Genomic DNA, 122,680 nt, shown 5'->3' with positions numbered 1-122,680 from the left:
TTTCTTATTTGGCTTTGATTTGACAGGTGGGGTATAATTAGACCAGAATTTTCCAAGACAAGGATAAACTAAAAGAATTCATGAGTACCAACCCAGCACTACAAAGAACACTCATGGATACACTGCACACAGAAAACCCCCAACAAATCCCAAACTCCAAATAGATGAAAGCCAATATAAAAGTAATCAAGTAAATGAGAATCAAGACAATTAAATACAGCAAAAAATCAAAGTGGCAGGAAATTACAGACGCATACCCATAATAACAAGGAAGATAAATGTTCTAAGCTCCGCAACTAAAAGACAGAAATTAGCAGAATGGATCAAAAAACAATATTAACCTATATACTCATCTGCAAGAGACTCATCTCATAGGTGAAGACACACAGACTAAAAGGAGACAAAGATTGAAAACAATCTATACAAATGGAGTCTAAAAACAAGTCAGAGTAATTTTTCTCATATCTGACAAAGCAGATTTCAAGAAAAAAAAATTAATCAGAAAAGACAAAGAAGGCCACTACATCCTGATAAAGGGAAGAACCCAACAAGAAGACAATGATAATAAATGTATATGCCCCAAATGTCAATGCATCCAACTATACACACACACACACACACACACACACACACACACCCCACACACAAATACTTCCTTTTTTTCACAAATACTTCTTGATATTAAATCTCAGATAGACCCTAATACAGTAACAATGGGTGATTTCAACACACCCTTATCATTAGTAGACAGGTCATCAAAACATAACATCAATAATGATATTTCCAACCTAAACAACACTACAAATCAAATGAGCCTAAAAGGCATCTACAGACTATTTCACCCCCAAATATCTGAATTTACCTTCTCAGCAGCTAGTGGAAGAAGCTTTTTCAAAATAGAACATATGCTAGGTCACAAGATAAGTCTTGGAAATTGCAAAACTTTTGATGCAATCCCATGTGTTCTGTCATGGCATAATGGAATGAAACTAAAAATCAACAGCAAGAAAATAGTAGAAAACACACAGGCACATGGAAATTGAACAATACCCTTTTAAATGAAGAATGGATCAAAGAAGAAATTAGAGAAGAAAACAAGAAGTTTGTATAAAAAAGATATGAGAACAGATATTAACAAAATAGAGAGATACCAAATGAATAATCTTATGCTCCATCTAGAGACCTTCAAAAGGAAAAACAATCTAATTCCAAAGTCAGTAGAAGACAGGAAGCCATTAAGAAAAGACTCCAAGTTAATCGAATTGAGAATAAAAAAAACAATACAAAGGATCAATGCAACAGAGAGTAGGTCCTTTGAAAAGATAAATAAGACTGATAAACCCTTAGCTGAACTAACATAAAGAAAGGCAAGACCCAAATATACAAAATTGGAAATGAAAAAAGGAAATATTACCACACTTTTAAAATCCAGAGAATCATTAGAAACTATTTTGAAAATTATACTCCAACGAACTGGAAAATCTAAAGACTTTGACAAATTTATAGACATATATGACATCCCCAAATTGAATATAGAAAGTCTAAGCAGACAAGTATCAAGTACTGAAATTGAAACAACAATTAAAAACCTTCCAAAATAATAATTAAAAATCTTCCAACAAAGAAAAGCCCAGGACAGGATACACTCTCAGTTGAGTTCTACCAGACCTTTAAAGAAGAACAAACACCAGTCTTCCTCACATTATTACATGAAATTGAAAGTGAGGGAACACTCCCAAATACATTCTATGAAACCAGTACCACCCTGATACCAAAGCACATCAAGACACATCAAGAAAAGAAAACTACAGACTAATATTCCTGATGATCATAGAGGCAAAAATCATTAATAAAATATTAGCAAACCACATTTCAAAAACACATCAAGAAGATCATACACAGTTATGAAGTGAGTTTCACCCCAGGGATGCAAAGTTGCTTTAACACACATAAAGCAATAAATGTAACTCACCACTTAAATAGAATTAACGAGAAGAATCACATGATTTTCTGAATAGATGCAGAAAAGGCCTTCAATAAAATACAGCACCCATTCATATTAAAATGCTGGGAATAGAAGAAATTTACCTCAGTATTATAAAGGCTATTTATGAGAACCTCAAAACCATCATTATACTGAATGATGAATAAACTGAAAGCATTTTCTCTATAATCAGAAACAAGATAAGGATATTCACTCTCACCACTTATATTGAATATACTTCTCAAAACACTAGCTAGAGCAATCAGGCAAGAGAAGAAAGTTAAAGTAAAACAATCTCTGTTTGCTGGTGACATGATCCTGTATCTAGAACCGCTCTCCCAATAAAACAAAAATCCACCAGGAGACTTCTAGAGCTGACAAATTTAGCAAAGTGACAGAATACAAGGTCAATAGCCTGGTGTCCCTCCAAAGCTCACATGTTCGACAATGCAAGAAAATACAGAGATGAAATGATTCCGTTATACCAGGCTTAACTGAACCAGTGCATTAATTAATCCCCATAGGAATTAACTTGGTGATAATTCTAGGCAGGCAGGATGTGGCCAGAGGAGGTGGGTCATTGGTGGCATACCTTTGGGGTTTATATTTTGTTCTTGTTGAGCAGAGCTCTCTCTCTCTCTCTCTTCTTCCTAGTGCCATGTCCCCACCAACTTTCCATTGCCACACACTTCGGCAACGTTATTCTGCCTCATCTCAAGCTCCAAGAAATAGATTTGGCCATCTATGGACTGAGATCTCTAAAACCATGAGCCCCCAAATAAATTTTTCCTCCTCTAATTAATTGTTCTTGTCAAGTTCAATATCTTCTACTGAGGAAGAAATCAGGAAAACCATCTAATTCACACACGCACACATGTACACACATACCCATATTTGGGAATCAACCAAACCAAGGAGGTAAAAGGAATCTACAATGAGAATTATAGAACACTAAAGAAAGAGAGTGAAGAAAACTTTAGAAGATGGAAAGATCTGTGTTCTTGAATAGGCAGAATTAATATTGTCAAAATGGTCATACTATCAAAAGCAAAATAGAGATTCTATGTAATCCACATCAGAATAACAAATGACATTCTTCACAGAATTAAAAATAATTTTAAATTTCAAAATCTTCAAATTCATTTGGAAGAATAAGAGACCAAGAATAGCCAAAGCAATACTAAGCAAGAAGGGTGATGCAGGAGGCATCGCAATACCTGATCAATGACACTACAGATGAGAGTAACAAAAACAGTGCCACATTGACATCAAATAGACATGAAGACCAATGGGACAGAAGACAGACAAACCCACATGTTTACAGCCATCTGATAACTTGACAAATGATCCAAAAGTATATGTTGGAGAAAAGATAGCCTTTTAAACAAATGGTGCTGAGAAAACTGGACGTCCAGGGGAGGGGGTTGGGGAAAGAAGAGAAGTTCATTGGATTAGACAAAGGAAAATAAAGGGGAAGGAGGGGGGATGGGAACAGGAAAGACAGTAGAATAAATTGCATATAACGTTCCTATGTTCATATGTGACTACACGACCAGTGAAACACCACATCAACCACAAGAATGGGAAGTTATCCTCCATGTATGTGTAATATGTCAAGATACACTCTGCTGACATGTATATCTAAAAAGAATAATCCCCCACCCAGATATCCATAGAAGAATGAAATTAGATTCCTATCTCTCACCCTGCACAAAAGTCAAATCAAAATGGATCCAATACTTAGGATTTAGACAATAAAACTGCTAAAAGAAAGCACAGTGTCCACTCTCCATCATATTGGTGCTGGCACTGACTTTCTTACATCCTTACCCTAGGGACATGTATGACTGCACATGTGGTGCAACTCTGCATCATGTACAACCAGAGAAATGAAAAGTTGTGCTCCATTTGTATACAATGAATTGAAATGCATTCTGCTATCATGTGTAACTACTTAGAAAAAAATGAAAAGAAAAAAACCCTAAAGCTCAAGAATTAACAAGTGGTAAGTCATGAAACTGAAAATACAGCAAAGCAAACAAGAGCATGACAACCGCTTCTCTGACAGAGGATTAATATACAGAATGTATAAAGAACTCAAGAAACAATACCAAGATCAAATAACCCAATCAATAAGTAGCTGAAGAACTAAACAGACATCCTTCAAAAGAAGAAACACAAATGGCCAACAAATGCTCCTGTATCTACCTGACAGAGGTTTCCATGTAATTGAATAGAGCAGCCTCTAGAATCATGTATTTGGATTTTAATGCTGGCTCACCTTACACACCCTTTTCTACCTGTTAGCCTCAATATTCTCATTTTTAACCTACAAATAATTGTTCTTGTCTCATGAGGTTATGGTGAAGATTAAGTGATATAATCTGTGTAAGTATATAGCACTGTGTGCAGCACATAGTGGTTCCTTAATAAATTTTAGTTAATATTATTATTCCCAAACTGAGAACCTCAAATTCTTAGTAGCTGAAAAGTAATGGTGGGACAAGGCAGCGTTTGCACACCAAACCATGTGTAAAGATGAAATAAAGGGCATGACTCAACTATGAACTTATTACTGTTATTGTTTTGTAAAATACAGATGTTTAAATAAAATATCAATTCATTTGAAAATTTTAGATGCTTTATCTGGAAACACAGACTTACATTGCACCAACAGAAATAGGTCATTAAGCAAAGGGAAAAAAACAAAAATGAAACAAAAAACTGGATTTGGAGTCAAAAGCTCTGAACTCTACTCCATAGGTAGAATCAGAGAAAGAAAATGACAATTTGTTCTCTAAGTGCTTGCAATGAGGAGTCTATAAATTATTAGTATTTTTTATTTTAGAAAAGCTTCCTCACACTTGAAGAGTCTTCAATTAGAATCTGGTAAGGACAAACGGACTCTTCAAGAAGTGCTGCGTCTCCCCTGGAGGTATCAAGCACAGGCTGAGAGAACCCGAGTCACACTGGGAAGGCTTCACTGTCAATGGACCATGGATTTGCTGCCTCTCAAGAATCGGTAACCCACTGGATTCTTTCTACTCTGCAAGAAGGAAAGTAAGTTAGTCCCTATTTTTCCCTTATTGTTTCTATTTATGGACGAGGAACTGGGGATGAGAATTTGATGAAGTTACTCAGTCACCTATGGAGTAGAGTTCAGAGCTTTTGACTCCAAATCCAGTTTTTTGTTTCATTTCTGTTTCTTCCCTTTGCTTAATGACCTGTTTCTGTGGGTGCACTGTAAGTCTGTGTCTCCACGGGCAGCAGCTTTCACTGGATGGTTGCTTCCTGTGGAGCCTCTCACATAAAATGGGCTCAAGCCAAAAGTCATTGTGTGTTTGGGAAATGGTTTTTATGTCCTGGTGTAGACTTTTATTGTTGGACTAGTTACAGTGCTTTGTGATCCATTTGTCTACCTCTCCTAGTAATGGTAAGCTCCTTGGAGGCAGGTGCTGTTCTATCCATCTCCTGATCACTAGAGGCTGTTAGGAATTGATCAACTAATGTGCAACAACTTTAGCTTTACTGAAATGCAATACAGAAGCTGACGATTGCCTATTTAATTTTGTCTCCTCTCTTGGACCACTGTTCTATATCCTTAGCATATTTTGTCAGTATTATTTTTATTCATCATATTAAGTAAACTCCTATGCCATCTATCATCCAAGAATGACACTGCAATGATTCCTTTTCTTTGTGGCTAACTTGCCCTGTAGCACTTAATTTATCAGACTATAATTTTCTTTTTACCTGTCTGTACCCGTCATGATGAGCACTGGGTCTTAATCGCCAAGCACCTACATGGTACCTGACATACTTAGGTATCTTAGGTAAGTATTAAATTGATGAATGAACATTAATGAATAAATAGTTTGATGGAGGTGCATTCCTACAGAGTTTACTGTGAACTTCAGTGTCCAACTATAAGATTTAGAGGCTGGGGACTGCACCCCCTCTTCCCTTTGAAGAAACTAAGAAAGCTCGCTCCCCTTCCTGCCCTGAGCTCCAGTTCCAATGTGGATATGAGGCACCTCTCTGCAAACAGAACATCCTGACTGTCTGAAGACTCTGGCCACTGCTGCTTTCCTGTTCACTTGGGAAAGATCACATGGCTCCCCCAGGATGGTTGCATTAACTTGATGTTTTCAATACTGAGGTGAAGAGAGACTGGAGACCCAGGAAAAGCTGGATCTTCCATAGATCTGTGTGACCCCTCTTTCCTAACTTTCCTGAGGAATTACCACTCCACCTTCGCACAGAGACTTCTGGTTTCCTGTCTTTCTGGCCAGCTTGCTCTGGAACACGTACATGATGCACCTTTTATATTCTGAGATTTCAACAGCTTGGTCTTCTGGAAGGAAGCAAGAAGTCTAGAAGATTCTAGGGACTTTCCCTGGCAAATCTGTCTTAGGAAACTTCCAGATATTGAAGTGCAGACTTGAACAATGCCAATATTCAAAACCTGTCAGAAAAGAGCTACTGTGAACGCAGACACTGAAGGGACTATTTCATCTAGTCTCACCTGGAAGGAACCTGTCCTTGAGAAAGGAAGGTGATACTTTGGCTTTGCCTCTCTGTCTCGTCCTCCAGTCACCAAATGCCTTTCCCCATTATCTTTCCCTCACCTCTCTCTGTACTCAAATCAACCCTGGTCTTCTTGGGGTTTTTTTTTTTTTTTGGTTGGTTTTGGGTTTTGTTTGTTTATTTTTTGTCATTAGACAGGACTTCTATCTCAGCTGGTCCCACACAGCAGCTATTCTTCACCTGGCACCTCCAGATGACATTTTTGTAGCCTTGACCATTTCTGCCCCAATTGGGACAAGCTGGCTTCTCTATTCATAGCACATTCTAATTCATTACATATATTCACTCTGTTGCCCCAACTTGACTGTGCAGTTCCTAAGTACAAGAACTGCGTGAAATGAAAGAATAAAACAAAACAAAAGACAAAGAAACTCAACAAAACATTTATTGAAGATCCTCCATTAACTTGCTGGAATGGAACGGTACCTGATTGTAAGATTCAGAGTCTCCAGGCTTCAAACAATTCTGGTCTCTGCCTACTTCCACAATCTCCCTTTGCTATGTCTTCGTTTTTCCTCTTACTTTTTCTGTCTCTGTTCTCTTACATTAGTCCCAAGAGCCTTCTTTCAGACTTTGAGGCCCTGGCATGCCATTTTTCACTTTTCAGGTGGTAGCTGAAAGAAAAATAGTCTTGATCCTCTTTAAATCCTGTCCAAGGAAGGACAATGGAACCCAACAGAGAGTCTACTGTTGGGAGAAATGTACCGGGAAAGCAGGGACTGATGTGGGGTAGAGTGGCAAGAGGAAAATGCACCGCGGGTGATGACTTCCAGTGTGCACGTGGGAAAGGATGATACTGAGGAACCCACCAATCTTCCCCCAGCCGGGAAAGGGCAGCTTAAAGCACCTTCTAGGCCCAGGAGCCATAGGGCTCTCTTTAGACCAGCCCAGTCAAGTGACATGTGTCCTATTCCTCGAGTTACTCCTCTCTCTCCTCTTGCTTTGGCTAAAGCCAGTTCAGAAATTATAAGCAAGATGGAAATTGAGGGGTGAAAGGGTAAGGCAAGGGAAGAGAGAAGACAGGTGGCTGCCATGACAGTCCCTGCAGGCCTGGCTGGGGACCAGGGGCTGATGCAACATTCAATCAAGCTTGGAGCCTTCACATTTATTGTACATGCCAGAGTTTAATTTATAGGCAAAATGTCCAGTAGTAGAATTGATGGGCCAAAAGGTATTTGCATTTTTAAACTCTGGAAGCTACTGCAAAATTGCCTTCCAAAGAGATTGTACATTATTTGACTTTGTTATCTTTGGCCAATCTGACAGGTAAAACATGTTATCTCATTGTTTTCCTTTGGATTATGTTGAATGATTGTCTATATTTATAAGTTACTTGTAAATCTTAAGAATGCTGCCTGTGTACCTCGTTTGCCAGCTTTCCTGTTGGATTTTTCTTTTGTTATTTGGAAGAACTCTGTGTAATAGAAAATTTAGCCCTGTAAATAAATCAGACCTTTGTCCTGTGTGCGATTTTCTGAACAGGTTGTTTATCTTTTATTGGTTTTTTTAATTACTTTTTTCCATAGTGTTTTAAATTTATATATAATTAATAATCAGTCTTTGGAGTCTGCTAGGGACTGAACTCAGGGCCTTGTGTATGCTGAGCAGGGACTCTATCACTGAGCTTCCAGCCCATCAGTCTTTATGACTTCTGGCTTTGTTATCTGGCTTAAGCATGTATGCAACTTCTTAGTCCAAGATTATATTATTGCTTAAGAATGTGACCTTCTTAATCCAAGACCATATTCTTGAAAGTCACTTGGTTTTCTTCTAATACTTTATAATTTATTTTTTATGTTTTAAACTCTGAACTATCTGGAATATTTTTTAAAATGGGATTTACCTTTTTCTTCACATAGCTAATTAGATGTTTTAATATCATTTATTACAAATTTGAAAATGCCATGTCCAAATGGCAAACTTATTTGGGTAAGTTTCTTGATTCTTTGTTCCCAGATTCTGTTCTTTGAGTATGTGTGCATTTCAATATTGTTGCAGATTTCATATATACCTCTGTTTCTTCTTTCCATAAGGTATAACATTCGATTGTAATTTATGTGTTTCCTCAGAACATTTTTTCTTTTGCATGGGACCCTAGAGGGACCCTTCCCTAAAGAGTTAAATATTGTGTGTATCCCCAAAATAATTAAATACAATGAAGTTAAGTGGAGTTATCTTGTATGGTTAGTAAATCATAGAATATTAAAGCTAAAGAGAACCTTAGAGTTCATCATGCTGTTGCAGGTGACAAGGTATAAAAAGGGCAATAGTTTTCATGCATTGGCCAACAAGCTATGTCTTGAAGTCACACTTGGATCAAGAGAGGTCAGGGTGCAGAAAGATACAACTTGAATCTTTTTTTTTAATTTAACATTAAATTTTTATTAGGAAAGTGCTATGGGTTTTGCTGTCTGTCACACTTCATGAATAGGATTCTTTTGACTGAGGAGAGAAAAATTCACAATGTGTTAACTTTTGTTTGATTTTATTTGGCAAACAACTTGAATCTTGAGAGCAGGCTGGATGGAAAGGATGTAAGAGTTCGAAAGAAGAAACTTGACTTTCCCTTTGATGTCTTCAAGGAATTCATAAACCAGTAATTTCCTTGGGATGATGATGATGATGATGATGATGATGATGATTTTGTGACAGTGAACTACTTTTTCAGTTAGGAAGAAAACATGATAAATGTCACTTTTTAAAATGTCTGAATTTGCCCTGAAAAAAAATAACACTTTTTTAAAAAATCAATGTGTGAATTAGAGAGAAACTTGTGGTCAGTCATTTTTTCCCTAAATATTTATTTTCAGTTGTAGGTGAACACAATACCTTTATTTTATTTTTTATGTGGTGCTGACTGTCGAACCCAGTGCCTCATGCATGCTAGGTGAGCGCTCTACCCCTTTGAGCCACAACCCTAGTCTCATTGTGGTCAGCCATCTTTAGCAGTAAGCATGGAACTTGATTTACCAGAGTTCTTTCCTCTTGTAATGGGATGAATATTTATTTTATTTTATTTTTTTTTTAATTTTTTTTATTGGTTGTTCAAAACCTTACACGGCTCTTGACATATCATATTTCAGACATTAGTTTCAAGTGAGTTATGAACTCCCATTTTTACCCCAAATACAGATTGCAGAATCACATCAGTTACACATTCACCTTTTTACATAATGCCCTATTAGTAACTGTTGTATTCTGCTACCTTTCCTATCCTCTACTATCCCCCCTCCCCTCCCCTCCCATCTTCTCTCTCTATCCCATCTACTGTAATTCATTTCTCTCCTTGTTTTTTCTTCCAATTCCCCTCACAACCTCTTTTATGTAGTTTTTTATAACAATGAGGGTCTCTTTCCATTTCCATGCAATTCCCCTTTTCTCTCTCTTTCCCTCCCATCTCGTGTCTCTGTTTAATATCAATCTTTTCTTCCTGCTCTTTCTCCCTGCTCTATTCTTAGTTGCTCTCATTATATCAAAGAAGACATTTGGTATTTGTTTTTTAGGGATTGGCTGGCTTCACTAAGCATAATCTGCTCTAGTGCCATCCATTTCCCTGCAAATTCCATGAATTTGTCATTTTTTAGAGCTGCGTAATACTCCATGGTGTATAACTGCCACATTTTTTTAATCCATTCATCCATTGAAGGGCATCTGGGTTGGTTCCACAGTCTAGCTATTGTGAATTGTGCTGCTATGAACATCGATGTGGCAGTATCCCTGTAGTACGCTCTCTTAAGGTCTTCAGGGAATAGACCAAGAAGGGCAATAACTGGGTCAAATGGTGGTTCCATTCCCAGCTTTCCCAGGAATCTCCATACTGCTTTCCAAATTGGCTGAACCAATTTGCAGTCCCACCAGCAATGTACAAGAGTACCCTTTTCCCCACATCCTCTCCAGCACTTGTTATTGTTTGACTTCCTGATGGCTGCCAATCTTACTGGAGTGAGATGGTATCTTAGGGTAGTTTTGATTTGCATTTCTCTGACTGCTAGAGATGGTGAGCATTTTTTCATGTATTTGTTGATTGATTGTATGTCCTCCTCTGAGAAGTGACTGTTCAGGTCCTTGGCCCATTTGTTGATTGGGGTATTTGTTGTCTTATTGTCTAATTTTTTGAGTTCTTTGTATACTCTGGATATTAAGGCTCTGTCTGAAGTGTGAGGAGTAAAAATTTGTTGGGATGAATATTTATGTCCTCCAAAATTCATATGCTGAAACACTGAGTCCCTGGTGTGATGGTATTTGGAAAAGGGAACTATTTAGGGAAATAATGAGTTCATGATGGTAGATACCTCATGAATGGGGTTAGTGTCCTTCTTCACCATGAGAGGATACAGGAAGAAGCTAGCTGTCTACAAACGAGGAAGAAAGACATCACCAGACGCCTAATGTGCATGCACCTTGATCTGGAACTTCATGGCTTTCAGACTATGAGAAGTAAATGTTTATTGTTTATGTCACCCAGTCAATGCCGTACAGTCTGCTATATTACAGCAGCCAGAAATGAGACACCTGCCTAATCATTCTCAAGAGCCCAGAAGCATATAGAACCTGGGTGGGTATGAAAAGACCTCAGCCCTCTGAGAGAATGACAGATAAATGGTGTGATAAGCCTTAATCTTGTTCTTAATTTTCGGTAAGATGAAACAAAATGTAATATGGCTTAATACTAAGCTTGTTATGCATTCAAATGTGTATCTTCACCTTGAAAATTGAAATGACATTTAGGAAAGCACTTTTTATTTGTTCATTTAAGGGAAAGCTACTATGGAGACTCCGAGTTTTACCTAGAAAATCAATTGAGTTTGTTTTGGGGGAAAAATAGAACTTTGTACTTTTGGAGTTAGAATAGATAAATGATTCTCAGATAGTGCTCATTGGACCAGTGCTGTACTAGTTGCAGTGAGTTAGGATCCCTGGGAGAAGGTAAAGTTTGAGTCTGTTCTGGGATTATCACATTTGTTTGATAGAATGTGGTAAAGCAAGGCATTTACTACAATATTCAGAATATTTCACTAGTTTTGATGGATATCTCAAACATTTTCAGTTGATTAGATAAACTAGATCAGGCGGTGAGATTTTATTTTTTTAATACAGATGATCTCTGTGCTAACCAGTTTTCTGTTACTATAACAAAAATACCTGAGATAATCGATTTAAAAGGGGAAAGATTTACTCTGGGCTCATCATTTTGGAGGTTTCGGTTCATGGTTGGTTAGTCCCATTGCCTTTGAGCCTAGGGTGAGGCAGTACATCATGATGGAGAGCGCATGGTGAAGCAACTGCTCACCTCATGACAGCCAAGAAACAAAAAGAAATAGACTGGTGTCCTACAATCTCTTTCAAGGACATGCTCCCAGTTGTGTAAAACTTCCCATCAGGTCCCATCTCTTAAAAGTTTCCACCACTTTCCAAGAGTACCATACAGAGGACCAAGATACATAGTCCTTTGGAGAACATTCCATATCTAAACTATAGTAGTCTCAAACTCTGGATGGTTTGACATCATTTTTCAGCTTTACAATGGTGCAAAAGTGACTTGCATTCAATAGAAAGCATACTGTGAATTTTGATCTTTTCCCAGGTTCATAATATGAAGTGCCATACTCTCTTGCAATACTAGGCAGGAACAGCAAGCCACAGATCCCAGTCAGCCTTGAGATCACAAGGGGAATAAACCCATACTCCATCCTTCACTGGGTTACTAAGCTATGATGTGTGGTTGGTCAGGTATATTCAATGCTTTACTTACTATATTTTGAAATCATGATGAGTTTATTGGGACACAGCCCCAACATAAGTCAAGGAGCATCAGTACTCAGGAAAAATTTTCTGTCAGAGAGCTTTTGAAGTAAGATAATTAACTGGCTGTCATCACTGGACGTTGGTGCCTCCAGGATTGCCTGACTAAAGTCCAGCATAGTACCAGAACTGGCAACAAATTTTAGCAACTATTTTGACTAGGGGTCCTTGACAGAAATGGCAATGACTCCAGAGACTATTCTGTCCAGTAACTTTTACAATGAACTTTTAGAGTCTGGAGGTCCCCAATAAGAACAGTCTTGTGGGAAGAGATGTTCCATGTCTACACCAACTTCAACCAGAGAAGTTCTGTCTTTACATTTCAAACCCATTGAGCTTCTCTAAATTTTCACTTGAAGAAAGAGTTCTGAGACATTAGCAACAACAAAAGTTTAGAAACCACTAATCAATTTTAATTTTCTCTCTCTCTCTCTCTCTCTCTCTCTCTCTCTCTCTCTCTCTCTCTCTCTATCTCACTAGGGATTGAACCCAGAGGCACTTAATAACCGAGTCATGTTCACAGCCCTTTTATTTTGTATTTTGAGACAGGGTCTTGCTGAGTTGCTTAGGGCCTTGCTAAATTGCTGAGGTTGGCTTTGAACTTGTGATCCTCCTGCCTCAATCTCTTAAACCACTGGGATTACAAGGCACGTGCCACCATACCTGACAATATTCTTATTTTTGAGAGGAGAAAAATTGTGACTCAGAAAGGTTTAATTATAAATCCAGGAACCCACTTATCCTTAGGATAAGAACCTAAAATTAAGTCTCAAGCCTATTGACTTCAAGTGGGATAGCAGGCATTTCCCAACCCCCCAAAATGTCATTTTGCAAGTGTGCCTGTGAATTGTGCGCTTTCTCACATTTCCTTACAGATGTCTGTCTTGGTGTTATTAATCAGATGACCAGGACCACTGACAATACCTTAAGAAAGTTATCAATTACTTATCTCTTCTTTTCTGACATTGTGCCATATTATATTGGTAGAAGAAGAGATTACTTTTTCTTTCTAGTAAATGATAAATTTTTCCCAGAATGAAAAGAGGAAACAGTCAATCAGATTTTTACTTTCTCTGTCAAGGTCATGGCAATTATTCAGACTTTCTTCTTAAACAAGTTTCCTTCTTCTGCTGCTCCTTTGCCTGTTCTGACTCAAAACCAAAACTTACAGACACTTTTTACTAGACCTGTGCTTGTTCCCAGTTACCAGAGCCACTGGTATGTTCTAAACAAAAAGATCCACAGGGGCAAAGGAGAGGAACAACAGTGAAGGGTTTGGAGCCCAGGGAGGAACTACAGCTTCCAATCATTCCACATTCAAATCCAACAAACACTATGGGAAATCTGTCATGAATGAACTACTAAGGCTTACAAAAGATGATTTGATCTGCCTCCAGGAACTTACACTCTAATTCAGTGGGCAAATATGTAAATGCAGTTAAATATAATGGTATCAGGAATAAAGTATAAAATAAATGGAGCACCCACCTTTAAAATGTAAGAAGAAAATCCCTTAAAAATATTAATGGGGGCTGTAGCTCAGTGGTAGAGCACCCCGCCTTACACAGGTGAGGCATTGGGTTTGCTCCTCAACACCACATAAAAATAAATAAATAAAGATATTGTATCCATCTACAACTAAGAAAAAATTTTAAAAAATATTAATGGAGGGCTGGAGTTGTGGCTCAGTGGTAGAGCTCTTGCCTACTATGTACTGGGTTCGATCCTCAGCACCACATAAATGTAAATTAAAGATATTGTGTCCACCTAAAACTTAAGAATAAATATTAAAAAATATTAATGGAGTGTTATGTCAGCTACTATATAAACCAGTAAACCAAATATGACTTGATTCCAGTTTTCTAGTGATTTATGTTTTCAGTGTGGGAGATGAATGCAAAAATGAAATGGTTTTTTTTTCCTCCAAACTGAAAATTTTTAAAATGTAATTGTTGCAAATATATATTACAGCAACACCCTAAAGGAGATTTAGGAATATAAAGCAGAAATTGAAAGTATTTACTAATTCTTTTTTAAAAAATTCTTTTATCACTTTGTTATGTATCATTTCTAGCTCCTGTTCCAGGCTGCTTCTCCTCTCTCTCTCTCTCTCTTTCTCTCCACACACACACACACACACACACACACACGTAAGTAACAATTCATGACAAAGCATCCTTTCATGTCATGAAAACATAGTCCTGTACTCATCATGACATTTCTATCAGTGACAGGCACATACCTGATGGTGGTCCTGAGGGCAGTCCTGTAAGATGCTGTTGTTTGTGATGTTGTAGCCATCTTAGTGTGTGTAAACACTTGCTGGAATGTTTGTAAAAGAGTAAAATCAGCTAACAGGGATTGCATTCGACCACTGAGCCACATCCCCAGCCCTATTCTGTGTTTGCTTAATGCCTCGCTTTTGCTGAGGTTGGCTGTGAACTCTCCTGCCTCAGCCTCCCCAGCCGCTGGGATTTACAGGCGTGGGCCACCATGTCAGGCTTAAAAAGTATTTTTGATGTCCTCTGTCCATCTTCATCTAAAGCATCTTCCACTAGCAGGGGAAAGAGGACAGAGGTGAGAGCTACCTAAGAGGCAGGATAAAGGAGCAGAGAATTAACATTCGGACACCGCAGCTGTGCAGTCAGAAGGTGGAGCAGTGCTGAGTGGGAATTCTTCCCTGCCCTTGGGGGATCCAGGCAGGCTTCCTGCAGAAAGCAAGCTTTGAGCTGGATGGCGAGTCCGGACTCTGCAGGGCGGGGGAAGGGAGCGACACCCTCTGCAGCCGGACCGCCCGCCGTGGAGCTGCAGGCGCGGGAGCCAGTTACCTGTGGCAGAGGGGAACCGTACGATCGGCGAGAGTAGGGGCGTCGTGGGGACTGAGGTCCCCGAGCTGAGCAGGAGCCTAGGATGTCTACTTCTTGACCTATAAGGCCAGATTTAAAAGCCAGCCCTGGGTCCCCTTGATTTGCAAGGGGCCTGGGAAGGCAAACCTAGCTCTGTTCCAACCTCCGGGAGGACCCAGGAGGGAAAAGCTGTTCTTACTATCAAAGGTTAGCTCCGAACTATGCTTCAACCCGAGGAGAAAAATCGGGAACCCCATTCTGTCACAGGATGAAATAACAATGAAGGTTGGCTATTTATTAATCACTGAGAAAAATGCGACACTGTCTCAGGTCCAAACACAACCCTGGGTCCAGAGTAGAATGACTCCAGCGAGCGCCACCGTAGCAGGAGATATGGGGGAGTAGCGCCCTCTGGTGGTAATTGTTGGGCAGCTCAACAGCCGGTTGGCTCTGCGCTCGTGTCTTGGGAAGGTAATTTATCATCTCTTGGCTTGGGGATGTCTCAGAACTAAGTTGGGAGGATGGGTAGGGAGACAGGAATTATGTCATGATCCTGCTCACTGTGGAAATAGGTTTGCACCAAAAAAGAGGAAGCAGAGGGAGAACACCAGTGAAAATCAAAGGGGGAAAATAAGTAAGAAGAAATTGATCTTTTTGAAATAGGGCAAAGTGAGTGTTTCTGGTTTGCCCTAAAACATTTGCATTCCTAAGGCTTGGAACCCTCCTGTCTTATATTCTGGGGACTGATCCAGGCCTCAGCTTGATATAACAGAAAGGGGATTTTGTTTGTGTGCCTATAGACTGAGGTAGAGATGGCTCTATTAGCATGTGTCAGCATGGAGCACTGGGGATACCTGCTAAGAGTCCTTCCATCTACAAGGAAGTCCCTCTGAGTCATTCCATCTACAAGGAAGGACACAGAGGGAGGCGTAAAGAGGCCAGGTTCCCTAGGGGTCAGGTGGGGATAGAAGAGACAGCAGCAGATTCAGAGAGCTAGTGAGAGCTTTGGGGCTGTGAGGCACCCAGAGAGTCTAAGTAAAACTAGGCCCATTGAAGAATCATGCGGGGGGGGGGGGGGGGGACTTCAGAAGGTTCCAAACACCTCACTGGTCCTGGGACCCTTTATAAATGAGCCGTTCCTGCCAAACCTGAACTCACATCTCTTGTACACATTCTGGACTTTGTGTGTGCATGACTCAGGTGTTAAAAAGTTGTTTGATAATGGACTTGAACCCTTCTCCCTTCCACTCTGTGGAATGTGAGCTCAAGAGTGTTTCTTGATCCCTGCCATAACTTCAAGACTTGTGCTTTAAACAAAATTAGATCTCCGTTAAACAGACAAGTGCAAGAATAAGTGAATGGACCACTCTCCACAACAGTTTTGTGGTGGGTGGTCCATTGCTGGTGAATGAATGGGTGACCTCTTGGAGGCACAGGCTGTGTGGTTGCTAAATTGGCCGTGAGTTGAAAGATGTTATGCTTGGGTTGATCCACCTGTGGGAACTCTGCTTCGAAGCAGGATGTGGGCTAAGAGCTTCTCTTCTTCCTATTTTTGAAGGTGGGGGTTGGGTACTGAAAGCCTCTCTGATCTGTTAGTGGGGCCTCGGCAGGGGCTGCCAGATCTGCAAAATGGAGAGTTGAGGGGGGAAGGGAGAAAAAGAGGATGTAAGCATCAGCCAGTCATGAGAATGCAGGCCGCCCACAGGGACTTGGGTGGTTCAAGTTGAGGCCAAGACTCAGCTGCCATCCACCCATGGCCCTGGCCCAATGTCTTGCAAGACAGAGACTAGGATGAAATGGGGTGCTATTATTAGAGCTACTGGAGGGGATTAAATGTGATAATATGTGGGAAGCCATTTCTGACACGTGATTGGGTGGCTCCCGCCGTTAAGGGTCTGAGGCGCTTTGGCTGTGTCGAGCTTTCCCGGCCCTTTCCTGATGAGAGAGCCCATCCGTGTGGGGGTGTGCCTGACCACTGATCCCGGGGACCCAATCACTGACCCTGACCTTGGAGTGCAGTCCCCCCTCAACCTTCATTGGATGGAATTCTCCCCTGAATCTCTTGTTCCCCAATAAAAGGCTACTCCCAGGCGTGTTCAAACTCTCTCTCTCCTGCTAGTCCTGAGTAATCCTTGCTGCCCTGCTGGGCGGTTAGATGAGGGAACCAGAGAGGAGAGCCGTCTCGGACCTGGCAATAGAAATAAGGTAACTGAGTCTGTGTGTTTTATTTCGATCTCATCTAGCTAACTTTATGCCTAGAACCTCATTAATGAAACCATTGCGCAGGCCGCATGGTGGAATAATGTATGTGAAGCACTTAGTCTAATACCCGATTCAGACTGTACACTCCATGATTATTACTTAATATTATCTAATATTATTTTCCAAGGATTTCTGGATGTTCACATTTAAATGGGAAAAAAAAAAGGTGGAGTATGGTGAGGAGCAAAAGCCTGAGGTCTCAGGGGACCCTCCTGTGGAGTCATCACCGACTGCCGGTGCTTTCCCTGGTTGCAGAGAAACTGGACTGGACCTTAGCTGTCATAGCCCAGTGGTCATTGCCTGTGTCACAGGCTGGGTTCTCTGGAAGCAGATGTGGAGCTGGAGTGTGGGCACAAGTTGTTTATCAGGAGTTATCGCTTGTGAAAGGAAGGGAGGGAACAGGATTGGGCTGCAGGAAGGAGCTGAGTTTTTAGGCAGCTTTAACAAAGCTGCGCCCAACCTTGATAGAAGTCCTAGAGCAAGTGACATCCATCAGCAAGCTCACACTTCAGACCCAAATTTTCCTGAGCCTTTCTTTAGACCCCCATCTCATTCAGTCACCAAATGTGGGCTACCCTGGTAAGGTCATGACCTTGAAAAGAGAGGAGGCTTTCTGGTAACTGCAGCCCCACAGCAGGGTGACAAGTATCTAGAAGGCTGCTCAGTAAGGAGGGCATCTTTATTCAGGACCTTCAGCCTGTTGGGGCCTGACGCACAGAGACGGATGTTTATCATTCTCATTGTTCTTTGAAGAATCCCATTTCCTCCAGTGTGGCGGTTCACAGTGCATGTCCGCAGCATGCTTTCACAGACCCAGTCACAAGTCCATGTTGGTGAGGGGCCCTCAGGCCATCTGAGGCATAGCCAACGTGGGCAGAAAGGGGTCATCCCACTGGCTCATGGTGGAGCCAATGAGTGATCTGATACCTTTTCCACCTAGTCGGAATGGGGGTCTGGGGAGTCCTGGGGGGACCCTGACTGAAGAAGTTAGCATCCCATGTGATGCTGGAAATAGGGACTGAGGGGAAGCTGAAGGTGGGGGGAGCTCAGAGCAGCTACACCAGGGACTGGATGATGTGGCTTGAACAGAAAAAGAACCAAACACCTGGACTCTGCACCCAGTTCCAACAACAGCTTTGCCTTGGACAAATTATTTCCCCGCCCTGAGTTTCAATTCTACCACAAGCCTGTGTTCTCTCACCCCGGTAACGGGCGTCCAGGCTGAAACGTTTCACACACTTAATAAGTGTGGTCGCCTCCAGTCATAACTGAGTAACCCTCGCAGCATAATCTAGAAAAGTGCATGACACTTTGATGATGTGGGTAACGTGCAGTTCAGGGCTGTGGCCTTTGACAGCAGGAAAGCAAATGAGGCGAATCTTACCACTACCCCAACTTTCTGCCTGGGGGCAAGGTCTGGACTGCAGCACAGGCAGAAGGACCCAGGGAGAGCATGGAAGTCCCACTGAGCTAAGGAGGCAAGGGTTGAGCTTAGGGAGGCTGAAATGTGCATAAACCCTGCCATAGAACAGAACAAGAGCTCCAGCAGCCTGCACCGCCTTCCCCCTTGGAACGCTGGTTGAACTGGAAGAAGTATGCCCATGGGGTGAAAGGTCAGGAGAATGGGCAAAGAACAATTACCAAGGAACTTAGTACCCCCAGAAAGCCAGAGGCCGGGAGACATTGAATTTTAGACTGGTCAGAATGGAAAATCCTTGTCAAGCAACCAGGAAACATTATAGAGGCCTCAGAAAAATCAAACTTTAGTAAAGGACTACACTAGCCCCAGAGTAAAGACCACTCTAGACCTGACCTAACTAAGCTGAAACACAAGGTTCAGAATGCTCAACTTGATCTGCAAATAAATTAACTACCCGGCAACAAAATCTAAACATCCGACTACATAACATTTATTGCATTCAGTATCTAATAAAAAATTACTACGTATGCTCCATTTTGAAAACAAAAGACAGAAAAACAAAAAAACAAGACAACTATGGAACTAACCTAGGTGCCCTGCCACAGATGAATGTTGGATAAAGAAATTATTTTACATACACACACACACACACACACACACACACACACATAAAATGGAATATTACACAGCCTTAAAGAAGAATGAAATGATAGCATTTTCTGGTAAATGAGTGGAGCAGGAGAATATCATGCTAAGCAAAACAAGCCAATCCCAAAGAACCAAAGGCCAAATGTTTTCTCTGATATGCAGATGCTAATTCACAATACTGGCGGCGGTGGTGGTGGCTGGTGGGGGGCTAAGGAAGAATAGATGTACTTTGGATTAGACAGAGGGGAGTGAAGAGAGGGGAGAGGATATGAGGGTAGGAAAGATAGCAGAATGAATAGGACATTATGACCCTATGTGCACATATGATGACATGACTGGTGTAATTCTGTCATGTATAACCAGAAGAATAAGAAGTTATACTCCATTTATGTATAATGTGTCAAAATGCATTCTACTGTCATATATAACTATTTAGAAATTTTTAAACATCAAGAAAAAGCTAGCAGTAGAGTCTAGGTGTTTTGCATCCCCTAAGCTATTCTTTCCCACTCAAATCACATCATTCCCTCCTCCCAGCTTAGCTACTCTGAGCATCCCCTTCCACATCAATTGACTTCTCATTTTCTGCCTTCTAATATTGCGTGGGATGCTGACTCATAACCAGGAGAAGAATGGGTCAATAAAAATAGACCTAGAAGTGACAGAAATGATCATACAAGAACTTTAAAACAGCTGTCCTAAATATGAACATAAGGAAGAGAGTAATGGAAATTATGAAAAAACAGGGAACTGAAAAAATACAACGTCTAAAATGAAAACTTCACTAGATAGGCTTCATAGAGTAGGTCCTGCAGAAGATATTGGTAAGTTTGAAGACAAGGTGATAGAAATGACCTAAACCCAAACAAACAAGAAAAGAAAAAAAAAAAAAAAAAAAAGCAAAAGCAAATCAGTCACATGCCCTGTAGGTCATTTTCAGGATTTTGATCTCCGATCTAAGTCATCGAAGCAGCACCATGGAGAGCTTTTAGGGGAGAGGCAATCCCATCTGACTCATGTTTTAATGGACTAATCCTAATTCTGGCTACTGTGTTGAGAATCGACGGAAAGGGAAAAGGACTTGACATTGGACAAGTTAACACTGCATTATTATGAGTGGGAGGTGTTGGCGGCTTAGACCGGGTTAATGGCAATGTGGGTGGTTAGAGGTGGTTGGAATCACAGCATGTCATTTGGTGGTAGAGGGAACAGGATTTGTTCATTCATTGGATTTGGAATCAAGAGTGATGGCTACATTTCTATACTGAGCCTTTAACGATTTCTTGGGGGTAAGAACTCTGTATCAGGTGGGATGCCCTTAGGTGTATGTAATAGGAAACTCAACTAATGACATAAAGGAACTGGAGCTTCTCCATCTCATACCTGGTTAGACCAGGGCTGGTCAGTTACTCAAGATTGCCGAAAGCATCCCAGGCTTTTACTATCTTTCTGCTAAACCATACCTTTTTAAAAAATTGATTTTATTTTTTTAAATACACGAGAGCGGAATGCATTACAATTCTTATTACACATATAAAGCACAATTTCTCATATCTTTGTATATAAAGTATGTTCATGCAAATTCATGTCTTTATACATGTACTTTTTTGGCATTACAATTCTTATTACACATATATACCACGATTTTTCATACCTCTGTATGTAAAGTAGGTTGACAACCAATTCGTGTCTTCATACATGTACTTTGGATAATGATGTCCATCACATTCCACCATCCTTGCTAACCCCCCACCTCCTCCCTTGCCCTCCCTCTCCTGTTCCCCATCCAGAATTCATCTATTCCTCCCATTCTCCCCCTCCCTATTCCACTATGAGTCAGCCTCCTTATATCAGAGAAAACATTCCGCATTTGTTTTGGGGGGGATTGGCTAACTTCCCTTAGCATTATCTTCTCTAACTCCATCCATTTACCTGCAAATGCCATGATTTTATTCTCTTTTATTGCTGAGTAAAATTCCATTGTGTATATATACCACATTTTTTTTTATCCATTCATCCACTGAAGGGCATCTAGGTTGGCTCCACAGATTAGCTATTGTGAATTGTGCTGCTATAAACATTGATGTGGCTGTGCCCCTGTAGTATGCTGTTTTTAAGTCCTTTGGGTATAGACCGAGGAGAGGGATAGCTGGGTCAAATGGTGATTCCATTCCCAGATTTTCAAGGAATTTCCATACTGCTTTCCATATTGGGTGCACCAATTTGCAGTCCCACCAGCAGTGTATGAGTGTACCTTTTCCCCACATCCTCGCCAACACTTGTTGTTTGTCTTCATAATGGCTGCCATTCTGACTGGAATGAGATGAAATCTTAGAGTAGTTTTGATTTGCATTTTTCTGATTGCTAGAGATGAGCATTTATTCATATATTTGTTGATTGATTGTATATCCTCTTCTGAGAAGTGTCTCTTCCGGTCTTTGGTCCATTTATTGATTGGGTTATTTGTTTTTTCGGTGCTTAGCTTTTTGAGTTCTTTATATACCCTAGAGATTTGTGCTCTATCTGATGTGTGAGGGATAAAGATTTGCTCCCAGGATGTGGGCTCTCTGTTTACCTCACAGATTTAAAACATCCCTTAACAAGTTGTTTTTTTTTTTTTTTTTTTTTTTTTTTGTCTTTTTCCTTTGCCTCATAGTCCCAAGATTGCTGCTGAACTTCCAGGTGTAATGGTACTATTCCAGGAAAGAAGAAATGGCAGAAGGTCATAAGGTGCCCATCCAGCCGAGCTTGTTTCTTTTTATCCAGAAAACAAAGCTTTACTGGAAGCACATACCCATACACATGGGTCTTGTGGTCATCCTTAGGAGAATGACATTTGTATGTTTTGTTGAAAACGATAGGGGCTCATTGTTTTAGGCTAATCTCCTACAACTGGGCCCCAATAAAACAAATTAAAAATCAAAATAGAGTCACTCATACTAAAAAAAAATCAACCAGAAATTAAGTGTGTTATCTTACCTTCCAAGAAATCAGAAAAGAGATAACAGCCCAAATTCCCAGACCAGCTTCAGGGGGCGCCATGATGAGGTTCCTTCTGCCTTAATCCTTAACCCGACGTGAACCAGCTAACTATCAGGTGCTGTGTATTGCTCTGTCTTCCTGCCCTGCCTTACGAGAAAGTCACGTTGAAACCATCAAATGGTGTTTTCTTCTTGGTTGCTGCTTCTTTAGCCCTTTTCTGTCTATAAAATCCATCTCTTCAGCCCCAGCCCATTAGAACTCTTTAAGTTCTGTGGCTTGATTTTGTCCAACAAAAAATGAGGCCGATTTGGATCTTTAAATTGTAATCCTGCCCTTTGACGATCTGATTTAGGTGGACTACATTTCTCTCCTCCTTGAATTCAAGGGATTCGACTGGTTCTTGCAAACAGGGCTCCTGTTAGCCGGGAAGAAGTGACATGGGACTGGCAGGAGGGATGTGCAGTAGGGAATGGGTGATTTCTACCACTGACTGCTTTTTGCTGCCCAATGGCATTGTGCTTGGGGAGGACTTCATAAATCAGCTGACTGAGAAGCACAGGAGGGGCACGGGGAAGGGCACCATTTCTGATGACACAGCCACAGCCTGGAAAGACTGCAGCAGTGCCCTGGGGCCCCTCGGGGTCTGTGTAGAAGAAGGCAATCAGCCTGGTTACCTGGAGAAACAAGGGACGTTCAGCGAGACACTAACATGGTAAGAGGGTGAGGGGTGGAGGGGAAATGTGTCTATTTTAAAGCTGGGGGCAGAATTCTCCTTAGAGATCATTGTGTTTGTTTGGAAAAAAAATTTGGATGATCACTTAGGTCCCAGGATCCAGTTTTCAGAGCAAAAAAAAAAAAATAAAAAAAGAAACAAAACTGAATCGCTCTGCAAAATAAAATAAGCAGAATCTTGAGTTTTGGCTGTCAGTGCAAGAGGAGGGTTAAAGCGATCCTGGGAACTGGGAAGGAAAGGGCAAATACTTCAGCTGATGGGAGAGAAATTCAGTTCCCCAACGTGAGGCCCTCTCCCCTTTGTACATAGAAGAAGTCTACCAAGCAGGCCAGGATTTAAACACAGGAATTCCTGACTGAAAGCCTGGTGCTCTCTGTGCCTGCAAGCCTCCCCAAGGCCACTCGCAGCTCAGTGTTGACCTGGAAGCTTTGGCTGGAGTCTGTTGATCATGGAGAGACGGAGGTGTGGGCTCACTGTGCTGGCAGGAAGTCCCACAACCATCTCGGGGAACAGCCATTTCCGCTGGTTAGTGGTGAGGGTGATGGTTCCACCTCCTTCCCCAGAACAAGCTGATAAACAACCTTAGTCCTATCCCTCAATTGGGTGTAATGCAACCAGGCCGCTGTTGCTAGGCCAACCGAGAACTTCAACCTGATTTCTTGATGAGGACTAGCACCTGAGCCCCAGACGATCTGTGCCAATTGACATTGAGTTTCCTTCGAGCGCAAAACAAAACAGTTATTATCACCGCATGGCTCACTCACCCCGGAAACTTGAGGCTCCCTGTTTCTTATATTATCTACAACTTGATTGATGCTCAGACCTCCTACCTCTCATGTGGTCTCAGAACCTGATTACTACTATATTCGGCTTCCTCTCAGTTGCTAGGCCTCTTGTAAGCTCAATTGGAAAAAAAAAAAAATTAGTTGTACATGGCAATAATAAGCTCAAATGCTCCAATAACTGAAAGCATTTTTTTCTATCTAAAGTTTTCCTTGATCTTTGCAAGAACTCTACAAATTCTGTTGGATGTAAAAACACCTTAGAGGGCTGGGATGAGAACTTTGTGGAGTTGAGGCAGGTTTGTGAGGTTCCAGTTCCAGCACTCAGCAGGGTGACTCTCAGGAAATGACAGCTGTCTCCAGACATATTAGGGTAAGACATAAAAGTGAACAAAGAAGTGGGAAGTGACCCAGTGGGCTGGCCATTTGGGGGCTCCTAGAAAATTCAGCTAAAAGTCAGCCTCCTTGGAGGCTGAGGCTGGCCCTTGGCTCCCGGTTGGTTTGGAATTCCGAGGGCAAGCTCCCTGAGGCCACTGAGTTAGGAAACTCTCTCTATTCACCAGAGTTCAATTTGGGGACAGGTGTTAACTTGGTGTATGTGCTTTAAAAAGCACAGAGGACCTGGATATACCATCTCTTTAAATAAGACACGAAACTTAAGACAGAATGATGCTCTTCTGCAGCCAGGAGGGAAGGAGGAGAGTCGTTTCTGAGACCCACGTGGGCACCATGGTTGTGAGGGCGACATCAACCTTGCCTTTCCACCAACCGTCGGTCTCTCTTCCTTCCAGGCTTCTGCCCCCTTGGACCTACCTTCTTTCTTCCTGTGGTTCTTTCAAAGCCTCTAGTCATCTCCTTGGCTTCCCCTGCATGTCGTGTCACTGAGCAGGCAACTGTTCTAGCAGGGTCACTTGGCCCAGCTCCTTCCAGACTGAAGTGTGAGATGGGAGGAAGGGAATGGGGGTGGGGGTGGGGGGCAGGGGGCGGCGCTTTCTTGGCCTTTGTTACTCAGGGGAACTGGAGAAGGGTTGGGTGTTATGACAAGGACTTACTGATTTCTCTGCTCCAGGCCTGTGCCAGTAGCTCTCTGTTCTCTGCTGTCTGTCTCTGCTCCTGCAGTGAAAAGAGGGAAAACACAAGGCAGTTACCCAGCAGATCCCTCTCTTGGGCTGAAGACAGAGGCTTGGGCAGAGATGGCTCCTGGAATCCGGCCTGGCAGCCTCTAACTGGCTGCATGGGGAAGAGGCTCACGCCCTTCAGGGAGGCCAGGGGCTGGCAGGTGCTAAGTGCTCCCGGTAGCAATTGTCCCATCGCCAAAGCTAAGCGCAGCAGAGCTCCCAGCATATGACAGCATCAGCCTGGAGCATATGATCACCTCTGATACTGTGCCTTCTGACTTAGTATTCTGCAATTCTAGATTCTTTTTGTCAATAAATGGCCAGACTATGGTGATTCACAAGACAGATAAGGTGCAAAGGATGTGGAAACCAAGCAGGTGATAAACAGATTTCATTGCCACTTAGGGAAAAAGAAGAGAATTTCAATTTAAATTAGTCAATTAAAATTCAGGTAGCCAGGTGGTGGTACACACCTGTAATCCCAGAGACTTGGGGTTGGGGGCTGAGAGGCAGAAGGATTGCAAGTTTGAGGCCAGCCTCAGCAACTTAGTGAGGCACTAAGCAACTTAATAAGATCTTGTCTCAAAATCAAAAATTAAAAAAGAGCAGGGGATGTAGCTCAGTGGTTAAGTGTTCCTGGGTTTAATCATATAAAGTTGTGTGTGTGTGTGTGTGTGTGTGTGTGTATATATATATATATATATATATATATATATATATAAAGTGTTGTGTGTATATATATAAAATTATGTATATATATATATATAAAGTTATGTGTATATATAAAGTTAAATGTATATATATAAAATTCAGGAAGAAGACACCTTCGTAAAAATGGTATAAAAGATCATTTATTGTTCAAAAAGACAATGAAAGATACATCATATTGCAAGATAAGTTATAGAATTAGGAAATTTTATAGCCAGAAGAAGGGTTCAGTTGGTTAGCTTTGGAATGGAGCCTCATGTCCCTGATCAGAGTCTCAGACCAAATCCTGACACTGGAATTTCAGTTCCTGCAGTTGTGACACTGGGTTGATGCTTAAATTTCTCTTGTCTGACTAGGAGCAAAGTGCAGTTCTGGGAAATCATAGAGATAAGCAGAGAGAGGATAATAAATTGCCTTACTGAGGTCATTCTTCCTGGGGTAGGTTTTTCTAGTGTGTTCACTCAGGTAAGCAATTTTGTCTCAAAATCAAAAATTAAAAAAAGAGCAGGGGAGGTAGCTGTTGACTGCGTTCTCAGGTGAGTGTGGTTCAGTTGACACAACTTGCTTACATGTCCACAAAGTTTTTTTCTTGTTCAGGTTTTTAAATCTTCTCTGCCGGAAGTTTGAAATATTGAGAAAACCAGGCATTTTGCATTTTGAGTTGTAGCTAGAAATATCCAAGAGTCTGGTGAATTTACAAAGCCCCGTGTGCTCTTCTGGCCCCTTCCTTCCCCCTGTGTTGCTGAATGCTGTGCTCATTTCCCAAGAATTAAGGTGAAACTAGTCACCAGCTTTATTTCTAGGGGTCATGTGCGTCTTGGAGGACTTCCCGTAGCTATGACATCGTTACGATGAACCTGTATCCCATGCAGGGAAATCAAAAACAAAACCGCAAAACAAACTCTACCCTTTGGGGGAATTCCTCAGAGTAGAAAATAGAAATGGGCAAGGCACTTGGAGACCAGTGAGCAGGTGACCTGACTTTAGTCACACAGGATGTCTGTTTGAAGTCATCATGGGCAGCGTTCAGGACATGGTCCAGTATGTTCAGCGTACTGGACCACATTCAGCTCCATGGAAGACTCAACAACAAATCCTGGTGGACTCATCAGAGTTTTCCAAGAACCTGAAGATAAGGTTTCCATTCGAATTTGTTCACTTTGCCTGCTGGGTGACCTTGGGCAGGTTCCTTAACATCTCTGAACCTGTTTCTTCCTCTATAAAGCAGGAATATTAATAAATATCAACGAATTATTGATAAGGATGACTCGAAATAGTATTCGTAAAACACTTCCCATAAGGTCTATCTGTTTCTCTTACATGAATGGAGAAGGAGAACTGGGAACTCCCTAAGTGCAATCAAGATGGTGGGAATATAGTTCAGTTCAATAAATACATATTGATCATCTGCTAATATTGTACTCATAAAGCTGTGGATTCATTCATTCATCTATTCAAGAAATATTTATTAAGTAGTTTTTTTGTGAAGGGATTTGGTTATTTCTACTGGCTGCTCAAAGCCCTAAATAATGCTGAAAATACATTTTGAAGTTCTTACTCTTTGTTCCTTTATTACGAATGGATTCTGCATTCACAGAGGGTTTAAAAGGGTAAGTAGAGCTGGGGATGGTAGTGAAAGCCTGTAATCCCAGTGGCTTGGAAGGCTGAGGCAGGAGGATCACATGTTCAAGGCCAGCCTCAGCAGTTTATCGAGGTCCTAAGCAACTTAGTGAGACCTTGTCTCAAAATAAAATGTGGCTCAGTTGTTAAACACCTTTGGATTCAATCCCTAGTATCAATCAATCAATCAATAAAAAGTAAGTAGGTATTTCTAAGTGGAAGAAGCCAATCTGAAAAGGCAACATACTGCAAGATTCCAGCTGTATATGACATTCTAGAAAACGTCAACTATGAGATAGTGAAAAGCTCAGGGGTTGAGATAATGTGGGAATGAGCAGAGGACTTTTAGGACAGTGAAGCTGTACCATGTGGTATTGTAATGGTGGATACATGATTGTCAAAACCTATAGAACGACCAAGACAGAGTGAGTACTACAGCAGCCTATGGACTTTAATTAGTAAGAGTGTGTCAATATTAGCTCAGCAGTTGTAACCAGTGTACCCCACTAAAGAAATACATTAGCAATAAAGGAAACTATGTGTGGGGTGAGGGCGAGGGGAGATAAGGGAACTCTGTGCTTTCCCTTACATTTTCTGTAAACCTAAAACTCTAAAAATTAGTCTACTAGTTGAATAAAAAAGTAAGCAGAATTTTCACAATTTATTTTGTCTCCCGGGGGTAGGTTTGATTCCTCAGGCTAGATGCCTGCTTCTCTTCCATGATCCAGGGCTGCTCCGTCGTTGTCTTAACCCCCATACCTCCACATGATATCTCTTCCACAAGAATGTTGTCTCCACGAGGATGGGACTTTGTCTTCCTTGCTCACCTTTGTGGGATCATGTCAATCTTCTATGTAGACCTCCCAATGGCTTTCTATGCCTAATGCTTCATGTGTAGTAGGTCACTTAGTCCTAGGAGGTAGGTACCAATATGACACCCATCAAATCTGAGAAAACTGAGCACAGAGAGGTAAAGAAACTTGTCTGATGTAACACCAGCAATGACTGGCAGAGCTGAGATGTCAACCCAGGAAGTTCTGCTCTAGCATTTGCAGAAAAGGTACCAGAAAACCAAAGAGTGTTTTAAATTGTGGAGTATAACACATATTTTGGGTGGTGAAAGCATTTAAAAATATGCCTCAAACAGGCATATTTTAAAAAATGCAAAAAAAATAAAAAGGCAACTCTTATTCGCACATGGTAGGAGTTGAAATTGCACTGTGAACTTGTTTTATTTGGTGTGTGTGTGTGTGTGTGTGTGTGTGTGTGTGTGTGTGTGTGTGTGTTTGGATGCAGCATGGAGGCTGCTGTGCTTGAGACAGATGCAGACTGCTCATCCATTCACTCTCCCATTGGTTCACTTACTCAGCAGTGTTTACTAATGATCTAATGTGTGTGTGGCCCTGGGTTAGGCAACAGGGACATAGAGGGACAAAAGAGACATGGCCCATGCCTCCTGGGAATGACTCCAGAAAAGGAGAGAATAGTTGAACAAATAATTTCAGAAACATATGGAACTAGATACGTTCTAATAATTATAAATGCTTTTAAGGGGACAAAGGAAAGGTGTGACTGGAGGATCTGCTTGAATGGGGCCAGAAGTCAAGGAGTCCTCTCAGAAAGGATATCTTAAGCAAGACACAAAGAATGAGTGGAAGGTGGCAGAGGTGAGCATTTCAAGGAAGAACATTCTGAACAGAGGTCTCGGCATGTGCAAAAAAATGTTGGGATTGAAAAGATCGGGGCACTTAAGAAGGATGGTATAAGGAGGGACAAGGTGACACGGATGAAGCCAGAGAAGAAACAAGAGACAGATAAGTTACATCAGGGCTTCATTCAAGGAATAGATGGTTGGTTTGTCCACAGTCGAACAGAGGCTTTCATCCAGGGGAGACATCCTGAAGGGCAGTTGTTGCAGGGCAGACCGTCATCCTTGTTTCCCACAGTCAGATGCTCTTTCCTATCCCTGGGTGTCATCGCCCATTCCTGGCAGGTGTGTAAGTCATTTGTCCAAGCTGTTTCTCACAGGAGATCAAAAGCCAAGACTTGAGGCAGCTTGAAGGAATCAGGGCTGAGGCTTCTGTTCCTCTCAAGAGGAAGAGCACCTTTGAGCACTGTGGATGCTGTCACCCTGGGGGAAGGAACGTGGTTTTCATTGTTGCTATTTTAGTGCTTTCGTGGCTAAGGACCAGATCAGACCCAGTTATGGGATAGGGTTACCTCTGAGTGGAACAAACAGTGCCACGGTCACTCATTCTGGAATATGTGGATGCTGGGGCAGTGCTGAGCTCCAGGGCATTTCCACGGGAGTCAGGTCAGCCACATGGGGCAAGTCTAGGGAGAGGTGGAGGTGTGACGAGGAGAGGACCCCTGGGCAGCCCCTAGAAGTGGTATTACTTTGGCTTTAAGTTCTCCTTTCCAATGTGCTTCCTCTATCACAAAACAAAGTCTTAACAAACCCCAGGCAAGGTCCTGGCAAGCTTTATTCCTGATCTTCAACTGTCATTGTTTGAAACTGAAGACAGGGTCAAAGTCCAAAGCAGCAGAGGAGAGAACTGGAACAGGCTGTCTAGAGACAAATGTGTGTAACTGCAGATGGAGAAAACAGCCACTGGGGTCCCCAGGGGTGCACTGTAGTGAGGAGTAACTGCCAAAGCTGGTCTGTGGAGGGTGTGCTTCTTGGAGTGGCTCAGAAATGCTTGGAGACAGGAGCCTGATACAACTGCTCTCAGCATTCAAAACAGGCGGAGCTGAGACTCCAGCGATGTGAGGATTAAAGGGACAAGACAAGTTTGGAAATCGGATTATGAATGTTCTTTCTAATCCTCCCGACTGCCCCAGAAGTGATTTTATCATTTTATCATCTCAGGAGAGTGAGCTCAGGGAAGCACCTAACCCAAGGCTGCAGGGCAGGTCAGGGGTGGAGTGGGGCTCACCTCCAGGTGCTTTTCTGATGCCTGACCTGCTGTTGTGTCAGGCTGCCTCCCTGAAGGACACTGTTGTGTGCATCCTTGCAAGACCTTCAGAAAAGAAAGGCTGGGGTCATTGTCCGCCACTCCACAGCAAGACTTGGGGGAACAGTCACAGGGGCACAAAGGGAGATGGCAGCTATAAGGAAAAGAGCTTTTCTCCCAGCAGAAACGGAGGCCTCTTGTGCTGCCCTCCCCACTTCCTTATCCACACATTTATCCCTGCTGTCCTCTTTTTCATCTCTCTTTGCCCCCTCAGCTAACATTCCCTTTTCCTATTTAAGCCAAACTTCTACCTAAGCCTCTGCTGGCACTTCCTTGCTCCCCGGGCAGGCCTTGTTCGTCTGCACACTTTCTTATACTCTAAACCTCTGCCCTCGTTCCTCTCTCTCTGCCTCTAATAAGCTCTCATCTTTACCATCTAACCCACCACTTTAAACCAAATCTCCCTCTAACTACAGACCAGTCAACAAGTGCTTCTTGTTATTCACACTTTGCAAAAATGTAGGTGATGCTCCCTAACCCCTCAAATCGCAATCATTCCTCATTTCATTCTTAACCAAATTCCACCTCCATTTCACTATTGTCATTCAAGTCCCCCTAATGTCCTAATTAATGAATACTTAAAAAAATTGGGGAGAAAGTCTCATATAGAGACATACAGAGAAGTGCTAGAGTGTACAATGCAGAGAAAAAAATACTTAGTGAGTACACTTATATATCTACCACCAGGTTAAAAATGTATGTGACCACACTCTGAAGCCCATAGTAAACTTCATTACTTCCTTCTTCCTCCTTAAACATAACACCATCTTGACCATACACTAGTTTTGCCCGTGTTAAACTTTACATAAATAGAATCTTACATCCTGTACTCTTTGGTGTTTGGCTTCTTTTGCTCCTTATATTTGTACAATATAGCCATGTTAGTATGCACAGTGGTGGTTTATTCATTTTAATTACTGTACAGTACTCCATTGTTTGAATATACCACAATTCATCCATTTTACTGTTTAGGGACATGTGAGGTTTTTCCAGGCTAAGGCTATTTCAAATAAGGTTTTCATGGACATGCTAGCTTTGTCTTCTCGGTGCACTCTTGCACTTTTCTTTATCTGTTTTTAAGGGGAAAAAAAGTAGTTTGGTTGGGAAGATTAAAGTACAATAAAGTCGACCAATGGGGCAACTTTATCACAAGCAACTCCTGCGTTGACAGAGACACCCAAGACAAAGGTCTAGCCTAGAGAATGTACTTGGGGGAAGAGCTGTGTCCTTGCGTGCAGGAACCCAGAGAATAGGGAACAGAAATGGACTGTGTAATTAAGTGCAAAATTGCCTACGCCCAAAGTAAAGGCAACTTTTAGAGTCTCTAGGCTAAGAGTAGACAGTTTAATACTAGGGCTGGCTTCCCAACTTCTGCTCTCCTCTCATCTGTGACTGGAGGGTCACCTTGAAAGAGAGGAAAGGGGGATGTGGGTCTGGGCGGGGGCCATCCCATGGATCCCAGACATACTTCTGCCAAAGTCTCTTCTTCCCTCTGAGACCCACTCTGGAAGCTGAGTGGTGAACAGAGAAACTTCAGATGGGCTCTGCACTTCCCACCCCTACAGATGCGTGTCCTGGGAGGGAGTGAGAGCCAAGGCAGATCCCCCAGGAACAAGTGGCCCTTATCAAGCTGTCATGGTTGGTCACTGGAATTTGAAGTCTTGGCATATTTGGAAGTCAGTGACAGAAAAGGGAGGAGAAACTGCAAGGCTGCCATGGGATTTGGGATTAGAGGAGGAGTGGAGATAGTTGCAATGATGATGACAGTGTCTCTTAAATTTGTATCACATAACAGCTTACAAAAAGCTTTCCATTCCCTGAGTTTTACATCTTTCCGGTAGGGCAGGTAGGACCGTCATTTTGTCCATCTGGAGAAGGAGACTGGATGGAAGGCAGGGTCAGGCCCCTAAACCTACTCTCCAAGAGCCTCCAGGGTGATATGCAGAATGTGGCAAGAGAAATGGCCAGAGGCCAAAGCAGTTGCAAGGAGAGGGGTGCAGGGGTTGAAAAGGTGGGAGGGCTCTGAAAATTCCGCCCCCTTCTGGGGTTAGGTTGGTGCCATCTGGGAGCTGCACCTTCCAGCCCTCGTCCTGGAGGTAGGGGTGCCTTTAGCCGGGACCCCATGCGTTCGGGGACTGCGGGGCTCGGAAAGTCGAGCTTCCTGGCGGGGTGGAAGCGAGGTGGCACCGCCCCTCCCGGACGCGCGTCGAGCGCCCTCTGTCACCCCACACTGCCCTGCCAAGGGCCCAGAGAAGCGCGTCCCGCCCAGGTGCGCCGGGGGTTGGACCGGAGCCCGGAAGGTGCGCCGCCCCGCCCCAGGCCGGTCCCCGCGGCCCACCCCCCGCATGAAAGTGAAAGTGTCGGGGCCCGCGGAGGTCAAGGATTGGGGGGCGGGGCCGGCGCGGACCTGGGAGCGGGCGCCCGGGCACTCGAGGGGCCATGGATGGGCTCGGCCGCCGCCTTCGAGCCAGCTTGAGACTGAAGCGCGGCCGCGGGGGTTAGTGCTGGCCAGGGCGCGTCGGGGCGGGGGGGGACCGAGCGGGGGCCCGGGAACCGGTCCTAGAGGGTGGCGGGAGTTGGGGACCCGGGAGGGACGACGCGAGGGTCGAGATCCGGGTGCAGTGGGGCGGGACTCGGGAAGGCTGGGCGATGGGACGGGATTAGGGGTCATGTGAGCCGGGGACCGCGCAGGTAGCGGTGAAGAGGGTTGGGTGGGGGCGGGGGCGGAGTCAGCGAAGCGGCCGGGTCCGCCGGGGCGAGGGGGAGGCGACCGGCCGGCCACCAGCCGAAGGAAACCGTTGTGGGGCCCCGGGGCCACGTGTCCTTTGATTCAGGAAACTTGTGGCGCAACCGCAGTGTGCCTGAAGCGCCCGGCTGCGGTGTCCCCTCGAAGCGCCGCCTCAGTCCCACGTCGGCTGGCAGCTGCCCCACGCCCGCCCGTAGCCTTTGCCCAGTTCCTGGGAACCGGCTGCCCCTGACCCTGCCAAGACAGCCGGCCTCGAAAACGGCCCTGCCCCGTGACCACGAACCTACCCGACTCAGGGGCGCCCAGGTGCCCCGCAGACGAGCGGCGGGTGGGCAGAACTGAGCTGAAGCCTGCTTAGCTGCTTCCTGGGTGACCCAGAGATGTGGGACACCCCATCCCATCACTGAGATGGGACTGATTCCCCTCATCCAGTTGGTGGGGATGACGTTAGAAGTCCATGTGAGTTTTCTTTCTTTTCTTCTCAGAAGAGGGTTGGGCTTTGGAGGGAAGGTAATTAGGATATCACTAGGTTATTCATTCATTCAACAAAGGTTTACTGCTGCTTGACTAGCCAGTCCTACTGCTGAGTAGCCATAACCGTTTAGATTTTTTTTTTTTAACCTTAAGTTTCCTCTTCTGAGGAGAAACAAACACGGGAAGGGGAGCAGCAGGGGTCACTCCCAGACAGCCCACTCCTTCCAACATTGACAAATGGACAGCCCAGTGAGCTTCTTTCCTGCTCCCAGTCCCAGAGTTGGAGAGACCCCAGGATGAGGTCAAAGCCTCCTTCTCTGAATTACAGTGGCTGTGTCCTTTTCCCATCCATTCTGACACCCGGTGCTTTTCCCCAGCATCCTTGCTGTTCTCTCCAGTACCTATTCCAGCTTGCACCCTGAGGGAGAGGTCAGAAGCTGGGCAGTGACTGGAACAGAATGCAGGGTGAGACCTTTCTTCTCTGGAGAGCACTGACCTGGGAAGTCAGACCAATGGATGGAGTCTGCCTTTTGTAGCCCACATGAGACTTTCCTCTGGCCCCCACCCACTCACTCCAACATAGGTCTGGTGATTGTTGGGAAGAACTTCCTGGCTGTTTAGGAACCGGAAGATAATCAGTCTCTATTATCTGTCCTGGAGTTCAGCACCTGTCAGGTCAGGAGTGTGTCTTCTTTGGCTTCTACACGGGACAATCCACCTTCCTGGGGATTTTCCCCTTTCCTCTTGTGTCTTTCTGGTGCCTGGTGCCGAGGCATTTGCATATTAGGAGGGTGTGTGTGTGTGTGTGTGTGTGTGTGTATGAGTGTGAAATGCCATAGTGAGGAGGAGTGTTGTTGGCGGTCCTGGGTGGAAAACAGCTCAGTTCAAAGAGAAAAGTTCAGCTTTTCAGACTGCAGTCAGAAAATCCCCTCACCTCTATTCTAAACGGTTCTGGGACTTCAGTCCTATGGTTGTGGGAGGGGCTTCCTGGTGGAGGAACAAGTGTAACTAGCCCTGACTTCCCTAGAAAGGGTGAGTCCCTCATCAGCTAAAACCCAGGATGATAATCCCTTTCTGGGGCACTGGGGATTATGAAATGCTTTACAGGAAACGTTTGTGATGGATGCTAGTTTTCTGTCAGGCTTTTCTCTTCTTTTGATAACCCCTTTTGAAAAGGGGGAGGGAGAAAGCTTTTTTTGATAGATTTTTTTTTTGATAGATTTCTTGCGCCTCAGTCAAAAAGTCTAGTTATGGGTTTTTTTTTTGTCAAGGATTTTTGATTTTTCGCTGTTCCTTTGGTCTCCTGATAAAGCAAGAGGAAGCAGGCTTAAAATGCTATCCGAAGGATTTAGGAAAGGGCATGATTTCCTGAGGTTCAGGAATGATCAGCAGCGAGAAGATTCTGGATCTCAGAGCCCTTTGCAAACCTCTGTGGGTTTTTTGCTGTGTTGCTGAGTGGCAGTGGAAGGCAGGAACCCGGACCTGGAGCTTTCATAATCCCCACCTTCAGCAGATCCTGTTAATTTTAAATAACCTCAGAATTACTTCATGCCTCAGTTTCTCCACCTATATCAGGAAGTTGCTTGTTCCTCAAATAGGCAGTAAGGATTATTCAACAAGTCTGTGCAGGTGGTATGTAGGTAAAGGTGTGGCAAAGTCTCTGAGTTCTGGTTCATGCTTCTCGCCAATTATAACATTTGTGATATCCTTATTTACTGGGATTGGGATTTCCCCAGGAATCATGGCCTCAAAAGCCCAGCTGACAGCTCTTAGCAGCAAGGCAGCCACCTCTCCTACCCCAGAACCCCACTCTCTCCCAGAAGGCTGCTTGTCCTCTGCAGGAGTGGCTGACCCTGACACCGAACCCCTCGGCCTCCAGCCTCTTTCTTCTTTGAGGCAACTTCCTGACAAAAAGTTCTTGCTTCTTATCGTGTGCATTTCCTTATTCAAGGGTGTCTGTGAGAAGCCTAGGTGGTTTACTGCTAGTTTTTCCCTCTTCCTTGTTCCTCAGATCCAGCCGTGGGCCAGCAGCTCAGCCTGTTGGCCTGCCCCCACAGGGAGACAGGCTAAGCAGGAATGGGGTGGAGTGGAGATCACCCGGATGCTTTCCACTGCCACTAAGTGACCTTTAGGCTGCTGATGCAACCAGTCCCCTATTTAGGCTGGGGACAATTTCCTGAGTCAGTGGTTCCTATTTGGAAAGAGGGAATTTGCTGGAGCCCTGGAGTAGTCCTAGTGAGAGAACTCTCTGCCTTTGCACAGGACATGCTGCAGGGGGTTATTCCAGAAATAGCAAGAATTCCCAACTCAGGGGTGGACTTTGTTCTCTACTTCATCATCAGGAGAGGAGGCTGTGGTCCATATTAGTTTCTAGGACTCCCTGTCCTGCTAGAAGAATTCATCAATAGATCATTATTAGGCCAAGTCTACCTTTCTCAGGGAAAGCTTGGTTCTGTGATCTCATTTGAGGTCCTGAAGTCCTTGAAGTTTGTAGCAGGTAACCTTGTAGGAGCTTTCCGCTGCTGTTGACCATGTTGAGAAGTGAAAGGTGAGCAACCAAAGCTATGGAGATGTAAGATCCCTGTCCTGAGACTGGCGAGGTTCTAGGATCCTTCCAGGATCCACCGTCTGATGCTATCAGGCGTTCCTCAGGGCAGTGAAGTTGTAAATAAACTCGCTGTGAAGTCTGCAGTCCCGAGTTACAAGCCCTCAGCCCAGAAGCAGCTGGTCCTTGGAGGTGTTTGCTCATGACCTTTTCTTTCACCACACCCTGGGGCTTTTGGGAGGAGCCTGGAGCTGCGTCGCAGTGCCAGGATGCTGCCGCTCTCATGCCCACGTTCAGCTGCCTCCTGGGTCCCGTGACATCTTTCTTGTTCAACCACGGGGTGCACAGGATGGGAACTGTTCTCCCCTCTTTGGAAGCTAGCGTGTGGCTCCTCTTTAGAGAGTTGTGGCTGGAGACCAAAGCAGTGGCCTCTCTGTAGCCAGCCTGTGCTGGGGGAAAGGGGAGCCCACTCCATGTCCTGAAGGCACGGGGAGATGGAAGGACGAGCGGTCGGCCGAGCACTCAGGCGCTTCCGAAATCGACTGCCTCGACTCGGACACCGAGCAGGTCAGGACTGGCTTGTCCACTTCCTATTTTATCAGGAGAACCCTTTTAAATGGGACTGTTCCTTTCTTGAAGTGCTCCTTCCTCTTTTTCCTTCATATGTTGACCTCCATATGTTCCCCCATGTGACTGGGCCATGAGGTTTTCCCTGCAGTTTTGCAGAGCTGATTGTGGCCTGATTGTGTGATCACAGTCCTATGCCCCTTGGGCCTGTTCTGCTCATGTAGTACAAGTTCACTCAAGGCATGCTGTTCCTGGACTCTTCCGGTAGGCAGAGACTCTGTGGTTCCCCAGGGGATAGGGTCTCCATGAACCTGTCCAGTATATTTCCTCAGCTTCTACCTCGGTGGTTTCTCTCCTTCTCTTGGCTTATCCCAGTTTTAAACCTCCCAGGGCGTGCGTGGAAACTGCCCACTTGGCTTTGGTTTTGTTTGCTGACCGGCAGTGCCGGCCAGGCTCAGGTGTCTCAGCGTGGGCAGGGCAGCCTGGAGCCCTGCAGGTTGCCCACATTCTCACAGACTCCACAGAATGGATCAAAGAGATCCTGAACAGACGGCACTGTCTTGGTTTCAGGATCTGCCCGGGACAATCTAGGGGAGGCTGTAAACGAACCAGAAAGGACTCAAGAGAACTCTCTGCCCAGCTTTGCTGGGGGGCAGCATTTCTTTGAATATCTTCTGGTGGTTTCTCTTAAAAAAAAGCGCTCAGGAGACGACTATGAACCCACCATCACCTACCAGTTTCCCAAGGTAAGGACTGAAGGAGGGGGTGGGGGCCGAGAATGGGGGTTCCACTCTTCCCCCCTCCCTGCCGGGGCTGGAGCTCTGGGTGTGCTGCTCTTATTTCCTTCTTAGCCCAGCCCTAGTTTTCTGTTATCACCCAGAGAATCTAGGTCTGCTTGCTTCTTTGAGGCTGAGGCTCCCTAGAGGGGAAGCTGGACTGGAGCTCTTGCCCCTTTTGGGACCTCGGAGTTTGCCCAGATTCCATCCTCAGTCACCTTTCTCCATAGGGAAGCTTACCTTCTGCCATGCCTTCTAGAAGGAGTCCCCTCCTGCTCTGTGGGGAGGAGAGGGCAGGGCAGCACAGAGTTAGTGGGTAGGCCGGGGACTGCACCGCAGCCCAAGCATCAGGTTCCTTCTTGTCTGATGCTGCACTTGGGCAAGAGGTGAAATAGGGCATCTTTCTGGTTAACCCCTCTCGTTAGCAGGTGCAGCGACTGAGTTGGCCGCTTCTCTTTTCTGATGTGGTATCTCTCTGACATCACCCTCCCAGGGGCTGGGTCAGCTCAGGGCCTTTCGGTATGCAGTGTGGCCCCTGATCTGCTTCTTAACTATCTAGATCCTCAAGACACTAAAGTCCAACCCATGCTCACGTCAATGGGGCCCAGAAGGACCTCTCTTGCTAGACCCAGAATTCAGACAGAGGTGCCCTTTGACCCCCCCACGTGGAAAAGCGTATTCCGAGATAGCTTTAAAGCCTCAAAAGCCTGCTATCCTTCCTGCCCTCACAATCCCTTCCTTTCTTTTTCTTCCAGCGGGAGAATCTGCTTCGAGGGCAGCAGGAGGAGGAGGAGCGGCTTCTCAAAGCCATCCCCTTGTTCTGCTTCCCAGATGGGAATGAGTGGGCACCTCTCACCGAGTATCCCAGGTAACTGCTCCACCCTGGAGTATCAGATTGGGAAAGAAGGGGCAAGTGTGGGCCACGTGTGTCTCCTGTGGTCCCCTCCCCTGGTGTGCATGCCGGATTTCCTGCCACAGGGTGGAGTTGATTCATTTATAAACATCTTGCCTGAGGGCCCTTAAGGCCAAGCATCTAGCTGTGGTTCTACCTCTGTCCAAAGATGGCTGGAATTCTCAGATGTCCGAGGAGCAATAATTGTATTTGACTCTGCTACTGGTGGAAACTGGATGGACAGGAGGCCTGTGGCCTCTATGAAGGTAACATAGCAAAGACCCTTATGACATCAGCCCTGGAAGTTGACTCCCTGGGTTTGAATTTGGCTTTACCACTTACAAGTCTGCCTTCAATACATACCTTTACAGGTGGGGTGTGGTGGTACAGGCCTGTAATCTCAGGGACCTGGGGAGGAGTCTGAGGCAGGAGGATTGCAAATTTACAGTCAGCCTCAGCAAACTAGCAAGACCCTGTCTGAAAATAAAAAAAAAAAAAATAAAAAGAACCGGGGATGTGACTCTGTGGTAAAGTGCCCTGGGTTCACACCCCAGTACCAAAAATAAGTAAAGCAGGCAAGCAATATCCTCTCACCCTCTCAGAGCCTCAGTCCTTCATCTTTAAAGTGGAAATAATAATCAAACCTACCTCAAAAGATTTCTTTGAGGATCCAATGAGGTGATGCATTTAGGGCTTGACACCAATAAGCATTTAATAAATTACTGGGGTTATTACTAACATGATTATTCAGCAGCTCCCTTTTGACCTCCTTTTAGAATCTATTGAGTAATGCAAACCAAGTCTTGTTTGCTCTTTTGCAGGGAGACTTTCTCCTTTGTCCTGACCAATGTGGACGGCAGCAGAAAGATTGGATACTGCAGGCGCCTCTTGGTCTGTGTTGCTCAGAACTGCCCCCTCCTATCTGCAGCCTGCTCAGCTCCACAGCTGGGCTTGCTCAGGCTTCACTTGCAAAAGCTCAGGCTCCCTGCAGTGGTGGTTGTAGGGACTCAGCCCAGAACTTGCTATTATGCTAATATCCCTTCTGCAGCCCCATGAGAAGGAGGACATTGCACTCCTTCTTTCTCACCTGTGATACCTTTGCTGGCCAGGTTCTGGTCTGTGCCCTTCCTAGCTTTTAATAGCTCCGTGCATTGTGAGAGGCTCCACTTGATTCCTCTCCCTGTCTTCTTATTCAGACCTGCTGCCTTGGCCCAGGGAGTCCCCCAGAGCAGAGGCTGGAATTTGAACAACTAGGTCCACTTCTTGGGTCTCCACGATTCTCCGCAAGCACCTTGACAGTGCTGTCCTACTTAGCCATTTCCTCATCTCTAAGACGTGCCTGCTCCCTCGCTTTGCTGATCTTCAGATTGTGTTGGCCCTGAAGGCAGCGGGGCTTGTCTATGAACCTCAGCTCCCTGAAGGCCATCTTCTTTTGACCTTGGTGACCATTCTGACCTCCCAGCTGCCTGCCCCATGAATGGAACCACTGCCTAGCCAGGCCTTTCTCCATCCAGCCCATAAGTCCCCATTTACCCCCACCCCCAGCACTCAGCCCTGAGCTCCTCAGCCCCAGGTGGGAGAAGCCACTGGGAAGGCTGCAGCACTGAAGATGCCTCTTGTCCCTCCCCAGCCCGCCGGCCCCGGCCCTCGACTTCCCAAAGTGTACTGCATCATCAGCTGCATTGGCTGCTTCGGCTTGTTCTCCAAGGTAGGGGTGGAACAGGATTCCTCAGGGCCTGTTAGGCCTGTTCAGCTTCTGGGCTTGGTCTGGCTTCTCGCTCTTCCTGTGCAACTTGTGTCCTGAGTGGACCTCCTTCCCCGTAGCCTGGCCTTCATTGAGGACATTTGGGGACACTGGAGCAGAGAGGGGCTTGGGCCTAACTTGATTTTAGGAAAATCTGGAGGATTAACTCCCCTGCAGAGAGGGCACTCTAGTCAAGTCAGAAAGCAGTTGAAGCAGGATAAGGGGAAGAGCCTCAGGAATCTTCTGCCCTGAATTCCAGTTTCCTCCTCTGTCCAGTGGATCTAATGGTCCTTCAGCTTCCTCTCCCCTGGGCTGCTATGAGAAGTCTCTTTATGAACAAATAGGAAGGTAGTCATCATATAGTAGGGGCCCCAAGCCTTGCTCTAACCCCTTTAAGGGTAGAACTTGAGGTGCCCATGTCTTGGGCTGCTGGACTGATTGGAGCCCCAGCACACTGAGTCAGGATGGGAGAGGAGCCGTCAGAGTGGACATGTCTCAGTGGCTGTAAAGGGCTTCTTAGTGCTCTGCCCCGGCAAGACTCCTGGGGGACCAGGGCAGGACCTCCGTCAGCTTTGCTTGGGCGGAACTTTCATCTGAGCAGTGTTCTGAGGGCTGGAAGCAGTTCCTGACCCTGACTTTGGAGAGTCTCCAGTGGAACTGGAGGTCAGAGTGACACTCAAGAGGTCACTGGATCCATTCCAGGCACTGCTGTCATGGATGCTGAGTGCTGCGGCGTGGCTTTCTGGGGCCTGTCGTTTTATTTTAGTGTGGGAAGGGAGGCATATGGCTTGGTAGAGAGAATGAAAAGAAGGCTAGGACATATCTGGTCTTGTTCAGAAGATAGAGAGCAGATGATTGAGCCTGAGAGCAAGGGAGGGAAAGAGCCAGGTGGTGGAGGGGCCTCGAAGGTGCATGAGCGCCTCAGGATGATCAGTGGCATCCCTCTGAGCCTTGTCTCTTGTGGCCCTTTCTTGTGGCAGATCCTGGATGAAGTGGAAAAGAGGCATCAGATCTCAATGGCTGTCATCTACCCATTCATGCAGGGCCTCCGAGAGGCGGCCTTCCCGGCACCTGGAAAAACTGTCACCCTCAAGAGCTTCATCCCTGACTCTGGCACAGAGGTGAGCTAGCACAGGGGTGAAAGCTCCCTGGCTGGAGAGGGTAGGCTTCTGTGGCACCTCTCACTACTGTTCTTCTCCTCACCAGGTTAACGTACAGAGAAACTGAGCCAGGCAGGGACTGGAACTTGGTTAGAATTAATGGCAGAGCTGACAGTCAAACTCACATTTGCTGAGCCTTCCAACATGATACCCCAAAGCACCTAGTTATTGTTCAAGCCACTGAGATCAGTAAAACATGTAAATTGAGGGTTTGGGTGCTAGAAAGGACTTTGTCCCCAGTCCCCAAAGGGCTGCTTGCATAGAACACCTCCCTTTTATTCTGTGTGTCTGTCCTATATTTCTTTCTTACCTGTAGCCTCCACCTGCCTATTTCTTATCGCCCATCCCCATCCCTGAGTCCATCCCCACCATGGTATGTGGGGATGCTGTTGTTCTAAGGCACAAAACAGACTGAGGCAGCAAGTGGGACAGAATTCTAGTCCTGACCCCTGGGATTCTAGTCCAGAGCCATAGAGGGTCTATGTGCCCCTCTGAACTCTGTCTTCCCCATGGAAGAATATGGAAGCATCTAGGATTGTTCATTGACTTGAAAAATAAATACTCAATGATTTCTGTGTGCCAATATGTACTATTTTCTGCATACCCAGTGGTGACCAAAATGAATGTGGTCCCTTACCGCGATGGAGCTAAAAGCCTGATAGGGAAGACAGACATTAAATAAGCAAACTATCAATGAATATATAATTAAAAAGTGTATCATCTCAAAGAAAGAAAATCTAGGGTGTTACATGAGAAAAAGATGATGAAGTAATTGGTGGTCAAAGTGGGCCTCTGAGGCCTGATAGAAGGTAAAAGCCCTGTGGGGCAAGGGAGGACCAACCTGTGAAGGGCTTCAGGTGGGAGAGCATGGTCTGCCCCTGAGACACAGGTAGACAGGTGTGAAGTATGTTGAGAGGGGTGCATGCTCAAGGCAGGACCTCATGTGCCATGTTGAAGATTAGGTCAGGCCATCCTTAGAGCAGAGCAAACCCCCCTGTGGGTTTTTTATAGGGGCAAAGAGACAGGATCAGATTTCTCCAGTGGGAAGCATGGAGTAGGGCTGGTAGCGGCCCAGCTTTCTGGGGTCTGAGGGATCTTGCAATGTAACGACCCCTCCCCTCTGGTTTTCCCACAGTACATCTCACTGACCCGGCCCCTGGACTCCCACCTCGAACACGTGGATTTTAGTTCCCTGTTGCACTGTCTTCGTTTTGAACAGATTATTCAGATCTTTGCCTCTGCGGTATTGGAGAGAAAGATCATCTTCCTGGCAGAAGGTCTCAGGTGGGCTCAGTCACTGGATGGCCTGCATCCCTCGGCCACGGGAACAGACTAGAGGTTCTCAAAGGAAGTCAGACTGTAGGATCTGTGTGTCCACTCTCCTGATTCCTGTTCTTGAATCCTCATTTTAGATGTAGAAAACCATCTATTGCAACTCCCCTGCCCTGTCTCCAAACTCAGTTATATCCTGGGCTTGAAGAAGGTTCCTGATTTAGCTCTGAGCAGGACACTGAACTGTCCTTGTTCCTGAGACAGCCTAGGCAAGACCAGTTAGGGTGAATGCAGGCACGATGGTGCCTTTGCAAGGCTGAGTGAGGAGAAGGGGTGGAGAATAGTCCAGGAGGGCATCTCTTGCTATGAAGGATAAGCCTATCTACCCATTGATTCACTCATTCAACAAACGTTTATTGTGTGACAACTGTTTGCCAGATAAAAGCATTGGGAAGATACCAACAAGACATGGTTCTTGACCTTAAGGGGTTGCAGGATTGGGTAGTGGTTGAAAGGATTGGTATTGAAGTCAGCAGATGAGTTTCAAATCCTGTTTTCCATCTGCAGCTATGAGGGTCCCCCCAGGTCCCCATCTTAACTTCTTGAAGACATGGTCTTCTTTTCTGTAGAATGGGAAATGATTGTACCTACCCACAGGGTTGTATAAAGAATGAAAGGAAATATTCACATTATAAGCATCTAGCCCCAGGCCAGGGACATATTGATGAGGATTAGCTGCTATTCAGAAGTTCACAGTTAAGGATTTCCCTGTGTGTAGTCAAAGCAGGGCACGGTCACATCTTGATTTCTACATGTCTAAAAAGTACATGGGAGACATGTGACAGATGGAGAAGAAAAAAAAATCATAAAATAGGAGGGTTTAACCTTCTATTTATATCTGGGCAGAGGGTGGGGGAACAGATCAATGTCACTGGGCTGACAGCCCTTGTTCTAACTTTTAGGGAAGAAGAGAAGGATGTTAGAGAAATAACAGAGGTCAGAGGTCTAGATGAATGTCATGGGTTTCAGAGGAGAGGAAGCTTGGGTAGGGGTTGGGATTTGTGTGTTGAAATTCAAAAGAAAATCGGTGACGACTAAAGAGGAACTAGTCTTAGTTTAATCCTTGTGGGAAAGACATCATCTTTGCTTTAATAAAAGCTCTTCTAGGACTGGGGTAGTAGCTCAGTGGTAGAGTGCTTGCCTAGCATGTGTGAGGCACTGGGATTGATTCTCAGCACCACATACAAATACAGGGTCCATCAACAACTAAAAAAATATTAAACAAACAAAAAGCTCTTCCACTCCTAGGTCTGAGTGGAAAGAAATTTCTGTGGTGTCTGGGGCTGGGGTTCTGGTCTTCCCCTCAGATCAGTGTTTGGGAAGCCAAGGGGGAAGGAGTGAACCTTCTCCAGGGAGATATCACCACTCCCCACTTCCTTCCCATATGGAGTTTTCAGGCTCCTGAGGCTGGCACTGGGAGGGGACTTCCAGTCAGCCAGAGTTGTAGCTACACGCTCAGAGACTCAAACCTTTCTTACTCAGGAAGTGCTAGCTTGATACCAAGAATTGAAACAAGGTTTCCGCATCTGTGTTTTTATTGGCCTTGGCTTTGGGGCAATTTGGCTGGAGGAATGAAGAGCCATGGAAGCTGCTAAGTAGAAGCCAGAGTGTGCATGTGTGCGAGCCTGGGGGCGAGGAGAAAGCTGACTGGGCTTGGGCAGGAATGACATGAGGGATGCTTTCTTGCATAGCTTAGAGGAGCCACCTCTGTGGGACTTTCCATGTAGGAATTGCTGAGCCACAGGTTCCTGGAATCTAGGAATTTCCCAAGCTAACTCGGGCACCAACCTGGTAGCTTTCAATGCCCTCAAGTGGCCAGGGTGAGCCATGTGAGGTCAGGGTGGGGGATGAAGGTTTATAGACACAAGGAGAAAAGGCTTTGCTCTGCACTGAGGCCCAGGTGGACAGTTTGTCTCTTTACTCCACTGTGAGTTCCTTAAAAGCAGGCCCAGAGTCTTACTCTTCCTGGTATCTACATCATCCTCAGCACAGCTGTCGGCACACATTGGTGGCTCTGTCACTTCTGTTTGAATGAAGACATCCCTTCTTCTCTCCCCGCTTCTGAGCCATTTTTATTTTGGACCAGTAATGAGATGACTAATTGGGAAATGAAAGATCAAATAGATGCCCCACCTTGGGTTAGTGGAGCCTGTGGCTCCTTAGTGCAGAGAGGGAACCTCTCCTGGTTTTTGCCCTTCTCCTGGCAACAAGTGGTGACAAGCTCTGTGATCTGCGTGGCTCCCAGACTTGCCTTTTTGCACAGGTGCAGGAAGGACTTGTAGTAGCTGCTGTGGGTGCAGGGCAAGGAGAGGGTGTGTAGGGCAGAGGTGCAGGGTCCTCTCTGACTCTCTTCTCTGTGCTCCATCCCAGTACCTTGTCTCAGTGCATCCATGCTGCTGCTGCGCTGCTGTACCCCTTCAGCTGGGCACACACCTACATCCCTGTGGTGCCCGAGAGCCTTCTGGCCACCGTCTGCTGCCCCACTCCCTTCATGGTTGGAGTACAAATGCGCTTTCAGCAGGAAGTTTTGGACAGCCCCATGGAAGAGGTATGCTGCAGCCAGAAGAGTACGTGATTTGGAGCCAGGTAGACCTGGATTTGGATCCCGGTTCTGCTACTTACAGCTATATGATTTGGGGCAAGTGACTTACTCTGTAAAATGGGGACAAGTGTTCAGTTCCTAGGGATTCTGGGGGAAATATCCTGTATAAACCTTCTAGTCCGGTGCCTGCCACACAGTTGATGCTCATTAAGTGTTGGCTGTCTTCTCCTGAAGGATTTCTCTTGGGTTTAAGAGGCAGCATGTAGCTTATTCAGAGGTCATGAGACTGTCCTGTACCAGCTGGCCCTAATGAGCAATCTCTGGGGTGTCCCATCTCCCAGTGGAATGGATGATCCCAGCTGGTCTATACAACACACACCCCACTGGAATTCACTCAAATTCCTTGGAAATGAGCCTTTCTGCAAACTATGTGTCTTGAGAATGCCAATTTCTACAACAAGCACCATCTTTCTGAGTGGCTCAGAGCTTAGTTGGTTTATGAGGATATAGATTCAAATCCCATTTTATTTTTTTAGCTTCTTATATTTTGGAAGTGCCACTGACATGGCAGAGGGCTCAATTGTGGAAAAGGACACTAATCACATAAATCTCTAATAGTTAGAAAATCAACTGAAAACATGTCCTGTTTTGAGTTGTCTGTTATAACTTCAAAGATGGCATGTTACTGTTATCTGAAAGCAGAACTATTTGGGAATGACTGTCCTGGCTAACTACTGACTCCCTCTATGCAGAGAGAGGACTACCCAGATGAGAGGAGTCTAGAAGGAAGCTACTTGAACAGGCCCCAAGCCAGCCCTAGTGGGAGGATTTCCCCCATTTTGCATAAGAGATAGCTAAGGTGCACAGAACCCTGAGCTGAGGCCACACAGGCAGCAGCAGATCCCTGCACAGATAAAACCACTCTATCCATAGAAAGCATTGCTGGGAAGCTGAGAAGCAGGCTGCATTTCCCTTCTTCTCTCCCCCAGCTCTCCCACCCTCCTCAGAACTGCTGACTGAGTACACATGCCCTTTGAACCACCCTTAGCCTTGTGACTAACTGGGACAGAGTATTAGCACTGTGTTTGGCAATGAAACTTAAACTGTCCCAACCCTAGAAGTTATGAAACTTCCTGACGCTGCAGCTCCAGCTCCTCCGAAGCTGTAGTTCCTCCCTTCATGACCCAGAGGGAAGATATCCGAGAGTCAATGGACTCCGCTCCTGCTAGCCAAGAGCCTTGGCTTGTTTCATTCCTCAGCATCTGCTCAGAGAAATGGGCAGAGGGTATGGAAGGAGGAGGGCAATGTGGTCAGAGTATGTGTGGGGATCCCCTAACTCCCCACATAGCTCTAGGGAAGGAGTTAGTCAGTAGACACCAATGTGCCCAAATACTGAAAGAACTTCTAGGAGCAACTTCAAAAAAGAATTCTTCATACATACTCTTTCCTTCCAACCCCCCCAAATGAACAGCTTTTCCTGCTGAAGGCATCTGAGCCTTTGTATACAAGTGGTTTCAGGCCTGGACTAGTTCAGCTTTTCTCCCCTGATGATGGATAATTACAGTGCAGGCTGTTTTTTTGGTATACTTTTCAGTCCCTCTCTTATATTTGGAAGAAGGGAAGATCCTTCACCCTCCTGTTAAGACCAAGGTCAAAAACTAAAAAGAGGGGCCCAGCACAGGCCCCTAATGCCCAACACAGGATTTGGGGCTGGTATACTGGTGACTGCATATCCTGCCCAAAGAGGGCAGCTGCATGTTGCCCTTTAAAACATGGATCAGTATTAGAGGGCCTGACATTTTAGGAAGAGCCCCAAATCCAAATTTCAAGCAAAATATTCCAATTTAAATATCAGGAACTAATCCATTTATTTTAAAATACTCTGAATCTAATAGATCTTCTAGTTGGAATCAGGCAGCAGCATGCCTGTTTATAGTTTCTCATCTCCATTGTAGGCCCCTCAGGCTGAGATGGAGCTGGTTCTGGAACTAGGGTCCCCCATATTCCAGCCCTGTGCTTGACTTACCTGTGGTTTGTAGGCACATGGTCTCCTCATTCCTTGCATGCTGTGTCTTTTTTTTTTTTTGCTGATAGGCTCAAAGCTCCTAGATTGTTATTATTTTTAAATAGAACCTCAGGCAACTGTACATAAAGTTGCTGCATTAAAAGATGGAAACATGTCCACTTTGGTCCTTAGGCTGACAAGTGGAAGGCGAGTGTAGAGAGAGGAATGTAATCCCAAGGATTACATTTAGGTTCTGAAAGGGTCCTGCTGTTTGTCAGCAGTATGACCTCTAGCGACTGAACTTCTTTTGATGTTTCCTTATTTGCAAATGGAAGTAGTACCTGCTTCACAAGACTGTTGCCAGGTTTAAATGTGAAAATGTGCAAAGTGCTTATCATGTATGCCAGGTACTAAAGGCTCTGTAATAAGAGCAATTACTATGATCAGTGTTTTATTTCAGGCAGTTACTGGCTAGGATTTCCCCATATCGTACCTCCTTCTACCTGGGCTCTTTCCCTTACCTCTTTCTACATGCTCACCCTTTCCCTAGGAAGGAAACAGATTCTCGAGGAAAGTGGTAAGGAAGGAGAATTCCAGGCAGGAAATGAGATTTGGAGATGCTGATTTCATGGTCCTCTAGGCCCAAAGATCTAATAGCCAGAGTCAGAAATGCAGATGGTAAGTCCTATGGTTTGTGAAGGAATAAAACCATTCTGTTTCTTTCAGGTCTTGCTGGTGAATCTTTGTGAAGGAACCTTCTTATTATCGGTAAGCATCTGAGTTCTGAGTCCTTGCAGACCCACCACCAATGCAGCCACCCTAGCCTCATGGGGTTTTCCCTATTTTGACGAACATTTGAGTGAGAACTCCTGGTATTAAGACCTCCTTGCTCTTGAGGAAGTCCTATAGACACTGACCACTTCATTACCAGGTGATCAATGCTCGTACCTCGAGTAATGTATATAAACCAAGTACTACAGAAATGGAGGGGATCCCCTGCTAAAGTTTTGAGCCAAACTGAAGATGAAGAAACAGCTCTGTTGTTTCTCTACGTGAGCGATTATTTGGGGGTGGAGCAAGGGTGTGGAATTCATGCTCCCCTCATGGTCTTCTGCTACCTCCTTCCTTCCGTACCTCCTCTTTGTTGGAACTCTGAGCTGACTATCCTCTTCCAGGTTGGAGATGAAAAAGATATCCTGCCACCAAAGCTTCAAGAGGATATTTTAGTCTCTCTTGATCAGGGGATCAGTGACTTGAGTAAGTCCTCTCTTATTTTGTGGTTGTTCAAGGAGTTTGAGGGCAATTATTCCCCTTCAGAACTAAAATATACTCATTCAGCAGCCCTGGGCCAGTCTCAGAGGCCTAGATCTTGAAGCAAGTTGGAATATGAGATTTTTCCTAAGCAATGGCAGAGAACCCACACCCGAGCTCTCGTCTCAATCCATCAATTGGTAGCATGAACTCCTGTCCCCCTGCTTTCCCTAGACACTGTTGGCCTGAAATGAAAGTTGTCCTTAGAGGTGAGATGAGTAACTTTATCCTCTGCCACCCTCTAAGATGGTCATTGTATATCTCTGACAGCTTCAGAACAAATCAACGAACATGTTTCAGGCCCTTTTGTGCAGTTCTTTGTCAAGACTGTGGGTCACTATGCTTCCTATATCAAACGGGAGGCAAACGGGCAAGGCCATTTCCAAGAACGGTCCTTCTATAAGGCTGTGTCCTCTAAGACCAACCGCCGATTTGTGAAGAAGTTTGTGAAGACACAGCTCTTCTCCCTTTTCATCCAGGAAGCTGAGAAGAGCAAGAATCCTCCTGCAGGTACAGTGACAGCCCCCACTAGCCTTATTTCAAACAGAGGTCACCTTTAGGATACAGAGGAGGGGGTGGAAGAATATTTCTTTCTAGAGGCCCATAGAAGAGCTGTAAAGTTTATTGGTAGGCTTGGAAGGAAGGAATCTAAAACCTAAGAAAATGCCTCATTGGTTGATATTATGTAAAAGTTGGTTTGTGGTGTATATAGTATGGGGTGCAGAGGGTATTTCTCATTTTACTCCTGAGTTCATCAGTCTGCCTGATCATGTTAGATGCCTAACCTCTGTATCTGAACCCACAGGCTATTTCCAACAAAAGATACTTGAATATGAACAACAGAAGAAACAGAAGAAATCAAGGGAAAAGACTGTGAAATAAGAGCGTGGTGAACAGGAATGACTTGACTTACAAGCCAGTTCTGGACTTTGGCCCCTGCCAGAGTGGTGGGATCAGCAAAGCTCAGCTCCCAGAACCCATGGCCTTCTCCAGAGTCCTGGTGTCCAGGTCCTGCTTCATACTGGTATCTGAGTTTGGGATCACAGGTGTGAGCTTCCTTGGGACTTTTTGGGGGCTCAGACCCCAAGCTCACAGAACTGGACTCAAAGCTGCCTTTTTTGCAGAGGTGACACAGAGTGGGAAACTGTAGTACATTTGTTGTAGGTGCTTGGTTACAAGTTGCTGCAACTGATGTCTCCTGGGAACCACCACTACGAAATCCTCCGCAGAGCTGAAAGAAGTTGTGGCCCAAAGGCTCAGCTCCTCCACATAAAAACAGAGTATGAGGATAATAAAGGCGAGAATCTCATTGTTTACATGTGTGTCAATGTGTAAGATAATACATGTGAGAATAAACTGGATTAGAAGAGGAGGCCTTGGTCATGGTGGGCTATGATTAGAGTCATAGAGTCACAGGGGTCAAGCAGTACTCCACTTACTAAAAGGATAAGAGATCCTGGTAAAAGCAGCAGCAGCGCCAGACACAGGGCAGGAGAGTACAGGGCAGCTTGAGTGGAGAATCTCAAGTCAACAGAAGTCACTACCCGGCTTCCATAAATAATCTGCCTGCCCATCACTCCCTGATTGGACTAGTACTTTACTTGCAGTTTTAGATATCCCACTTCCAACTGCTTGTTGTTCTGAGAAGCCCAGTTTGATTCTTTGGCTAAAGGTAGAGGGATCCCTGTATTGACATTTTTTTCTTTTTGGGAAAACAGAATCATAACTGCAAGAGTCTAAGGAGTTTAGTGGTTACTTAATCCCTCTTCGCTCTATACCTCTACTGACAGCTTCTGTTTAAACATTGCAAGAGATGGGAAACATTTTTAGAAGCATCTTGTCTTTCAAAAATTCTACCTCTTTTATTTGTTTGAGTGTGGCCCTCAGAGTCTCTGAATTTTATAAAGAATACAAATGTTTTGGAGGGTTGAAAAGGGTCAGGGGGGCTTCCAAATTGAAGTTAAAGCCAATATAAATTGAACTGGAGAACACAGAGACACTACTGCAGGTGTTCCACTGTCCACACCATGCCAACTATGTTGCTGTTCTTCACAGCTTCTAAGAATCACAACATCTTTTTAGGCAGTTTATGGTCTCTGTTCCTAAACTTAACTTACCTCAAAAGGTTTCAGAGCAGGGACCAGAATCCTGGGAAGCTCATGAGAATACTGAGGCTCCATCCTAAATCTACTAAAATGTCCTTAGAGATAAGATCTGGAAATCTACATATTTTTAAAAAAGGTGCTTCAGGTGTTTTTAGTACTCCACTAGATAAATCAACATAATGATCAGATCCAGTGGAACTATACAAATGTACCCTTGATGTTATGAAAATGGTATCTAGGGCTGAAGCACACACTGCATCTGAGTGCTTTTCAGATTCCCTTTATGCTGAAAAAAGACTCTAGGATGTACATTTCAATTAGCCCTCAACATCTCAATTTACAGATTTAGCTCACTAAAATCCAGTGTGGTGTAGGAGAAAACACTGAACCAGTATTCAGAAGACATGGATTCTAGTCTCCATTCTAAAGGAACTCAATACTGTGTGCCATTGGTATGGCAGTTAGGCTCACCAGGTGATTAATGCCTCCCAGGTGATGAATGCCTGCTGTGCCTGTTGTGATAATCAACTGAAGACAACAGATGCAACTGTTGAACAAGAGTTATCCTCCTTTTTCCTAGCTTTCAAAACTTTGCTGTGTCCCAGCACGTTCCTATATGGGTTTCTCTATCCCAGATGTTGGAGAAGTTACTAACAAACAAAGGTAATGAAGAGATTTCATTTCCTATTACAGTTTAGGAAAGAAATTCAGGGTTTAACTCATCTTGCGAATCCAGATCTACACTGGACTGATGGACTCATGAAGAGTGCAACAAAGTGCAGTTCTGGCTGCCAGGGAAGGAAGTGCAGCTACTGCTTATTCTGGATTATGGAACAAGGTATAAATAAAAGTCAATAATAAGATAGTTTATTTTAACCCTAAAATGTTTCTGCTGTCTATCTCTTCATTCAAGCAACTGAACATCTATACAAATGAAAATAGATCTGGTTCACAAGGACACTTAGTTCCTATTTCAAATTGTAGTATAAACACGGAAAAGGAGTGTGCCAGAAAAGAGTGCAAAATGACCCCTTAGAGAGACCCAGGCAATTACTGAAAATGTAGGGGAAAGGACTCAAGATTCCCAAATGTCCCATAATCACAAGGTTAAGGGAACAACTATAACACAACGAACTCATCAAGAGGGAAGATGAACACTGTTCATCTTTTATAAGTTAAATAGTTTCTATAAGATAGGTTGGTCACAGGACACAGTATGACAACACAGCTGACCAAATTTCCTTATTTATTAAAGAACAGGAATAAATTTTCCTTAAATTTTAAAAAATGACATTGAACTTAGTTTATCTCCCCATTGAATAAAACTTGAGAAAAAGCTGGCTTTTAGATCATTTATTTATTTAAAAAAATAAAATGGATCGACAAAGTTACCACATTATTCTGCATGCTAATAGGATTTCCCAAGCCCACAAGAGATACCATTTCTTGAGCAATAAAAAAATTACATCCTCAACAATGTGAAGATAGGAAACCTTTCAACCCAAATTCCAGGTCTTTATCACTCATTTCACCTCACAAGCTAGTGGGATGTATCTGTGTCACAAGCTGAGCTCTTTAGTAAAGAAAGCTTGAGAAGACATAAACAAGGGTGTTACTAAAAGATGATAATTTGTTAAAATTATAAAACAACCATCTTTTGGCCTGCAAATATTCTACATTAGAAATCTCCTTCACTGGGGACCTGCTCCCCATGACAATATTATTCTGAAGCCAGGATAATTACAAACACATGGCATTTTTTCCTGCATGCTTTCTTGGGCCAAACCCTGTATGATGACATGTACAATTTACAGGATGGGACTTGAAATTCCCATTCTCACACAGGATAGTTAGGGAGTGTTACCAGTAACAAAGAATAAAAGTTACATAACATTGATTATAAATTATATTTGTTCTTATTCACCCCCATTCTTCTTAATATGTTCAGATTCTTTCCTGCAGAAAACATGAGTTTCCTATATAACACCAACTAATTAATGATGATTAGAATGAGCTGTAGAGACCTTGATTCTGAAGACATGTATGTGCAGGTGAGACGCAATCTGATTGCAAACACTGACACAGTAGCGGATCAAATCAAAGAAAGAGAAGACCTGGAAAGAAAAGGGACTGTTAGATTCTCAGCACTTGCTTAGGTAATCTCTACATTTCCCCCAAAGGAAAGGAGTGGCATCTTTCTTCTCTCTTCAAATTCACCATCAATTCTATATAATTTTGTAACTCAGTTTCTCCATGCTTTTTCCTTTCCACTAAAGATCAATAACTCTTAGAGAGACAGTAAATATTTTAAATTCTGTCTTTTGTCCAAACTCTTCCACTCTGCCACTATAGCATGAAAGCAGCCACAGACAATACAGAAAGGAATGGCTGTGGCTTGGGTAAACAGGTTGAGGGCCTACAGGGTATAGTTTGAATTTCTGATTTACATGGTCAGAAATTTGGAATTTATGAGTCCTAATATAGGAAGAACTAATAAAAATAATGCAAAACAAACAAACAAAAAACTCAAATACAAAGTCACAAGGAACTTCCACACTGCCTTATATATATGATTTGTGGATTTCTGGCATTCCCATTCATAATTCTATGATTCTATAAATTAGGACTGGCTCATTAAAAACAAACAAACAAACAAGGAGTACCAAATCATGAAATAAGATAGGAGAATACCTACCAAGGCAATCCAAAGTACAATATACTCATCAATAAAGCTGTTAAAATACTGGTCCAGAAACAAAAGTGCTGGACCTATGAAAGCTGTATCATGCAAATGCATTTCACTTTTCGTCATGTGTGCAACCTATGAATAGAATAAAATTAATGATGTAGGCATTTTCATATTAAAGCAACTGGGAGCAATGTGGTAAATCAGTGTTGTATTCACACAGAGTTTCAAGAATTATTCAGCAATAATTGTTGAATTTCCAACACTAAAAACTCAATAATCTGATGTGTGAGAAGGAAAGGGACACATCATGTCAAACTAAACTTGCAAATGCTTTCTCCAAAGAGCCTTAATTTGAGTGTCCAGATTGAAGACAATATACTACAGAGTGCAGATAAACTGAACAACCAAATTATAACAGTGCATAAAATGGTGAAAAGTTCTAGGGGTTCTAAGAACTTCTGGTAACCTCAAATTGCAGCTTTACGAAAGACTAAAAATAGCTTCCATAATGATTTCAAAAGATTTTTATTGTAAACCCTAGTCTATTTAGGAAGCTATAAAATAAAAACAAGGACCATAAAACCAAAATAAGATGAAAGTTAAAAACAAAACAAGTAGAGTTGAGGTGCTTACCACAAGCTTATTTGTGATTTTAGCTGATACAAAACCAAATGTCAGTATATAAAGACAGGGATGCTTCTCAAAAAGCTGAACTGCTGATTTCTTGTAGATCATTACAGCTAATGCAATCACTGATCCAATATGGAGAAAAGGAGAAAGGACACTTGTTCCCTGTACAGAGTGAAGAGAAGTGGTAAGGGTACTATTCAATGTTCATCAGATACCACATGGATCTATCATAAAACGGATCATCTCAAACTTTCTATAACCCCATGGTGCCTGACAGCCAACAATATCTATAAATTGAACATTGGAAGAGCTAATGAAAAGCAGCAGCAAGAATGGGTTAGGCTTATTATTTACAAAGCAGATCATACTTTCTAAAAATATGTGTGTGTTTGTGCACGCACAAGAACATGCATATATAAGCATATAAATGTATGTATGTATATATAAAACTGAGAAGTTTTGGACACTTTTCCTTAAGGCTAAGTAGAAATACTAAATTAACAAATGATTTTATATACTTCAAATGAAAAACAAATTGACCACAAAACCAAGTCCTAGTTTGGAAATCAACAGAAATCTTAAGATATACTCACTGCTATTGTTGATCCATTTTTGCCAACACCACCTGTGAAGATTACACGGAAGTAATTTGTACAGGAAAATATGGTCCCTGCTACAGTACAAAGTGCAGGAAAAATTTTCATTTGAATATTCAGCACTGGAATCTTTAATAGGTAGAGAGAAAGAACAATTAAAATATATACAAACTAAAATTTAAAAAATAGTATAAATATTTGATTTATATTCCCCAATATTCTTCATTCCCTCCAGTTTAATTAATACTTAATGGAAGCTTCCTTCTCCTCTTCATCATAAGCAATATGACAAGACTCAAGAGATGAGGCTGTAAAAAATTAACTTACTTCTGACACCTTTAAAAAAATGGATTCAATTTTATTAATCTGTGTCATAAGCTAAGTATGATTCTCCTAATGCATCCCAGAGATCTGGCAACAGTGAACTAGGCTAATGTCCTATGAAAGGGGTGTGCCTTGCCTTTTCCTTTGTGTATTTTAAAAATTCTTCCTTTAAACCTGTGGTATACCCCTATTATAGTGAGGATATATGAAGCATAAAAGGATAGAAATATTTGCCACTAAATTAAAAATACACAAAGTAGAGAATGGAAGAGAAGGTTCTATTTGGAAGAGTTCCCAATTCTAGATTGCTAAGACACAGGCAGGTAGGAAAAAAAAAAAAAACAAAAAACCAACCAACCAAAACCCTTGTCAAGCAAATCCAAACAGTTACAGCTCTACAATCATGTATCTAAATTTCTAACATATTAGGTTTACTTTTAATAAAAAGTAAATAACATTGCTATGGTACTATATACTGAAAATATGAATTGATTTACCTAAAGTAAGGGGGTTGGAGATTGAGTAGATCCATAACATGCATTTAATCTTCCAAGAACAATATGTATCATTTAAAATGAAAGACACTTGCACTCTAAACTTTTAAAAAATCATTTAAGAGTCTCTTTTTTTTTTACATTCCTCCTTTAGTTCTCATGGTTTCAAAATTTGTCGAATATTGATTGAAAAGATAAATGATAAATTTCAGTAACAGAAACAAATGATAGGCAATGAGTTCTTAAAATGAAAACTTTCTTTCTTTTTTTTTTTTTTTGCAGTACTGGGGATTTAACCCAGGTGTCCTCTACTGCTGAGCTACATTATTAACTCTTTTATTTTATGACAGGGTCTTGTTAAATTGTTGAGGCTAGCCTCTAAACTGCAATCCTTCTGTTTCAGCCTCCCCAGTAGCTGGGATTACAGGCACCTGGCTTGCTGAAAATATTTTAATTAAGGCTATTTATATTTTCTGGGATGTCATCTGCCTACACTTTTAAACAAAATCAAAAATAGGACAATTCTTTTTCTTTTTGTGTATATAAAACCCCAGTAAAACTGACAAAAATACACTTTAATGTTTGGATACTCTATTAAAACTCTGAAGAGCTCACTTTATTTGCACAACTCTATGACCTCTTACAAAACTACAGCACTTAAAAAATACTGAAATCAAACATTCAAATTTCAAGTGGTACCATAGCAGTGTTTAATTTTCTAAAATGAAATAGGTCTAGCTAAAATCAAGTCCAGAACTTTAGGGTGCCTCCTAAGTGGTCTTCTTCCTTCCTTGATATCCAACCCTGACAGCTCAAATTCAAAACTTGTTTCCAATAAAGGAGAAAACCAACACCATGATTGCTTTGAACTCTAAGGGATTTTTTTTTCCTGCTCTCAGAAAACTGGGGGAACATTACAATCTAAATCTGATGCACCTGGCTGGAACTCAATACTCTGGCTAGTTTTATAGTTCCCAGTCTCTTCTGCACTGCTCCCACATTTTTCCTCCCATAGAGACAAAGGATCTCTCTGGCAAATGAGGAAATACTACACTTGACCACATTCCAAAAGAAGCAGAGCATTATTTCATTATAGGGGCATCCCTGCAGTATAGCCAGAGTATCTGAGTGAGTGCCAACTGTGTATAATAGTTTCTGTATCACAATTAGACTGATAAAGCATCTTAACCACATTTATAAGTGGTGAACCTGCTTTAGGATCATGGAAATTGTTGCCCTTTGAAAGAAAAAAGAAAAATACAAACTTTAAAAAAGCCAGGCAAATTAGTACATATCTTGAATTGCAAAGTAAGCAAGCTAAGATGTAAGAGCAAAATATCATAAACATTTTTAGGGTTCTCATTTACTTCTTTTACATGTTAGTTATAAACACCAAAATATAAGCCCTTGAGTGTAGGATTTTGTTTGAATTGATTTATGTACTCTCTGTAGAGCGCTGGTTATTGTAGGTGTTCAATATTTATTTGTTGAATGAAGATTAAGATCTCTTTTTCTCTTATGCATGTAGAATTCCTGTTTGGGGAGTGTATGACAAAACATCTTGCTTCCAACATTGAAAATGAAAAAGGTAGTTAGGTATATTAAAAAAAAAAAAGGCAAAGAAAAGTAAAAGCTGGAGTTGGAGGAATCCCTAGTCTTACACCAATTGAACCACTTATAAAATGCACTATATTTTCATGTTGCCATTTTCACCCATCACTCAAGATCAAGGAGGGTGGGCACATTCTATCTTTTCTCCCTGTCACAAAGGGTGGGGACATTGTCTTTCCCACTTTATTTCTGTCATCATCTTATTGGCATTCATCAAAGGTGGCCAAGGTGCAGCTACTTTAGAAAAAGGCAAAGAGCTGTACTGGAAACACCTTATTCTCAGTCCTGCTTGAAGTTTTGGTAATCTTCAAGACTTGGGAAGACCAAGAACTGTCTTGGGCTATAATGTCACGATAATGTCTTTTCCATAGCCAGGGGAAAATTCTCTGGACTCATGACACAAAATAATACACCCAAATAATATGAATTAAATGTAATTCATTTGGTGGGGGGTACTGGGGATTGAATTTAGGGGCACTCAACCACTGAGCCACATCCCCAGCCCTATTTTGAATTTTATTTAGAGACAGCGCCTCACTTTTGCTGAGGCTGACTTTGAACTTTTGATCCTTCTGCCTCAGCCTCCCCAGCGGCTGGGATTAAGGGCGTTTGCTTCCAAACCAGCAGTAATTTGTTTTTAAAAATGTTAGAGATTAAAACAAAAACAAAAAAACAAAAACAAAACTTAAATTTTCAGCACCTTTAACAGATTACAATGGACATGGAAGTGTTTTAGTTTGACAATGTGGATTATTGCAGATTATTGTCAGTTATTAACTAATAAACTTGTTTTCTTATAATAAAATGTTCTTGTAGGTTTTGTAGATTTCAGTAAAAATAGAGAAAGCATCATTTTAAAATTAGATACTTTTTCCCAAAGAATGTGGTAATGCCTGTTTGTAAATCATTTTAATGTTAGCGAGTTTCACAAATACAGTAAATGTTAACATAATTGTTTAAGAAAAATTACTATGTCTGAATTATTTAAGTACAATGGTACTTTTAAAATTTTTTAGTACAAGATTGAGAAACAAATAATTTATACCACATTATCAAGTCTTTGGTCCTACCAAATGATCCCGAACCTTCATTTGTAGTACAATCCAGTTGCTTAAACTGAATTCCAAAAGGTTTACTGCATATTTAATCAACTACTACATTTAAGAGAATCAAAATCAGTGCAAGTAACCATGAGTGGATTGTATGTGGTTCTTTTCCAAAGTGAGGATTCTCTCTTTCTCTCCCTTCCTCTCTTTCTCAAAGGATGAGATGTACAAGATAGTTCTAAGACTTTCCAAAAGGAAATATTCTTTTGGGAAGTAATATACAGAATATGATTTTTTTTTTGTTTCTTGCAATGTATAAACAAAGTACTAACTTTTGTTCATGAAAACAACTTCTTTCCTTTAAAAAACAAAACCCAAACCAAACAAAAAGCAAGTAAATAGCAAATTTTAATAAAACCCCATCTTTTTGGACAAAAAAGCAGCAAGAAATAGGCAATCCAAATATAGTAGATGTAAACTGCTTACCTTCGCAAATTAGCTGATCTTCTGGAATCAACTTTATGAAGATATTTGTACTTTTTTGTTTGCTTTTACCATAAATTTGCTTTCTAAATATAAGTAAAAGCCCTTTAATTTAATGAGAATTTGGAAAGCAATTTTATTGCCTCAATCTCAAGAGATGAAAATCTCACAACTGAACCCTAAATAAATACTTTTTCTCTGTTTTGGCACATAAAATACACTACATGTAGTAACTGTTCCTGGGCTAACATAATGCATTTCAAAAAGTATATTTAGTAAAGAACTCATAAGCCAAGAAAAAGAAAAGAAAAAAGTAGTAATACAGGTTGAAAATTCTTAACCATAATATCTAAAACTTAATGCTCAAAAAGTTTTGGATTTTGAAGCAGTTGAAATTTTCTTTTTTGATTAGGGATGTTCAACTGCTTGAGTCTATGCAAATATTTGGTAAATTCGAAATAATCCAAAATCTGAAACCCTTCAGGTCCCAAGCATTTTAGATACTCAATCTGAGGAGTGGTCAGAGGTCAATTTGGAAGTCTGTGTTGAGAATTGCTCAAAGAACGCAAAACACTTCACCAACCTCAAATACCACTACAGAAGTCAGGTCCTTTCCTTTGAGTTGAATGATGCTAACAGAAGCACTAATGAAGCTAACAGAAGAGGAGCTTGGGAATCCGTTTTCCTGCTGCAACTAACCTCACTAATTCTGTTTGGATTGCTTGGCCTGGGAATTCCATTTTAGTCTTAAATCTACAGAAAACTTCCAACAAAGGCATTAAACAATTTCTGGCAATTAATAATTAAGGAAATGTGTCAGTTACACTTCCTGAAGCCCCTCATTTACTTGCATAAGTGAGTTAAGTAAGGAAAAATCTTTTTCAATGTATTTTCCCTTACATTTTAAAAGTAATCTTATTTTTAAGAATTATGTTCAGGGCTGGGATTGTGGCTCAGCGGCAGAATGCTTGCCTTGCACATGTGAGACACTGGGCTCGATCCTCAGCACCACATAAAAATAAATAAAAATAAAGGTATTGTGTCCATCTACAATTAAATATAAATTTTAAAAATTTATGTTCATTTAGGCTTAGTAAGATTTTTAGTAAGTTATAGCAAATAAATGACACTGTACTCTGAAGGCAGGTAGTGGTAACCAGCAATTAACTGAGGATCAGGGAGTACAAACTACTTTGACCCAAATCCAGCAGACTATAGACTGTAGGAGCAGCATCAGCTTTCATTGAATGATTCCTATTTGGTAGGCACTATTTTAAGTGTTTAACACATATTAACTCATTCAACCCACAAAATAACTTTATGAGAGGAGTACTATTATTGTCCTCATTTTGCATAGGAAGAAACTAAGCCATAGACAGTTACATAATAGATTAATTTCGCACAGTAGGCAGTGGAGCCTGGATCAAATAAGGGTAGCTTGATTTCAGAGTTTGTGTCCTTTGCCCTGGTATTATATTCCCTATCTGAGGTTCACGTAAAGAATTTGTTTGTAGAGAGACCGTATTTCTGGTCAACCTGAAAATCAAGGTCATGGTTTGTTAATCCTGTATCACTAACTTCATTCAATAAGTATTTATCTTTTTTTCTGAGGCAGAGTTAATTTACATTCCTAAATTTGTTATGTGGCTTTAAGCACATGGCATGCAGAAAAACTAGTGGACTGACATAGTTCAGCAAAACAAAATGTGCAATTTAATCTTGTCACTGGTTAACCTGTTACATTACCTGGTCTTTCCTAATATGTAAAATGGGATGACAATAATGATTCAGATTCTTACAGGCCTTCAAAAATAAAACCTTGGAATACACCTAATGTCCTATATAACTCCAAGTAGCAAAATTCATCCTGCCCTCAAGAGAAGTATGTGTCCTACTGTTTGCTGTGATTTCTAATTTTCAGAAAAAATATTTTAGACATTACCCTTTAATGAATTATCCCATATTAGAAAACACAAGCAAAGACAGCATGCATCACATGGGATATACAATGTGAACAAAGTTACCATAGATTGCCAAAAAGGTGGTCCTCCAATCACTGCCAGCAAATGCATGATTATTATGAAGATTTGCACTTCAGTCACATCAATTCTGATTAGGTACAAAAAGCCAAAAAAGCATAATTACTCAAAACAATTTCATGTTAATTACCTGCAAGCATAGCAGCATTCCTCTATCATGCACAATGAAAAAAAAACTCAAAATATTGAGGAAAGGTGAAAAGGAGGTATCAAAATTTGTTATGAGCAAAATCATATAAAATCCAGAGTCTTAATTTAACTTGATAAATTTCACAGAGCAATAAAAACCCCAAAGGAAAATTCTGACTCAGTAAATTACTGAAGCTGGATTTATTTAATTGTAGTTTAACCTTTCCCACCAAAAAAAAAAAAAAAAAAAAAAAGTATACCTGTGTTAAGTTTTGAGTATCAAGCAGAGGATTACATTGCATGGGTATATGATATAAAATCTTAAGTGCTTTGTAGTATCAAATGAAAAAATGGTGAGCTTTAACTAAAGTAACAAATCACTGAGACCTTAAAAAAACATACTGTTCTTTAGATACATTCATTTAATGCTTGCCATGTTGTGAATGTAAAAAACAAAACAAAAAACCCTTTCATCCAATTCTCAAATTCTTATTCTCACTAGGTTAACTACCTTCGCATTTCTGGAAAGAAGATACTGAAAGCAGCCAAGAAGTGGCTTTAGGATTGCTGAAAATGATCTTATAGTCAAGAAGAAATAAACCTGGTGCAAAAAGAGGGCAGTAGAAATTAGAAGCCTGAAAGTCTGGGGAAAAACAAAACAAAACAGAATGTGGGCAAAACAGTTGAGAAGCAAAGCATATGCTGGTGTCCTTTCCTTCGGTAGACTAGTACTGTGTATAATCTTGATATCATTCTTAGATTGCTGGATCCAAATGCTTTCTAGTGTTTAGAATTTATCCTACAGATATACTTGTTTATAACCATGGTTATTCACTAAAGATTTTATAGTAGCAATTTAAAAAAAAATCAATGTGGGAGTGGTTATATAAATTGTAATACTTCCATACAATGGAATATTTTGTAGCTCTTAAAGAGAATGGAGAAGAGTAGCTCCCTAAATATCCATATGGAAAAATAGCAAATATATTAAGTGAAAGAAAGTTGCAGAATGTATGAGACTACTTTTTGTGTCAAAAAGGGAGAAAATTAATATTCTTTTATTTTTACCAGTAGATGCATAAAACATTTCTGGGAGGATACATTACCTATTAGGATGGTTACCTATTATAAGGGAGGACAGTGTAGGAACTAGGCAGCTGAGAGGTAAGGATGAGAAGGATACTTTTCACTGTACACCTTTTTATAGTGTGTTTTTCAATTGAGCAAATAATTTAGCTACTAAAAATAATCAGTCTAAGAAAAGTTGGTATCAACAACAAGGGGGTTCAGTTTCCACAGAATTGAACCCCCACTTCTAAAATTAATACTTAAAGCAGATAACCTATAATGTGAGCTTAAGATATGTAAGCTTTAATGCCCATGAAAGATAGCTGGGTTGAAACCAGTCTCTTGAAACTAAAACAACAAGAACAACAAAAACCAAAAAAATTGTCTTTATTTGATCAAAAATATTTTTAAATAGAATCTATTCAGCTGCAAACAAATAGTGATGTAGTTATCTTGTTATACACACTTATTGAAAAAAAAAGTGGACTGAATTAGGCTAAAAAGAATCTGTAGAGCTGACCTGGTGAGTGGTGTTGCCATTAAGGGAAATTACACTCAGGAGCAGACTCAGGAGACTAAGCAGGTAGGTGTCAAAGATGATCGATTCTGTCTTGGGTGGAGAAGGGCAGACATCTTAGAACATTTTTTCTGGACATATGAAGTAGCCTTTTGGAAGGGGAAGGGCCAGAAGTATAGAATTACAAAATAAAAATGGAGGGAACCTTATGCAATTAATCTTTGTACTGTGGATGAATATAAAAGAGAAAAGATCTTCACAAAGTCTCAAATTGGGATTCTTAGGGAAAGATTTGTGGACTAGCATGTTTCAAATTTTGAGAGACAGAATTTTATAAATTATTCAGACACTGTCATTATATTTAGTTCAAAATGTTTTAATGTTAGGAAAGGGGGCCAAGGAAAGCTTATCAGTCAGTAGGTAGTTAGGAATATTTTTTCCTATTTGCTTATCTTATTGAGAGTAATCCTCTGAATTCCAGGCTGAGATCTTTGCTCTGAATAGGAGAACTGCCTATCATCACTTCTGAAGTGTACCATTAATCTTGACTAAGAATGAAAAAGAGTACAGTGCAAAGCTTTCTCCAGTGATGAGGACTGAAGTTAGCTGAGACAGGTAGCAGAAATGATAAATAGAAGACCTAATGATTCTGTTTAGAAGAGAAGTAGTAACATGACAGTCCCTTCTGCCATCTGTCCACTAAGAAATCTCTCAGTGTGGGCTCAGTTTACTGGATTGCTTATTAGGAACAGGTTCATTTTAATCTTTTTGGCCATGTGGGAAAGACATGTAGAAAGACGAATATATATAGGTAGGAATTTGGAATTTCTGTATTCACTTCCTTTTATTCTTACTGTTTAAAAAATCAAGACCAGGCTGGGGTTTTGGCTCAGTGGTAGAGCGCTAGCCTGGCATGTGTGAGGCACTGGGTTCGATCCTCAGCACCACATAAAAATGAACAAATAAAATAAAGATAGTGTGTCCATCTACAAGTGAAAAAACATTTTTAAAAAATGGAGAACCATGGGTGATAATATTCCCAAGTGTTGGGATATTGTTGAAAATCAAAAAGAAAAGAAACTGACCACCACTACAACAAAGAAAAAAAAAAAAAGCTCTTCAAAACATAAGGATTAAAAAAAAAAAAAAAGACATAAGGGGCATGTGCACCCCCAAACAACTGTGATTTAAAAATAAATAGGTCTCTTATCTGCAGCATTAGATTTCTAGAGCATAAAATTTTGGAGGGAGAAAGCATAATTTTCTTTACCTATGAAGATGTCTGAACATCTTGACTGGTATTGCTTTAAATAATTTCCTACTTCTACTTAAATTTAATGTAAGCTGTAAAAGGACAAAAAGAATTCCTTCAATGGTTATGAACAACCAGTAATTAAAATTTTGGTCAGAACATACTTAAATTACAACAAGCCACAAATGAACATTGTTTTGGTTTTGATGGCTATCACAAGGATAAAAAAAGGTAAAAAGCAAACCAGCTGTGAGATCTGAGAGCGCTCCCATTATTTTAATGGGGAGGCTGTTAAGTATGGCAGTCCAAGGTCAAAATAACCTTGAAGATCAAACTTCTAAGATCAATCATTCCTTAAAACAACACTCTAATGATCTGCTGATTAAGATGTAGAGAGAACAAACTGTCCTTAAATGAAAGAGTGATTTCAACTTCTAAACAAGGAACACCTAATCTCTTCAATTTAAGGGAGGATCTTAGGGGGCATTCATCACCATAGGAAGGTGGCTTAGAAATCTCACTGAAGACAGCGATCATATCAGAAGAACAAATTAGCCTTTAAAAGTGGTATTTAGGGCATAGTGTGCAACAACTACAAACTATCTACGTTAGCAAATTGAAGAAAATTTATGTTTTTCTCAATGCTGGGGATTGAGTAGGCAGGTGCTCTACCACTGAGCTATACAATGAGCCCCTGACTATTTTCCAAGTCTTAGTTTTCTCAGTATTTGGAGAGATAGCTAACAAATGTGCAAATGCACTTGGCTTGAATTCTAATTCACTATTTAATGAAGGATGAAGGTATTTAAATGATATTCTGTGAGAGCTGATAAGTATCTTAATCATGTTTTTGCATAATTTTTAATGTCTTCCCCCTCTAAAAATTAGAAGATAATCAATTTGTCTTCTACATGTGACATAAGCATCTTAAATATACACTTGCAGTTAATTTATATACAAAAGAATTTCTGTTAAGCTATAAATAATAAACACAACTGTGTTATAATTTAGGTTAACTATTAGTTTGGTTAACATAAAATATGTAGTAGGGATAAATTTACAATGTCAAAGAAACCCTGGTTGGTACAATTTGACTTGTGAGCTTCTGCTTAAAAACTCATTAGTTTGATGGCATCTGAAAATGAATTCAAGGTTCAGACTACTATCAACTACAGATTCGTTTATTTGTAAATGGATCTGAATTTACAGGTAATTTATGAATAAGCAGAGCATGGCATTCATAACATACTTTACTAGAAATACTATGGGTAGGGTGAAGTGTTAGTAGACTGAAAGGAAGACTAGCCTAGAAATTCATCATATTGTCCTACAACATTTTATTTTCTATCCTTGACAAGGGACAAACTAGCAATGACAACAATCTTTGATAGGTATTAAATAACATTATCCATACAGCTGAGTGGTAACTTAGGTCTTTTTAATTCAAATGTTTATAGAGAAAACAGACAAATCTAAGTGTCTTTTTAAAAAATAAGCTGAATTATTAAAAACAGTAATATCCACCACTTGAATAACTTTATGGGTCATAAGGGTTTTTTTTTGGGGGGGTGCTAGGGATTGAACTCAGGAGCACTCAACCACAAAGCCACATCCCCAGCCCTATTTTGTATTTTATTTAAAAATAGGGTCGTACTGAGTTGCTTAGTGCCTTGTCATTGCTAAGGCTCGCTTTGAACTCTATTCTCCTGTCTCAGACTCCGGAGCTGCTGGGATTACAGGCGTGTACCACCACGTCCGGCGGATCATAAGATTTTTTGAAGACTAAAAAGCAAAAATCTGTTGAATAACTTGAGAAAATGGAGAAAAATATAGGCTAAAGCTGGAATAAGTCACTGAAAAGAAGAATTAGAATGCAGATCTAAACTAAGGGGCAGCCTATCCTCATCACTTTTGGAAACAAGAACTCAAAGTAGAGTTCACTCCATTTATTAACAACCTTGGAGTCAAGGAATCATGAATTTATTCTATCTGTATCATACTCAATTCTAGAAGAAATATGCAAGCTACTGGGAGTTACTAACATAGGTCTTAGAATTAATACAATAACAACAACAACAACAAAAATACAATAACAACAAAGACTACATCCCAAGCACTGTAGTCACCAGCATATTTACATATTTAACACTTCTCATCTTCACAACTACCCTAGGAGGTAGGAAATACTATCGTAGTTTTATTCATGAAGAAATTAAGTCAGAAAAATTAAGGTTTTTCCAATGTTACAGAGAAAATAAGAGGCAGAAACTTCAAAGATATTGGGAGTGCTGTTCTTATGTAATGTTGGAACTCCTAACTTTTAGCCTGCCTATCAACAGGGGCAATTTTTTTTTTTTATTTGCTATTGCTAAGATGATGCTTTCAGGATGATGCTTCCATATTCTAACACAATTTTACCAAAGATGTTAGAATACAACAGGAAGTAGTGAATAGAAAGTTTAAATGCTAATAAGTTAAATTAATTTAGAAAAAAATTAGGGTATTTTGTTATCATAAACAGGAGAAAAATAAATAAGTCAATATTCTGACTTAATCTTATTAAGAAAACTGGTGAGCACAACAACAAAAAATAAAACATGATAAAAAATGATAAATCCAGGCTATTTTAATGAGCATAAAGCTACAAGTCTTTGGAGAAAGTACTAGAGATAGAGTAAGGGTCAAGAGAGGATAAAGACACATACTGAACTACCCCCAATTATTTTACCTATGAGTGAATCCCATAAATAAATATGTAGATACATTGTAAATTCAATTAAAAATGGTTTTGGTTTTGCTCCTAGACGTCTATAGTATTCTTCATACACCAAGGTTATTTTGACAAAAGATGTAAAATATCCCTATTAAAGTGCTTGTAATTCTTTTTAGAGGAGCAAGGGACTTATGTAGAAAATCTAATGAAGTTTTGTATTGTAGGAATGATCTGTCAAATTTTCATATGGACAATTCCTCAACATTCTCTGAAATGCAAAACAAATTGAATGTAGGCACTCTGTTTTTAGTTGTAAATAAACTTTCACACTAAAGTGCGTAGGCTTCTGGATTTTTTTTTTTTACTGATGAAATATTTCCTAACAAATATTTTTGAACTTCTAAAAGTCTGAAGGTCAAAATTACATTTCTAATATGAAAGGAAAACGATATACTACACTTCTTTAGGGAAATGTGTATTGCTAAAAGAAAAAACTGAAAGAGGAAGGTATTCAAAGGGTGACTATAGTGACATGAAAGAGCTAAGGATATTTAATTTGAAAGCACAACTAAGGGAGGAAAACATTAAACAAAACAAATAGAAATGAGAATAATTTCTAGCAGAAATTTTTTATAATACTAAGATCATTGTTAATCCAAGCTGAAGAAACAGAATGCTTAAAGGATATGCTGAAGAAGTTAATAAGCAGAATCTTTCCTACATTGAGTTCTCTGAACTTACTTGTCTAAGAAAAACTCTGCTTGTTTTTCTTCTGTTTTCAAAATAGAAATTCCAAAAAAACATAAAACCCTCAAAACCCAAAATCTATCTAATGGTGGAAAGGTATTTGTTTAAAAAAATATTACATACAGTGAAAGTAATATTAGGCATAATAAATAAATGGAAAAGTGAATTGGGGTTAGCATCAAATCATCAGAAATGACTTTTCAAAATCTTTGTTATATTAATAGGGTGGATTTTTATTGCCCTATTGTGTATTAAAATTATTTGATCTATAATAATCTGTTTGCAAAATATTACCAGAAAGATTTTTTAATTTTCTAATTATTCTGTGCATGACAAAGGTGCTGTCTTTATTGAGATCACACCATTGTTCATCAGACAGCATGAATATTCTAGCAGTTACCGTGAAGTTCCAGAACCAAGGCCCCAGGGTTCCTGTGAGGAGCTGGAATATTATAATTAGGATCTGGGACTCTGTAACATCAAATCTATGCATAGGAAAACAAACATTTCAAAATAGTTTATTCAGAGTTTTTGCTAAAAAGGCTTATTAAAACAGGTAACAAAATAGCATTTTCCTTATAAAGACACCTAAAGATTCAAGAATACAATTTATACTCTATTATGCATATACAAATATTTCTTATCCAAATAAAATTAGTAGAAAAGTTTAAAAAAATTAAAACTGTTAACACACTGAAAAAAAAATGACTTGTAAGTTGGCAGCTGGAAATATTGGTCCTAAAAAAGTCAACTCTCAGTTACCTCGGAATAGCCAATACTACTTGCCAAATAATTACACTGTGACACAGGTCCCTTCAGTGTCAGAACATATCTAGACTTCCCTGTTACATCCCAGCCTCTAGTTTCATTTTTATTCTCAGTGTTCAGATACCTAACATTACACAAAAGCATTTGGCTTTAGTTCTAATTCACTATTTAATGAGGGATATTAAGTAATTTAAATGACATTTTGTGAGAACTGGTCAGTATATTAATCATCTTCCTCAAATTTCTAATGTGTCTTTCCTCTCTTAAAACAAACAAACAAAACAGAAACTCCAGAGAATTATCTATTTTGCATATTTGATAAAAAAAACCACTAACCTTGTACTCCTTTACTGCCCCAAACTTTATCACACTCCTAATTCTGTTATCTCAAAAAATTGGCAGATGCATGTGGAAAAAGTTGGAAAGAATTTAGTCAAGTGATTTCTTGGATATTGATAGAGCAAAAATCAAATTGGCTATTCCTTATCCGATTCCCTGATAATTGTTTGTTAGTAGAAAAATCTTTTCATTTTTTTCTCCTTTTCTTGTGGGGATTCCACACCAGCATTATAACTCCTTATTACACTGGATTAATCTTTTAGTGTTAAAATACAACAACAAGAAAAACAGTTCAATCACTACCCAAGTTTTGGAACACAGGTGGTGACAGAAAAAGATTAATACAGAACAGGCTTCAAATAAAAAATACATCAATCAAAATTAAGAATGAGAAATACTAATGACATAGAAAGATGTCTCCAATTTTACCTGATGACCAGAGAGCACAAGTTGCAATCTAGGTCTTACATTAATACAAATGGCTGTTTTAGAATATTATATGTAACAATTGATAAATTAAGTAGACAGAGTAGGGGTCAAAATGAATGAATCTTTGCAAAGGAAAAACTACATGGGGAAAGTAGTAATAATTCATGTGATGAACCTTAAACACATATAGATATGAAGATTCCATATAGGTATTTGATAGCAGTTTCCTAATTCTTAAATAGAAAATAAAAATAAAACAGAAATAAAAATAAATAAAATAAAAAACAACAAGGAAGTCTTTTATTACAAGGAAGTCTTCAATTAATTATTCTTTAGAAATTACTTGGATAAAAAGATAAACTATATTTATCAAACTGCCAGTAGAATACACAGTTTACTAACTTTTTGAATTAACTATAGAAAAGAAAAAGTGGGATGTTATTTGCATAAATAGAAATAAATGTTTGGTGGCACGGTTTTTAGCTAATACAAAATCTTAGAGGCATGAACTGAAAAATTAAATGTACTGTGAAGATTAATACTCTGTATATTGTAATTATGAGAACACTAGAAATAACATCTATAAAATTAGTAGATTCAGACTTTATAAGAAGAAAGAAGCTTAGAGATTATCTCCTCCAAAACTCTTATTTTACAAATTAGGAAATGAGGCTTATGAAAGTTTTGAGCCTTGTTTAAGCTGACACATATACAAAATAATTTGATAACGTTTGAGTCAAGATACACTGGACTCACTTCAATTTATTATAATTTTTTTTTCTCTCAAAAAAAGAGTATTTTTCCTAAAATAATAATTTAAGCAAGAGTTCTGCTTTTACACTATGGAAGATTTTTAATACATATTTTATATAAGTGTAGTTTTATTAAAGGTTGCTTAGGGTTTCTAAACATGTATTTATAAAAATGATTTTATACATACAAGTTATAAATTTTAAAATATCTAGATATAGAGGGTTTAGGACTGAAGTGTGTAAATGTGAGCTCTCCCATTTCCTATAATTCATAATCATTTTTAAGAATATTTCATTAATGTTTACAAAAGAGCTTCAACTCATAATGCTTGTTTTCTTCTACCAATCCCAAGCTTCCATTAAGTTCTCTAACCTTACTTCCCTCTCCAATCTTTCATAACTAGGCTAAATGAGATCTAGTCAAACAGTACTCATTTCTGTCAGGGCCCTACTTGCTCAGTCCAAGAGCACCATGCAGACAGGGGTCTGCTGAGATGTGAGAGGTACTAAAATTCTATGCAGAAGACAGCTTTTAGCTGTGACTAGAGCAAGTGCTACAAAATATAGCTTATAATTTCAGGGAAGATGTATTCAAAGCATATTTGCCTTCTCAATTCTAGACTTTGAATGGAAATTATTTAGGATGGATGAATTAAAATCCTATTCAAGATACTATGACTATACTCTAGCAATTAAAACACTAACATTAAAGAGATTAAGGAGAACAAAAACTTCTTATTTGGTAAGCATTCTATTTCATAAGGTTATTAAAAGAATAATAACCAGAATCTATTGTACATAAAAAATCCTCAAGATTCTTTTCAATTGTGTATAAATATCAAATGAAAACAACTGAAACAAAAGTATTCTAAAATAAGATTCCTTAATGTTCTTAAAGTAGTTTTCATTTTCCTCTAAGAAAGAGTAAGAAAAAGTGATTTTTTAAAATTTCTTTACTCAAGCTACATGAGAATTGATTTTCTCTCCTTTTTAATAAGTAAAATAAAATTTTTACTATCTTTTCCATGCATACAAACTTCAGGTAAAGTTTAAGCATAAAGATGTCTTTAGAATATATTTATGTATTCTGTAATCCTCCATTGCATTGGTATTTTTATAAATATCTCCTTAAATGTAAAGCACTCACAGCATATTTCTATGAATGCTGTAGCCTGCTTTTAGTTTTAAAAAGAAATTCAGTGTTGTTTTCTATCTGCTACTCTAGAACTCATTTGGTTTTGTATCTTCAGCTATCTCACTCCATAAATAATGCTCCTTCTCTCTGTTTTCAGTATTGTCTATCTCTTTTTCTGCTCACTCAAAATTTTTCACTGAAATTAAAAACCTTCCTTTTAGCCTATATTCTCTCCTCTAATCAACAGCTCTCTTCTTCCCATCATAGCCACACATTTCTAAGTAACATTAAATGTTGTGTAATAAGTGGGTACTGTATTTAGTTATTCTACTCACTACAATCTGGCTTCTGCCCCACCATTATATAAAAACTACTATGGATGGCTCATGCTGCCAAATTCGTTGTGTATTTTTTTCTGTCCTCATTTTGAGTCTTGGCAGCACTTGGCATTATTCTTTGTTGAAATACATCCCTCTTCTGGCTTTTCATTCCAGCATTCCTCCTACTCTAGCTGTTCAATAATTTTCATCGGCTTTTTTCTCAGCTTCCTCTCTAAGTTTTCTGTTATTCTATTTGGATGTCTAACAATCATCACATTTCCTAAGTAGCTTTCCTTTAAATAGTTCCTTTTCCTGTAGTCCCTTACTCTACCTTCCACCCAACAACCTAAGGAGTCATTCTAATTAATATCTGTGCTCTCATTTATTCCCTATACCCAGAGACTATGTCCTACAGTTTATACCTCTTAAGTCTTTCTCTAACCTACTTATTCCTTTCTCACCCTAAAGCACTGATGCTGTGTTAGTTCAGGCTCCATTATCCTCATATTAATTATTCTGATGTCTTCTAACCAGTCTTCTTTTTTTCTGTCACATTCTACTCTCTGCCATGTTGCCAGATTGATCTATCTAAAAGGTATTTTGTAATTTTGCACCTTTAGGCCTTGCAAAAGTTCCCTGCAGATTTGGGATAAAAGCCCACATTTCTTGGCAGAGCAGAGAAGGTCCCTGATTTTCTGGATCTTTCCAGGCTTATCTCCTGCAGGTATCTTATGATCCAACCATATGGACCTGTTTGCAATTCTCTAAATACATAATTTCATGACAGAAAACAAGAACAAGGGGAATTCTAAGACCGGAAGACAGAAAGCTGTGCTATCAAATCAGTCCTACAAACCTATTTTTCTACTATTTTCATGGTTAATATTTTTTCCTTCCTTAACTTCCCACACCATTATGATTGGTGCTATATTACTTAAAAGGGAAAGAGAACACATTAGGACTGGTTGGTAAATAAGCTTTCAAAGTTAACTATGAGATTCAATTTGCAGTACCAAAAACAAAAACAAAATGGTTAACTATGAGATAATAACCAATAAAACATCAACTATGTGAAATCCAGATATAACAAATTCTGCCATTTCTGAAAACAGTAGAAAAACTACAAATTAAAACTGAATTAAGACAAAACCAAATGATCTTAGCGATCTAACATATTTAGTGGTTTATGTAATGCAGAGAAAGACTATGAAAATATTATTTAAATAAATAAAGATTATGAAAACAATATGGAGGAAAAAACTGTAAATATTTTCAATTACTGTTTCTTTTATATAAGAACTCTCCAGTTGGGTTCAGTGGCACACATCTGTAATCTCAGTGGCTTGGGAGGCTGAGGCAGGATGATCCTGAGTTCAGAGTCAGCCTCAGCAACAGTGAAATGCTAAGCAACTCAGTGAGACCCTGTCTCTAAATAAAACACAAAATAGGGCTGAAGATGTGGCTCAGTGGTGAGTGTCCCTGAGTTCAATACCCAGTACCAAAAACCAAACCAAACCAAACAAACCTCTCCAATCTATTCTGAGCACTAATCATTTTATAAACTGCTGATGGATACACAGACATAGTTTTCACAACAGATACGCATGTCTACTATCATCTCTAAAAATAAGGGTTCCATCTTAAGATAAGTCTTAAACACATTTTCTAGGCCTCTTTATTTTAAAATTATTCCAAGATATTTCTTTTAAATAGTTAACATCCAAAGAATTAGCAAGTATTCAGTTATTGTCATAAGGACACGATAAGTTCAATAAATAAATTTAAGAAAAAAACCCATCTGAACTTGTAGTAAACAACTGAATTTCTTTATGTTGTGGCTTTTTCAAGGTCTAAAAAACTAAGTTTACTAAGGTTCTAAAATTAAAAAAAAAATCTAGCAATGATTCATCTTTGAGACTGAGATGTTCTCTTGTTATCTGCCATCAGAGATTTTTATTTTGACATTTCATGAAGTATACAGTCTTTTCTCAAGGCTTTTTCTCTTTGAATCCTATGCCATGAAAAAAGAAATAACTTAAATAGTGTAAATAGGATCAGTGATATTTAATTAAAAAACAATGGGTGAGTGCCATCATTAACCAAGTTCCAAAACTGGTTAACTCATTAATACTTATGGAAAAGTACTGATCAACAGGTAGAGATTCTTTCTTTAGGAGTTTAAAAGATGTTTATATTTAATTTTTAAATTCTCAGGTATATTTGTTGGCAATAATAAACTATATGATGTGTTCATGTCAACTATGTCAACTGAATTATTAAGAGCTTAGATTTTTAAAGATTCATAAAGAACACAATGTAAAAAAAACTATATAAACCTAACTAAACTATGAAATTTAGAGATGAATACTACTCTTTGCTCTCAGAAACTATCTTATTTCCTGAAAATACATTTTTTATATATCAAAATAAAACAGTGAGTAAGGTGAATAATGGTAGGGGGGAAAGTGAGTTTGTCTAGGAAGATAAATGGAAACAAGTAAAAAGGGGCTATGGTTTTTCATATTGCTTTAAAATATGCTTTATTTAAAGCATATTTTCATATTGTTTTAAAATTATAATTGGGGGGTTCTGATATTTCCTTTTTAAAAAGTAATAGGGGGACATGATAGTCTATTAGAAAATAGCTATAATAGCTTTAAAACATTTTATTTATTAAACAAATTTAGTGATTTTACCAACTCCTGATACTCAAATACCTATAAGCAACCCACATCCTCCATATTTGAAAGTGAAAACAAAATTGTTATTAAGTGTACTTACATTCCAAATCGTAATGTCCCAGAAACATATGTTTGCCAGTGTGCACAATAGAACATGAATGTCCCAGCAAAACAACAAAAAAACATCCAATCAGGATTTGTCCCAAGTTGTACCGAAATACAAGTTCCAAGAACCACAAAAACTGCAGAAAGAAAAATCACGATGAAAACAGGACAAAATAAATAACAAACAATAATTGAGCTGGAAATAACCTTAGAAGAGACAAAATAAAGTATTGTCTACTCTCAGTAATTGATAATAACAGGAAAAGTAGAATATAATCTTTTATGCTACATTTTATCTCATAATTTCAATCTCTTTTTTCACTAAATCACTTGGTGGAACCAAAGTTCTTGAAAGCAACTAAAATACTTGGGCATTTTTTGGAATATTCTCTCGACTTACTGATACTAATGAGTAGAAAAAAGTTCAAGGCAGCCAAAAAGAAAACAAAAATGAATAAACAAACAACAACAAACCCCAAGGGATCTACTTGCTTCAGGTTGATAACTGTCTTTTCTTATTTAGTAGATATCATGGGTGACATACATAGAAAAAAATATTCCTATAAAAGTTTGGAACTTAAACTACAATGCAAAAATTGTCATTTTCAATAAAAAAACAGGATAATGGTATTCTGTGGTCACGTGGTTAGCATCAAGATACTCAGCTAGTTTCTTTTCAGTGGAAGTTTTTTGAATTTTTCTTGACTTGACTCTTAGAAGTTATAAGAGCTTAGTTTCTCTTTCTTGTCTACTAAGAAAGTTGTTATCAGGCTACAATGAAATAATGATTCATTCTGACATGCATCTACGTCATCTACAAACCTGAATTCAGGAGATAAAGTCATCAAAGGGCTTTTTTTTTTTCTTTCTTTCTTTTTTTGGGTGGCAGGGTACTCAACCACTGAGTCACATCCTCAGTCCTATTTTTTAATTTAGAGACAGGGTCTCACTCACTGAGTTGATTAGCATCTTGCTTTTGCTGAGGCTGGCTTTGAACTTGTGATCCACCTGTCTCAGCCTCCCAAGCTGCTGGGATTACAGGCATGCTGGTGCCTGTAAACATCCTGGCTGTTTCCTTTTTAATGCCATGCCAAATGATAAGAGAACTATGGAACCAAATTAAAATAAGGAGAAAAAGTTCCTGTCAGGAAGACTAGTTAGAAATTCATTTAGTGCTAGGGGTATAGTTCAAGGCATCAGGCCCTGGGTTTGATACCCAGCACTGCCAAACAAACAAAACCACCCAACCAACCAAACATTTTCCCTCTAAAATCATACTAAAATATTACTTAAAAACATTGCAACACTAAAGACATATCACCCTGTAATTCATCTATCCTAACACTTTACTGTATTTTTTCTCATCCTTTAAAAAACTGTACATATTTACAGTACACAATATGCTGTTTTGTATGCTATGTATGAAGTGAAACGATTATTACTATTAAAAAAATTAACCTATTAATTGCCTTCCATGGTTTTCTTTTTACTTCATGTAGGAACCCCTAAAATCTACTGTTTTAGCAAAAATTTCAATATACATTGATATTAACCATAGTCTTCACATTGCAAATTAGATCTCCAGATTCATTCAATCTACTCTTTTTATCCAAGCCCCATCACATATTTATAATCCAAGACTAAAAGTCAATTTAAGATTCATTTAAATATAAAGACCACGAATTATCAAACAAGTCTCCCACTACTGTGCTCATCTATAATTCATGAGGTTTTCTTTAATAATGACCATTATACCTTAAACCTTCAAAAAGATGCCCCAAACCATACTTACAATGAAAAAATGAACTTAATTTCTAAATTCCCCAATACTGCCAATAATGAACAAATATGAATCAGTTGTAGTCGTGAGAAATTCTTATTTAATTAAAAAATCATTTATTCTGATGACCAAATAAATCCTTATTTATCCTAAGGCTGTTTATCAAAATGTTTTTATCAGTTACTACTCATTAACATTAAAACAGTAACAATACCTGTTGATAATGAATCACAACCATGATCAAAAAGTTCTCCCAAAGGAGTACTACTATTGGTTCTTCTTGCCTGTTTCCCATCTATAGCGTCCAAAGACTGGTAAATGAAAAGGCCACATGCACAAGCAATATATGCCCACAGAGGTGCCTGTGAAATAAATAAGAAAAGCAAGAGTATTCAGACATATTAGTTACCGTGTTGGTTAACACCTTTTTTATCTGTAGATATTATATCTTCACTCTTTAGAGTGAGTGTTTGAAGTTATAGAAAATAGAAGTGCTACATAATTAAGAACTTACTGAAATAATTAGGATTGTTAGAATTAAATTCTCTGCTTTTAGGTGTGTTTAAACAGATGCTAGTTAACTATATGGGAGCTTCCATATCCCTGGGGTTCCACATTCATGGAATCAACTGAGGCTCTATTATATTCAGTATTAAAAACTGTGTCTGCACTATGTTCAGACTTTTCATTATTCCTTAAACAATATAGTATAACAATAATTACATAAATTGGCATTGTATTAGTTATTATAAGTAATGTAGAGATGACCTAAAGCATATAGACAGATATACATAGCTTATGTGCAAACACCACACCATTTTGTATGAGGGATTTAAGTATCTGCAGATTTTGCTATCTGCAGGGAGGTCTTGGAACCAGTTTCCTGTGGATACCATGGGACAACTACTTCTCAGAAATTTTATAGAAATCTATGAGGTTTCTTCCATAGAAGCCCTCCCAATATGTAGATTCTAAGATCTGAAGAGCCAATTAGTGAATAATCTAGTACAGTTTTTCCCAAGTTGTACCTTTCAAGATGTTTAATGCTAACCTCATGTTTAATACTGGGTTAAACAACATTAAACAGATTTCCTTTCTGCAGGACTTTTACCAACCCCTAATATTACTAATACATACTGTGAATACTCAAGAAGGGGAAAAATATACTGATATTTTCCACATTTACTTGAGCAGGTAAATTATTTTTACACACATTTCTTTAATGGTTCATGAAACAACACCAGGGAAATGATGGATCTAGTGCAGAGTGCTTAGAACATTATTTTTCAAATATTTAGAGTCACATTTTCAAGGAATAGTTTCTCTTAGACAGGAAATGAACTGCTGGTATTAAATTTAAATAGTATGTGTTTAAAAGAGAGCTTTTATTTGGATCACTGTATTTAAGAATATGGAACAATGTTTTACAATACTTTTCACTATTTTCCCATGCGTAGGCCATGAAAAAATTTTTATAATCACAGGTATCTTCTAAGATACTGGTTACCAGTTACACTTATAAATGGAAATAATATTTAATATATTCTGTACTGCAAAGGGGTTTCTTTATGAAAGAGATCTGTTTAGATTATTAAAAGGTAAGGCTACTAAAAGGTTCATAGAATGTACTTCCCTTAAGCTAGAGTTTCAAATCTTGAAGACAATAATTATAGTTATATAACCATACTTTACTAAAGCACTCTGAAATGGGCAATTAATCCTAGGACTAAGAACTCCCTCTTCTGGGCTTTAGGTCTACTGCTTCTTGCTGCTAAAGTAATCCTATAACTCTCTAGGGCTGTACTGTCCTACACATTAGCCATCAGTACAACTATTTTAGTTTAATTAAATGAAATTAAACATTCAGTTCTTAAGTTACACTAGACACATTTAAAGTTCTCAATTGCCACTGTAGCTAAGGATACCATACTGGACCACAGAGACACAGAACCTTCCCAATACCTCATACATTCTCTTAAATGTCTCTGTTTTAAGGGACTAGAGACCTAGGTCTAACCATAGGATTTTAATGGGACAAAAAAGGAACTGAACAGATGCTTCACAGAAGAAATAAAACCAATCAACAAATATAATGAAAATATGTCCAACATCTCTAGCAATTAGAGAAATTCAAATCAAAACTAAGATTTCATCTCACTCCTGTCATTTTGCCAATCATCAAGAACAAGGCAACAATAAATGTTGGCAAGGATATGGTAAAAAAAAGGTACATTCATGCATTGCTAGTGGCATTGCAAATTAGTGCAACCATCATGGAAAGTAGTATGAGATTCCTCAGAAAACTTGGAATGGAACCACCATTTGACCCAGCGATCCCACTCCTCTGTCTATATCTAAAGAACTTAAAATCAGCATACTACAGTGATGCAGCCACATCAATGTTTATAGCAGCTTAATTCCCAATAGCTAAACTATGGAACCAACCTAGATACCCTTCAACAGATGAATGAATAAAGAAAATGTCATGTATATATATACACAATAAAATATTTCTCATCCTTAAAGAATGAAATTATGACACTTGCAGATAAATGGATGGAGCTGGAGAATATCATGCTAAGTGAAATAAACCAATTCCAAAAAACCAAAAGCCAAATGTTTCTCTGATATGTGGATGCTAATTCACAATTGGGGGGCAGTAGCTAGGGAAGAATAGAGATACTTTGGATTAGGCAGAGGGGAGTAAAGGGAAGGGAGGGGGTAAAGGATAGGAAGAATAGTAGAATGAATTGGACATTATTACCCTATGTACACATATGATTACACGACTGGTGTGATTCTATATCATGTTCAACAAGAATAAGAAGTCTTTTATGTATGATGGATCAAAATGCATTCTACTGTCATATAGCTAATTAGAATAAAAAAATTAAATATTACTATGGAACACACTCACACACACAAACACACACACACACACATACACACACACACACACACACATACACATATACCCAATCCTAGAAAACAATAATATTTATACATATAAGAAAGAAAAACTTTCTCATCTTTGGGTTTTCCTTTCTTAATTAAAAATCTATAGAACACTAAGCTAATATTTATATGCATCATGGTCTTATATGGTCTCAGTCAAAAACCTGTGAAAGATACTGAATGAACAAAAGAACACATCTGAAACAGGATATCATTAACCCTAATAGGAAGATATGGAATAAACCCAATTTTCAAAATCTTGCAATTTTTATGTGATTAATTCATATGAAAAATTAGAAACATATGGTTTTACTAAACTTTTGAAACAGTTTAAGGATTTATACAAATGCAAATATATATATATATATATAGATATAGATATAGATATAGATAGATAGGAGATTTTTAAATTTTTAGATTTTTTAAAATTTTTCTTCCTGAAAGGATACACCAAACAATTGTCAAACATTGTTCTGTTTAGAAGAATTGGTAGAAAAAAAAGGATATGCAAGTAAAAAAGAGAAGATTATGTTTTTTGTTTATATCTTTCTGTTTGAATTATGCTATGTAATTTCCCCCTCTCCTTTTTAATGTCAATAGAAATTAAGCATGCAGTAAGATTATGAGCAATGTGGCATTTTAATTTTCTTTTCATTTTTTACTAGCAAATAATATCTAATAAGTTAGATATTAGAAATGGGTAAAAAACAGTACATAAATTTAAATTTTTTTTAAATTTTAATTTTTTTGGTACTGGGGATTGAACCCAGGGGCACTCTGTCTCTGAGCTACATCCCTAGTTCTTTTTCTTTTATTTTGAGATAAGGTCTCACTAAGTTGCCAAGCTAGCCTTAAACTTGCAATCCTCCTGAGTCACTGGGATTGTATGTGTACCAACATGCCTGATTTAACAAGTTAATTTTTGGTAAGTTAAATCAAAAGCATTAAACTTAGCAATATAAAAACAAAAACAAATCAGCATTTAAATAAAAAACTCTTATGAATATAGTCTAAAAATTATATTTATTTTCAACAAAACTCTTACTGAAAATGGTATAGCTCAGTTCTGGTTTTCATGTGTGTAAAATAGACAACACTAACTTCCTTTGTCTTGTGTGGCAAGGATAACTTAAGCATATTAACATACATCAAGCTGCAAGACAAAAACTCAAAATGAATTTCTGGTACTAAAACCAAAACTACTAGATGAAGTTTAATATTAGTAACAAAAAGATCAAGGAGATACTGAAAAGAGAAGTCTACATTTCTACTGCAGGAATCTGAAAATGTAGAAATTTGAAAAATGGGGACTAACTCACCTTCCTTTCTTATCTATTAGGAAGCTAAAACCATTAAAAGTGACCTTTTCTACCAAAGAAATGGGTAAAAAAACAGTATATAAAAAATATGAAGAATTGATAGTATATGTAGACATAAATCTTCTTGATCACTTACTGGTATAAAAGGCCTAAAAGAATTGCAGCCATAATGAAGGTTTATAAATTTATAAAACCTTTGGTTCCAAAATGCTTATAGGCAAAAATATAAAACTCAATAATAAGGACTTGGATGAATCTATGACTTCATATGTTATATATTATTAGAAGAAATCAGAAATGGAAGGGAGATTGTGAGGACGAATAACAGGCTATATACTTGAATTTTTTTAAAAAATTAATGAAACAATAACTATCTACCACTTATTAAGCATTATAGGCTAAGCACCCTAAATGCATGATCTTTCTTAATTCTTGTAATATTACAAAGTAAGATCTAGAAAGATTAAAGTATGACTCAGATAATTTATATACTTACTGAAGATCACAGAGATAATAAGGAACTATTACAGAAGATAGGCCTGGCTTATTTTAACGTATTCTGATTTGAGCATAACAAGTATTTCTAGCATGCAGATATAAATGCATTCAGGCATGTCTCCTGCAGGACATTACCTTCCCTTGTAGAGCACTGAACAGTACCTCAGTAATATTCCACCTTGATTCCCCCCAGAAATTTGCTGTTATCAGAGTATTTCCCATTCTGGAACTCTCCCCAAAGGTTTAACTAATTCTAGAGTTATTCCAATAATTCCAAATCACAAACAGTGGCCAAAGAAAAGCATTATAGAACATGGAACCTGGTAGGTTCTAGGGTATTCAATAATTGATGATTATTGTCTGATCCATCTTTGATCTTCATTGTAGATCTAACTTTAGACTATTGGAGGGCTTCAGTGGAATCAACCCCATTTTCTGTTGTTCTAATAAACGAATTTGTTAAATCTGCACCAAACTTTTATAGAAGTAGCAGTGAGGGCCTCAGTAAGCTCCAGGTGAACTGTTGGAGGAAATGTGATGAAGGACCCCAGGACGGGTTTAAATGATTTTTATTAGACTTTGATTTTAAGTGTCCTAAATGAGGTACAGCAAGATACTTAAGAAAATGAGGGAAAATCAGTCATATAATCTGTATAAACTGTATTTGAATAGTAAAAGAGGATTAAAATAAACAAATATCTGGAAAACAAAAGTCACATGCTTTATGGGTAACTGTGACCTTTAATAGCCATTCACTTTAAGAGATAAAGGAACAGGATGGTAACTTTATCTGAATAATCTACTTTAAAAAAATTAACTTCAATTAAGAGAAGGAATGTTGTGGCCATTATGATTTCATGTAATTTAGAGTCACTTTTACATCTTTAGTTCCACAGTAACCAGACAGATTATTCTGATTAATAAAGGCAGAACAGATGTTTCTGACTCTTTTCCATCTACCTACTTTAGTTTACCTTTTGATAAGGAAATTAAAAAAAAATCAATATACCCATTTGGATGAAGAGTTTTAGTTTTATTTTCAAGTAATGGATAGAGAGAATAATATAAGAGCAGAAGAGAGGTGTGGATTTGAGAAGGTTTATATAGTCTTTGGAAGCAATAACACGCTTTCTTTCTTAATGGCAGCCAGAGCAGGATATGAAAAAGAGCAGGATATTGACTTGCTTTTTACATTTACTTTCCCTTTTTAGAAAAGTGATATACCTGAAGTCTATCAGCCACATATTTACAAGAAGAGAAAAGGGATATTCAACAATTCTCTCTGGAAGGGAGAGAAAAATGTTTTTGATAGTACTGGTTTATAGTTATGCCATCTCAAATACCAGACTTTTCTCTCTGATCATTTTAAACTTTATTAAGATTTTTATTCAACCATCTGGAAAACAAAACATAAAACTCTTTTATAAAGGGATGAAATTTTACATGTAAATTCTGCTAACATTAATTAACCTACTAGTATCAAGTATACCCCTTGCTTCTGGTTTCTAATAAGCATTTTTTAAAATGACCCAGAAATCCCAATTACAATATTCTGATACATAAGAAATATTATGTTTTGGTAAGAAATCCTCTTACCTGCTCTGTAGCTGTAGGGCAGTAGAAGACTAATAAAATAGTTGTACAGATGTTTATTGATAGTCCAATGATGGTGATGAGATTTGGTGCAATCCAGGATGGAACTCTTCCTACTAGCCATTCCCAATATCCTTGCATTAAGGGCTCAAGCAGGGACCGTCCAGCACTTTGATATCTGTGTTCTTCTAGCCGCTTTAGTTGGTGTCTTGACAATGGTGGTGTAGGTAACTGAAACAACTTATTTAATACACACCCTGTAGTACTCATATGCCCAAAGCCCATGGGGGACTCTGGGTGAGAATCTCCACATCGTTTCCTTGTTGGCCGATGCCCACTCATGGATTTTGGTTTTCTTTTATTTGGAAATAACAATTAACCTTGTCTTGTAGTTTTTTTTGTGATTCGTGTTTACCTGAAAAACAAGATATACTTGTCAGCTACTACTTACATTAGTATTAGCAAATAAAAAAAAAAAATCAACCTGCTAATAGAATAATAAATATCAAAGAGAAATCAGAAAACCAGGGGCCCAATTTTTGTTCTAGTTCTTACTGAAGGTTTATAATCTCACTTTTAAGTGAAAATTATTAAGGGGCTTTAATAGTCATCGGTTTCATGTTACTTTACAGTTTGTTTGACTTTGCAGCTCACAATCTTTTTTTCTATCTCACATACATTTTTTTCTATCTCAATACCATAACAGAACAAATGCTAGAAATAATCTAATCTCTTCATATACATATATAGAAATTGAGACCCCCAAGGCTAGGAAAGTAGTATTAATACCAGAGGAATGACTTGATTAAAATCGATCTTAAACTAGATTTTTATTTAATGATAATAGCTAACATTTAATATTGAGCACTGATATTAACCTAAACCTTTATAACTTTTTTTTTTTTTTTTTTTTTAAGTACTAGGGATTGAACTCAGGGGCACTGAATCACTGAGCCGCATCCCCAGCCCTATTTTGTATTTTATTTAGAGACAGGGTCTCACTGAGTTGCTTAGTGCCTCGATATTGCTGAGGCTGGCTTTGAACTTGCAATCCTCTTGCTTCAGCCTCCCCAGCTGCTCGGATTACAGGTGTGCGCCACTGTGCCTGGCAAGATAGGGACTATTAATCACCCTCATTTCTACAGAAAAAGAAACTAAGGTAGTGCAGCTGACTGACTTGCACATATCACAGAGTATAAGAGGTGTTCAAAAGAACACAGGGTTTCTGCTTATGCTAAATCAAAAGACAAACTTCTTATTGGTGAAAAGGGATACAGATGGTATTCTAGATGGGAATAAACAGTAAGAAAAAAATTAACTCTAAGAAGACAATACCATATATGTATCAGCAGAATGACCCTACAAAATGAGGAAGTAGTAAGAATACAGGATAAGAAGATGTGATGACTGTTGATAAAACTAAGTTTAAGCCCCGAAACCTTGCTCAAGATTTAAAAAAGATTCACAACAACATACTTATAATAAGTAATTAAACAGCATAAGAAAACAATTATATCTTCAAGTTTAGCAATGCATAATACACACACACACACACATACACACACACATTCATCAGAATGGAGAAGGAAATGAGAACAATTAAAGGCATAAACTACCATTCTCACAAAGCTGAGAATGGTAGTTTATGCCTGTAATCTCAGTGGCTCCAGAGGCTGAGGCTGAGGATTTCTAGTTCAAAAACAGCCTCAGCAACTTAGTGAGATCCCGACTTAAAATAAAACATAAAATGTGCTGGAGGTGTGGCACAGTGGTTAAGCGACCCTGGGATCAATCCCTGATACCAAAAAATAAAAAAGAAAATTAGCAGATGACCTCAATGGTTTTAAGTGGCAATGGACTAGAGTAACAGGGTAAGAATGGAAATATGAAAAAGACAGTCAAGTTTACAGGTTTTCTATTTGGAAGGAAAAAATCAGTAGAAAGTACTCATGTGTGGCTATGAGAGGTGAAGCAGAAGAAAAAAGGAATCAACAGCTAGAGATTAGTGGCACTGCTTTTAAAAGAGAAAATTAGAATGGAAAACCAGTTAGTTATTTTTTGACTTTTTGGGGTAGGGGATGAGAGAGAAACTGAGGTGAAGTGTAAGCTATAGGACTAGAAGATATAACAGGTAACAATTATTTTTAGGAATCCCCCCTACCCATGGCTTCTCACATGCTGGGACTATAAGCATATGTCCCCACACTTGGCTGATAAATGCAACTTTTAAGTAGAGATATTTTAAACAAAATCAAGACTAGAGTTTGAGTAAAAGATGAAAATTTTGCCATTACTTAGAAGCTAAAGTCCAGTAAAGACTAGAAAGTAGAAAAGGTTTGAAGGGATTAAGTATGGAGAGAAAAGCAAAAGAATGAAGAACATTGTGGGAAATCCATAGTTAATAAGTAGAAGGAGAAACAGCAACTCTAAGAAGATTAAAAAAAAAAAAAGAAATAATCTTCATAGAATAAAAAGGGTAGTAACAGTGGACCAAGAGAGCTGTATTTTGATCTTCTTGTCAAAAACTATCTAGAAAGTAGTATGTAATTCCCAGAAGTGATGCAGTATGGGAATGTAGAATGTGATAGAGAACTCAGAACCCCTCAATAGATCTGGTAATCTATTAGGAAAACATGTAGTTGATGTTTCTTCGCCCCCTCCCACCCCACCCATGATAGGATCTGGTTTATTCTGTTATAATAGGGTGGTCTTGAATGGCAGGAGCCACCTCATACTTGATTAAGGGATGAAATGAGGGCTAATGAAGGCCAGTAGTTGGAGAAGTTAGGAGGTGATGGCAGTACAGGCCATAGGGACAACCAGACATGGCTGAGCTGGACATGTAGATACAATGTTGGTGTCACATATGAACCAGGATATTTTCCCTATATCCTCATAAATACTCAATTTCGAAATTTTTAACATTATTAATGACCTAAGGTGGCATTCAACATTTCTGCCAATCGTGTTTCTTAGCATTTGTCCAGAAAACAGTCATTGTAGTCAAGCTAACTTCCTTAAATACATTTTCAAAAATCTCAAAAAAAAAAATTATCAGTGCTTCAATTCAACTAAGTGAGGTATTCTGAAGTAAAAATATTTAAATTCAAACCAAAATGATAAATAGAAACTAACTTCTCACTACTTCAAAGAATTCTTCCTCACAGATATATCACAAAGCTACTGATTAAAACTACTTTTAAGTGATGTCTGTATAATGTTAAACAAATAGTAATGGGATCACTTGAGATCTACCACCAAAACACTTAGTATTATAGTAGCCAAATTTTCTAGTCAAACTGAATGATGCATTTTCATATTTGATAAGAATAATCAGCTTTGATAGAATTTCACTTGATAGAAGAATAAAAAGTTGAGCCAACCGCATCTGAATTTTATTGTTGCAGTGTTCCATTCTTCTATTATTAAACTTCATACAGTGAGGGTGCTAGCTTGCTTTTGGCACTGAACAAGTACAAGCAATTGATCCTAATGGTTTTAAATTTGAGCGTTTGGCAGGACTAGTTAACAAACTGATACTTTCCTTCTGAGTTTCCCCTTCATGACCTAGATTTCTTTTAACTTTTACTTTTCTTTTAGAAAAATCTACATTTTGACAAACCTTTGCAGATCCAGCCATTATACAATTTATACTTGAAAAGAGACAATGAGTTTTTGAAGGGGTTCCTTGCCAACATTTCAATTTGGCAACACTGTCCTTGTGGAGTTATTAGCAACAACACTGCAAACATAAATTCAGATACATGTAGCCCTTGACAGACAGATGGCCACTTTACTTTCAACACATGTAAATAGCTACAGAGGTTACTCACACTACCACAGGTCCAACTCCATTCTTTCTCCAATCATATGTGAGGCGGGGACTATAGTCATGAAAACCATCTCAGAAAAAAACGGGAGCTTCTGAATTTTAGCAAAAGGAAAAACAAGCATGTCAAGGGAGTAGATACAAAAGGAGGACAGACTATGTGGAGAGAAAAGTGAAAGAATATAGGAAAGGAACTGTGTAAAGGAGGTACAAATATAACAAAACTTATTTTAACCATGAGATTTTTTTACGGAATCAAGCCTGTGCTCAAAAGGATAAGCAGAAAATGTCCTTTCTCACCATAGGTGCAAGAAATTAAAACAATAAAAAAGTAAAAAATTAAAATTATTGCTGGCTAGCCTAGAAAAAATTACCCACCAAAACAATTTTTATAAGAAAATGTATTCCAAGTTCTAAATTCATCCAGCCAATACCTAAATCTAGTGAATAATACAGATAAGGTCCCAGCTCCTGTGCACAGTGAGGAAACAACTGAAAACTTGTAAAACAAATAATAACATTGCAAGGTGTAATGGGTTCTGTGGGAAAACAAAATGCTGAGCCAGAAAATAGTTGGGAGTACATGTTTTAAATAGGGTGACTGAAGTTTCTGAGGAAGTAACTTTTATTCTAAACTTAGGAAAAGAAGGAAGGAGATGGTTTAAGGGCAAGAAGAAGAATAGTTTTAAGAAAATGGAACAGGCCCTGAGGCAGAAGAGAGCTTATCTTTTTCAAGTACCTGAGGAATCACAATGGCTAGACAAGAATAAACAAGATAGAAGAGTGGAACAAAAATGAAGATAAAAAGAGTGCGACAAAAATGAAGTTTGAAAAGTTAGACAATGCAGAAGCAAAGAGCTGAGATTTTATTCTGATGTCATGGAAAACCACCAACAAATTTACAAAGAAACCTACAATTCTGGGCACAGGCTAATTGTTAACTGAGGATAGTTTTCATAAATCATAAAACTGAATATTTTAAACTGTAAAAAATTCCCACTGCCTTTAAGGCTCCAGAGTCCTGCACTCTTGGTAATACTTGATGCATTTTGAACATTTTCTGTTTATTGTGGGTCTCCCCGCCCCTTCCTCTCATCACACGCACATTGCTTAGTAATTTCCATATTTGTTAATATTTTTTTCTTTCTATCTTGTACTATACCTAGCACTAAGTAATTAGTACGTACTTAACAATGAACAAATATGGACACATCTAGTATTTAATGAGCACTTAGTTGTTTCTAGATATTAGGGAAATAGAAAGATTGAAATATTCCATATTCTCAAGAAGCTCAAAAGGTGGTGGTGGGGTGGTTGTAGTCTTATAAATGGATAAATTATAACACGATGCCAACAAATTGTTTGGGGAGTCCAAAGGAGAAGACATATGGTCTGACAAAGCATTTTCTTTGTACATACATGAATATTTATGTGAAAGTCCAACAAAAGTACAAGATTATAATCAGAGATATTTAATGAATACACTTACTAAAATTACACACAATAGTGGGCCTTAAAAAGTCTATCATGTAAAACATTTGTGTTTATAGTGGCTGAGGATAATGACATTTGCCTACCATATTTCTGTTGTGACTTTAGCATGGGGTACATCTGACTAGCACATTAAAAAAAAAGACAAAAGATAAAAACCAAAAAACTTCAACTGCTGAGCAGAGGACAAGGTAAACTTACACAATATCCAACCTGTTATGTGAAATTCCAGAATTTTCATTCCTCCCCCCACATCTAAGGGTGCCAAGTTTTGATCTGCACTGATTCAGCATTATGTTTACAATCCTTTCATAGGGAATTTGTGATACGTACTCCTTCCCACCTTATGGTACTACCAAAGGAAAATACGAATAGCTGGCACTACCAGGAAAGGAGGCATATTATAAAGAATAAGAAAGGAGAAAGGAAGAAAGAAAAAAGAAAACTAATAGGAAAAAAGGATTAAATTCAGCATTACTTAACAAATGATGCATACAGCAAGTTTACAGAAACAAAAGCCTTTTCAGCAGACTTGGAAGCAAAAATACTACGTGTAAAACAACTTGGATCTAGTGTTTTGCTTAAGTGCAATCTTGCATTCTTTAAGAAAGGAAGTAACTTTCTGGGGGAGGGCGGGTAGCAAAAGTCTTGCATTTCATAGAATATTTTAAAAAAGAAAATATGCACCCTAGAAAAGAAATTGCTATGCAATAAAATGTAACTGTCCTTAATAGGAGAGGCAGAGAAGAGTCGTAAAAACAAGTTGTACAAGAAGCTTTTAAGTGCTTTTCTCAGCATAGTACAAATACGTAGCAAAATCCTTTCAGAACTTCAATCCCTGGAATTTTATGCAAAAGCCAATTGTTCTAAATTGGTAATATTATAAACACCCTCATCCCAATCTATGTTGTTTTTTGAGCCAGTCAAGTACAAAAGTATTCGAACACATTTCTACAAGTTCGACAGCAGGTACTAAATTTCCTGACTACGTTCAGATAAAACATTAATATTTGTTCAAAAGCATCTATACATCCGTCTACTGCAGTAGAGATTCGCTTAACTAAAAGATCTCAAGCAAAATCACACATTCAACACCAATGATGCAAAATGCCACACACACACACACACACACACACGACACAAAAATGCCACGCACGGTATTCTGGAACACAAACAAGGATAAATGTAAAGATCTCATTCATCTCAGCATTCCTGGGAACACTGGCCCACACCAGCGATCCTTCAGTCCATTCTCCTTCCAAGAATATTGCTGAAATTAAACCCTAGCTGGCAATCTCAGAGAGCTCGTCAATACGGGTTGAAATTTCTAGAAAAGTTGCTGACCAAGAAGCGAGGCCCAGCCATGAAACACCACCGCCGCATTCCAAAAGGAAGGCAAGCCCGGCGCAGGTCGCCACACGGTTCGTGGACTCGGCAGCACCGGGGCAGGAGGGTGTGGACCTGACAGGCAAGGTCGGTTCCGCGCGGGCAGCGCCCCAGCCCTCGACCTGCCCAGCGCTGGCCAGGCAGGCGCTTCTCGCTCCCACCACCCTCGGCTTCCTCACAGCTCCGGGGATTCCAGCCCCGGACCCCGCCACCTCAGCCTCCAGAGTCCCCGAAGGGGCCAGGAGTCGCCCCTCGTCCTCCCCACAACCCCGCGCGCGAGGCCACCCGGTTAGAGGAAGAAGGACGGCGTCTGCCTCAGCGAGTCCATCCGCATTATACCGTAATGCCCACCCCTAAGCATCCAGTGCTCTCTTCACTCGGCCTGGGAGAAACGCCTCCCACCACGTCCTCCACTTCCCAGCCGCTTCCCCAAGACCGATCCCCGCAGTCTTACCCCGACCTCAACAAGCACACCCCTAGAAATAACAACTTCGACTCCTGCCGACTGGATGAGTGATCGGCGGCAGCACTTTCACGACACTTTCGCGATTGCCGTAAAGGTAGAAAGGGTCGGGAGGAGCGGCGGCGCGCCGGGAGCTGGCCTGGCTCCTCGGGAGCGCGCCTCGGGGGCCCCGCCCTGTCTCGGAGCGGCTGGCAGGGTTCGGAGCCTGCGGGCGGCGCTGGCTGGGCCAGCCAGGTAAGATAGGCCGAAGGTGGGGTCGGTGGGGCAGGAGGACGGATCCAAGCGCCTGGAGTCCCGCCGCTCACTCTAGAGGGTGCGTCAGAGGGTGGGGTCGCAGTTCACCCATCACCCCCGGTGGCAGGGTGCGCGTACCCCAGCTGGCACCCTCTCCCTCCTGGGGCTAAACTGTGCCAGGCGCCGGAGAGGGGCTGGTGGTGACGCGAGTCCTAGGCCAGCTCCGGGGGGTCCAGAGGGAAGCTGGCGAGTGCAAGCTGGGCGCGGGTCTCCGCACCCCACTTGCCCCCACCCCTGACTCCCTGCGTACCCCGAGTGGTGCTAAGTGCTAAGCTTTGTCTTCCGCTTCTTTCCCTGACCCCAGGCAGCGCGGAATGCTGCACTCCTGAGGAAAAAGGCAGTGGTCCAAGTATTTTCTGCGGTTTTAAGCGGCTACGGATAACCTTCCCTCCAGTCCCACAAAAACTAGATTTGAGTAAGTGTTCCTGTGATCACTTCTGGGCTCAGATACCTTGGGGGTGAGGGCCAGCAGGGAAGTTTGGAATTGAAGTCCTTGGTGACCTTGTGTTTACGTGAAGCTCCATCTGCTATTCACAATTGTATTGCAGGGAGTGGTCTCAATACCGAAAGGAAGTTGCTTGTCCTGTGTGTCCTCTTATCACTTCCAATTTACAGTAGGATGCATTTGAAAAATAAAAACCACAGCCTAAAAGAATCGTTTTTTTCAGTTCTTCCATATTTTAATTTGTAAATCAGTACCCCGATGCAACTCTTTGTGTTTGAGTATCAGATTCTCATTTTTTTTCCATATAATTTATAAAGATGTTACTTAATCTGCTAGACTCTTTTAGGATTTAACCATTGGAAAAATATTACATTTGTCAGGGGGACACGTCAGAGTTTAGAATAACCATTTTCTGTTATGCTTTGCTTTTGGCTTAGTGGTTCTGTGTAGCTCGGAAAGAAGCTCAAGATTTTCTGTCACTGTTTAGAGGAGACTGCATAAAATTTTCATCTTATTACCAGTGACTTAAATATTTGACAAATATTCTAACTGGAGTTCTGTTAGGTGGAGCTTCAGAGAAAGCAGAAAAGATAGGTGAGAGATTCAAGAACATTCTGCTAACCACTGCTAGGTAAAATTATTACTGCATATTTTGAAGTATTTTTTTAAAAGGTTTCTTGAATCATTAACCATTAAAATTCTAATTTTGCTTAGCTGGGAATTACTCTGTCATGCTTTCAGCTTTCTAAGGTGAAAATACAGAAACAATTAGTACACTTTCGCACTTAGTCTGTGTGCTTAAAATTTTCACTTTTCATTGGCAGAGTGGTAAACCATTTCAATCTCTGCCTGTCCTCTAAATTATTAGTTTAGACCACGAGAACCTTCATGACCTAAGGAGGTAGGAATACAAGATGATTCATTTATTCGTGTACAAGATTCTACTGAATTAACAAATGAACCGTACTATCTTATGCTTGCTCTGCTCTACTGTAAGAAATAATGCTTTGAGGGTTTGGCTGTTTTACAAATAAGAATACTGTAACTCAGAAGTTAAGTAACTTGCCTGAAGTCATATTGCTGGAAAGTGGTAAAGATAGGATTTACACTCAGATGAATATGATCTAACAACTGTGTTTTTTAGATTGCATTTCAGGGACTAGTTAATGTTTTATTTTGCTTAATAATAAAGTATCATTCTTCCTGAATCTTTATCTTTCTTTCTCTAGGAGGAATCCTTTATGTTTTTCATTTATCCTTTTTGAGGCCAGAGGAAATATGTCTGGTATAACAAGGGTTATAAAAGTTGATATCCTGGATTTAAAACATTATTTAATTTCATATATTTTTCACCACCATTATTTTAAAAAATTTAAGTATCAACTCTTTAAAGAAAAATGACCTATTAATATTATAGCCTAATGTTTTCCCACAAACAGTTATGGATGTGTTGACCTAAAATTGTACTGTTTTAAATTATGTAAATCAAAACAGTAATTTCATATTTTCTTTTGATATAGAATTCAGGATTTACAAAAGGTGCAAGTTTGGGCAGTTCTGAAGACTACAATTTTGTTAACTTATAAAACAGGTAATTTATCTTTCAGATCTAAAAAAGGAACAAATATTTATTGACTACTTACATATTATTTCATGTAGTTCTTGATTAAATCTCAATGAAACAACTATTTATTGAGGCTATTTAACAAATAATACTAAAAGCTACTATTTATTTATTTTTTGGCACTGGGGATTGAACCCAGGGGTACTTTACCACTGAGATACATCTCTAATCCTTTTTATTTTTTATTTTGAGACTGGGTCTTGCCAAGTTTTAGGCCAACCTTGAACTTGGGATCCTCCTGTCTCAGCTTCCTGAGTCACTGGGATTATAGGTATATGCCACCACACCTAGCTAAAGATACTATTTATTGTGCATTATCAGTGTGTTAGGTTCTTTCCTTATGCTAATAAGTATCCAGCACAGCCCAGTGAGATTTTTCCATGTTAAGGAAAGGTTCAGTATTTTTGCTATCCTGTTGGCAACCCACTACACTCATGTAGCTTTGAGAATCTGAGATGTAGCTAGGGTAATAGAGGAATTGAAATTTTAATTTTAATTAATAAGTTGAACTTTTAATTTAATTAGCTATACATACTATTGGCTATTATATGGACAGTATAGTTTGTGCTGATAATATTCCCATTTTTCAAAGGAGAAATTGATTCAGAGAAGTTATAAAGATTGCCCAAATTCACACAATTTTGTTAAAAATTTTTTTTGAGCAGTAGAATACTTTACAATTAAAAAAAATGGCTGGGCTGGGGATGTGGTTCAAGCAGTAACACGCTTGCCTGGCAGCTTGGGGCGCTGGATTCAATCCTCAGCACCACATAAAATAGAATAAAGATGTTGTGTCCACCGAAAACTGAACAATGAATATTAAAAATTTCTCTCTCTCTCTCTCTCTTAAAAAAAATGGCACACGGGATTGCCACATCCCTAGCCCTTTATTAATATTTCTTTTAAATAATTTTTTTTTGAGTTAGGGTCTCCCTAAGTTGCCAAGGCTAGCTTTGAACTAAAAATCCTCCTGCCTCAGCCTCCTGAGCTGCTGGCATTTTAGGCATGCCACCTTGCCTGGCTTTAGGAATGTAAATCTGGCAATACAAATAGAATGGATGGAAGGGAAGAAAAGTAATTAGGTCAAAAGAATTGAGAATATGAGGGTACAGTGTGCACAATGAAGAAGGATTTTTGTAAATGATTTATGGAGATAGAATTGTTATCACTGAAGGACAGTATATGAGGGCTTTGGAGAAAGGTTACTCAGAAATCCCCAAATCTGGATAACCTGGAAAAAAATGGTAATGCTGCTTATTAAAGTATAAAAACCATGAACACTTTTTAGAATTAAGATGATTTGGTTTGGGGTATTTGTTTATTCAACAAATATTGAGTGATTACTGTGGGCAAAGTCTTCTGCCATGCTTAGGTGGATAAGTAAAGTCCCTCTTCAAGGATTTTATTCACTTGAGGCACCCTCCTAAAATGTTCATGCTATAGAAAAAGAGTTGAAGGAGATGTGCGAATCAAATGCTCTCAGAAGAGGGTGCTTGTGTCCAAATACAAAGGGATTAGGGAAGGTTGTATATGGAAGACAGTATTTGAGCTCTTTTTTGAAGAAAAGATATAGACATGTAAAAACAATAAAGCATGGAGGAAGTTTTATTTCTACCAGTGTGGTAGACTAAATTTTTGGAAAATTCCTTTTACCAAAATATCTAAGTGCTGAATAAATCACATTATCTTTAGTTGTCAAACTGAGAGCTGAAGTTGAAATGGCATACTAGCAGCATGACTCCATTGGGTGCATTTGATAGATAGCAGATAAAGCACAACTGGGGGCAAATGATAGGCTCCCTCTGCTTCCTACCAAGTTAGTTATCCTTGTGACTTCCCAAGTGCATAACTCAAGCAGGCACCATTCACATGGTAGTTCCTAAATTTCTAATGACTTTAGATGGGAATTATCAGAAACAGAAACTATTTTATTTAGATGCTATTTTAGCATTTATATAACAGATGTTAGCAGTGACTCAAATTTTCCAGAAATTGAGAATTAGTGTCCTAGAAACCTATGCTGGAGAAAGCAACTATGGGTTCTTTGCAAAGATTTGCTATGATTAAATTGATGAAGGAAAGAAGTGATGGGATAGCTTGGGACCGACAAGAAAAAGGAACAAAACAGAAGAGATTATGATAATTTAGGTAGCAGTTTACTCAAATCAAGCTTACAATGATGATTTTAGCCATAAAGAAACTTACTTAGCAAGTTGTAAATGTTCCTATTTGGTAGCAAGTCAGATGATCAGAGTCAATGACATGTGCAAGTCAAAAAGACTGAGATTTCATTATTTGGGAAGTCAGGCTGAAATGAGGAAGCTGAGCACAGTGAAGGATTATGCAGAATGGGGTGGAAGAATATATACAAAGTTCATGGGAAATACAACAAAACTTTTTTAGGTCTTCCAGATAATTCTTACATACATAGGAGCAATTTCTTATAATTTAAAAGTATTTCTATGTATTTAAAATTTAAATAAATTAAATATATGAATTTGTTATGTTTTCTAATTCATGTTATTAACTCATTTTTACATAACATCCTCAGTCTAGAATTTAATGGAGAGAGTGATGTGTGCTATAGACGTGTTTAGGTCCTTTTTTCCTCCTTTGTGGAGAAATTGGAAACATAATGGTGAAAAAAAAAAAAACAGTTTCCTGCCCTCATAGAACTTAAAGTTTAGTGTGGAAGGTAAAACAAACAAGTGACCATTAAGTGTGATGGGTGTCCTGATTGGGGAAGGACTGGGTGCTATTGGGAATAGCAGACACATTCAGCTGGAGCCAGAAGGATTGGGACCTGAAAAATTTGTGACATTAACTGGATAGATAATTTGGCAGAGGCAATTACATTGTGGTTGAGTCATATACACAACAATATGCATGAAGGCCTGGAATATGCATAACGTGCCTGGCATTGGCACATTAGAAGATCGATAAGAAGCTATGAGAGTTTGAGTCCTATCTCTTATATTCCCACCCTATAGGTTCAGGTAGTTCTCTTAACTGCTCTAATTTTATTGAGAGGATTAAATAAGATATGTATTTGAGGTGCTTAGTAACATTACTAACACATAGTAAACACTAAGACCTTCTGTAGGGAATAATAAAGATGAGCCAGAAATTATGAACAAAGAGTAGCTAGAGGTGAATATAGAAAGTAAATAGAGATCAGATGATGCAAGGACCTTAAAAAGTAAGTAGAGTCAGATGATGCAAGGACTGCATGGACCACATTAAGAAAAAAAGATAATTTGTTAGAGCTTGGGGTAACCATTGAAGGATTCGTTGTAGGAGAGTAAAATGGTCAGATTGCTATTTTAGAATTAGGAGGATTATTCTGGTTTAAGGTGGCAGCTAGATTGATTGTGCTGAAGACGAGAGGAGGACTGAGTAATGTAGAAAACACAGAATACTTCTCTGGTCACCAAGAAGTGTGAGGGAATTTTTTCCCATAACAGCCAATCAATCTGTAGAAGAAACTATCTGAATGCCTTCTGACTCAATTAATTCTGACAAACACAGAATACTTCTCTGGTCACCAAGAAGTATGAGGGAATTTCTTCCCATAACACCAATCAATTATGCAAATAAACTATCTGAATGCCCTCTGACTCAATTAATTCTGACAATATCCACCTGAAGATAGTATCAGGTCCTACAGGTTGAGGGCTCAGTCCCATAAGACTGCCCCCATTTCCAGTGCCAATCTTAAGACCCAAGTTGTTTTATAAATGGGGATTCCCAGAATCCCCTCTTTGGGTTCAAATAATTTTCTAGAGTGACTCAGTTTATGTTAAAAGATACTACAAAGGATGTAGCTAAAGGTATACATATGGTAAGGCATGTGGGGAATGCCAAGGAGCTACATGACCTCCCTGAGCTCACTACCCTCCAGGAACCTCCATCTACATGTTCATCCATCTAGAAGATCTCTAAACCCAGTTCTTTTGGTTTTATGGAAGTTTCATTATATATGTATAATTGATTAAAATATTTTGCCATTGGTTATCAGCTTAACCTTCAGCCCCTCTCTCCTCCTGGAAGGTGGGGTGGGGTGGAGCTGAAAATCCTGACTCTTTTTGGGAAGGGTGGTTACTGGGGATTTTAACCCAGGGACAATTTACCACTAAGCTACATCTCCAGCCCTTCTTTTATTCTTTCTTTCTTCCTTCTTTCCTTTCTTTTTTTTGAGAGAGGGCCTCAATAAGTTACTTAAGGCCTCACTGAGTAGCTGAGGCTGGACTTGAATTTGCCATCCTCCTGTCTCAGCCTTTTGATGAAAGGACCTTATGGACCACATTAAGAAGAAAAGATAATTTGTTAGAGCTTGGGGTCACCATTGAAGGATGGTTCCCCAGGTTACCCATGCGCTTACTGCACCCAGCAAATCCCAGCACTTTAAGCACACTGTGATCTTTCCTGTGATCAGCACCCATCCTGAAGCTACCTAGAGGTGCCAACCCCAGTTATCTCATTAGCACATAAAAGATAAATTCCAAAGATTTTAGAATGTTTTGCCAAGAAACAGATGAAGTTTGAACATCAGCAAACTTTTTTCTTGTCATAATTCCCTAAATAATATAGTATAACAACTATTTACATAGCATTACATTGTGTTAGGTATTATAAGTAATCTAGAAATTATTTAAAGTATATGGGGAATGTGCATAAGTTATATACAGATACTATGCCATTTTATATAAGGGATTTGAGCATCTGCAGATTTTTCTGAGGTGTCCTGAAACCAGTCCCGCTAAGGATACAGAAGGATGACTATAGATACTTAAAAATATCATAAGGACCCTTCAGAAAGTTAATGATAATCATCTGGCTAAATATGACAATGGTTTAGGTTGAGTAATGGCTATTAAGGTGGAGAGAAGAAATTTAGGGGAATAAGCAGTACTTGGTTATATGTGGGAAAATGGGACAAAAAGTAAGTTTCTGGCAATGGCAAGGGGGTGAATCTTGGTTCCATTTACTGGAAAAGCAAAGAAGAGCAGGTATTGGAATGGTGTGGGGGATGTTTTTGGAGGGGAACAGCTCAGGGTAATAAGTGCAAGGTGGTAGGAATAGATGGCTAAAGTAGACTGAAGGAAACTTATGACTTATCTTTTTAAATTTGTTTTTCCACTTCAGAAGATCTGTTTGAAATGTGGTGGTTTCAGCAAGGCCTCAGTTTTCTTCCCTCAGCCCTTGTAATTTGGACATCTGCTGCTTTCATATTTTCATACATTACTGCGGTAACACTCCACCATGTCGACCCTGCTTTGCCTTATATCAGGTCAGTCTTTTTTTTTGTATTCATTTGTTTACTGTATTCAAGGTAACATTTTAAGCATTCTTCATGTCTTAGATAATTGAATCTTTACAACATGCATATAAGGTAGGTAGGAAAGGTTATCCTCATTTGAGAGAAGAAGGTATGTTAAGTCACCTTTTGTTACTGTAGTAAGTACTGAGAAAATCAACTTATAAAGAGAATAGGTTTTTGCTGCATATTTTTTAGAGATTTCAGTCCATGATCGATTGGCCCTGTTACTTTGGGCCTATGACAAGGCACCGTATCATGGTGGCAGTGAGTGGGAAAGCAATACCGCTCACCTCATGACCCAGAAGTAAAAGAGAAAGGAAAGAACCAGGGTTCCTTAATCCATTTCAAGGGCATATCCCCAATAACCTGAAGACCTACTACTTGGCCCCACCTCTTAAGGTTCCATCACTTCTAACAGCACCTTTCTGGGGATCAAGGCTTTGACATGAACTTTGGGGAGACCTTGAAGATCTAGCTATAGCAAAAGAAAAGAGGTCCAGGAAGCTTAGGTGATTTGCTCAAGGGCACTCAACTTGGTTAGTGTTGGAATGAAGATACAACCTGGGTAGTTTGACTCTGGGGGCTGTGTTATTTATTCTTTATGACATGCTTCCTAGATAATTCTGACACATTAAGTCTCAACAATTTTGGGTAATTTTTTTGAAATTTCAAAACTACTAATGATGTGAGTATTGTGGGTGTAGGTATTTAATTACATGTGCTATGTTTATAACAATTTTTTTTTAAATTACTAAAAGAGAAGTCTCTTCTAGACTCTTCTAGTTAATTCTTGCCCCCTGCGGTGACTGATGGTTTGATAGATTTCCTTCCTAAGTTTGATTTGTTTTGTCATCTATATTTATACAAAACTCTTTCTCTCTTTTATTTTTTCTCACTTTTAACATATTTTTTTTGGGGGGGTCTTAGTTTTGTTTCATTTGTTAAAAGGTTAATTATATAGGTTAATGATTTTTTTGATTGTTAGAAATAACACTATAATGACAGTTATATAACATGTAACTTTATATATGTATGCTACTATTTATATTTAGGTAGATTCCTAGAAGTGGGATTGCTGATAGGTAATAGCATACCAACATTTTTAGTTTGACACGGCAAATTCCCCTATAATAGCATTTCATCAATTGTGCATTAATAAAGAGGAAATGAGAGGGCTGGGGTTGTGGCTCAGTGGTAGAGTGCTTGACTAGCATGTGTGAGGCATTGGGTTCAAGTCTCAGCACCACATATAAACAAATAAATAAATAAAGGTCCATCAATAACTAATAGGTATATTTTTAAAAAAGAGGCTATGAGAAAAATAATAATCTTTTTGAATGGTTTCTGAGTTAGTAAGATTCAAACTTTTATGTAAAAGTAAAACATTAAATAGGGAGGGAAGATGATGAGAACATTATTAAAATATCATTTTTAAATATGAACATCTACCAGTGTTTTAATCTAAATGATTCTACTTGGAATATAGTTAGGTCCATAACTATTCAACTTCTTTATGATGCTTTGGAAACATCATTCTTCATAGAGATACTGAATGCATTGCTTTTGTTGTTGGAATTAAGTAGCATTTTTCACTTTATGTTTGTTATAGTTATTTAATTTATTCACCTATTTATTTTCTGAAAAATAACCTTTCCAATACAGAAAAAGCAAAATTTTAAAGGTTGATAAACAGAATATTCATTTTGGCTTTTTAAAATGTCAAGGAAAAATCTGGGCATTATCATGTATGTTTGTTTTTTCTAAAGTGGTGAGGTATCAAACAAATGATAAAAGCAAATTTGGTACACTTAGAGAATACTTACAAAACCAACACTTTTTAAAAATAATTTAAGGTTATAAATTCTAGGAATAATTTGATTGATAACTACCACTGTGCTAGAGATATACCCAGCCTAAGGAGCTAGACCATTCTTTAGTAGTTCCTAGAGAAGGCATATATTTAAGATTCATGAGGGCCTTTCAGTATTTTTATTTTCCCTTCTGAGAACTTGTCTTCTTTCACTTTAAAGGAAGTTTAAATAATTTCAGAGGCCACTGAGTTCTTTTTGAGAGTTTCAGTTCTCTGATGGTACTCCATGTGATCTTCTACTAGTGCCCTAGACACTTCCTTTTCTCTCCTGCTTTTAAAATTTTTTCTGCTAATGAACTTGGTGTTACTCTGGAATCTTTCTCTAACATTTTAAGGTATTTAAACTCTAGCACTGATTTTACTTCTCCTAGGTTCATTTCTTTCATTTACAAAATACTTAAGATAGATGTTCTGCAGAGTTCATTTTAGTCTGTAAGTTCTGTCCAAAAGGTTTAGTTGTTACAGCCCCAAAGGACAGAACTGAATGTAAATTGCCCTTAAAGGCAAATATTGCTGCAAGTTCACTTCTCTTTTTTTCCCACTGGGTTAAAGTGGTAGGTGCCCAAGATACTACAGTTAGTAAATAGTGTGTTTTCTATTTGGGTCTATGTATTGCACAGTACCCTGAAGGACAAGCATGTAAACAGATATGTTGCAATGTGGAATGGCAAGTCATTTTGATAGAAATCTGGACAAAGATGTTGTGTTACTCTCCTAGAGGAGTGAGTAGTTCAAGGCTGTAGAGAGGAGAGGCCTCAAAATTGCTCTTGAATGTTAGCTTCATAAGGACAGGGCCTTTTGTTTCACTTCCCTCCATATTCCTGTCTCAAAAATGATGTCTGGCTAATGGTAAGTACTTGGTAAAAAAAAATTTTATTTTGGAACTCGGAATTGAACTCAGAGGTGCTCTACTACTGAGCCATATCCTTTTATATGTTTTATTTGGAGACAGGGTCTCACTAAGGGCCTCTCTAAGTTGCTAAGGCTAGCGTTGTTGGGATTACAGGAGTGTGCCACCATGCCCAGCTTGATACTTTTTTAATAGAGCAAATATTAATTGGATTATAGGCAAAGTCAACAACAGGTGCAAAAAGGCGAGTTGTGAAAGGGCCTATGGTATTCAGGGAGTATTCTGAATAGACAGATGCATGTGCTTGGTTCATGGTAAGTCAGCAACAAAGTCTTAAAATAATAAGGGTAGCTTTTTCTTCATTAAAAATCAATTTATATTAATTTCTATTATGTGGAAGGTAAATAATCTTAAATGTTGTTAAAAAAAGTAAAGCAGGCAAATATTTGAAGTACAAATTATCATGTTCTCTCTATATAGTGATATAAGTTGAGCTCATGGGTTTTTAAAAGATAAAGGGTTTGAAGTAACTCCTGTTACTACTTATTCCGTAGAAGAAATACACACATATATCTAGTGTTATAGTTTGGATCTAGAATGTCACCCAAAGTCTCATGTGGTGAAAGCTTGGTCATCTATGCAGCAGTGTTCAGTGGTGGGACTTTTGGGAAGAAACTGGATCATGAGGGCTCTGACATGATCAGTGGATTAGTCCCTTGATGGACTCATGGCTGAATGGACTATTTGGAGGTGATGGAAATTGTAGGAAGTAGGGCCTGGTTGAAGGATGTAGGTCCTTCTCTGTGGGCATGCCCTTGGGGACTATATCTTGTCCCTGGCCCCTTTCTCTCTACCCCCTCCTCTTTCTGACCTCTTCAAGGTGAGCAGTTTCCTCACCATGAAGTACTGCTTCTCCACAGGCCCAGAAACAATGGAGTCAAGTAACTGGACTTAAACCTCTGAAATTGTGAGTTGAAATAAATTGTTCCTTCTTTCAGTTGTTTATCTCAGGTATTTTGTTGCAGCAATGAAAGCTGACTAAAACATGAAATGTGATAAATTCACATTTTCTTTTTTTCTTTCAGTGACACTGGTACAGTAGCTCCAGAAAAATGCTTGTTTGGGGCAATGTTAAATATTGCTGCAGTTTTATGTAAGTAATGAGAGAGATTTTATCAATCAAAATTAATACTAATTACTATTTTCTTCTTTAAACACAATCGTGTCAATTATTTTATTGTTATAATTGAGGAAATGTTTTATGAACCAAAACTTTATTGATTTACTGAAATATACTTTCTTTAGCTATGATTGTTTTAAATATTTGAATTCATTTATGTGATATTTATTGTTTGCTTGTGTCAAAAACAAGGAAAATTATTCAATTTATAGAAATTTATTTTATAGCTGAACTCTTCAGAAGTATATCTGTAAAAGCATATCTTTGTTATGTTTTTTGGCAATACTTTGGCAGTGGAAAGTTTGACTTGGCCCTTTCTTGACAAGTAAGTATGGAAGTGGGCTTTTTTCCTATATAATCTGAATGTTATATCTGATTGAGCCAAATTCTAGTAATTTGAAATAAAATGATATGAGAATGAAGCATATAAACTTTTGGATATTTTTTCCTGTGCTTATTTCATTCAAATTATAGAGCAAGTTACATTTGCCTTTGATGCTAATCATGAAGATATCTTGTGTTTTATAGAGCTCTTAGACATCACACATCTCTTAAGTTTTATACTAAATATTTATAGACATGAGACTAATGGAAGGCAAACAACTTGCTCAGACACACAGAGAAACCAGTAGTTCTATGATGCAACCTTAAAAGTTCTTAAAATCTACAGCTTTTTTTTTTGTTGTTGTTGTTGTTCTCTCAGATTAACTTTAAAAGGAAAAATCTGTGCTTCTGGATAGCAGTGACCTTTGTGAACTCTTCATTGGCAACTTTATTCCCTGGTTATTTATTACTTTGTTGTTTTTCGGATTCTCTCTTCCCAGGCATTGCCACCATTTATGTTCGTTATAAGCAAGTTCATGCCCTGAGTCCTGAAGAGAACCTTATCATCAAATTAAACAAGGCTGGCCTTGTACTTGGAATACTGAGTTGTTTAGGACTTTCTCTTGTGGCAAATTTCCAGGTTTGTGTTTTAGCCCAGCATAGGTATTTTTTTGAAGTACCTAATTATACATGTTTAAAAAGGAAGCTTGAAACATTCAGTTACATGCTATTTTTGTCTTTGCCTTAATAAAATGGAATCTACTGCCTTATGTTGTTGACCCTGTTAGAAATAGCTACTTTCACAATAAAAAATTCAAATGCAGTAATTAAAAAAATATACTTTATTCTAACTTTTTAAAGGATCCATTGGACAGTTAATTAGCCTCTTTATTACTACTTAATTGGATATTGTTTCAAGACCAAACAGAATTGATATAAGTGATACAATCAGAGACTTAAACACCAGTTGTTTTGTTGTTCATATGATAAGTCACAATCATTTTCCTACTTTATGTACTTGTTGGATGTTTCAGTTGGTTGCCTTCCCATTCCTAGGTGCCTAGCCCATTAGGAAGTAAGGAAGGATCTATAGCTTTTCTAGCTTTTTTGGGGGAAATTTCTAATATTACTATCATTATTAATAAATAATAGTATTAGTAATATTAGTTACTAGTATTAGTAATATTAATTCCTAATATTACTATTCCTAATAGTAGCAATCAGCCTCACCAAATACACTCATTTGAAACTTGACAGTAGTGTGCTTTCTAAGAAATATATTGATAGTCAGTTTTGTTGTTGTGCAAACATCATAGATTGTACTTACACAACCTAAGATGCCAGTATGTAATCTAGTCTTATAGGACAACCATATATATGTGGTCCTTATTGATGGAAACATTTATGTGGTGCATGACTGTATTTGTAAACTCTCCACATTCCTGTCTGTTGATGCTCTTCAGAGGAGTGGATAGTAATAATGGCTCCACGCTTGGTATGTGTTAGATTTTGATTAATCTCCCTGCAGTCTTTAAAAGTTCTGGATTTTTGCAGCATTTCATATTTCCAATTTTTAGATTAGGGATGCTCAACATGCAGTAAGCTCTATAAGCGTAGTCTATGTGGACATTAAGGTAGCTGCTATAACAAAGCCTGAATTTTCAGTGGCTTATCACAGTAGAGGGTAGAGGGTAGAGGTCTTACACATGAATCCAATACAGGTTTTTTTTTTTTTTTTTCTTTTTTTCCCATTGACTCGTGGCTTTTCTCCCAGAGTAATTTAAAGCCTAGTCTATGTCCATCTTTGGGCCTTGTCATGCCCTAGGGCCTCTGTTTACTGTAGCTATTTGGCTGAAACAGTAAATTAGGAGATGGCAAAAGTCACACCTACTTCTTAAAAATTTTAGCATATGTTAAAAATTTATTCATAAAACTTATTAGGCAGATGTTCTTTAGGGCCATCTTGACTAGCAACTGCTGTGAGATTTTGCAGTAGCAGGAAGAAATTGGGCTCACCTCTAAATGCAAAGAAAAATGGGAATTTATAGTGAAGAAGCAGCATGGTGGTCAGTGGATGGAAAATTACTGAGAAGAAATATCAGGGATAAGGAGGTATTCTGACTAAACTCACCTAATAGGATTCTTGCTGAAAGCAGACCAGGGTGATTAGATATCACCTGGGGGATGGTGGAGTTTGAGGAACCCAATCAGGATCAGCAGATGTTTAAGATGGGGGATCCTAGTTAAATTGACTTAGACAGACTCTTGCTAAAATTGGATTGCAGAGATCAACATGGAATTCCACATGTCAGGCCTAGTTAAGAAGAAAGTTTAGAGTATTGTTTGGTCAGGGCAAGATTCCCTGCTACCTTGTGGTGACTCACATCATTCTACAGATTTCCATTTGCTAGAAGTGGAGGTTGGGGATCAGGGGGTAACTAGAAAATGTAGTTTTGCTGGGCATTAATGTTCTGAACAACTCTGTACTATCTATAGAAGGGGAATAAAATTTTTGGTGGACAGTTAAGTAGCTATCTATGACATAAATAGAGTCCTGCCTTTTTTCATCAGTTTTTATAGATCTGTGTTAAAAATTACTTTGGGAACTGGGCACAGTGGCACAAACCTGTAATCCCAGCAGCTTGGGAGACTGAGGTAGGAGGATGGCAAATACGAGACCAGCTTGGTCAACTTAGTGACACTCTGTCTCAAAATAAAATTTTAAAAAGGGGCTGGGATATAGCTCAGTGGTAGAGTGCTTGCCTAGCATGAATGAAGCCCTGGGTTCATTTCTCAGTACCATACACAAATTTGGGGGGAACTTTTAGGGCATGGCTAGTGATTCATTGATGTAGTTGTCCTTTGATAATTTAACAAGATCTCATATCACCCATAGGGTAAAAATGAATCTTAAATATTTATCCAACCCAGTAAATTCCAATAGTATTCCCTGATAGAACTCACATGAGCTGCTTTTCTACCTTGATCTCATTCATCTACTAAGACAGTTTATATGCTTGCTTTTTTGTTTTGTTTTGGATTCCTCTTGGCCTTTTAATTTTACATAAGATTACTCTTTCTCTCTTAATTGCATCTCTTCATGCAACTTTGGACCTGTTGAATGTCCTCTTCATCTTTCACTGTTGGCTTCCTTGCTGGCCCGGTTCATTAGCAGACCCTGCAGCATTATTATCTAGATATCTAGTAGCTCACCTTCCTCTGTAATATAAACTTTTCCTACTTATGTAAAGTGGTGACTATATTGCCTCCTCCTTCCTCTTTTCTTTTGCAGTTATAAACTCTATTTGACTTACACAGCAAAAATTATATTTGAACTTGGTCTGTATTTTCACTTGAAAGAGAGTTTAACACTATATTTGTTTTAAATAGATTAAGAACCTACTGTTTTTATCTTTTAAATATTTCTTGTGCATCTGTTTCTATTTCCATCTCTGTTTCCCTCTGTTTTGGTCATCTTTTTCATTGCTGTGACCAAAGCCCAACAAGAACAATTTTAGAGGAGGAAAAGTTTATTTGGGGGCTCACAGTTCCAGAGGTCTCAATCCATAGACAGCTGGCTCCATTCCTTGAGGTTTGTGGAGGGGCAGACATCATGGCAGAAGAGTGTGGTGGAGCGAAGCAGCTCACATAATAATCAAGAAGCAGTATATATTATATAATATACCTCAAAAGGCACACCACCCCCTGCCCCCCACAATACCCACCTCCTCCAATTACACCCTACCTGCCTTCAGTTTCCACTCAGTTAATCCTCATGATGGGATTAATTCACTGATTGGGTTAAGGCCCTTATAACCCAATCATTTCAACTCTGAATATTTTTACATTGAATCGCACATGAGATTTTGGGGGACACCTACTATCCAAACCATAACACTTTCTCTACCATCTCCTTTTTAATCAATTTAGATTTCATTATCTCTCATCCAAACCATTGGTTCCTCTATATTTACTCTTATTTGCTTTTAATAAGTTCTTGATATTGGAGCCAATGTGATACTTCTGAAATGTATATCTATCTCACTCTTTTTTAAATGTGTACTCTTGCTTAAATCTTTACAGGTTCAGAAAATACATGAAAAAAGAATCAAGAGAGGAAAAATAATTAATTAATTAATTAACTCTAAAGGTCTTAATATAATCTCGGTTTTGTCTAACCATCTAGCCTCATCATTCTTGTTCTTAGTTTCTCTGGTGTATATAATGCCAGCCTCTTTAGGGTTCCTTAAATAAGACAGGTTTATTTAACTCTTTTTTCATATGCTATTAGGCATGCCACAACCCAGAGCTTAAGAAGATTTAGGCTAAGATCTTTAGCCTAAGATCTCAGCACATACCATAATTTTCTGTCAGTTCCTCCTATAGAATATTTTGAATTTTCTTTTTTTCATGTGTATTCTCTAAGCTTCTGAAAACTGAGGCCTCATAGCTCTTATTACATTCTAATTTTATATCAGTGTTTATTTAAATTTATTGAATTTTTTGATTGATAATGTTTCTTCATTAATTTTAAGTGCAGTGGTTTTGTTCACCACTGCATTTCTAGCACCTAACAGTACTTAGCACAAATACACTCTGATTAATTATTTAGGAACTTATTGAGAGAGGCCAAAGGACGAAGCAGATTGAAAAAAAACAAATGCTGTTACTACTACTATGGCTGTTTTCATTTTAAGAGATGCCTAGCTGTGTGCCATGGTGCATGCCTGTAATCCCAGGGGCTTGGGAGCCTGAGACAGGAAGATTGCAAGTTCAAAGCCAGCCTCAGCAATGGCGAGGTACTAAGCAACTCAGTCTCTAAATAAATAGGGCTGGGGATGTGACTTAGTGGTCAAGGATCCTTGAGTTCAATTCCTGGTACCTCCACCCATATACCAAAAAAAAAAAAAAAAAAAAAAAAAAAAAAAGCCTAGTAACTACTATAATAGAGTATTTGAAGAATATTTAAAGATTAAATATTTTGAAAACAAATTTGTACAAATGGTTAAGTGTCCTCAGTGCCCACAGAGGCATTTTTCCCTCTAGTAAGTTTATACTCCAGGAAACTTAGAAGGGACTAATAAGCAGAAAAATGTATTAGTTTCCTTGGGCTGCCATAACAAAATGCTGCAAACTGGGTAGTTCAAGAGAAATTCATTTTCAAAGTTGACAGGGCCAGAAGACTAAAACATTAAAGTGTTGGTAGGGTTGGTTCTCTCTTGGGTACTCTAGGGAACATCTTCTCCCAATTTCTGATAATTTCAGATAATTTCTGGTCCTTTTTTGGTTTTTGACAGCATAACTCTAATTTATACCTTGGTCAGCATGGGGCATTCTCTCTTCCCAGAGAGAAGGGTTAAGAATAAGTAAGTGGAAAATTAGTTTCTAAGTTTTATTAACTGCTTTTAAGTAAAGATTTTAGATCACTTATAAAATATATAAGTTTTATGTCTTAAGATTTGCATACTTATCTCTATAATTTCTTGTTTGTGTTTATTTCATTAAAGGATAAATTTTTGAGTTGTTAAGGGATATATTTTCAAAGGGATAAAATCATACCTTTTGTACAGGTATCAAATATTTTATTGAACTTATTAATTATTGAAGCAAACAATAGATATTATAAACTAGTTAAAAAGAACAGTCCAAGTAACATACATGTGTAGTTAGAGAATATGTGAATGAATTTACAAATGGATGCAAAATTAGCGAAATTGGTCATAATTCACCCGGTGGTAATCAATTGTATTCAGTAGAACATAATTTGCATTTGTATGGTTAGGGATCATTTGATTATTATAATTTTCTCTTGAGTTAATGTCTGCTCTTGTTTATCAACTTCTGTCATTATAGAAGATCTTACCTTATATTTACTTAGTCTCTAAAATGATATTATTAAGCAGAAAAATTACCATTAAAACCAGTTTTATGTACATCCATTTCAGTTTTTTAAAAAGTTAAATACTCTCCATTCTTTACTTTTTAATTCATGGGATTTTGTTAAGGAGCTATGTTCTGACATTGATCAGGCTATGTCTATACTTCGGCAATGTGTAACACCCTAAACCACATAAAAATAGCCCTTTCTCTCTCAAAAGGAAGCCAATGCCCCTAGCAAATAAATTACAATCTCTTATTTCTTTATACTAAGAATCTTCTCTTACCTTCATCTAAGAAAATTGAACTCTGTGTTTGTGTATTAGTACAGTTGATTATAAAAGAGGAGAATCAAGCTCTAATCCCTTTTCTTTTGTCGTCTTAGTCATTACATATCTTCTGTGTCAAGTACTGTATTGGATCTTTTCAAACAAAGGAAATATAGATGACACCAGTTTAGAAAAACAGGGATTCAACTGAAAACCTTTTGATTGCAGAATTTTAGAGAGCTCTGTTGTCTTTTTAAAGCAGAGTGTACATATAATGTTAAAAAGTAAAATATAAGGGGCTGGGGCTGTAGCTTAGTGGTAGAGCACTTGCCTTGCAAGTATGAGGCACTGGGTTTGATCCTTAGCCCCATATAAAAAATAAACAAATAAAGATATTGTGTCCATCTATAACTTAAAAATTTTTTAAAGTAAAATATAAGCAGATAACTATAGGAAGGAGAAAAAATTATAATTTATAGTATTCCCTGGTGTATAAGGCCAAAGGAGAGTATTTTAATTTGAGCCCTTAAAATACATTTAAATTTAAGCTGAATTTAAATCAAACCACCTCATCCCCAGCATTCCCAGCCATATTAATCCTTCTTGAACTACTCTTTCTATTACCCTTATCACCATGTAATGTACTGTGGAGTTTCCTTATTTCTAAAATTTATTATTTATTGTTTGTGTAGCCTCACTAGAATATAAACTCTGTAAGCGCTGGATTTGTGTCTGTTGTGTTCACTTATGTATCTGAGGACTTAAGTAGTACATGGCTTCTAATTAAGTACCCATATTATTAAATGTAAACATATTATTAAATGAGTAAAAGAACAAATCAGTAATTACTATCATATTTTCAGTGGTAGTATATGAAGTAATTTGGTTTTACTGTAATCTTCAGGTTCATGTTAAATATTAAAAGAAAAATGTTATTTGTTTTTTAAAGATTGACTAGCTTCACTTAGCATAATCTGCTCTAATGCCATCCATTTCCCTCCAAATTCTATGATTTTGTCATTTTTTAATGCAGAGTAATACTCCATAGTGTATAAATGCCACATTTTTTTTATCCATTCATCTATTGAAGGGCATCTAGGCTGGTTCCACAGTCTTGCTATCGTGAATTGAGCTGCTATGAACATCGATGTAGCAGTGTCCCTGTAGCATGCAAGGACAGGGTAGGGACGAAGAGCTTGAGAAGAATATTTACATTAAACAGGGATGAGAGGTGGGAGGGAAAGGGAGTGAGAAGGGAAATTGCATGGAAATGGAAGGCGATCCTCAGGGTTATACAAAATGTCATATAAGAGGAAAGGAGGGGTAAGACAAGATAATACAAATGGAAGAAATGATTTACAGTAGAAGGGGTAGAGAGAGAAAAGGGGAGGGGAGGGGAGGGGAGGGGAGGGGAGGGGGGATAGTAGAGAATAGGACAGACAGCAGAATACATCAGACACTAGAAAGGCAATATGTCAATCAATGGAAGGGTAACTGATGTGATACAGCAATTTGTATACGGGGTAAAAGCGGGAGTTCATAATCCACTTGAATCAAACCATGTAATATGATGTATTAAGAACTATGTAATGTTATGAACGACCAATAAAAAAAAATAAAAAATAAAAAAAAAGAAAAATGTTTTAGGAAATAATATGTTGTTGAATCTGCAGAGCTTCTCCACTCAGTGAATGTCCTATTGAAATATCTGGCTTGTGCTTTTGAATATTGGATTGCCAATGTGTTCTGAGTTTCCCTTATTGACTTATTTTTTTTATCTACCTCAGAAAACAACACTTTTTTTTGCACATGTAAGTGGAGCTGTACTCACCTTTGGTATGGGCTCATTATATATGTTTGTTCAGACCATCCTTTCCTACCAAATGCAGCCCAAAATTCATGGCAAACAAGTCTTCTGGATCAGACTACTGTTGGTTATCTGGTGTGGAGTAAGTGCATTTAGCAGTATCCTTCACTGTAAAGTGTGGCTATATTTGGAAGAGGATTGAATAACAAAAATTAAGTGAACACTATTGGTGCACAATGTAAGCAACTTTTTTGTGTGTATGTGTGGGAGGGAGTCTTAGGTTATTAACCCTAAACAAACTAAAGGACTGTAAATATAAAACTCAGTAACTGAGCCAAAAAATTAAGGTAATGTTTAGCCTGATCATTCTCACTTTAAAGAATTGAAGGATGCCCTCCCTGTGACATCTAGTAGAAGTTTATGATAGAATTATAGTTTCTGAGCAAAGAGAGAAGGGATCTACTATGAGGACTGATTTGTGGTGATCATCTGGGCACATTTTGAGTTTTACTACTGCCACGTGACATTCAATCTTTAAGAAACTTGGTTTGGACTTTGGCAACAAATATATGAGTTATCCTGTTGGACCTTCAAAGTGATTTTTGTTTTGGATCTAATTTAAATTTACAGGTCTTCTCTGAGATTCTTCCTTGACTTATTTTTTAATAGTGCTGACTTGCTCATCAATTTTATACAGTGGGGATTTTGGCACTGATTTAGTACAGAAACTCCACTGGAACCCTGAGGACAAAGTAAGAACTTGAATCTTATAAAACTTAGTTTTATATTAAAGATGACTCTTCGGGTTGATTTTGATGTATTTTTCATTTTATCACTAACCAATGAGACTTCTTTAGTAATCAATTATGAATTGGGATTTTTTTCTAGATATGATATAGTTTATGCAGATCCTTGTGATATATGGATATTTTTAAGACATGTAGAGAATTATAATGGCAAATGTGTTTTCTCAGAAATTGCCCTAAGTGTGGATACAGTATACCCAACTGGGATTTTTCTGTTTTTAAAATACTTGTTTTCTGAACTGAAAAGTGTCTTCTCCCACATTTCATTATTTTGTTATGTTTTCTGGAAATTTATTACAGACATTTGTAGATATTTATGTGGAGAAAGTATCTTTGATCCTGAGAATAAAAGAGAGGAGGGATATATAACTAAGAAATAAAAGGAGTTTACCTGTTTTCACAAACTACTGAGCAGCATTTTATTTTAATCTGTTTTATAAGTTTCAGCCCTAAATAGGGCATATTTGTGGGAATGAATGAAATGACTTATTAGAGTCTCCTAATTGCAATCTGTATATTATCTCATACTCTAAAAATAGCCCTTACTAAGTTTATGTTGAACATTTAAAAACTTTTCTTAGTAGCATTTTATGAATCTTATGACTTTGGGAAGTAGTAACTTTTTGGTTGTAGAATAGGAATTCCCCTGTTTTGTTTTACTAAGTGGAAATTATATTTGTTCTAGGTGAGACTAAGATAGCTCATGTGATTTAAGAGGAATTTCTGTCATCTACTTTAATTCTTAATATTATGTTAAATAAATCAGTGTTGATTTTCAGAAGACAAACTAGTTTATAAGAATTTGTTTTGTTTTGAGAAATATTGTAGATTAAATGAAATTTCACAAAACTATAAGTTTTTCTCCTGTCATTCAGGGATATGTGCTTCATATGGTTACTACTGCAGCAGAATGGTCTATGTCATTTTCCTTCTTTGGTTTTTTTCTGACTTACATTCGTGATTTTCAGGTAAGAAAACACAGTCTTGGATTTATAGTCAAACTTCCTTCGGTGGAGTAAGAGAACATTTCATTGGAAACTGTTCAAAATCTGGCACCATAAATAATAAACAGAAGATACCTTCCCTGGTGTAATTGTTTGAGTTTGGGGAAGTGATGTATTGCTAATGAGGTTCAGCCTCAAAACTGGAAATGAAAACATACTTGAAGAAATTCTTTTGTAGAATTTTCATACACTCTATACATTTACATAGACCATCCTCAACCTTTAGTTTCACTGATTCTTCGAGAAAAACAGGAAACTTTCTGATGAGAAAAGCTTTGTTTTTCTCGATCACTTGATAACTTTTTTAGGAAAATAGCACTCTCATTCTTGTTACTCATTAGATGGATTTATATCTCTAATCACAGAAATTCTATAGAACTTACTAGAGAGGAAGTTACTCTTTCTTTAAGGAGCAAACTTCTCTATATAATTTTCTTTTTTGTTCTGTTCCAGAAAATTTCTTTACGGGTGGAAACCAATTTACATGGATTAACCCTCTATGATACTGCTCCTTGCCCTGTTATTGATGAACGAACACGACTACTTTCCAGAGATTTTTAATGAAAGTGTAAAATATTTCTGTACTGATTATGATTCTCAGGGATGGAGAAAAGGTTCAGAAAAGTAACTTACTACCCTCTGAAATTTTCAACCAATTAATCAAGACTGACAGTGACATTGATGAATCCTGATAATCAGGAGACATGAAATAAGCCATTTGATAAATCATTTAAAGGATATAATCAAGAGGACTATTTAAAAACATTTATACCTATACTTTTTTATCCCAGGAAATAAAATCAAAGGACTATAGCATTGTAGTTTTTTCTACTTTATTTACAAGAAACATCCTGAAGTGCACCAATCTATACAACCCAGCCTTTCACATTTGTAAGTCACTATAAAAATGTTTTGATAGCACTTTTATGAGAGACATTTTCCATGTTTCCAAAATAGTAAGTATTCGTTAATAAATCATTTAGAATTGGGCTTTAAAGTTTGGAGTTTTGTCACATTAATACATTTATTATAGTGTTTAAAATGTTGAAAAAATATTTTTTTTGGAATCCACCTATAAATGGAAGCAGACGTGATGTTTTTTTAATGGCTTAAACTTTGCACAAGAGATTGTGTAGGAATTGATTTGATTTTGTCCACAAGGCCAGATTATCACACATGCTTGCAATAGTTTTATGAAGCCTAGTCTCTGATATGAGATTTTTAATAACCAGTGATTGAGTGAGGTAACTAGTAAATTTACTTCTGTCATGTTTTACATAAAACAAGAGTTTGTATTTATAAACAAGGCTAGGCAGTTTGTAATAGCAGATATCATTACTATCAAAAGTCACCCCAGATTATAATTACTAGTAAAAGTAGTCATGACAGGTAAATATTGAGCCTGGTTAATGGAATGTGACCATTTTAGAATTTATACTAAGAACGAACTAAGAAATCAAAAGGCAAAAACTTAGGTACAAAATAATAGTGATTTTCATCTATTAAAACAATTTTCTCTTTTGTCATGCAAGTGATTATATAGTTTCTATTTGAATTTCTTATTTGGGCAGGTAAAGAATGCTTTACAGATCCCTGGTGAGATTAAAGGGGAAAAAATGTTCTGGTGTTCCTAGTGGCAAACTGGTTTGCAAAAGAATCTTTTGAAGAAGATTAACAAGATTTATTATATTTTTAGAAGAGATGCTTCCAATGCCAGAAGAAGAAATGGTGAAATGGTTTAAAATGTTAAGAAAGAGCAGTCTAAGGGAAAGTGCTTATGTGATGGAACTAGAGACCATGATTATAAATAAGTCGCTAAAGAAATCAGTAAATAATATTTCTAAAAACATTTGTGGACTAATAATGAGGAAAATGGGAGAAAATAATATTTATCTATTATCAAGAAATGTGAACATGGGAAGAATTCAACAAATGTTGATTGATTAAGTGTTGTCATTACTAGAAAAATTGGATACAAATCACAAAAAGATATCATGTCTTTGAAAATCATGGTGCCACCATACCTGGGAAGTATCATCCAGTCTAGATTGCTACAATTCAAGCAAACTCTTAATTCTAATTATGAAGAATCCACATTATGATGAGAAGAAATTGATGGAATCAGAGCTCAAAAAACTGTAAATTATGTGTGGCAAAGGTGGCTCAGGAACTAACATGGACTTGTTTGTCCATTCTAGAATGTCAGGATTAGAGATACAAACATTAACAAAATGGTTTTAAGACAAATAGTACTTGGATAGAATTTAAATTCATTTAGTTAACTTTTACCCTTAGAAATAACATGGGCTGAAAATATTAATAGATTTTAAAAAAGTCAAGATATTTGAAATGTATATTCACCCCTAAGTTTAAGGCTGAAGTCAAGGAAGACAACCATGCTCTCCTTCAATTATACTTTTCCTCTACTGTCAAGTGCAATAGCTTGGACGAACAGGTAAGACATTTCTGTTTAATTCAATCAACATTATTTTTTGTTGAATGTTTGAGCTTTCAGAGTAAGATGTTGTAAGGTAACAATTTGCAGGTATTGCAAACTAATAGTGAAAAATATATTTCCTTTTTGTCTTGGGTACACAAGAAGACAATGTTTTCTAGCATCCCTTGCAATTAATTATAGGCATGAGAGTGTATTTTAGAAAGTGGAGTGGATATGTTTACTATTTTTATATTCAGGTTTTGAGAAACAGGAGATGTTCCCACCCAGTTTTTCTCTTTGTATGTTGAATATTGATGTCGACAAGATTGTAAGATATGGGAGAATCACAAGGTAGAAGGAGCCCAAAATAGTTCACTTTTGGTCAGATTTCAGAAAATCAACTTGATATATAATTTAGAAACTTCATTTCCATCCAAATTACTAAGATTATATTGCATATTGCTGAAATGTGTTATATTTTGTGGGTGCTATTGCTGGAATGATGTCATGTGTTGTGGGTGCTCAATAAATGTGTGAAAGAGAAAGTTGACATTTCCTGTATCTTCTGCAGTGTCCAGTACAGATTCCCTGCAAACTAAAATCTCAATAAATATTGGCTTATTAGTACTCTGTAAATCTCATTATGTACATCTTATCTGTTTTCAAACAGTCAAAGCGCTGGTTTTAGCAAAGGTATTCTCATTTATAAGGAAGGAAAAAAAATACAGAATAGACCTTAAAAAAGGAAAAATCTTTGTGAGGTGTTGTAGGTCTTAAAAGTAGGTGATATGTCTGAAAGCCAAGAATAGGAATAGATATCAAAGAGAATATCCTGGATACCTAAAATATGCAATTGTGATATAATGCAATGAGAAATGTATAATTTAGAACCCTGACAGTGCAGTTGAAAAGTGCAAAAACTCTACTAGAATTTCACCAGAGCTCAAATTTCAGTTCCTACTGAGAAATTCTGTCCATTACTCAGAATATATTTGAAGGGAATGATAAAGTGAATCAAACTATCACTGCAGTAAAGCCCAGCTCTTCCTCAATGGCAAATCAGATTAATTCAGCCTTCCACTCTAGGAGTCTGACTAAGGAAAGGCATAGCCTTTTCTGTAGATAACCATTATTTCTTTTCATACCTACTGTCCTTTTATAGAAAATATCCTGCGCATGGTAAGAAATTATAAGACTTGCGGAGGAGTAAAAATTTGATCCAGAAAGATAACAGTCAATACAAGCAATCTTGAAAATTACCAGGTGGTTTGAATTATCAGGGGTAACAATAATAAAAGGTATGAATAATTGAGGATTTTAGCAGAGATATGGAAATAAAAAAGTAGAAGCAATGCTAGAATATGATCTATGACAACATGGATCAATAAACTTAAAGACAGGACAACTGAAAGCATACAAAGTAAAAATCAAGAAGGAAAGGAGTGAAAATAAGAAGAATATCAGATTTGAAAGAAAAAATCAAGTGGCCTACCACTTGGTATAAAAGAAAAGTTTGAAGACATCTTAACCAAGGACTCCTTTGAAATTGATGGAAATTAACAGAGAAAAATCAACAAAATTGAGAATGAATTTTTGCCAGGTATGTAGTGCACACCTGCCATCCCAGCAACTTGGGAAGCTAAGATAGGATTGCAAGTTCAAGGCCAACCTCAGCAACCTAGTGAGGCCCTAAACAACTTAGTGAGACCCTATATCAAAATAAATAAAAAGGGCTGCAGATGTGGCCGAGTAGTTATGTACCTCTAGGTTCAATCCCCAGTACAAAAAAAAAAAAGTGAATTTTAAAAAAATTGATAAATACCTTACAAAACTGATATACTGGCCTGAATAGTATCTCTCTCCAAATCCATGTTCACCTAAAAACTTCACAGTGTGACCTTATTCAGAAATAGGGTTTTTATAGATATAAATAGTTCATACTATATAAAGCTGGACCCTAAATCCAATGATTGGGGTCTTTATAAGTCCACATGAAGACATGGGCATAGAAGGACAGCCATGCAACAATGGAGGGAGATACTGGAGTGATGGAATTACAAGCCTGGGAATGTCAAAGATTGCCTGCAACCAGACCTTTCAGAGGGGAACTTGATTTTGGATTGCTCACCTCCAGAATTATGAGAGAATACATTTCTGTTTTAAGTCACTCAGTTTATGATCATCTGTAGTGGCAGGAAACTAAGAAAAATGATCAAGTTAAAAAGAGAAAACATCAATTGCTTACATCAAGAATGAAAATGAGGACATCATTATAGAGCCTGTTGATATTAAAGACAATAGAAGAGCATGTTATAAACAACTTTATGCCAATAGATTTAGTAAATTAAATTGACATTTAAATATCCTTAAAAACACAACTTATCAAAAATGATGTAAGAAACAGAAAGATCTAAAAATAAATATTGAATTGGGAATCCCAAACCTTGACAAAAAGAAAACTCCATGTTCTGATGACTTCAGTGGAGAAGTCTATCAAATATTTAGAAGTGTTACTAAGCTCTGCACAAACTCTTTCAAAAAGTAGAAAACAAACTTGTTTTATGAAGCCAGGATAAATCCAGTAACAAATCTTGGATAAAATATTAACAATAAAAGAAAAATCAGTATCTTTTGAGAAAATTTTGGCAAAACATTTAAAGGAAATAGATTTTGACAATGTAATATCTCTCTCTCTCTCTCTCTCTCTCTCACACACACACACACACACACATATACACACACACACACATATACACACACACAGTCACACATTAAGACCAAGTAGAGTTTAACTTAGTAGAGACATTTGAAAAAAATAAAAGATTTTATTTGCTTAAAATCAAAATCACTTGTAAAAATTGTTGGGGAAACAGATATTCCCATAGTACAAAAGGGTTAATGAATAGATTATTTGTATAGTTCAGATGGAAAACATGCCTTTATATTGATTTGAGAGGACTAGTTTGCATCACTTTAACCAAGTATATTCATCCTTTTTGTTGCTTTAACAAAATACTTGAGGCTAAGTATTTTGAAAAGAAAATAGATATATTTGGCTCAGTTTTGGAGACAGAAAATTCAAGATCAGGTGGCTCCATCTGTTCATTCTGTGGCAAAGTCTCCTTGACTGCCTCATAAAATGTGGAGAAACCAAAGGAACTGGCTATATTCAGAAAGGGTCAAGTGAATAGGGTGGCTTTGTTTTATAACCTTCAGGGAACTACATTAATGCCTTCCAAGGATTTTGGATCTTTTAAAGCTTTCAACACCACCACACTACCAGCCTGGAGCTAAGCTTTGAGGACGTGTCCCTCTGGGGGACAAAATATATCCAAATTATACCACTAAGGGATCCAGTTGAGTCTCACTAAAATTGGGATAAATGGGCAAAATAAGTGCCCCATGATGGGATGTGCTAGCATCACCTATTAGACCTTCTTATAAATATTTATTAATCTGTGCATAATGAATTTATTGGATCAAATTTTATTTTACCAGAAATACTAAGAGAAAAAAGTTAAATGAAGCAATGAAGTTAAAGACACATTCTTAATGTGGTATTTTAAACAAAGCAACTAGCATAGTATTAAAAATTGTCATGTATTTACACTTCTTGGTAGAATCTCAGATCTTGGAAGGGCAATGATCCCATCTCAACAACTTTTAAAAAGGAACTTTTAAGGGGTTGGGGATATAGCTCAGTTGGTAGAGTGCTTGCCTTGCATGCACAAGGCCCTGGTTCAATCCCCAGCAACACACACACACACACGCACGCACACTAATAATAATAATAATAATAATAGAAATAATAATAAAAGAAATAAAAATTTAAAAAGACACACAACAAAAAGACATTTTAAAAAGAATTTTTAAAGAAAAATGATGATCTGTGAAGACAGTATCAGAACAATTAAAATTGTGGAGAGGGTGATCTTGGCAATAGCCATTTTCTACTCTGTAGGTGTCTTTCACTGATTCTAATCATGGGCAGTGGGGTTTATCTCACACAAAAGGATTGCATTGTGAAATAGAACACAAGTAGGCATTTAACACTTGCCTGAACTAGAGCAACAGATTGGAAAATTGAAGTGCCTCACATAAAATTTATACCAGTTGCTGATATGACAAGCACATCAAAAATAGTGTTTTTTGAGTATTTGGACAGCACACTCTGTAAATAAAATATAATTAAGGTACATAGAACTTGCATCTAACAATTTCAAAATGGACATTCATTTCATGTGCATATGGAAAATTTACCAACAAAGGAAATAATGTTCAGTCAAAAAGCAAGTGTCATGATTTTTCCCTAAGAGCTTTTTAAATTGTGGACCTGAAAGATTAGATTTGGGAGTTAAGCAGTGGGCCTGTTAAATAAAACTGGAAATACATACAATTAACTAATTATGTGTACTAAAGAGAATAATGAAGGATAAGAAAGCATAAGGATAATATAAAATATGCAAAGTGAAGTACGTAGAGAAAAGAAATGGAAATAAAGAGAACAATCTAAGAAACACGGACTGCAGTCACACATGTTTAATTACAGTCCCAGTAAAGAGGATAGTGAAGGAAAAAGAAACAACATTTAATAAGATGAAGGTTAAATATTTTCAAATAATGGCAATATCAAATAAGATAAATTTACAAATTTTTATCTCTAAGAAAACCCACATGTATGGACAACATAGATTGCTGAAAACAGTAATGAGAAAAAAAGCAGATGGATAAAAGGTACATTATAATCAAGGAGAAAAAAAAATTTCAAATAATTTTGCAATAGAGTAAATGAAAGAAAAAGAAAATGGTGTAGGATTTTTTTTTTTGTAAAAAGTTTATGTTGAAATGTACAGGTCTTATATTTCCACTATTTGAAAAACGTATACACTCATGAAACCCAACCCCCTAAAAAAACATTTTTTTCATTCTGGGAAGGTCCCTTGTATCCCTTCCCAGTCTCCATTCTTTCACAAAGGCAACTGACTTTTTAAAATAAGTAATAATCCTTTTTTAATAAGTAAAATATTAGGATACAATTTGACAATAGTCTTTTAACCACAGATTAATTTTGCTTATATTAGAGTTTCAGAGAAATGCTGTCATACAATATGTACTATTGTCCATTCGTCTTTATAATCTCAGAATAATGTTTTAGATATTTATTCAAGTTGTTTCTTGTATTGTTTCATGTTATTGTTGCATGATTTTACATTTTGTGAATATACAGCAATTTGTTTATGGATGCTCCTTCTGGTGTAAATTTCAGTTGTTTGCAGTTTGAGCTGTATGAACAAAGATGCTACAGACATTTTCATATTGTTCTTTTTGTGTTAAAGTGTTGTCAGTTATCTTGAGAAAATATCTTTTTTTAATATTTATTTTTTAGGTGTAGATGGACACAACACAATGCCTTTATTTTTATGTGGTGCTGAGGATCGAACCTGGGTCCCGCCTGAGCGCTCTACCGCTCTACCGCTGAGCCACAATCCCAGCCCCGAGAAAATATCTTAAACAATTGCTGGATTACAAGGTTGATATATGTGTTAATTTATGGTAAACTATGACACCAATTTCCAAAGTGATTGTACCATTTTATCCTTTCACCACCAATGTATGTTACTTAATGTATGTTACAGATCAGTTTTGTGATATTAAAAACCCTACAACTAATGTTTTCTGTAACTAAAGGAAAGTGGTCAAATTTAAGAAATTAAACTTGATACAATAGTATTTAACTACAAAATGCATTCAGATTTTAGTATGTTTTTTTCACTAATGTCCTTGTCTATTCCAGATCCAATCTAAGATTCCAAGTTACATTATTTATCTCCTTAGAGGTAGGGTGAGGATAAGAGTGAAATTTAATAAACACTGTAAAATGAACACAATAGACACCTTTCCCCATATCTGCCATTTTGCTTTCAATGGTTTCAGTCACCCATGGTTGACTCTTGTTTGAAAATATTAATGGAAAATTCCAGGTATAATTGATAGGTTTTATAATTGAGTAGTATATCATTTCACCAGGTTTGAAAATCATTCCTTTGCCAATGTACCCAAGTGGTCTATGCTGCCTGTCCATTAGTCACTCAGTAACTATCTCAGTTATCACATCAGCTGTTGCAGCTTCATACTGCTTATGTTTAAGTAGTTCTCATTTATCTTGATAATGGTTCCATAGCATATTAACAGAGATTCTGGCCCAAAGAAAGGCAGTAAAGTGGTTCCTTTAAGTGAAAAGGTGAAAGCTCTCTAACTTAGGAAAGAGAAAAATCATATGCTGAGTTTGTTAAGATCCATGTTAAGAACAAATCTTGGGGCTGGTGTTGTAGCTCAGTGGTAGAGTGCTTGCCTAGCATGCACGAGGCACTGGGTTCAATCCTCAGCACCACATAAATGTAAAATGAAGATATTGTGTTTACCTAAAACTTAAGAATAAATATTTTTTAACAAAAAAAAACAAATACATCTGTGAAATTGTAAAGATGGAAGAAAATATTCTTACTAGTTAAGTTATAGCCATGGTGTGTGATATGTATTTAGTTAAGGTAGAAAAAGCTTTTAATCAGTGTATGTAATTGAATAGTGTACTATTGTATCAAATTAACCTTGGTACAATAGTATTTAACTACAAAATGCATTCAGATTTTACTATTTTTTTTCTAATGTCCTTGTATACATATTATACACAAGGCTCAATACTATCTGTTTTCAAGCATCCACTGGGGTCCGTGGAACGTATTTCCTAAGGATTAGGGGAGACAATTAAAGTTAAAAGGTAATGATGATCTTTATTTTTTCTTGATTCTTATTTTATTCACACTTTAACTTTTTATATTCAAATAATTATATACTACAGATATTGCCAAAATAGTATAGAATCCCAATGACCTTCACCCTGTTTTCTCCCAGTGAAACTATCTTTTATAAATGTAGTAAGATATTTGAATTAGGAAATTGCCAGTGGTTCACTGTTACCTAGGCTACACATTTCTATTTTTACATATTTTACATGTATTGATTTGTGTATATGTGTGTGTATGTAATTCTTGTCATTTTAGACAAAGTGGACAATTGTAAAGCCACCAGAATTAAGATCTAGAACTATCACATAATCACAAAGGAAATGCCTCATACTAATCCTTTATAATCAATCATACCTCATCTTTGTCCTCCTGAAACCACTAATCTTTTCTCTATCTCCATAAATTTGTCATTTGAGGAATGTAATATAAATAGAATTATACAGTATATAGTCTTGTGAGTGACCATTTTCCTACTACCCAGAGTGCATTTTGATCTAGCCACATTGTTCATGCATCACTAGTTATTCTCCTTGTTAATGAAGGACATTCCGTTGTATAGATGTGCCAGAGTTTGTTTAGCCAATCATCTAGAAAAACTAGGGATAACAGGAACTTACCTCAATATTGTAAAAGCTATCTATGCTAAGCCTCAGGCTAGCATCATTCTAAATGGAGAAAAACTGAAGGCATTCCCTCTAAAATCTGGAACAAGACAGGGATGCCCTCTCTCACTACTTCTATTCAATATAGTTCTTGAAATACTGGCCAGAGAAATTAGACAGACAAAAGAAATTAAAGGCATAAAAATAAGAAAAGAAGAACTTAAATTATTACTATTTGCGGATGACATGATTCTATACCTAGCAGACCCAAAAGGGTCTACAAAGAAACTACTAGAGCTAATGAATGAATTCAGCAAAGTGGCAGGATATAAAATCAACATGCATAAATCAAAGGCATTCCTGTATATCAGTGACAAATCTTCTGAAATGGAAATGAGGACAATCACCCCATTCACAATATCCTCAAAACAAACAAACAAACAAACAAACAAACAAAAGTACTTGGGAATCAACCTAACAAAAGAGGTGAAAGATTTATACAATGAAAACTACAGAACCCTAAAGAGAGAAATAGAAGAAGATCTTAGAAGATGGAAAAATGTACACCGTTCATGGATAGGCAGAACTAACATCATCAAAATGGCAATTCTACCAAAAGTTCTCTATAGGTTTAATGCAATGCCAATCAAAATCCCAAAGGCATTTCTTGTAGAAATAGATAAGGCAATCATGAAGTTCATATGGAAAAATAAAAGACCCAAAATAGCAAAAGCAATTCTAAGCAGGAAGAGTGAATCAGGCAGTATAGCGATACCAGACTTCAAACTATACCACAGAGCAATAGTAACAAAAACAGCATGGTACTGGTACCAAAACAGGTGGGTGGACCAATGGTACAGAATAGAGGACACAGAGACCAATCCACAAAATTACAACTATCTTATATTTGACAAAGGTGCTAAAAGCATGCAATGGAGAAAAGATAGCATCTTCAACAAATGGTGCTGGGAAAACTGGAAATCCATATGCAACAAAATGAAGCTGAATCCCCTCCTCTCGCCATGCACAAAAGTTAACTCAAAATGGATCAAGGAGCTTGATATCAAAACAGAGACTCTGCGTCTGATAGAGGAAAAAGTTGGCTCCGATCTACATACTGTGGGGTCGGGCTCCAAATTCCTTAGTAGGACACTTATAGCACAAGAGTTAAAAACAAGAATCAACAAATGGGACTCACTCAAACTAAAAAGTTTTTTTTCTCAACAAGAGAAACAATAAGAGGTAAATAGGGAGCCTACATCCTGGGAACAAATTTTTACTCCTCACACTTCAGATAGAGCCCTAATATCCAGAGTATACAAAGAACTCAAAAAATTATGTGTGTTTTTGCTGTTCGTTAATAATAGCCATTCTAATATGGGTGGGGTGATATTTCACTGTAATATCAATTTGTATTTCCCTAATGGCAAATGGTATTGAGTATTTTTCCATATATTTATTGGTCATTGTATTTCTTGAGAGAAGTGTTTGTTCAGATCGTTTAGATTATTTGTCCTTTTAAAAATTTGATTATTTCTGTTTTTTAGAGATTTATAATTATACATAATAGTTGGGTTCATCCTGACAAACTTGTACATGCATGGAAATCAATTTCAGTTCATAATCTCTCCCCTATTCTTTCTCATCTTCCTTCCTCTTTCCCATTTCCTTCCTCTACCCGACTTTGTTTTACTCCTCTATTATTATATTTGATTGATTCAATATATTTTACTATCCTCCCCTTTTCCTTTCCTTTATTTTTCTATAGCTTCTGCATATGAGAGAAAACATTCTCTTTTTTTCCTATTGTTTTTTGAATTCTTTATAGTGCATATTAATCCTCTGCAGATGAATAGCTAGCAGACATTTTCTCCCGTTCTGTGGATTTTTCTCCTAACTCTATTGTTTGTTTCCTTTGCTCTGAAGAAGCTTTTTGATTTGATATAACCCCATTTGTCAATTCTTGCTTTTGTTTCTTGTGCTTTTGGAATCCTATCCAGAAACTCATTATTTGTACTAATGTCTCGAAGTATTTCCCCTGTATTTTCCTAGTGTTTTCAGAGGTTCAGATTTTTAGTTTATGTCTTTCATACTCTTTGAGTTTTTCTTTTTTTTTTTTAACAGAGTGAGAGAGAGGAGTCAAGCTTCAGTTTTCTGCATGTGGATATCTAGTTTTCCCAGAACCATTTGTTAAGAGGCTGTCATTTCTCCACTGTATGGTTTTGGCACCTTTATTGAAAATCAGTTAGCTAAAAATGTGTGGATGTATTTCTGGATTT

The 122,680-nt window shown here is 38.6% G+C and overlaps 3 protein-coding genes across 11 annotated transcripts; 2 read left to right on the top strand and 1 right to left on the bottom strand.

Annotated features, from left to right (window-relative positions):
* The first annotated feature begins 32,829 nt into the window (after nt 1-32,829).
* Nucleotides 32,830-49,891, top strand: Dennd2d (DENN domain containing 2D). Of its 3 annotated transcripts, none has more exons than XM_026402824.2 (12): nt 32,830-33,003; nt 37,409-37,584; nt 38,370-38,482; nt 39,328-39,397; nt 40,137-40,214; nt 41,231-41,371; nt 42,546-42,694; nt 45,113-45,290; nt 48,016-48,057; nt 48,465-48,546; nt 48,871-49,110; nt 49,406-49,891. In XM_026402824.2, exons 1-12 carry the CDS (start codon nt 32,946-32,948, stop codon nt 49,480-49,482), a joined length of 1,404 nt encoding a protein of 467 aa, XP_026258609.1. In that variant the 5' UTR covers nt 32,830-32,945; the 3' UTR covers nt 49,483-49,891. The 3 variants fall into 3 exon arrangements, with proteins under 3 accessions (XP_026258609.1, XP_026258608.1, XP_077647461.1); XM_026402823.2 differs by lacking the exon at nt 32,830-33,003 and adding an exon at nt 36,555-36,838; XM_077791335.1 differs by lacking the exons at nt 32,830-33,003; nt 37,409-37,584 and adding an exon at nt 38,075-38,133.
* A 2,135-nt stretch (nt 49,892-52,026) lies between these two features.
* Nucleotides 52,027-88,958, bottom strand: Cept1 (choline/ethanolamine phosphotransferase 1). 3 transcript variants are annotated; one of them, XM_026402762.2, is made up of 9 exons: nt 88,878-88,958; nt 81,721-82,132; nt 75,567-75,714; nt 73,568-73,709; nt 60,603-60,687; nt 54,618-54,749; nt 54,028-54,186; nt 53,401-53,526; nt 52,027-52,819 (listed from the first exon to the last, which is right to left on the bottom strand). In XM_026402762.2, the coding sequence occupies exons 2-9, from the start codon at nt 82,057-82,059 to the stop codon at nt 52,700-52,702; spliced, it is 1,251 nt and encodes a 416-aa protein (XP_026258547.1). In that variant the 5' UTR covers nt 82,060-82,132; nt 88,878-88,958; the 3' UTR covers nt 52,027-52,699. The 3 variants fall into 3 exon arrangements, with proteins under 3 accessions (XP_026258547.1, XP_026258546.1, XP_026258548.1); XM_026402761.1 differs by lacking the exon at nt 60,603-60,687 and adding an exon at nt 67,444-67,528 and having other exon boundaries at nt 52,028-52,819; XM_026402763.2 differs by lacking the exons at nt 60,603-60,687; nt 88,878-88,958 and adding exons at nt 67,444-67,528; nt 88,775-88,844 and having other exon boundaries at nt 52,028-52,819.
* A 49-nt stretch (nt 88,959-89,007) lies between these two features.
* Nucleotides 89,008-118,419, top strand: Dram2 (DNA damage regulated autophagy modulator 2). Of its 5 annotated transcripts, none has more exons than XR_013342174.1 (11): nt 89,008-89,120; nt 89,485-89,595; nt 91,146-91,216; nt 96,395-96,539; nt 100,375-100,442; nt 101,294-101,433; nt 108,727-108,904; nt 109,416-109,498; nt 110,428-110,520; nt 111,010-113,011; nt 118,380-118,419. XR_013342174.1 is itself a non-coding variant. In XM_026402764.2 (10 exons), the coding sequence occupies exons 4-10, from the start codon at nt 96,409-96,411 to the stop codon at nt 111,115-111,117; spliced, it is 801 nt and encodes a 266-aa protein (XP_026258549.1). In that variant the 5' UTR covers nt 89,008-89,120; nt 89,485-89,595; nt 91,146-91,216; nt 96,395-96,408; the 3' UTR covers nt 111,118-113,570. The 5 variants fall into 5 exon arrangements, 3 of the variants coding, with proteins under 3 accessions (XP_026258549.1, XP_077647506.1, XP_077647507.1); XR_013342175.1 differs by lacking the exon at nt 118,380-118,419 and having other exon boundaries at nt 111,010-111,512; nt 112,128-113,570; XM_026402764.2 differs by lacking the exon at nt 118,380-118,419 and having other exon boundaries at nt 111,010-113,570.
* Nucleotides 118,420-122,680: the final 4,261 nt, after the last annotated feature.

The sequence above is a fragment of the Urocitellus parryii genome, chromosome 11 (assembly GCF_045843805.1).
Source record: "Urocitellus parryii isolate mUroPar1 chromosome 11, mUroPar1.hap1, whole genome shotgun sequence".
Lineage (NCBI taxonomy): Eukaryota > Metazoa > Chordata > Mammalia > Rodentia > Sciuridae > Urocitellus > Urocitellus parryii.
This window is presented reverse-complemented; position numbering and strand designations above follow the sequence as displayed.

Coding starts and splice junctions, on each gene's coding strand:
- Dennd2d (XM_026402823.2), top strand. CDS start 36,766: ATGGAAGGACGAGCGGTCGGCCGAGCACTCAGGCGCTTCCGAAATCGA. Junction 41,372..42,545: donor TCCCTGACTCTGGCACAGAG/GTGAGCTAGCAC, acceptor GTTTTCCCACAG/TACATCTCACTGACCCGGCC. Junction 45,291..48,015: donor TGGACAGCCCCATGGAAGAG/GTATGCTGCAGC, acceptor TGTTTCTTTCAG/GTCTTGCTGGTGAATCTTTG.
- Cept1 (XM_026402762.2), bottom strand. CDS start 82,059: ATGAGTGGGCATCGGCCAACAAGGAAACGATGTGGAGATTCTCACCCA. Junction 75,715..81,720: donor GCCCTACAGCTACAGAGCAG/GTAAGAGGATTT, acceptor TTTATTTCACAG/GCACCTCTGTGGGCATATAT. Junction 52,820..53,400: donor TTGTACTTTGGATTGCCTTG/GTAGGTATTCTC, acceptor TTTTCTTTCCAG/GTCTTCTCTTTCTTTGATTT.
- Dram2 (XM_026402764.2), top strand. CDS start 96,409: ATGTGGTGGTTTCAGCAAGGCCTCAGTTTTCTTCCCTCAGCCCTTGTA. Junction 96,540..100,374: donor CCTGCTTTGCCTTATATCAG/GTCAGTCTTTTT, acceptor TTTTTCTTTCAG/TGACACTGGTACAGTAGCTC. Junction 110,521..111,009: donor CTTACATTCGTGATTTTCAG/GTAAGAAAACAC, acceptor GTTCTGTTCCAG/AAAATTTCTTTACGGGTGGA.